This window comes from Prunus avium, chromosome 8 (assembly GCF_965620075.1).
Source record: "Prunus avium chromosome 8, drPruAviu1.hap1.1, whole genome shotgun sequence".
Classification (NCBI taxonomy): domain Eukaryota; kingdom Viridiplantae; phylum Streptophyta; class Magnoliopsida; order Rosales; family Rosaceae; genus Prunus; species Prunus avium.
In genome coordinates, this window is record NC_142291.1 from 2191832 (window position 1) to 2331085 (window position 139254).

The following is a 139254-nucleotide window of genomic DNA, read 5'->3' on the forward strand; positions in this document are numbered from 1 at the left end:
CTGCCCCCTTGGTTTTACATAACCCCACACATTTTCCTTCAGTTCTTTACAATGACATTATTATCCTTCACCTAATTTATTTCCAATTTTTTAAAATAGATTTCTTTTCACAATTAGAAAAATATAAAACAATTTCATTTAACATTTCGGTTCGATGATTGAGACGCATTTTTCTTTCTTTTCAACATTTTTTCCTGTTTTAAAAATGTGTGGCATTACAGTAATTATATCCAAGATTGAGGTCAGATACCTGATCCCAATTCTTATAAATGTAAGCCGCTGCTCACTGAGTGACGAAGAGCGAGCAACAGAGTGACGAAGAGCGAGCGCCTCCCTACACACTAGACACAACCCAAAAGAACAATCTCTCGAGACATGCAGGGCTCCCTCTTCCTTGACACCAAAACTCTTGCATGGCCTTCACGTGGCCACACCCAAACCTCCTCCCACCACCTCCACCGCCTCACTCCACCAAATCCCACCATCAAATTCCGACAACCACCGCCAATCTCCGCCGTCGCCACCTCCCCACCGCCACCTCTAACTAGACAAAAGACCCACTCTCTGCCCCCTGAAAAAGTCGAGATCTTCAAGTCGCTCGAGGGCTGGGCCTCCCAACACGTCCTCCCGTTTCTAAAGCCGGTGGACCAGTGTTGGCAGCCCAGCGCATTCCTGCCCGACCCAGCACTCCATAAAGGGGAGTTTCTGGATCGGGTTCAGGAACTCCGTGATCGGACCAATGGGCTTCCCGACGAGTACTTTGTGGTGCTTGTCGGGGACATGATCACTGAAGACGCATTGCCCACTTACCAGAGCATGATAAATGGGCTGGACGGAGTTAGGGACGAGACTGGAGCTAGCTCGAGTCCGTGGGCCCGATGGACTCGGGCCTGGACTGCTGAGGAGAATAGGCACGGGGATCTGCTCCGCACGTTTCTTTACTTGTCGGGTCGGGTGGATATGCTCATGATCGAGAAAACGGTACAGTATCTTATTGCAGCTGGCATGGTGAGTCCAATACATAAATATATTTTTTTTCCTAATTTCGAATTAATTAGCTGCATAAGCTGTTTTTTATTTGATTGGGAAAAAAAAAACCCATTTTTTTCCTTAAATAAAAAAGCACTTTTTGGATTAAAATAAGCGTTTTTGGCTTATTTCCCATATATTTGTTTTTCTTTTGGTTCTATTGTTTGATTTTAAATATTTTTCAATTATTTAAAATTAAAACATATGCACTTTTTGGTTTTTGGCTGTTAAATGAGCCAATTTCGTGTTTTTAGAAAAAATAATTTTTTTGTGTGGCATTATATTATAAAAATAACTACTTTTGGGTTTCTTTAAGAAAAGCACGTTTTGGCTTTTTAAAGAAATTGCTTTTTTTGCTTATAATTTACTGCAGGAGCCAGGGACAGAGAACAATCCTTACTTGGGGTTCGTGTACACGTCGTTCCAAGAGCGAGCCACGTTCATATCCCACGGCAACACGGCTCGGCTGGCTAAAGACGCCGGTGATCCAGTGCTCGCGCGCATATGCGGAACCATTGCATCCGACGAGAGGCGCCACGAGATGGCATACTCTAAGATTGTTGAAAAGCTCCTCGAAGTGGACCCCACTGGAGCAATGGTGGCGATTGCTGATATGATGAGGAAAAAAATCACGATGCCGGCGCACCTTATGTACGATGGGGAAGAACCCAAGCTATTCGAGCACTTCGCCGCAGTTGCTCAGCGGCTGGGCGTGTACACAGCTGATGATTACGCTGACATCTTGGAGTTTCTGATCGGACGGTGGAGGTTGGAGAAGTTGGAGGGATTGACGGCGGAGGGTGCGCGTGCACAGGAGTTCGTGTGCGGGTTAGCGCCGAGAATAAGGAGGCTTCAGGAGCGAGCGGATGAAAGAGCACGGAAGATGGGCCCGCATGCGGTCAAGTTTAGCTGGATCTTTAATAAAGAAGTCTTGCTGTAATTAAGTAATTAAGAAGTTAATTAGTAGCAATGGGAATGTAATTAGGAACTTAAATCAAGACTTATTTTTGGTATGTAATTAGAGTACTTAATCTAGACTATTTTGGTGCAGAAGAACTTTCCTCTTTTTTTTTTTTTTTTGGTAGTTGTAGATGTTTACGCACCAAAAAAGAACAAGAAAGTATGTGCATTACCTTTTTTAAAAGCCAAAAAAAACTCAAAGCATCGATTATAATCGGTTTAAATTTGTTTAAAACAAATAGTATAGCCTCCCAGCTATAATCGGTTTTTCTTAAAAAACTTTTTAAAAGAAACAGTATAGCCAGGCGGCGACACTCAGTTTTTTCTAATTTTTTTATATAAAATTAATAGTATAGATGCGCGTCTATACTCGGTATTTTCCAATTTTTTAAAAAGAAATCGTATAGCCGCCAGGCTATAATCGGGTTTTAATTTTTCTAAAAAGAAATAGTATAGCCGCGCCGCGATACGCGGTATTCCCTTTTTTAAACAAAATAGTATAGCCGGACGGCTATACGCGTTTTTTAATTTTTCAAAAAGAGATTGTACAGCCGCACGGCTATTCTTAGTTTATTTTAAATAAATAGTATAGCCGCGCGGCTATACAATTTCCTTTTGAAAGATAAAAAAAGGTATATAGCCGCGCGGCTATTATTAGTTTATTTTAAATAAATAGTATAGCCGCGCGGCTATACTCTGTTTTCAGTGTTGAGATTCATGACACCCAAACTTCTAAGTAGGTTAGCGTACGTAGTGGATATGTCCAATCACTTACTTCAAGGGGCATGTCTCAATTCTCAGACTCCTGGCCCAATTGATCTGGTGGAGTCAACCATTTTCATACGAGCATTTCTATAGTGGGGTACTTCCTCTCACGGCCGCCCCTTGGCCTTGGGAATTGCTCATCACCCTCTTCAAAATCCCCCTGCAATTCAAAGCAATAGTGTCCAACAGATGAACTCATAATGTGGCATTGCCTGGAAAGATGCTTATCCCAAAATCCAACATATGAGGGTATTGAATGATCTAAGAATAAAGCTCACATATGCATACACGTGACGTCCAGTCTTCTCATGCTCTCATGCCACAACCTGAAAAGCTACAGACAAAGGGTTTATGTTCAAGGTGTACTGCCCTGACATGTTGATGGAGATTTGATTTCTGCAAACGTATAAGCAAAATCAGAAAATGAAACAATAAAAAAAACTGACAATGGCATCATTATTCACCACTGACGCACACACACAAGGCAGAATACAAAAAGAAGATCAAATTCAGAAATGAAAGCTACCATGAGAATTCTCATGCTTCCACAGCTTTGAAGCAAATTTGAACACCTTTCCACAATCCTGGCATACATGCTGCTTCTGACCTCCAACATTAGCCAAAGCATCATCCTCATTGTGGAGTTCTTTCACATGCCTCCTCATGTTACCTTGGGAAACAAACCCACGATTACAGTTTTCAATCGGACACTTAAAGAGTTTCCCTTGGTGCTGAAGAAGATGACGATTTAAGTGGTCCTTTCTTCTGAAGCTGGAACAACAATCATCCACCGAACAAACGTATGGCCACTGTAAAGAATAAGGTAAATGAATTCAGGAACCAATAACCATAGTTTCAAAATACAAGTGAACAAGCATTCAATTCTAACTGAACAGTACGTGATTGAGGCTTGCTTGATGGAGCTTCCCAGGAGGTCTCCCACCTGGTACTAGTCCATTCAAGTCAAACCCTCACGCATTTTGGACTTCTTTGTGTGGGATCCAATGCTCCAAATTGTCCAACAGATACTTCTTTAAAATGTCGATTCCTGCAAAAGTTATAACTTCAATTGATGCAAATACTACAGAAACCTCATCCAAAAAGTAAAAATAAGCTAAAAGGAATTCACGAACGAATAACCAAATAATTTCAAAGTGCACATGATCAAGCATTCAAACCTCAAACTGAGCAGTACGTGATTGAGGCTTGCTTGATGGAGCTTCCCAGGAGGTCTCCCACCTGGTACTGGTCCATTCAAGTCAAACACTCACGCATTTTGGACTTCTTTGTGTGGGATCCAATGCTCCAAATTATCCAACAGATAGTTCTTTAAAATGTCGATTCCTGTAAAAGTTATAACTTCAATTGATGCAAATACTACAGAAACCTCATCCAAAAAGTAAAAAATAAGCTAAAAGGAATTCACGAACGAATAACCATATAATTTCAAAGTGCACATGATCAAGCATTCAAACCTCAAACTGAGCAGTACGTGATTGAGGTTCACTTGATGGAGCTTCACAGGAGCTCTCCCACCTGATACTGGTCCATTAAAGTCAGAAACCTGTCGCATTTTGGAGTTCTTTGTGTGGGATCCAATGCTTCACGATATCCAAAGGATAGTTGTTAAAATTGTTGAATCCTACAAAACAAAATTATCTTCAATTGATGCGAAAATTACAGGACCTTCACCTGAAAAGGAAAGTTATAGACACAATCAGCTGTAATGAAGCTATCAAACTAATCGGTAGCAATATCAAGCTATACAAGCTGCCGCTGGTTTCCTTAAGACAACTTCAGACACCAACACTATGGTATGGAATCATGTGAAGGTTATTAACAATTTAAAGTTAACAGCAAACAATACCTCAAGGGAATGGCTTTGCATGTGTTGCTTGAGATATGCAGGTTTCTTAAAAGTAGCACCACATTCTTGGCAAGTATTGGATTTTTCCCACTCTCCTTCCCCATCCCCATCACCCTCTTTGGCCATCACCCTCTTTGGCCTTTTCCATCTCTTCGTGTATCAAAAGTAACCAAATTATAAGTAAAAATTAACATAATCAATCTGAAGACAACCTGATCGGTGCATATTTACATATCATTTTGTACCCTTCTAGCTTATGATTTGGTTATGTTTTTGAGTTAAACTTGTGCTTTTAATCCTTTTTGTGTTTATCTTTCAGTTCATTGAGCTTTAGGTAATAATGAGGGCTTTGGATAGTAAATGATGCAATCCATGCATGTTAGGGCCTAATTTGGATGAATGGATGAAGAGCTTAAAGACAAACTCAATTTTGGCTACAGTCCCCTGCCAGCCCAGTTTCGTAGGTCATATTGCAAGCTTTGTTTCAGCAATCTACATAGCTCGGATGAGGCCACATTCTTCATGAAAGTTGTTCCAATGGGTGTGTAATATAACATATCCAAAATTCAGCCCCATTGGATAAATATGGAGTCTGTTACCTAGCAAACACAGAGCCATGCTCATGATGGATTTTATCAGCGCGCAAAATGAGTTAGCAATTTGTTTTGGCCTTAACTTCCTCCTCCGACCTTGGATTGGCCCAAATGATATATGGCTGGAAAGAAGACATTCTGAACTTCAAGTTTGAGTGCTTAAAGTCTTAATTTGCTTAAGGGAAGCCCAATTCGTAAGCCCTTGAAGTTGCTGGTCATGCTGACCTCAGGATGAGCTATTATTTCTGGTTGGAAGCTTGGTCATGGTGACATGAAGATGAGCTAGGGCTGCTGGTGGGATTCATTAGTGAAGTGCATCAACCATTTCAGATTTTATAAAACAAGTGTTGTATGCATTAGCCATACTTAATTCAGATTTTCAGCTTCCTTAGGCCTATATATAGTGAGGTTTCCCAAGCTTGTAAACACACCCCAAGGGGGGGAGCTCTCAAACACTTCTCTAGAGCTCCCTTCCCTTCTCTCCCTCAAATTCTCTTAGTTTTGCTTTCTAGTTCTCAATTCTAGCTTTCTTTAATGTTTTCTTAGTTGTAATTTATTTTTCTTGTAATGTACATTCTTTTCTTTAGTCTCAAGTTTGATTAGTTTCCAAAGTTTCAATTATGGTTTTTGTTCTTATTCATTATGCTTATAAGTTAATATGCTAGTTTGAATGATTGATCACCATTTAGGCTTGCATGTTAGCTATCTTGGTTTGAATTAAGAGTATACACCATGCTTTAATTCGAATTGAACTATGAATAGGAAGAGTATGTATGGACATTCGACAACAGGGATTAGATACATACTTGGTTGTTTAAAATGTTCTTCTATGCTTAATGGGTTCCTAATGCTTAATTTTAGGTTAGACAACAAATGATCAAATTAGGGAATTAGGAACACAAGGTTATGACCACACACCATGGCTTAATCATACATTAGCTAGAATCAATCCGTTAATCTAATTGAACTTGGGAACTTATCTGCTTGAGTTAGTTATTTTCTTTCTTCCTTGTTTTATTTATGTTCTTTGTTTTTGTTTCTATTTTGTGTAGGGAAACTAAATTGGATCATTCAATCACCAATCCCTGTGGAATCGACCTCGCACTTACATATGCTATACTACCAACGGTTCGTGCACTTGCGAGTATCACAAGTTGAGGATGCAGCTTAATCCATTTTGGTGGAGCTAAATCTACGCAACACAACCCAGCTTCAGATTTTGTTTAAAATACAAAAACCAAATGAACCCACAGCAGTAAATCCCTCAAATTCGAAAACCCAATTCATAAAAATTCATAGTTGGACCATAGAAAACCAAAATTAAAAAGAATGATTGAAACCTTGTGGTGAGTGAGGATGTGAGAAGCAATCAGGTTCTAATTTTATCTGAGTGAGGATGTGAGAACCCTAATTTTTTTTTAAAGAACCGTTACGAAAATAAAACGAACCGTTTGGCTGCAGCAAATAAAGACTTTAAAACTCAAGTTTTCTTTAAAGTCAGTCAGGAAAAAATAAAAAAATAAAAAAATAAAAAGAGCCGCCTAGGCCGATTTTTCGATTTTTTTTTTTTTTTTTTTTCGAACCTGCTCTCATGGGCTGCAGCAATGGCATTCCTCAGCTCTCACAGACCCCTCGACTCTCTAACCTTCTGTTTTACCGCCAGAGCTTTTCGCGCTTTCCCCAAGGCACTTACCATGTCGTTCCCAGTTCGTTCCAACCAGCAAAGCTTTTCACAAAGTTGTCACTTTTCGTGCTGCATCAGTCTCAGCCTCCGATGATGTCTTCACTTGGGACGATGTCGTTAGGATATACAAACCGGTTCAGATCTCAGGGGCTACTCGGAAAATATCAAAATCTGCAATCGCACTTTCCTTGGTTAAGTTGTACAATACATTTTCTCAGCTGCCAAACAGAAACAGACCAATTGTTCGTTTATCTCTCCACAGTCCACTCCACATTTTGTTGAAACTGCTTGCAGGAATCGCACTCTGAGTTCCTTCCCTTTGTAATTGAGGACCATTCACAAAGGGTAAGCTCAAATTCCGTGAATTCAAAGAAGTGTTTACTTTCCCACCAGAAAATTCAAACTCTAATGGCAGTTGCATTCATCGCTGAGCAGTGAGCACAGGACAAGAGCTGTGGGAGATGTAATCAAAAGCTTAGGGGAAGAACATATTCCAGGTATAAGGAATGAGCTACGGTTTGTTTCTGCGATTTGCTCCACCTTTTTTTAACCTTGGTCTAGGTGATTAAACAGTGAATTATAATCAATTTTTGATGCATCTCTAGCAAGTCATCTTGGCTATATTAATCTGTATGATGAATGGAAACTGGCCCATTGGATTAATTGGTACTATATATGTATCTAGCAGTGCCTGTACTGTACGTAGTTCGTTATTAGATCGACATGGAGGTTCTGTGAAAGGGCTTGATAATGAGGTTTTGGAGGTGACACTGTGTGCGCTGTAGTGTTGGCTAGAGAGGAATATATATAAGATTTTTTGTAGGGTTAGAAATTTCAGTGGTAGCATTGAGTCTGGTCGCTTTTTCAATGGTCACGTAGGAAGGAAGCCAGCTAACTCTTATTGTTGTTCATTTGATTTTGTTGCAACTTTTCATTTTTGTTTAACATTTTTTATGTGTGCTTCTTGTTGGAATAGGCTTATGGAGTGCACATGAATGGCTATGTTGAGAAGGATGGGAAGAAGTTTCTATGGATAGCGAAGAGAAGACAACAGAAACCCACTTATATTATATATATCTCCAGGGATTCTTGATCATCTAGTTGGTGGTGGACTGGTTTGTAATGGGCTTTCATCTCGCTTTAAGGCATTTTAGTTTCTATTCTATCAATATTTAGGCTGCTCAGTGGGAGCTTGCTTGAATAGTTTGCTTTTGGTATCTAGAGTAACTTCTATTACATGATATGTTCCTAAATTAGACGGCTCTGGTGCACTTTAATGTCAATGTAATTGGTGAAACTACTTGACCCAAGAACTGGCTGGATTTTATGGTTGTAATCTGAGGCAACTGGAAGAGCAAGGGGTCCTTCCTTGCCTGATATTTAGTGGTCAACTTTAAGCATAACAAATGCAATTGGCAGAGATGTTTTGTTTTGCTATGATTTAAAACTTCCTAAGCCTAAGAATCAAGGTATGATCCTTGGAGCTTAGCTTTTACCTATATTAGTTGTGAACTTTGTTGGAAAATGGCTCACATTTAGTATGCAAGTGAAGGAGTGAGCGACCGGTCGCAAGGTTTGGGCGACCGGTCGTTTTTACACAGATTCGAAGTCTGGAGCAAATGCATGGGGCGACCGGTCGCTAGTTCTTTGCGACCGGTCGCAGGAAACATGAGCGACCGGTCGCGTGCCATTTGCGACCGGTCGTAAAGAAGCAGAATCGAAACTGAAGCCTCAGTCCAAAAGCGACCGGTCGCCAGTTCCTGGCGACCGGTCGTCCCAGTTGTGCTGTGACGATTTCTTACGTGTTTTCAACTGTGTTTTCGGTGGCTATCGCTTTCCACAAGATTGCAGGTGTTTAATGGGTCACTTCTGAGATAAAAGAAGGTGGACTACCTGCTGTATAGTTGGGAGAGCACTCATTGCCAATTGGTTGTCTTGGTTTGGAGAATCCATTCTCCATTTTCTGGTTTTGTTGGAAGGTGGCTGAAGTGGGATTTGTTTACTTGCATGATCTGATCTTTAGTCTAAGTGGGAAACTAAAGGAAGGAACGTGGAAGACAAGATGGTGCCTTATCTTGTGTCCATTGGTTTGTGTAGGTAATGGAGATAAAGCAAGACATTATAAGATGAGAAAGCAAGTTGAAGTTAGGTGTGGTTAATCTCAAGGTGGTCAAGTAGCTGGGTGCTATTGTGTTCAAAAGAGGTTAACTCACCAAGGGAAAACGTGAGAGAGAGCAATCAGTTCAAGTTTAGAGCTGAGTTGGGGTCTTGAGAGTCTAGACACCAAGGAGGGAAACACCAAGGGTTGTGAGAGTGTTCACAAGTGCATCAAAGTGTTGAGCAAGAGGTGTGAGAGAAAAGAGAGCTTGGGGAGAGAATAGAGTTCTAAGGGGGTTTTTCTGTGTAAAACCAAAGTTGTAACTTATTCTTTCATGAAGTGAATTTCTCAAGGGGATCACCAAGAGGATGTAGGCAATTGCTGAACCTCTATAAATTCTTGTGTCACTTTATGCTTGGTTGTTGTCTCAAGAGTGTGTGTGTGATTCATCCATCATTGTGTGTGTCACAAAGTCCATCAACAACAAGATCATTAGGGGAGTGAGTGAAAGTGTTTGTCCATTTTTCACAACAAACTTTGCCTTCAGCTTCGTCATTTTTCACTTTTCATTTCATCCTAAACCATCTGCAATTTTCCCCTCATTGAACAGACGGAGAGGTGGAGAGCTTCAAGTTGATCCCTGTGACGCATGTTTCAAACATCATACGTTCAAGCCAAATTGCTCTCTTGTCATCATTGATTTCCTGAAACTACATTCTTCTGCCAATTTACAGGAAGGAGTCTTGAGCATATTAACGAACCTGATCCTTGTCCACCAAAACAGCCCGCACACCTTCGGCAAAATCATTCCATAAAGACGATCTTAGGGTGATGCAATATTCAATTTTCATCACACCAGTTAACTGGATGTGGACAAGTACAGAATGATTACAAATGTTATTTTCAGAACATGGGAGCTACTAGAAAACAAAACCTATCAAAAGGAATGCAACCACATGATGAAAGAAACGAAAAGGTAGAAACTCCAGACTCACTGTGGATAATTCATTGTTATTTTTCCCAAGTGCAGATGCAACTCTGGAGAAATACTTTTGTGTCAAGTAGAGTGCAAAGGGAGCACCCTTTCCAAGACCTTGAAGAGCTTCATTAGCCCACTCCACCACTGCAACACAACAATGAATCACCAATAACAACAAAACAAAAAGGCGAACCACAATAATTAACAGTAGTCTCCCTATAAATTGTGGCTTTAGCTTCCACTTCCACCACCAACAAACTTCGAGAATCAAGCAGAGTTGAATTAAAAAATACAAAGAAAAGTGAGGAGCAATGGAAGCTAGTAATAGCTCAAGCTGATATTAATCCCTCTTATACCAATGCGGTTCCAAATGGCAACACTCTTGGTCAGGTTGATGATATCTCTGATCCTTCCAATACAAATCATGTGGTTCCAAATCTTATTCCTTGTGGTTTACGATGTGTGAGAAAATGCATGTTGAGCCCAATATGCCTTTGCATATGCATGATTAAATGCAAGTTAACTCCTTCGGAAGTTGTGTATAATTGTACACAAAATTGTGCCAACTCCATTGCTATCACAAGGATTGTTGATCTACCTTTTTCTCTCTCTAGCTTTATCATGTTTGTTTTGAATTATATTTCAGTCATTGATATTCTTTGTATTTTGGTTGTATTTGCTTGATATTGTAGAGAAGCGCTATGTGAAAGGCATCGTGGATTCATGCTATGCGAGCCGCTCCAGGAATAATCATATTAATTAAGGGATTGCCAATTGTTGCCTAGCTAGCTGCATGCAGCATGAATGTCTTGCGCTTCGGAAAAATAAATGACAAATTATGCCTTGCATATGTAATAATTTTAATTTAAAATAATAATAAGATTGTTCCAATTTATATTGCTTTGTGGACCTTATTTCTTTCTTTGCAAATATATATGTATATCATGTCTTTGCAGATATATATGTAACTTCTTTCTAAACTACAATATGTCATGGCATTCCTATTTAACTCGCCAATATACCCAGCTATAGCTCAAGCTGATATTGATATCTATTTAGTGTTTTTTAGAATACTTGCAATAGCTCAAGCTGATATTGGTGACGTCCCTGATTTCTTCTATCACTTGCACATGTTCAACTGAAAAGAAAACAAGAGTACCATTGGGTTATTCTGGAGTTGATTTTCCCACTTCACTTTTGTCCACTTACACTCCATTTGTTGGAAATTGTATGTTCATACTCCTCTTTTGTCCACTTACACTCCCTTTTATGTTATAGTAAAAAATATTAAAAAAACGAAAGGGATTGTAAGCCAACAAAAGGGGACCTTTGCCAAGGCAAAAAATTTTAAAAACTGAGTAAAGCCACGCTGCTATACTATTTCTTTTTAAAAAAAACTGGAAAAATCCAAGTATAGCAGTGCGACTTTACTCGGCACTTCTTTTTTCTTTTTTTCTTTAATAAATAGTATAACCTGGCGGCTATACTTGGTTTTTTTTACTAATTTTTCAAAAAGAAATAGTATAGCCGAACAGCTATACTCGGTTTTTCATAATTTTTTTTAAAAAAGAAATAGTATAGCCGCGCGGCCATACTCGGTTTTTTCATAATTTTTAAAAAAGAAATAGTATAGCCGCGCTCTATACCCGGTTTTTTCCTTTTTTTAAGAAAAAGAAATCGTATAGCCGCACGGCTATACTCGGTTTTCTAATTTTTCAAAATAAATAGTATAGCCGAGCGGCTATACGCTTTACATCTGGGATCCTCTTTTTCTTTTATATTTTTTTTCCCGATTTTCATTTAGAGATTTTCTATTTAAACCCCGCACTTCTCTTTGTTCACCCCAATACTAAAATCATTAAGCTATAAGTTTTATTATTGTGTAAAAAGACAAAAAAGGTCATCCAACTTAATAATTAACCCTAGTACATCTATACACACACCCCACACACCCCACCACTCTTCATATTAATTAAGTTTTAGAAAAATATAAACTCCTCTACATCCTATTTAAATTGAATCATGACAGAGGTAAAGTATAAATTGGATCATATCAGGACAAACTCCTCTACTTGGAAAGAGGTAAAGTTGTTCTCTTTCTCTAGAAAGTATTAAATTTCGGGTTTGGGGTTCCATTTGTTTGTGTTTTTTTTTGCTGGGAACAAAGAAAATTGTGGGGTTTAAATAGAAAATCTCTTTTATTTCTTATTCTTTCAGTTTGGGGTGTATTTAAGGGTAGTTTGGGAAGATAGTGGGGTTTTCTTAGAAATTGTGAAATTTTAAATTAAAAGATGGGGTGAACTAAGAGAAGTGTGGGGTTTAAATAGAAAATCTCTTTCATTTATCGATAAGAGTAGTTTAGAGCATTATCCATTACTATTAGGCCATTACCCGAGTCTCTATTGTCCCCTTTTGATTTTTTACTTTTCTAGAGTTATTACCTATATAAAAAATTTAGTAATTTCACGTTTAATATTGTATTATACATGTACGTATCTATATTTCTATCTTATTAAGTGATGAGTTAGTCCTCATTCATGCGTGTGAAAGGGGACCCATACTATGTATCACTCATAGGAAATCCACAACATGAAAGTTAGTTGTAAATCATACCAACATCAGCCACTATTGGTCCATTCTTGAGATGTTATCTTAGCCTATATGTTATAATCCTTGAAAAGACCTTCCTTTTTATTCAAATATTCTTCCACTTGGTGTGCATGACAAGGAATTTCCCTGAAATCTTCCACAGCACATATTTTGACCAAGATAGATAAAGGCGCATATTTTGGCACAAACAAACATAACTCTCCTTTCATTTCAATTAAGAACATTACACAACGCATTAGACATATGCAGAGAATTTTATTGATCCATCTTATTAGAAAATAATTTATATATCACTTTTCAGTGATGAATCTTTATTAATTACATTAAATTAATCTTGACTTCGTTCCAATGTGCACACAAGACTATGATGAACCCTTGTGTGCAAGATGTTATTGGCCAATATCTGAACTCGTTGAAGGCTCATCTTTCGGTGCCACTACATTGGCAGCATGCAAACCTTTACCAACTCTCTCATTCTTCCTCACCACTTCGTCTATATGAACATCATCCTCAATTGTTAACACCACAGCTTTTGATCCATGGGGACCTTCTACTATGTCTTCCTTGACCTTTTTATGTTCATCGAAGTTAATGATCTCAGTTTCTGCTTGGACATCTGAGCTCTTTACTTTTCCATGCAAACCCTTGTGGCCAAATGTCTCATTCTTCCTTATCTCCTCGTCTACATGGACATCATCTTCAACTGATAGTACCACAGCTTGTGGTCCATAGGGACCTTCTACAATTTTCTCCTTGATCTTCCTGTGTTTGTCAATATGAATCATGTCGGTCTCTTGGATTGTCTTCTTCTTTCTTCTCTTAATGTAACAGAGTAGAGCAACTGCAAGGAATGCAAGGAAGAAAACTGAACCCAATGAGATGAACACAATGACTATGACGGTGGGATTATTGTCCGGGGATGGTGAGGGTGGCAGTGGCGGTGGTGTAGGGCGTACATGAGGTGGCGGCGGTGGACGGAATGGGTGGTGTGGTGGTGGTGGTGGGGTTGAGTGGCTTGGAGGCTTTGCAGCCGGGGGTGGTGGTGGTGGGGTTGAGTGACTTGGAGGCTTTGCCGCCGGGGCTGCTGGTGGTGGCGGGGTTGATTGGCTTGGAGCGGATGGAGGAGGTGGTGAGGGTGGAGGGAAATACGGGAAGTAGAACTTATTTGGATTGGCCGCCATTTTATAATATTGTGAAGTTTCGAATGTTTGAGATGAGAAATGAGAATTGGATTGTTGTGGAGAAAGCGGTGGATATGAATGGCTATTTGTATAGCAAAGCGTTTATGCCAAAGAGTTCATATGGAAAAAGTTTATAATATTTTGTGACTTGACTCTCATTCTAAGATTTGGGGAAGGGTTTGTTTGCATTGGAAAACACTTCTCAAAGTCCATTGGTTTCTTCTTTGACGATTATTCTAATTCCTTCAACAACATGAATGAGTTCGTATATATGTTTTATTGTGATAGGATATACAATAACAAGTGTTTTAAATTGAAACATTGCAACATTGCAACATGAAGGACAAATCTTGCCCCGGTGTACGGGTATTTTTTCAAATTTTCAACTTTGCTTGTACGTTTTTTCTCTTTCATTTGTGTTTCTTTATTCAAGTGTGATATTGAAAAAGAAGCATATGATTCGCCATGTTCAATCGCACTGACAAAGATTTCTAGCTGGCATTCCAAATATTTTCTTATATTCAATTTAATACTTGGGGCTTGTTTGGGAGTGATTCTAGAGATGCTAGAATCGCTTCTGGGGAGAACCACCTCCAATGTTCTTCTCCATAAAATCACTAAAAACTACTTCAAGTGATTATTTGGAGAAGTGATTCTCTATAGAAGTGCTTTTTGGCTTATCCAAAACAAGCCTTAGACTTGACTACTTTGTTTGGTTTACAAATTTAAATATTTATTTTCATTAAAGATGGAAGATGGGAAGAGAGAGACTAGAAGACCATTACCATACGCTAACATGACTGAATATCTATATGCGTCAATTCATATTTGACGTCTTACAATTTAGGCCATATTATTGTCGTGTGGGCATTTTCTTTGCTCAATTAATACTCTTATTCTTATATATGAAAGTTACTTTCTGACCAATCATGAGAGTCATGATGGCATGATTGCTACCTCTTAACTTTACAATTTTATTTTTCATTTATTTAATTGTACGTATTATGCTATAAGAAGGGGATAATCGAACCTAGAATCTTGTGGATAGGGATAATGCTCTTAACCACTTGAGCTATAAATCCCCTTAATATTCGTTTATTCAATCAGTATTGTATTCTTTTTTTCAAATATAGTACAGATATCACAGCTGCTGCTGGGCAGTTCAACTCAAGTTCCTTTCTTTCATCCAGAATAATGCACCACTTTCTGCCTATCCCCAGTAACCATAAAGAGAGTCAAAACATGCTCTACTATTTGACTATTCCGCATAATTATCAAGAGCGCAAAAAACCAAATAAAATGTTTAATAGGTCCCTTAATTGCTAAGCAGCATCATGTTGAAGTTCAGTTAAAAGTTCTAAGCATGCAGCATTCTTTCCCTTGGGGCTTGGGACAACTGCAAATACACTGCTGGCACAGCAACAACTTAAATGAAACAAGAAAGCTGATCTACCGAGCGAACGGCTAGCAGACCGATTTAGAAGTCTCTGCAACTTGCCTTAATCACCAAACGAGAATTGATTTTCGGCTGATGCATAGAAACATGTATTTCAATTTAAAGTAATGCTTTCACAAATGGACTGTATAAGAACTTGTTTTCATACAAATTACAACTTGTAATCCTAACTACACACTACACCTCGTGAACAATTATATTACAGCAAAGCAGCTTCATCTCAAGTTCCATTAAACTTGTACTCTGGTTCTTACACCAACTGCCAGTGGACAAACAATAGTACAACAAATGATAAATGTGTAGACGAATTTTCTGAACGGTCAAGTTCAGATTATGAAGCCAGGATATCTCTCATTCCTTCATGCATTTTCTGAAAAACAGGGTGAAACTAGAGGTACTCGTTGATGCAAGCAGCAATAAAGGAAGCATAATCGCAAAAACCCGTCATTGAAGGGAAATATCATTCCCGGGTAGCAGATATGACAAGAGAATTTCATTCCACATATCAGGTACACCAGGTAGGCACCAATGGCTACAATCAGGCACTGATGGATTATCGCTCCAAGTACCCACATGGCCATCACTTCGGAATGCTACCATAGGTGTAACATGCAGAACAGTTACAGGGACGGTCATTTTCCTCACAATCTTGATAATGATGTTTGAAATTGAGCTTTGGTCCCTTCCCTTAGAGCTTGACAAAGGATGTTGAGTCACTTTGCATGAATTATGGTTATGGCCACTGGTACATATAAGAATCACTAGCAGTCAAGTTTTGCATGAGTATGTTTGTATTCAGGAACAACGATAAAAATTAAACATATACCTCAATTTACAAGATTTAGCTTCCATAAAGCAGAAAATAGGACAAATTTATAGATAACAGGTTAGATTCAAATCAGCGAATAACAGTGTATTTACACGATTAACCATTGACTAGAGTAATTTGAGGCCATAAAGACTTGGAAGTTCTTGTTGATCCCAGACTAACCCAAAATAAATCAGAAGAACAAAATAATCCAAGCAACTATTTACTTGTCTACTTAGTCTTTCTAAGTTCCCTGAGGATTTTCAGAAAAACTGTAATTTTATGATATAGAACCCCATTAGAAAACAACTAAAGAAGAGCAACATGGACGGAGATGTTATAGTCAGAAGGCTAAATAAATAACAAAGAAACATGGAAGATAAAAAGCACATAAAGGTGTAGAATGCTCTAATGGGATCAAAAGCGCCCAAAAGAAAAAAAGAATATTCATGATAACATAAGTGTAAACCAACTACAAGTCAAATAAATTGCCAACAACAGTATAGTCGTTAGAACTAGATGCAATCAAAGTCCAGCAGCCTTAAGAAGCTAAAACCAGAAAGTTGGCAGCAAGTATCATAACTAACTTCATAACGCACCTCCAATGGGATGTCTCAAAACTCCTGAAAAATACACTTGTTCTGTTTGTATTGATCATTGTCTCGGCCCAAGATGCCCAAGTGTTTAAAGCTGTCTTGAAGGCAGTGGTGATTGGCATTCCAAGCTTCAGTGATTTACCCTCTTGAAAATAGCAGCCCCTGTCTGGAGAAATGTTAGACTTGCTTTGTTTGTTTTCTATATTTTATTTTTTGGTCTCTGTGTGTCTGTTGGAGTATTTTTGAAACAAAAGTGCTACAAGCACTCTCAAATGTATTTTGGGAATCTCTTCATAACAAAAGCTAAATCTGAACAAACTTATGGAAATCTGATTGAGACCCAATGGTATGTTGAAAAAACATAATCATTCATACAAAAAAAAATTAAAAATTGGAGGTGCATATAAACTAACAGAAAATAACAACAGAAGACTACCCAACTTGCAAGTTCATATGCATTTGCTCAGACAATCCCGAACACATGAGTAGGTGAAGGAGAGGGAGAGAGAGAGACCCGCCAACATAGCACTAAGAAGTTGAGTATGGAAAATAGCAAATAGGGTCTGAAGTACAATGTTTAAATAACCTTCATTTATGCATTTCTATCCAGCATTTATCTCCAAATACGTCTTTGAATTATAATTCAAAGCCCCACCCCTTAGCTGTTGAAATTTTTTAAATTTCTTTTTTGCCTTTACTTGTAAATGAAATTTACTAGCTCATTTACAAGTATCATACAAAGCATATATATCATCTACAATTTATACAAGAATCATAACAGCTACAGAATTTGCATCACCAACAAACTTCAACCAACACTTTGGCCGCATCAGTACTAAGGGAAATTCTACCTCTCCTGGCAAAGTTAACCTTCTTAAAGGGCGCTAACATGCAGAAGGCCTTCAAATCTTTTTATTAATAATAACTAACATCCACAGGCCTTAAAAAACATCCTCTCTTTTAGGAAACGATGAATATGTTGGACTCCACTGCATTAATCAACATCTATACCAAGAAACGTGGAGTATGAATGCTTGATGCACAAGCAGTTAACAGCGCAGATTCTCGGAACTGAATGTTGGAGGGGTGAGGGATTAAAGATGAATGTACCAAAAATATATAAACATGAAGCAACTTGGTCAACATCAGACAGCATTCTACAATAATACCTAAAGGTAGACTAAGTAAAAAACCCTCTCTCTTAGGTAAGATAAAAAGTTGAAATCCAGTACATGCATTACATTTTGTGCATTTATGAACATCTATACCAAGAAGCATGGAGCATGAAAGCATGATGCACAAGCAGTTAATGGTGAAGATTATGGAACCGAATGTAGGGGAATTTGAAGAGAAATGAATCACATAATTATAGAATCATAAACTAACTTTGTAAACTTTGTTAACATAGAAAAGCATCCTACAAAAATAACTGAAAAGTAGACTAAATATATACACCAAATACAGGATTTATGAAAGACAATGATCAGGAGACTAGGTAACTCACATTTCAAAAAGTTTACTTGGTGTCCACCAGTGCCCTGAATTGAAAATCAAAATATCAGAATCAATCCAGTCTTTGCTAATTTCATCCAATTTGTCAACTCTGAGCGTTGACTTAACCCTCTTTGGTGCTCGGTTTGGAGCTGAAGCCGGCTGCACTAGGAAAACTGACCGATAAAAGTCAATTCTGAGATCAAACGAACTAAACCGTACGGCTAAAAATCTAATCCGCTTAGTGATTTTATTCCCATTCACTTCATAAACACTCTTCTTATCCTCCACCCCTGTCATGAGTAAACATATCAAAGATTCCCACTGTGTTCTACCTAAAGAGTCACCAACAAAAACAATCCGTTTCCCACGAAGAGTTTCAAGAACTGCACGCACATCAAATCTAGGAATATCACAATTCTTTGGCTTCCACCTCCATTTAGCATAACCCTTATCTTTCCGCCCATTAGCCAAGCAATTAAATCCAATTTCTGCAAATGGGCATTGTGAGGCATTGTACAAAGGGTAACTTTCATCTGGAATCCATCTTCCTTCAAAAACATTACATTTTTCAACAGAAGTAGTGGAATTAGAAATTCCGTAGCTATGAACCACTGGGGGAACCCTGGGAAACAAATACAAAAATGCACATGACATGGCAACAACAAAAGACACCAATGAGCCAATTGCAACTAGTCCATTGAAAGTTTGAAAACCCCAGATTTTACCATGACCCCTCATGATCTCATTACCAAAATTCAAAACCCTTTTGTAGAAAATCCTGAATTGAACAAACAAGTCCAAATTAACGTTTCTCACTATCTCCATCATTTAGTAAAGAAACCCAGATGAAGAAGAATCCCAACTGAAATCATATATGAGACATAAAAGATTAGGCAACCCAGAAGAAACAAATTTATGTATTAATAAACCATCAATAAAGTATGAAAATTGAGGCAAGACTTGGAACTGCCTACTAACCAATACAAGATCAGCTACATCACAGACCAAGAACAAAAATTGCTAACTTGAAGAAGACCCATCAAGCAGAGAGCCCAAAACAGGCAAACAAGCAAAGTAAACAGCAAGCTTACAGATTCACCAACTGGGTTTTGCAAGAAAGCACTTGGTTGTGGCTTTGACTGGTTCTGCCAGAAGAGAAGAGAAGAGAAGAGAAGGTTGTTTGGTGGAGGAGCAAATGGGAAATAAAGGTGAAGGATGATGGCATTTTTGGTTAACTTAGAACCTGGTTCATGTTGGTCTGAGTGAACGTGACCTCTCAACTGAAATGTTCAAATGTGGAAGATTGTTCTGTTATTTGCAAAGCGACTCTTGTCGGTGGGTTCTTAAGCGAAAAACAATGCTCAGTTGGCTTGAACACGTGGGATAACTCCATTGGCTGCGCTGGGCCGGACTCGTGAGCGCTCTTGTCTTTTGGACTGTAGTTGATGGATACCTTGTCTTTGTTCCGTTTATTTTATTTACAAGCAAATGATAAATAATTTATTTTTAAAAAAATACTATTTCTTTCTAGCAACTGTGGATTTTAAGGTCCGTCGAATTTCTAATTTTACTATTTATTTGAGGTTGTTTCATTAATAAATAAATAAATTGAGTTCACAACCTACCCCATTAAATCATCTACGTATAAAAATAATAATTTTTTCCATTGAAAAACAACTGAATCATAGCATTGAACATAAATCTCAAATGACGAGGTTTTAAGTTCAAGTCCTTTATTCCTCATTGATAAAATAAAATAAAATAAAATGTCTGAAAACATGAAGAGAGAAACTAAAGAAAAGTATGGAATCTATTTATGAACTCTACGCATGCTAGACCTTTTTTCCAATCTGATTTTCACCCTTGGCTATTAAGCAATTTGTGTTCCAAGGCTCACTTTGCTCAGATTCCATGGAGAATTATGTTTATTTTCATTTGCTGGTATATTTGAAAATGGAGAAATGACTTTATTTTTAAAGATAATACTGACTTGCCTTTCAATCCCAAAGATTTTATCTTTACTGCTGCAAAGGATTGGTTTCAAGCCATTGCTGGTAATAATAGGGGAGCTAATAAGGTGCAAGTGTTGTTGGCTTGGGTTCCTCCTGAAATTGGTGTGATCAAGTTAAATGTCGATGGATCTCGCATGAACAGTACTGGTGCCATTGGTGCTGGAGGTGTCTTGAGGGATCATTTGGGTCAGTGGATTGGTGGATTTGCTGTCAACTCAGGCCAGGGAGAAGTTCTTGAAGCTGAGTTGTGGGGGCTATTTTTTGGGATGAACTTGGCTGTTGAGAAAAAAGTAGAGGATATTGTTATTGAGATGGATTCTGAGACTGCGGTGCTTCTTGTTCAGAGTAAGATTTTGAATGCTTGTCATCCTAATGCAGGGCTGATTAGTAGCTGTAAAAGACTTATGAACTTGTTTCGAAGGATCAAGCTTCAACATATCTATAGAGAGATGAATGATGTAGCTGACGGGTTGGCTACTTGGAGTCACAATTTGGATCTAGGCTGTTACTATCTTGAGGAGAGCCCTGCTTGGCTTGATTTTTTATTGCTTAATGATTCTTTGGGAACTGTTAAGTCCCGCCTGATTAGTTCTAGTTAGTTGCTGTGTTGGTGCTTGGGGTTTCCCCCCTTTTTCTTCATCAAAAAAAAAAAAAAAAGGGGGGATTTTTTTTTTTTTTTTTTTGGGGGTCAAAGACAAGTCAGGGAATTAACCCTCTTGTGATTCCTTTCTTTTTTTTGTTTTTGTTTTTGTTTTTCTAATTGTGTTCTAGTCACTATTATTTTGTTAAGCTCTCTTCCGAATTTCTAATCATAGTAGACTCAATATGCTCCCGTCTGGCCTCTAGTGACTCCCCACCTGATGTGGAATAAATCAAAGAACCATTTGTACAAAACCAGTCAACCCGTTTTCGTTGTTCCGAGAAGGAATGCAGGAAATCCTAACAACATAGGTAAGAAGTCCTAATTACGATAGATTTATCCAAAAATGAGTAAATACAACCTTGATTTAAAAAGGATACTAAAATCTATATATATTTAGCATCAGGTAATTTTTGCTTCCATTTTTTATTCAAGGTTGTATTTACTTTGCTTTTTGGATAGTCCTATTGTAATTAGTACTTCTTTCCTTTATTGTTAGAATTTCCTGAATTCATAAGTTCAAGAATAAGTTTATGTTCATAGTGATCACATAAATCTTCGACATAAACCCAACCCATGTAAAATTCCAGTGCAACGATGTCCGAAAAGACCTAGAGCTGCGGGGAGGGTTGGCACATAATATTTTTTTACAGCAAATTGGATGGAATGTGAGCAAAATTAACGGCAGGGGAAATTGGCTGAAAAAATAATTCAGATTCTTACTTTTCTAAAAAAAACAGGTTAGGGGCAAATTGAAAGTATGTTACAAGTTCAGGGGGCATTTCACTAGTTTAGTCACAAAAGCAAAAAGGAATGGAAGGACAAATGATGTAGAAATTAAGAAACAGTTTGCAAAAACAGAAGCAAAACTTCTGTAAATAGAAAAATAAATGGGGTGGAAATTAATTGTCTTCATTTTTAGGCAATCAATCACTTGTAAAAACTTAAACCATTTCAGTTCATGTCCTACCCCAGCCCACACCATTTGTAGCAGACCACCATTGAACTCTGAGATTGATAGGGTGGATGAGAACAAATTCATACCTGGCCAGACATTTTAGACCTTCGATTTCTCAAATAAGAAACAATTTCTCTAGATCCGAAAGATTCAACATAAAAATGGGCTGCCAAATTCACAATAATGAGCTTGGTTAAAGTAGAAGAGAAAAGGGAAGAAACAAAAAAAACGTTTGGAAGCTACTTGCTTAGAAGGTAGAGGCATCCCCGTTCCCCACAAGTATAATCTGAATTTGTAGTATGGTGCATGAGCATCCCACTCCAGCAGCAAATATCTTTAAAAGACCTCCATAAATAGAGAAAGATTCTGGACCTGAACTCAAAGGTAATATTCAAATATTAATTTGTGTTCAAGAGCCTCAATGTCAATAATACAATGCTGGGATTTCTTAAAAGTACCAACCTCAAGAATAATTTTCTTTCTGGATATAAAAAAGCGTTCAGAATAAAAAGCAACCTTTCTACAAACTACCAATCTTGCCTTACTTTGCAAGATCACATAGGGAAGTCCAGAGCAGAGTTGCAGAATACTGATGGGATAGTAATTCTGGTTTTACTTTGCAAATCTTGCTGAGAGAGAGGCCTCTGGATGTAGCATGCATACTAATAACAATATGACTTGGCCTCAACAGTCAATACCATAGGTACTTCTCTCACTCTTCTTCATCCAAGAAAGAATATGTTTCATCAACATAGCCCTCTTCTTTCATTATTGCTGTCAAATACTTTAAAGTTGCAATGATTTCACCAGCATTTGGATGAGACTTATCACCTGCAACAAACAAATTTGTTCTCTGTCCCACCACAATCCAACTACATCCGGGAACCTTTGTCACTCCTTTTTCTTTCATTGCTCTCCTCAAAGAGCTAGCCTCATTCCAGTTTCCTGAAGCAGCATGTATATTAGAAAGCAGGACATATGGTGAAGAATTTTGCGGTTCTAACTGAATTAGTTTCTCAGCCGCACGTTGTCCCCTTATGTCATCTCCATGTAATCTGCAAGCACCAAGTAATGTAGCCCAAATCATAGCATTTGGATCAAAACCTAGTCTGTCAATAAATTCCTCTGCTTCTTTAAGGAATCCCCATCGGCCTAGAAGATCAACCATGCAGGCAACATGATCAAACCTGGGTTGGATATTATACTCATTAACCATAGAATCATATATCTGATGGCCTTCAGTTACCTTCCCTGCATGACTACATGCAGTGAGAACACCGAGGAACGTGACATCATCAGGCAAAACATGAGATTGTCTCATCTCATCAAAGATCTTCAATGCATATTCTGCATAACCATTTTTAGCAAATCCAACTATCATCGAGTTCCAAGAAATGACACCATTTTTAGTACCCATTTCTTCAAAAACTTTCACAGAACTTCTCACATCTCCACATTTAGCATACATGTCTACGAGGGCACTACATGTTAACTCATCCAGATCAAAACCGGTATGAAAAATGAGGGAATGGATTTCTCTACCATTTTTCAAAGAAGACATGACAGAACATGCTCGAAGAACACTAGCAAATGTTGCTTGGTCAGGTAGGGCGTTATCACCACGCATTTCTTGATACAACTGTAGCGCTTCATCGCTACAATCATTTTGACTGAGTCCTGAAATCATAGCGGTCCATAATACTTTGCTTTTTGGCTTTGGGAACTCTGAGAAAAGAATGGTTGCATCTATTTTGCTTTGGGAGTTTATGTACATACCCAAGAGAGAGACACCCAAGAAGTCGCCATCATACAAAAGCCCTTTCTTTAGTACTATGCAGTGGATTTGCCTTCCCAGTGTTAACATTAGAGGTCCACTACATGCATCTAAAAGGCTTGAAAAAGTTATTTCAGTTGGGTTCAATCCTACTTCATGTATCTCACGAAACAAGTTCACTGCTTCTTCCAAGTTGATATGAGCAAACCCAGCAATTAGAGCATTCATGGAGACCACACTCCGGTGGGGCATATAATAGAGAGCTTTACGCGCATCCCCAATGACCCCACATTTGGAATACATGTCAATAAGGGAGCTCCCAGAATAAAGGCTTGTTTCCAGACCATTTTTAACTGAGAGACAATGGACTTGTTTTCCCATCTCCAGTACTTGAACATTTGCACAAGCACTTAGTATACTGGCCAAGGACACTTCATCGGGCACAATTCCATGTGAATTCATTCTTCGGAACATATTAAAAGCCTCATCCTCGTCTTCTTCCTGTACATACCCAACTATAATTGCATTCCAAGAAATATTGTCTCTATTTTTTATGAGCTCAAATTGTTTCCTTGCTTCCTTCAGAGACCCTGATTTAGCATACATATCAACCAATGCATTTCCCACATATAAATTTGATGCAAATTGGTTCTTGATGATATGTGAATGTAACTGGCAACCCATTTCTAGATATTCCAAGGAAGAACAGGCGCTAAGAATGCTAGTATAGGTAAATTCATCAGGGTGAAGACCACATTCCTTCATATTGGAAAACAAATCTATGACTTCACAGGCATGCCCATTCTGTGCATAACCCCCAAGCATCGTATTCCACAAGACAACATTTTTCTCTGATAGATAATCAAATGTTTTCTTTGCAGCACCAATTTTCTCACATTTGGCATACATATTGATTAATGAACTGCCAACATAAAAGTTAGAATCTAACCCTTGTTTTATTGCCATAGCATGAACTAGCAAGCCAGACTCTAGAGCAGCTAAACTAGCAATTGCGCTTAAAACACTTCCTAGTGTGGATCTTGACGGTTTTTCACCAGCTTTCCTCATTCTCAGGAAAAAGTTAACAGCTTCCTCCTCATAGCCTCTCTTGGCATGCCCAGAAATCATCACATTCCATGCTACAACATTTGGATTGGGCATCTGGGAAAACAATTCACATGCATCACCTAGTCTTCCTAGACCAACGCACGCATTTATGGCAGTCACAAATGCCACCTGGTCCAGAAAACCACCAACTCTCTGCATCCCCTTGAATACTTTAAGTGCCTCCTCAAGCAAACCAACTTGAATATACCCTGAAATCATTGCTGTCCAAGCAACCGTATCCAACTCCACCACTCCATCAAATATCCGTCGAGCATCACTTAAACAACTGCACTTGGCATACATATCAATAAGTGCACCTTCACAAAATGAACTCAACTCAAAGCCCATCTTAATAACACCACAATGAACTTGTCTACCATACTTAATATCCACCAATCTTGAACAAGCAGACAAAACCATCGCAAAAGTGAACTCATTTGGTAAAACCCTGCAATTCCACATGGAACCAAATGAGTTAATAACCTGTTCCAACAATCCCTTACTTGAATGCATTGACAAAATTGAGTTCCAAGCAAACACATCCTTGTTTTCAAGGCAGTTAAATGCCTTCTCGGCAAAGCCCACGTTACCACACTTGGCATAAAACCCAACAATGGCATTTCCTAGAAACCCTTTGGACCCAACTCCAAATTTCAAGCTCTGGGCATGGACAGTCTTGCAGGTTTTTGAAGCTTGAGCCAGCAGCCTTTCAGGCATTTCATCGAACACTTTGTGGGTTTTGATAATCTTGCACTGCTGTATACAGATTTGCAAGAGATGGGTGTAAAGGGGCCCAGGGGCTCCATCTGGGTAGATTGATTTGGATGGAATCGTTGAGAGGCTGTGCTTTTGGTGGAAGGAGTGCAGGGTTTTGGAGAGAGGTCTGAGGCGCATTGACTCATGACTAATTGGTGTCACTCAGTTATGAATAGACAGACACCACGGCAGAAGAGCCACTCCATGAGACCTGCAAATTGCTGATATCCTCTAGTGTCCCAGCCACTTCCAATCGATTTCAGAGAGAGAGAGAGAGAGAGAGAGAGAGAGCGGAAAGAGAGAGAGCTGGGTTTAAGTTTTGAGGGATTCAAGAGTGTTCGCGCCAGAGTTTAGTTAAGGGTCTGAAGACGCAGAACCCGGCCGGGTCTGGGCTCAGGCTCAGCTATCCGAGAGCCTGAGGCCCACTTAACATTTTATTTTTAATAATTTGTTATTTTATAAATTTTTTTCTTTTTATAATATCTATATATACAAAGCAAAAGGCAGAGAATAGTAAAACATTCAAAATACCAGAAAATGCCCTTGGTTAATGCAAACATTAAGAATTGAAAATTATTAATTAAATGAGGATAATATGATAAATTCACATTTTTTCATATTAAAAAAAATAAAATTAAAAAAAAAATCAAATGATGGATCTTATTTTTATGAAACACAACTGCCCATTATCTTTTTTAATTCTTAAAAAAAAAATTAAAAAGCCTATCGCAGGCGCAGAAGGATTTGCGGAGAGGCTAGTTAAAAGTAATATATAAAATCTTATTAAATAATTTTCTATTTATTACTTACAATTAGAAAGTAAAATTGTTCAAATCTTTATGATTATCTCAGAAAACAAAGGAAAAACAAATTGTTTGTTTAAATTTTATTGTGTTTCCGGGGCTTCTCCAATAAGGATTTTTGTTATGATGCCAAACGCATTGCGTTTAATATGTATATAAAATTAACCAAAAAAATATCATTTACATAATGAAGGTTCTGCAAAACAATCATCCCATATAATGGCAGCTGGTCTATTTAGTGTTGAAATACACCCTTTAACCCATGTTTTGCAGCCATTCTTTTTGCACCAACTCAAACTTCAATTGAAGGATCTTCATTCAGAAGGTAAACAGTTTCATTTCATATGATTCAAACACAAAAGTGAAACGATTATCAATTCAATGAATATCTTCCCATCTTATATTTATTGAAAACACCACCTATTGGTGAAATGTAAAGGCCAACAAGAAACAAAGAATGCAGAGAAGTTCTTCATTGTCCTCAAATTAAATGTCTCTTTTTGGCAAATGCCGTTGAAATATTCTTTTCTACACTTTTTTGCCAAAAACAAATCACCCTTCTTTATTGCCTTGCGGTAAAGAAATGATCTGCTCGAACTGCTAATAAAGAAATGATCTGCTCGAACTGCTAACTTCTGCCACTACATTGTACCAATTCCTGTAACCTGTTTAATCGTAAATGGAAGGAATCGTTGTGTTGGGCAATCTCCGGCCACGAATGAATGAACTGAACAGGTGCAATGCTCTTGATGGTTGAGCATATGGAACCATATGGGCAGCACCCCTTACTGTGGCAAAAGTCAATAGATCTCCATACTCTGTAGCCCAACCTCCCGCCTATTCATAAACATGTACAGATATTCATAAATAACAAAGCTAGGATACATTCAAGGGAGACAAACTTGAATAATAACAAAAGGATAGTATTGTTAAAAGAAGTAACCAAGCACCTGGCCTTTGTGAAACCAAACTCCATATGGGACTGTTATCTGGAACTTTAGATCATGTGCTAGTTCCCGGATAAGTGTTCGGGAACCCAATAATGGTACAACAGAATCTTGATCACCACTGCAATCGATTGATAAATCATATTATGGAGCAATACTAAATTTAGAGTAGGCTTTGTTGATCTTTTCTCCTGTACATATTAGCGGAATTAATTACCTGAAAACCCAAACTGGTATACGATTATGAACTATCCTTGTGAGCAAGGGAAGAATGTTGATGTTATCATCAGTATCACTGTAATTAAGAACACTGTAAGATGCAAGAATGAGAAAATCAGTTATACGATATATGTAAGTTGTAAAAGAAAAATTCACTAAATAGTCTGATTAAGAAAGATTGTATTTATCACTTACTGACTGCACATACTCCAACTATAAGGCAAGTTTGTACGATTTGCATGAAGGGCTTTCTGAACCTCAGGAAGGTTCAAATAAAAATATCTTTCAGAGGTCATACATACATCAACTCCGAGGCTTATCTTAGTAGCCTGCAGAAAATGGGAGTGAAGGAAAAACTCATTGCAACAATCAAATGACAAATTGCATGAAAGTGAAAGATGAAAAAGAAAAATAGAAACTAAATAGTAAAGAAACACAGAGGATACCATTTTCCGTAGTCTCAACTCTTGCTGCACTATAGACGGATAACAAACATCAAGGATCACGTCGTAATTGTTTATATACTCACCAACTATTTGATTTGCTTGAGATATTGCAGTGTTGCACTTAACGGTTACATTGTGAGGATTTTGAAATACATAATCATCAAAATCACATTCGTTCATGATAGTGAGGCCAATTTCATCAGAAATCATTCCATGAGACCAAAAGTATTCATACGTTGCCGGAATATCACGATCAAGTCTCAGCAGTGGATTGCCAATCTAGCCACATAATTTGAGTGTAATTGTGCAAACATCAGCAAAATAGACAAGTGACAACTTTACAGATAAACGAAAACAAAGAATTAAAAATGTGAGGTCTTCTTACAGCAACCCCTTTCAGATTGAACTTGAAACCAGTTGAATGTTCATTATGGTCCAATATAGCTATAGCCAATTGCGGTATGTAGTGCCCTGTACGTAGCGGTTACAGTTAGAAAGGGTTTGATATATTGTTTCACCAGGCAGAAAATGAATTAAACCAACATAGAATAAACCCATTTTCATTTGTTTTCAACATGGAAAGCAATGGTTCCCCATTTATGTAAAAGTTATAAGATAGTAAAGTTACTAAATTATCGAATCTCCCTTCATCTTGAAAATAAATTTTTGTTTCCATTTCTTACTTTTAACTGACTCAATAAATCTTTTATTTTATATTATATTTGAATGGATTATAAGAGCTGCATTTCCGAATACTTCAGCATAGAATTGACACTGATCAGACTTTGCAGACCTGCATAGCTTTCTCCGGTAAGAAACAACTCCCGAGATCTGAAAGCTGGAAACTTCTCATACCATTTCAACAAGAATGTGTGCATATCCCTTGCTGCAAAATCAAGAGAATGAGGTTGGCTCAAATCAAAGTGAAATTTTGTTTTTTTTTCCTTTTAAAGCCTGATTGCTAAGTTATAGCATACAAAAGAATAAGTACACACTAGAATCAGTGAAAAGAAAAGGAAGTACTCATAGCTATTCACTTTACCAGTGGACGCATCACCAGAATTATAATCCGAACTTGTATTCGAGTATGACCATCCTACTCCAGCAGGAGACTCAACAAAGAGGAGATTTGATGCTACAAATAAAAAGTGGGACATAATTTAGATAGGGTTCCAATAAGTATCTGAATGGTGAAACAGTGCATATTACATATTCCCAAAAGAAAGAAAACCGATGTGTCCATTAAATGTAACATTTGATATACCTCTATTCCATGACATTGAATTTCTTCGGAGGCCTCTACCATCACCTGTAGGATAAAATGGACCCAGCTCTGTAAAGGCACCTCCACCAATAGAGGAGCAGCCTGGACCTGAACGCAAAGTTAATCATCGAATGTTATAAACTATTCAGTGTTTATTCTTGATAAGGGCACGATAAAGTTTCATTCTTGATAAGGGCATGACAAAGTTTCGTTCTTGATAAGGGCATGATATGAATAACGAGCATGCTTTCAACAAGCATCAATTCAGAGTCGGTGCTATATCCAAAGCCACTGCTATTTTCTTTTGTTCTTTTTTGTTTTATAGTGGTAATGCTTTCTGACTGACTACCAAAAGTTACAACAAATGGAATTGACAGTTTAGAGATGCAAAGAATCCTAACAAAAATGCAGCACATGTGAACAAGAGACCAACTGAAGACAAGGATTGTTAAAAGCTATGATGCACAGCCTTTTTTTTTATATAATTTGAAGAATTCACTAGTAGAAACTACATGAAAATTATCTGTTATAGTGGTAAACTAAATACATCAATCAATTCCACAACTAAAATCACAACTTGCTCTCAAGAAAACCAGAAAAGGCTAAGAGTTCCCAAGTATCAAGCTATAAAATCAATTGAACAGGAACAACAGAGAATTCAAAACTAACCTCCATTGAGCCAAAGAGCGAGGGGCTTCTTGTCAGGCTCCTTGTCTGCTTCAACGAAGTAGTAAAACAAGCTTCTCCCAGCTTTCACATCCACATCAACATACCCAGCATACTGCTTGAACCCAACATTTGGCTGCCCAGGCAACCTCACCACCAGATCCTCAGCTGGGTATCCCTCCACCACACCAACCACCACCCACCACACACACCCTAACCCAATCAAAACCCCACTAAACCAACACCTACCCATTTCCTGAAATCCCAAAATCCCGCAGAAAAATCAACCGTTTTATCAATTCCTAGGCAATTCTCTCTCTTTCTCTCTCTCTCACTATATATAAATATTATAGGACACACACACACACACAGACAGAGCCTCACTCACTCAAAACAACATTTTTCCTTTTTAAAAGGAAAACACAGTTGACCCAAAAAGAAACAAAATGGTGAACATAAAGGTTATCTGTATATATCGTTTATCTTTTAAGAAACAAATTCTGTTACTGCAATAACACGTAAAATCTGGGCTGCTTTATCAGAAAGGATAAGGTATGTGTATAATTTATACAAATACCAGATCTGATTTTAGAGAAGTTTCTATAGATAACATTCAATGCAACCTCAAAATCAAATAGAAAAAAGAGAGAGAGACGTTAAGGAAGGTGCAGAGAAGGCAGAGGCGGGTGTTTTTACTGCTTTGCAGAAGTTGCAGGTCATGCCTTGAGAGAGACGTTGGGAAGTGGCATGGGCGGCATAGTAATAATCGCGAGAGTAATGGCAAAAGATCCACTTGGCATTTGCGAAACTTGATAAGATAATGAACTATGCACGCTCTACACTGTCAATAAAGTCAAACACTTTGTACTCGTTTGGTTACTTAATTATTTTTGCCTCAATTTTCAACAATTAAAAAATACTTTATATTTTGTTTTTTAGGTGAGGGAAACAAATATTTTCATCATAGTTTTTTGGATTTTAAAACTAGGATTGGTTCATATGAATAATCAATTTACTTGGATATAATATTCATAATATGTAAAAAAAATATATATTTATATGAGAAAAACTATCATGAATTTTAAATAATTCATTATATCTCCCACATATGAGATTCACCGTAAACACAAACATAAACAAATAAAACACTACCACATTCATGTTCGTAAAAAGGAGAGATGATAGTCATCTCTCCTCACAAGGATGGGAAGTGACTTACATGTTACTACCCATCTAGTTAAGGCTACCCACCCTTACGGCGGTTTTATTATAACCCAAAAAATACAATACTACCAAATTAGTTAGATGAGTTGTTGCCTCTAAAATTATTGTTTATAGTATTACATGGTATCACCAAATCCATTTTACATGCATTGCATTTAATTTTTTTAACAACTATATATTTATTGTCAAGATGGAATTACAAATGGTCACATCTAAGCATAAAATTACTAATATTTCTTAAAAAAAATATTTGTGACTAGTATTTCTACATAAACCTACCAAATTGCATTGAAAAAAAAAGCCACTTCATTTTTTTTTTATTCATTCAACAGTTGTCATCATAATCTTCTCGATCCTAATAAAAAATGGATGTTACTAGACCAAATGAGGAGAGGCTAGATAAACCTCATTTGTATGCTCTTACTAATCACTCGAGACAATAAAAATAAAACCAATAGCACTTGTCGTAGGACACTGACCAATCACTAAACACACAAAAAAGTTCATGCTTCGAGTCTCTTTTTGTTTCTGCAAGCATAGAAAGAAGACAACATGGCCGCCCTCTTTGGTCATAAGTTCTAACTGCTCGCTCTCTCTCTCTCTCTCTCTCTCTCTCTCTCTCTCTCTCTCACTTTAGTACTTTACAGCCCACAAGATTATCCTTTTTTATTAAAAACTTAAGAATAACATTTTATACAAGTGGAGAGATACTCGTGGGGTGGGGCTCAATTTTGAAAGAGCCAAGTTGGTCTTTATGAATTGTAAATTGATACTTTATTTGGATTTGAAAAGAAAAACCGAAACAAACAAAAAGAATCAAATTAATCATAATACTAACAATGCAGATAAAGTGAAATTTGACTGCTATCGTATTGTTTAGTAGCATTACATCATATCAAACATGTAGTTTTGTGCATGCATGTGAAAAAGTTCCCTAATTAGTGGAACTTATTAGGACCTTTTTCCTTCTTTTCGTTTTCAAAAATCATGTACAAAAGAGAATTGACCATAGAATCTAGAGTGTAAGATAGAATCTAGAGTGCTAGGTTGAATGCTCGTAATCACTTAAGATATAAGTTCATTATCTTCTTTCTATTTCTTTTCTTTGTCATGCTCACTACTTTGTTTTTTTTCATTAATCGCATGGAATTCTCACTTTTTTTTTTTTTTTAATTCTTCAAATTTCGAACTACATACTGTTCAAATTTTACATCAGAAAACCAAAATACCAGCCTCTGGGTTTATTGGCCAACAGAGAGAGAGAGAGAGAGAGAGAGAGAGGGAGTTGAAGCTAGTAAGAAACAGGGCAGCACCAAGTGCCTTTGCTACATTAGGGTTTGTAAGGGTCAAATAATTGAGATTCATAGTATGCCATGTCCACAGCAATGTTGAGTTGGTGTAGAGCAGTCAATTCATTATCAGACAACTGGGTCTCATTCAGGATTGGATTGTCTTCCTTTCTATTTCAAATACAACCAGTTGGCATAAAACTGGAACGCAGAACACATTGGATCTCACTAACAAAGAATTCAAATTAGAACATCTTTGACCACACGGGCGCGCTCACACACATCCAATGTGCCGTCACTTTCTTCTAACAAATCATGAAAACTTTAGAAAGTATGAGCCTAAGTAGGTAAAGAAAAATATCAAGGAACAATTTGTGGGATTGGTAGGGCACACAACAGTGAAGCATGAAAAAACACAAGATATCGCTCAACATGTTTCTTTTTCAACACCCTAATCCTCAATTCTCAAGACCCAAAAAAGCAATTTGGCCAAAAAAGGCCATTTCAAGATATAATAAAGGGGGATATTAACACTGTAGCACTCATATAGCTTCTTGCATTTCAAAATGAATATTTTTATATCTTTTGTGCAATCACAATATGGAGTGTAAAGAAGAGTGCCAACACCGGTACCGTAAATATGAATAAATTAAGATCACAAGCAATGAGACTTATACGTGATTCACAAGCAATGACAAACAAAATCCTCTACACAAGACAGCATAATAAGAAGATTACAATGAAGAAAATGTACTTTTTCCTTACATGCAAAGGTACTTTCTCTTCTCTCCCCTTGTTCTGAAAGAAAACCCCAAATGCACACGAAAGCACTCATGCTGTTTTATAAAAGAACATTTCCACAAGCATTCACACATTAAAAAAATCAACCCTAGTATTTTAACATAATGTAAAAACTAGGGCTATGAAACAAAAATAATAATAAAAATCCAAACCACCTTTAAAAGCTCGAAAAACTAGACTCGCTGAAAAACGCTTAGGCCCTAATATGCAACCAATATACAGAACCAAAATTTCTAGAGTTTACTTACAAATGTACTACAAATAAAGAGCTATGAATTTCTATAATTTACTTACAAATGTACTACAAATAAAGAGCTATGTCAAAAATGGACTGCAGAGAGAGTAGAAGAAGACCTCCAGAGACAAATTCTCAGGAACTGATTTAGCAAGCTATGCTTCATCAAGTCGTGCTCTATAGGTTCTTGAAAAAGCTTCAATGTCTTCCATACTTGGGGAGCCAGATCTGTGGTACATCCATGTGGTTTGAGCTCAAAAGGCATTCATATGACAGCTTACACAATTTGTGAAGAGAGACTTATTTAACAAACAGATATGATTTTTTCTACCAATAAGAAAACAGAGAAATAAACACAAATGAAGTAAAGTTAACAACAGACATTCAACCAATATTGGTTTTGCCACATCCACATTAGTTATTAGACGAGTGGTCTGCTTACTAGCTGCATGAAAAGCTTCCAAGTTTTATACAGTAGAACTAGCTCGTGTGCCGAAGAGAACAATAAGTTTCGGAAAAAAAAAAACTTAAATATTAAGAGTTGTAAAGATAGATTATTAAATTGGATCTTGGAAGTTGAACACTTATTGTCAAGTAAACCTGTTTTGATGTTGCCTTTTGGTAGTGCCTTTCAATTACTTAAACTTTTTGGGATTAGTGGTAACCTAACATAGTAACAGAGTCATATTGTCTAAAAAGTGGTTCAAGACTTAGTTCTGGAAACTTCTATTTTGCACGTGTAAGGTCCAGTTTGGTGAAGTGTTAAGTTAGCTGTTAAGTTGTGATTGACATGCATTGTTATCCCATCTCCTAATATATTAGGCTTTTTAGATCAATTGTCCTGCTCTTCAAATATGTGTACATGAAACATTTAGGCCAAAAGTTAACAATTTTCAAATAAACCCCCAAATAAGCTTTTTACCATTTGATACATTATAATGCATAAGATCCCAAATAATCCAATACAATCATCTAATTGCTATATGCTATTTTTGAACCACATGCAGAAACAATGTCACGTTTTGATCCACTTCTTCATCATATGCACTATCCAGCTATATTAAAAACAATTGGAAATCGATTCACATAAAAGATTGCTCACAAAGAGTTATTAGATAGAAAAGAGGACTAGGTTAGTGAAGGAAAAGGCAATCTGAAGACATCTTTGCAAACAAAACATAGAGATCTGTGTGCACAATGAAACACCATTTCCCTAAGAGCTCCAACCCATTAAACCTAATTTTGATAGAATCAGCATACATAAAGTTTCATGATACGCTCTTACACATGGCAAGCATAGAATCTGCATCACATGCTAATTTTATAAAATTGTAAATTAGCAGGTATCCAAAATTATTCGTCACATCTAATTTTGGGTTTAATGATTACCTATTCAAAAGCTTCTCAATGCACACTTGGATGGTGAAATTTGGCAACGTTTTAAACGCGTATATTTTCAGGTCACCATCAAAGGACAGAATAACTTCTTCAGCTATTTCTAATGCTTTGTTATCCCACCATACCCCAGCAAGAGAAATTCCACCTCCTCCACCTCCATCTCCAGCCTTTGAAATGAATCAAAAGATTGTTAGGATCAATCTCTAAGATTACCAAGTGGCGATAATAACTCATACACACTACTCACATAGAGTTCAACAGACTCTTCTTCGTAGTAATCATCACCCTCATCATTCATTGATGCCTCTGTATGATTAACAATTCACTCGAACATGAAACATTTCTGACCAAACTTTGCAGTAATAAAATAGGATAAGAAAATGAAAACCATTCTCATTACTCAGATGCTAGAACTACCCATTAAAGCATAATCAACAAGTTACCATTATACTTAACTAGCTTTTCTGGTATAAAACAATATAAGAAACTCAAAATATATGACAAAGATTTATAATGACATAAGAAACTTCATGGCAAAGAAATGTACAAATATTAAGAGTTGTAAAGATAGATTATTAAATTGGATCTGAGTTTCGCTTGCGGGCGTGAAGTGCAGGAAAATAGTTGCATGCTCCCAGTTGTGGAGCTTGAAAGAGAGTTGAACACAACACCCACATTCTTCCTTGATTGCACATGAAATCTAAGCATTTTACTAGTCCAAGCTAATCCTCCCTATCAAACATGGCCTAAATACATGAAGCATTTTACCAGTCCAAGCATGAAATTCAAAAATACATTTACTGCACAAATATGATAAACTTTCTTGCTATAAACTAGCTTTATGATAGTACTCTATTTATGGAGAACGCATGATACCTCGTTCACAATCAAACAAAATTCAAGCCTAATGTATGTACATAGCTCAGTGCCAAGAAATAAATAAAGAACTGAAATGCACAAGGTTAAATAATCTTACAGCTCCTCCTTTGTGAACCCACTCAGTTTAATTTGAATCAACTACAAGAACACTTTTGAATAAGATAGATATCTGAGCTGAGTATGCAAAAGTGATCATCTTCAGGTAGTAACCAAAATAAATTTTCAAACTAGAACTTTGGTAAGAAGACGCTCCTTTTTCTTTGAAAGTAGAAAACATGGAGGGAATTCATGAATCACCCTTCCTGACAAATTCATCAACATTCCCAATCCCCTTAATCAGAGAGTAATATGTGCTGTCATCAGGTTTGATCCCTCTGCTCACCATTTCTTTAAGGAGTACTTCAGCAAGATCACCTTCTTGGTTTTTGGATAGACCTTGTATAAGGGCATTGTAAGTTAGAAGGGTAGGATTGAAACCTATGCTCAACATCTCATCCCGAACTTTAAAGGCATCCTTCAAATCACCTCTTTTACTATAACCGCTAATTAGGGTATTGTAACTAATGTGATCAGGTTTAATCCCCCTTCTCTTCATCTCGTCCAGAAGTTGACGAGCTTCCTCAACTTTCCCCTGCCTGCAACGCCCTTGCATTAGGGTATTGTAAGTCACTTCATCCGGATGAACCTTCATCTTATCCAGCTCCCCCAAAAGTGCAAATGCACGCTCCATGTTACCATTAGCACAGTGGCCATCAATCAAGGCATTGAACATCACAAGATCCGGCAGAACACCCTTCGTCAATATCTTCTTAAACAAGTCATCTGCCTCCTTCATTCTTTTGTTTTTACCCAAAACATATATAAGTGATGTATAAGTTACCTTAGTAGGCTTTATCGATTTACTCAACATTTCATCAAGATGGCTAAAGGCTTTCTTTGCATTCCCACTTCTGCAATAGCCGTTAATTAGGATGTTATATGTAATTCCATTAGAAACCACCCCCTTCTCTTCCATTTCTTTAACCATCTCATAAGCTTCAACCATCCTACCTTCCATAAACAATGCATGAATCAACAAATTGTAAGTTGACACAGTCGGCCTTATGCCCTTCTTCACCATCTCATCTCTATAACTGAAAGCCTTGTCCAGATCACCTTTGTTGCAATAACCATCAATCAAGGTGTTGTAAGTCACAGCACTTGGAAGTACCCCAATTTCCAGCATTTTATTGAAAAGCCCCGCTGCTTCCTCAAGTCTTCTTTCCTTGCACATCCCGCTAATAAGTGAACCATAAGTGTAGGAATCTGGCTCAATGCCTTTACCTATCATAGCACTAAAGATCATTTGAGCCCTTCCAACTCTCCCTCTTGAACAAAACCCGTGAATTACCGTATTGTAAGTTACAACATTAGGCTTAATGCCCGAACTCTCCATAAACCCAACAAACTCCTTTGCCTTCTTCAGCTTCCCTTCTTTACACAACACATTAATCATTATGTTATACGTACAAACACTCGAATTTATCTTCAACCTAAACATCTCAGCATACAAAACCCACACCCTCTCCGTTTGGTTGAATTTCAAGAGCAAACTCAGCATGTCATTGCACGTCTCAGTCTTAGGCATAAAACCTTTATCTACCATCAAGTAGAAGCAGTCAACAGCCTCGTCGGCCTTCTTCATTTCACAACAAGTCCTTAGCAACAAATCAAAAATGATGCTGCTATTTACACTCAAACGCTCCCGTGAGAGCGCCAGTAGATTGAAAATCTCTCTGATTGTAGCAATGCCGCTACCAACGACTTGCTTCAAGAGTTCTAAAGCGGGTTTTGGGGAAGACTGGCGGGCGACAATGGCTATGGCGAGGCACCGGGTTTGGATATCCAGGCGGTGAAAGTCGACATTGGAGATGAATTCAAGGACAAGTTGTGGGCTTTTGTGGAGTTCAAAGAGGGCCTCGGAGATTAGAGAGGGGGAAAGGTTGGGCGAAAGGTGTTTGATGAAATGCCACTGAGAAGATTGGATGGTTTTGAGTAGAGAGTGGCGGGTTATTGGTTGAGGGTCTGTGGGGTTTTCTGGATGAGTGAGTGAAGAGAAAGGTGCGGAGGAGGGAGCGTGGTTTGTGAGGAAAATGGGTCTGAGCTTGGAGGGTTTTAGGGTCTGAGGGTTGAGGAGTTTGTGGGGTTTCATGGTTATGGTTGCCTAATTTGTGCAGAGCAGAGAGCAGACAGCACAGATACAGAGACAGAGAGAGCGTTTGAGATAAACTTGCCTGTTTGTTGGTACTGAGCTGCTAGATCAGATTCAATTCAAGCAACAACGACTCTCGCAATTCTCTCTTCTTCTCCTGCATCACCGTCGCTGGCACACCTCTTCCATTGTCACCATCTCCATCGCTGGCCAACTTGACACAGAGAGAGAGAGAGAGAGAGAGAGAGAGAGAGAGAGGAGAGGGGGATTTCGGCTGGGAGGAGTTGGGGTTTTTAGGGTTTAGGGTTTGAGAAAGGTACTGCCCCCTGGTTGTGGGATTTCCTGCCACAACGGCGGATCAAAATCGGAGAGAGGGGCATTGACGACGGCATTTTGTCTAGATACGAATCGTTTTGGGGTGACACATCGGGGTAGAAGGGTAAACAAGTACTAATTTGGAGTCTTGGTGATAAAAATGCGTCACCATTTGTGACCTCAACCCGCTTGCACTTTGTTTCAGATGATTAATTTGATGGAAGCAACTTACACGAAAATAATAACTTGTGTGTATAAATATAGAGTAACTTAACGGTGCTGAACAATCCATTAACCCTACTCCACGTTGTAATTTCATGATCCAAACAGTTCATTTTTTAAGTCGTCATTCAAGGATTATTCCTGCAAACTTTCAACCAAATCAAAAATCGTTTAGGCAGTTGATCATGACCGTGGACATTTTATTATTTTATCATCGCACATTGCAATTGCTCTGAAAGCTTACACTGACAGTTTTACACAATCCACAATCCCAAACGCAACACATTGCAATTGCTCTAAAATCTTAAACATAATGTGAAAACTAGGGCTATGAGACGAAATCAAAATATAAAATAAAAATAAAATCCAAACAACCGTTAAAAAAAAAGCTTGAAAAACTAGACTTGCTGAAAAACGCTTAAGCCCTAATATCCAACCAAGATACATAACAAAAAAGTTCTAGAATTTATTTACAAACGTGCTGCACATAAAGAGCTATGTCGAAAATAGACTGCAGACAGAAGATGGCAAGTTGAGAAAATGATCTGTACCCCTGCATTATTCTTATTTATCTACTGCACTATATCATAGCATTTCTTGAGCCAAAAATGATTTACAGAATGAATGATCAAATATCAGAATACAACCGAACTAAACGTAACGAATCAAAGGGTGTGTTCAATTGCCACTCCCGCTGCTTTTTGCTAAGTGGTCTCCCTTTTCCTGCTTTTTCTCTATTAATCCTTACGTCTGCTAAACCCCAAACGCAACACTTTGTTTCCACATCAAAAGAAACAAGCCTGAAAACACCATCATTTTCTGAAATTAAGCCTGTTTCAGCTGTCTCACTGAAATATTTCACATACATAGGTCGATCTTTGAACCGATCCAACTCATGTGGAACCCGAACTATCCTTTCAACACCTGGAGATGACACCTGAGAGTAAACTTATTTCTTTAGACCCACAAGGTAGAAAACACAAACAATTAGGGAGCACCAAATTTAGAAGTTTCAGCTTCACAGCTTTAGCCATGGTGGTAAAAACCTACCCAACAAGTTGGCATTATAAACTGAAGCAACTGACCACTGCCCTTATCTAAAGGTTTTATGCCTATCTACATTAAAAGGTTCAGACCCATCTTTGCCTTTCAGTTGCCCATAGTACGTACAGCAATGGGGCAGCTAGACTCATTTGCCCCCCACCCACCCCACTACCCTTCATATTTCATGGAGCATTAATAATCTATGACGGTATGTCTTCCCCATCACATAAAATAGAAAAAAGACGAACAATACAAAACAGAGAAAGGGTATTAGAAACTGAAGAGAGAGAGAGTAGAAGCAGACCTCCAGAGATAAATTCTCAGGAAGTGATTTAGCAAGCTCTGCTTCATCCAGTCGTGCTCTATAGGTTCTTGAAAAAGCTTCAATGTCTTCCATACTTGGGGAGCCAGATCTGTAGTACATCCAAGTGGTTTGAGCTCAAAAGGCATTCATATGACAGCTTACACAATTTGTGAGGAGAGACTTATTAACAGACAGATTTGATTTTTTCTACCAATAAGAAAACGTAAAAAGAAACACACATGAGAAAATTTAACAACAGCTGCATGAAAAGCTTCCACATTAGTTATTAGACTAGTGGTCCGATTACTAGATGCATGAAAAGCTCCCAAGTTTTATACGGTAGCACTACCTCTTGTGTACCCAGGAGAACAATAAGTTCAGAAAAAAAAAAACTTAATTATTAAGAGATGTCCAGATAGTGCCTTTCAATAATTTAAACTTTTTGGTAACCTAAACATATTAACAGAGTCATATTGTCTAAAAAGTGGTACAAGTCTTAGTTCTGGCGACTTCTATTTTGCACATGTAATTTCCAGTTTGGTGAAGTGTTAAGTGTGCTGTTAAGTTGTGATTGATATGCATTGTTATCCCATCTCCTAATAGCTTAGGCTTTTTAGATCAATTGCCCTGCTCTTCAAATATATGTACATGAAACATTTAGGCCAAAAGTTATCCATTTTCAAATAAACCCACAAATAAGCTGTTTACCATTTGATAAATTATAATGCATAAGATCCCCAATTATCCAAGTAATATCTTCAAATTGCTATATGTTATTTTTTGAACCACATGCAGAAACAAATGACACGTTTTGATCCACTTCTTGATCATATCCACCATCCAGATTGGAAATGGATTTGCATAAAAGACTGCTCACAAAGAGTTATTAGATAGAATAGAGGAAGAGGTTTGTGAAGGAAAAGGCAATCTGAAGACATCTTTGCAAACAAAACATAGAGATCTGTGTGCACAATGCAACACCATCTCCCTAAAAGCTCAAACCCATCAAACCTGTAATTTTGATAGAAACAGCATACATATAGTTTCATGATATGCTCTTACACATGGAAAGCACAGAATCTGCATCACATACTAATGTTATAAAATTGAAAATTAGCAAGCCTTCAAAAGTATTCGTCGCATTTAATTTTGGGTTTGATGATTACCTATTCGAAAGCTTCTCAATGCGCACTTGGATGGTGAAATTTGGCAACGTTTTAAATGCGTATATTTTCAGGTCACCATCAAAGGACAGAATAACTTCTTCAGCTATTTCTAATGCCTTGTTATCCCACCATACCCCAGCAAGAGAAATTCCACCTCCTCCGCCTCCATCTCCAGCCTTTGAAATGAAGCAAAAGATTGTTAGGATAAATCTCTAAGATTACCAAGCGGCGATAATAACTTATACACACTACTCACATAGAGTTCAGCGGACTCTTCTTCGTAGTAATCATCACCCTCATCATCCATTGATACCTCTGTGTGATTAAGAATTCACTCGAACATGAAACATTTCTGACCAAACTTTGCAGTAATAAAATAGGATACGAAAATGAAAACCTTTCTCACTACTCAGATGCTAGAACTACCCATTAAAGCATAATCAACAAGTCACCATTATACTAACTAGCTTTTCTGGTATAAAACAATATAAGAACTCGAAAAAATATGACAAAGATTTATAATGACATGAGAAACTTAATGGCAAAGACATGTACAAAGACAAATTCAAGAACCCAGAACATCCAAAGGAAAGTTCTAAACCACAGATATCTTATCAGAGAAAGAAAAGAAAAGGAAAAATAGGAAAATTTTCCATAAATACCATCTTCTTCGAAGTCATCCAAGATAACGTCGTCGTCGTCTTCGTCGTCCTCTGAAACTTCTTCGATAATGGTTGGTTTGATAAGTGGCTCAGGCTCTGAGTTTCGCTTGCGGGCGTGAAGTGCAGGGGACTTGTTTGGGATAAAGGGAAATGGGTAAGCCCAGAATTGGCAAGAGAGCTTAGGAGGAGGTGAGAGAGAAGCGCGCTGCAAGTGGGTTCTACTTCTCCTAGTGATGACTGGTGACAAAGAAATTGCAGAGGCTCTCAAATTCCATGCTGTGGTTAAGTCCATCTAGTTTTGTTTCTTCTCAGAATTTAATTGAATTTGCCTTCGACAACGAGAAAGCGAATACAAAGTTGAGGAATTGAGTGAGTGCGTTTGAGAAGCTGGACCGCTCGAGCTTCGGCAGCAGTGAAAATGCGTCCGATTGCCCCCAAAATAAAAACAAAACAAAAAATTCAAAAAAATGTATCAAGAAAAACTCTATTATCTATATGGAAAATGTTAGAGGCACCAATTATGGGCACTATCTTAGGCACCAACTCTTTAATAGGTGTGGAGCCCGTCACCACTCTTTTTAAATAGGATTAGATACTTTTTTGGTCACTGAATTTTATAAGAAATTTTAATTTGATCATTGATAAATAAATTTAGCCAAATTAATCATTGCATTATCAAAAGTTTACAATTTTCAGACTTGCAGTTAGTTTCCCTTAAGTTGTTGGGTTAAATACTTTTTTAAGGTTTCCCCAATGAGGTCTCTAAAAGGGACTCAGCAACCATGGGAGCCATATTTACAGAGCCCAATGCAAAAGATGCAACACCAATGGGATGCATTTGAGGCTCTAAATACTAGAGCCCACTTTAGTTAGCCCTGGATATAAAGACCCTACTAGAGCCTAAGAGCCCGAATAGGCCACAATTACTGTCAAAAGCTGGCCCAAAAGTCAACTTTATCATTACACTGTTTAACTTGTTTTCTTTAATATTATTATTATTTTAATACAAACCCGCAGCTAGTGCCATGCAAAATCATTTTTTTTACTTTTTTAAAAAGAAACTAAGGTCATATAGCCGTTGGTGATGCATAGTAAAAGCTGATTTTGAGCCCAACGACTCAATTTGATCAAATGATTGTTGTGAGATATAATATTATCATATGGAATATGGATAGATTTTCATAATGAATATGAACTAACTTTATCTACTGTCATAATCAGTGGCGGATCCACATAGGGGCAAGGGGGGTCAATTGACCCCCGCAAGCCCGGAATCCTCCATAGGAGCTGAAGAACTTGACCCCTGCAAATGCCCAAAATGTGTTTGATGAAATGCCCCAAAGAGAGGAGCAGCCATAGCCAGGAGCTGCGCAGCGCGCGCAAGGCCAGAACTTCTATTTTTTTTTGTTGTTCCTGACGTCAAAACGACGTCGTTCCACTTAAGTGGTTTTTTTTTTTTTTGGGTTTCTGTCGTCAAAACGACGTCGTTCCATTTAAGTGATTTTTTTTTTTTTAAACCTGGCCAAAACGACGTCATTTTGGCTCAGGTTTAACGAAAAAAAAATTTAAAAAACTTGCAGCAGCCCAGCAGATCGATAAAACAGATTGGGGAATGGGTTTTTCACTCATTCCTCTCATTCAAACCCTAAATCCCCAACCCCAACCCCTAATTCTACTCAACTTTCACTCAATCTGAAGGCCTCTCCACGTGAATCATCCTCCGGCGCCGGCGTTCCCCTCATCAAGTGGTGGCAGCAAACCCCAAATTCAATTAGCTTAGAAATTTGCTCTCAAAATTGAAAGTATGTTATCCTATTTCATAATCTTTTTATGCTTTGATAAGATTGATTAATATGTATATGTTGATTAGTTTGAATGAATTAGAGTTTTTAATTAATTATATGTTAGTTTGTATGATTTAATTAGTTTGTATGTTTTAATATGATGGATTTTATCCCTCAAATTGAAATTATGTTATCCTATTTTGTAATCTTTTATTATGCTTTAATTGATTAATAAAGATTATTGTACATTTTTGTTGTTGTTGATTGTATTTGTTAGAAGTTTTTGATTATTTTGGTTAGTTAGAAAAAATCTTGGCAATTTAGATTATTAATTAGTTTCTATATTTTTTGCATATAAAGTTATGGAACGATACTTTAAGAGAAAGTTCTCATCAACTACTTCTAGTTCAGATAATGTGGGTAGTTCGAACTCAAGAGATGTGGGTATTTCAAGAGATATGGGTAGTTCAAAAGAAAGTGAGTTGCAAGATCTTATGAATAATCTTCCTGCAGATCCTGGACTTCGACCTCAAATGTTAGATTATGATCCTAACATTCGAGACGAAGTTCGAAGAGCATATCTACAAAAGGGTCCTTGTCAACCTAAGAATCACATATTTCCACAAATTGATCTTTCAGGGTATGATCGACGTTTTAATGTCAAGTGGTTTGATGAGTTTGACTGTTGGAGTATAGTATAAGTAAAGATGCTGCATTTTGCTTTTATTGTTATCTCTTCAAATCCAATTTCAAAATTGGTCAAGGGTGTAGCGATGCCTTCACAGAGATGGGTTTCAGAAATTGGAAGAAGAAAGAAAGAATTAGGAATCATATTGGAGGTGTTGGAAGTGTTCATAATCAATCTAGACAATATTGTATAGATCTTATGAATCAGAAGCAACACATCCAAACAGTTTTGGGCAAGCAATCAGACCAAGCTCGTATTGATTATCGTATTTGCTTGACAGCTTCTCTTGATTGTGTGAGATTTTTGTTGAAGCAAGGTCTTCCTTTTCGTGGCCATGATGAGAGTGACACTTCAAACAACAGGGGGAATTATTTGGAGCTCTTACAATTTCTTGCTGATCATGATGAGAAAGTTAAGGCGGTTGTGTTAGAAAATGCTCCAGGGAATCTCAAGCTAATAGCTCCAACAATTCAAAAAGATTTGGTGAATGCTTGTGCCACTGAAACTATTAAGAAAATCATTAAGGATATGGATGGTGCCTTCTTTTCTTTATTGGTTGATGAATCGCGTGATGTGTCAATAAAAGAACAAATGGCAGTGGTGTTTCGTTATGTGGACAAAAGTGGGGATGTAATTGAAAGGTTTGTGGGCATTCAACATGTTAGCGACACTACATCAAACTCACTGAAGGAGGCTATTGACACATTATTTTCAAGAGAGGAATTGAGCATTTCTATGCTAAGAGGACAAGGATATGATGGAGCTAGTAATATGAAGGGTGAGTTCAATGGTCTTAAAACACAGATTTTGAGAGAAAATCCTTGTGCCTATTATATTCATTGTTTTGCACATCAACTTCAACTAGCTCTTGTGGCTGTGACAAAGGGAAATGCTGATATTGCCACTTTCTTCACATCTTGCAATAGCTTGGTTAATATTGTTGGAGCATCATGTAAGCGTCGTGACATGCTTAGAGATCAACTACAAGAGGATATTATGGAAGCTCTTGAAAAAGATACTCTTCCAACAGGGCGAGGCTTAAATCAAGAAACTTGTCTCAAGCGTCCCGGTGATACACGTTGGAACTCACATTATGGTACATTACTTAGTATCATTTCCATGTTCAAATCTGTGGTGAAAGTGCTTAAATTGATTATTGAGGATGGCTCCACTGATAATATAGGTGAAGCAAATAGGTCATTGAGAGATATACAATCTTTTGAGTTTGTATTTCACCTATTTTTCATGAGATCTATATTGGGAGTCACAAATGATTTGTCACAAGCATTACAAAGGAAAGACCAAGATATTGGGAATGCAATGGCTTTAGTCAAAGATTGCAAAGACCAACTACAACACATGAGAGAGAATGCATTTGAAGCCTTGCTTGATCAAGTATCTTCCTTCTGTGGCAAACATGATATTGAGGTTCCAAACATGGATGATGCATATGTAGCTCAATGGAGATCACATCGGAAAGCTCCTAGAATAACACATCTCCATCATTATCGTGTGGATATCTTTATTCAGATCATTGAGTGGCAACTTGCGGAACTAAATCATCGTTTCAGTGAGGTAAATACTGAGTTACTTCTTTGTTTGGCATGTTTGAGTCCGGATGATTCATTCAGAGCTTTTGATAAACAAAAGCTACTTCGTTTTGCTGAATTTTATCCTCAAGATTTTACTCCCCGAGACCTCTTGGCACTTGAAGATCAGCTTGGGATTTATATTCATCATATGCGTACAAGGAGTGATTTTTCTCAATTGAAAGGGATTGGTAGCCTTGCAAGAAAAATGGTGGAGAAAGGGTTGCATAAAACATTTAATTATGTTTATTTGCTTCTCACATTAGCCTTAACTTTACCGGTTGCAACAGCTTCTGTGGAGAGAGCATTTTCTGCTATGAATATTGTGAAAGGTCCACTTCGCAACCGAATGGGAGATCAATGGTTGAGTGATAGCTTACTTGTTTATATTGAGAAAGATGTGTTTATTTGTATTGATAATGACTCTATAATGCAACGTTTTCAGAATATGAAAACCCGTCGTGGACAATTGTAATGTGGTTTTTTCTATTAATTAAGAATTATAATATTATCGTTTTATTTTATTTTTTTGTTCTATTTTGTATAGAATTTTTTAACCTTTTAGACGTTGACCCCTGCAAACAAAATTCCTGGATCCGCCACTGGTCATAATGTTCCGAGTAAATGAGAAAGTGATGGAAGATCATAATGAATGAGAATCAAATTCATCTACCATCATAATTTTATGACAAAAGTAGATGAGAAAGTGATAGAAGGCTACTAAATAAATGTTGTTTTATTTTTTTAACTTTTGTCCAAATTTTGATTTTTTTTGGTAGAAATGTTCAAAAAAAACTAACATAATCATACATTAAAACTAAATAAGTTAACCCAAAACAAATAGCACATAAACAAAATTACTTCGTAAAAAATATAAAGACCCAAATATAGAGCCCCCCACCCCCAATTATGGGAAATATGCTTTTAGAGCCCAGAATATTTCATCCGAGCTCGAAATTGGTCTCTATCTACCATTTTTAGAGCCTCATTTTGGGACTATGATTAGGCTTGCCCTTAGTCACTGGGTTTTACATGAAATTTCAATTTGGCCACTAAATTGTTTTTAGCCAAAAGCCATGCAAATGCGAAACTTTTTTTAGAACTTTTTTTTTGGTCAAATCTATGTAGTTATGGATTAAAAATTTTGTGAATTTGAGAGTACTGGTTGGGATTATGATTTGAGCTTTTTTGAAAAGATAGATTCGCATTTTAGTGAAATTATTATCTATGAACATATTTTGTCAAGATATGATTCCTTTTTTTTTTTAACCTTAATTGATGCTACACCAATCATAAAGTTTTAGCCTACAAGCATCGTGTGCAAGAGCCTATTTGCATGGATTTTGGCACCAAAGAAAAATTCTCAATGATCAAATTGAAATTTCGTGTAAAAACTAGTGAAAAAATAGTATTTAACCCAAAAATTTAAAGGAAACTTAACATCAAGTCTATAATTTGTAAACTTTGGTTAATACAATGACCAATTTGGCTTCATTTTTTTTCAATCACCAAATTGAAATTTCATGTAAAACCAAGTGGCCAAAAAAGTATTTAACCCAATTAAAAAAAATTATGCATTTAATGCTATATTGTAATCCTAAATTATTAATGGGGACAAAATGGTCATAAAAATGTGCAATTAAGGTTGCCTTAGTTTCCCATGGGAAGGAAAAATGTAACACAATGGAGGTGGAGGGTTTCATTTTTTCCCCTATTTTCCCATGTGTCAAGCAACCATTTCCCATACCCCGAATTAGGGGTGCAAGGGAGTGCACGAAATTTGCTCTCCATCCCGAGACTCGTGTGTTCTCGAAGTGGGGAACAAACGCTTTGTGAAATTCCATGCATCTTTTAGCTCACGATCAACATAATACAAGTACATAAATATTCAATAATTATATATTGGAGAGAGAGAGAGAGAGAGAGAGAGAGAGAGAGAGAGAGAGAGAGAGAGAGAGAGAGAGAGAGAGAGAGAGAGAGAGAGGGCGAGAAATGTGGAATAAAGAGAAACTAAGAGCGCAACTTCATAAGATGTGCTAGGTTTCAAGATGTTGTTATTTCATGATACTTTCATTGTAAAGTATCAGTTGACACACTTTATGTGTTATTTATTTATGTTTACATACACAAATTTTCTTTCCCCTCAAAAAAGGTACGTCTTCACATGTAGCAGAAATAAGCTTGTTCCCATAGGCCTCTGTGCATTTGTTGGTGCAGTCAGGTTGAGAACACTCGATCACAATTTCAACACCCACCGCTGGGTCTGGTGCAACCATCAAGACCACCACAGCAATCACTAGAGCCAAGCATTTCAATCCTCCACCTTCCATTTTGAAAACCCAAATGCTTTTGATATGTGTTATGAGACAAATATGTGATTGTGAAGAATGTATTTATAAGAGAAAATTGTTTTAGTATTCCTCACCCTTTTTTTTTTCCTTCTCTTTTCCATATTTTCTCTCCTTTTCTTAATTTCCAAATCTCATTTAAACAAAAATCCCATAAGATTTTTTAACAGAAGGAATATAACTAAAACTGCTATTATTTGTCAAATGTAATAAATCTTATTGGATTAAAACTGCTATTATATAATTAAAACTGCTATTATGTAATAAATCCCATCAGATTTTTTTAACAAAAGGAATATAATTAAAACTGCTGTTATTCGTCAAATGTAATAAATCCCATAAGATTTTTTGTCAAAGGAATATAATTATAACTGCTATTTTTTAAAATTATGTTCCTTTTGTTAAAATTAAAAAAAAAAAATCTTATTGGATTTTTTGTTTAAATGAGATTTGGAGACTAAAAGAAAAGGAGAGAAAATAAGGAAAAGAGAAGGGAAAAAAAGATGAGGATTAAAACAATTTTCTCTTATAAATTCATGCTTTACAATCACCCCACATTCACATATTTGTCTCATAACACATATCAAAAGCATTTGGGAACATCTTGAAACTCTAGCGCATCTTATGAAGTCGCGTCGCTTACTTTCTATTTATTCCACCTCTCTCACCCTCTCTTGTTTCCACCTTGCCCTCTCTTTTTTCCTCCCTCTTGTTCTCATCTCTCTCTCTCTCTCTCTCTCTCTCTCTCTCTCTCTATTTGTGTCTCGCGCACTCTCTCTTCCTCCCTCTCTTTGTTCTAATCAATCTCCAACATTTTAATTCTTGAACATTTATGCACTTGTATTATGTTGGTCACGAGCCAAAGATGCATGGAATTTCACGGAACTGTTTTTCCCCCACCCCGAGAACATGTAAGTCTCGGGATGGAGAGCAAACCGAGTATAGCCGCGCAGCTATACCATTTGTTTTTTTAAACAATTGAAAAAAACCGTGTATAGCCGGGTTTTTTTTATAGAAAAAAAAAGGTATGGACGTGCGGCTATACTATTTCTTTGTTTAAACAAATTTTAAAAAAGGGAGTATAGCCGTGAGGCTACACTATTTCTTTCTCAAAACATTAGAATTTAGAACAAACCGGAGGGGCGTAGAAATAACTAGAACTGAATGCGGAAAGTATGGAAAAACATCTTGTAATGTAGTATAGCCGAGTATAGCCTCTCGGATATACTATTTCTTTTTAAAAAAACTTAAAAATAAAATGGAGTATAGCCGCCCGTGCAGCTATACAATCTGTTTTATTAAAAATTTAAAAAGGGGTATAGCCGCACGGCCATCCTATTTCCTTCTAAAAAATTGGAAAAAGCCTGTATAGCCGCACGGCTATACGATTTCCTTTTTAAAAAAAATTGGAAAAAGCCCGTATAGCCGCACGGCTATACTATTTCCTTTTTAAAAAAAATTGGAAAAAGCCAGTATAGCCGACGGCTATACTATTTCTTCCTAAAAGGTTAAAAACCAAGTGTGGCCGCGCGGCTATACAATTTCTTTAAAAAATTGAAAAAACCGCGTATAGCCGCTTGGCTATACCATTTCTTTTTTAAAAAAAATGGAAAAAACGAGTATAGCCGCACGGCTATACGATTTCTTTTACAGAAGTAAAAAACCAAGTATAGCCCTCTTGCTTTACTATCTCTTTTAAAAAAAAATTCAAAAAACCGAGTATTGCCCTGTTGCTGTACCATTTCTTTTAAAAAATTGGAAAAAAGCAAGTATCACCGCGTGGCTATACTATTTGTTAAAAAAAAAATTAAAAGGGAGTATAGCCGTACGACTATACTATTTCTTTTATAAAAAGAAAAAAAGAAAAAAAGCAAGTATAGCTGTGCACTCCCTTGCACCCCCTAATTCGAGGGTGTTTGGTTCATGAGAAATGGAGATTGGGAATGAGAAATCAAATGATTCTCATGTTTGGTAAGTCGACACATGGAAAATGGCTACCTAATCACATGAGAAAATAAGAAGGAAAATGAGACCCTCCACTCTCTTGGGTTTCATTCTCCCTTCCCATGAAAACTAAGGCAACATTAATTGCACATTTTTAGTGACCATTTTGTCTTCATTAACAATTTAGAATTACAATATAGCATTAAATTCATTTTTTACATATCGAGGTGTGGTTTGATATTTTCATGGTGTCATTTATTGTGTGGAAATTGAAACTAAGGACATGTTTACTAATTAAGAATCAGGATAAGCACGATTCGGAGTAACAAGGAATTGAAGTCATTTCAATTAAATTGTTTACTAACTATTAGAAATCGAAATGAAAACTAAAATTGAATCCCATTAAAACTGTTATGGTGAAGAATCAAAATTAAAACCAATCTATTTATTTTTCTTAATTTCTAAGATTTTTTTTCCTAAAGTGTGAGTATTGTATGGTTTTTTGATATTTTGTGTCCTATTTAAATAATAGTATTACATAGTTGTTTAAAAACAATAAGAAAAACGAAAAAAAAAAATGAAAAATGAAAAAAAATCATCCTCATCTTCTTCCCCAAACCCTAGAACCCACCTCCACCCTACCCTCTCATGAACACGCCACCCATCTCCGTCCCACCCTAGCATCGATCCCGCTTATCCCCTCTTCTTTCTCTCTCCCTCGGTCTCTCTTCCCTTTCTCTCTCTTTCCTCCTCTATCTCATCCCTTTCTCTCTTACCTTTTTAGTCACTGGGTTTTACACAAAATTTCAATTTAATAACTGAGAAAAAAAAGGGCCAATATCTATGCAAATGTTATGCTCTTGCACACGCTGCTCGTAGTCTAAAAATTTATATGGTTGTTGTAGCATCAATTAAAGCTAAAAAAAGGAATCATATCATGACAAAATATGTTCATATATAATAATTTCACAAAAATGAAAATCAATCTTTTCAAAAAAGCTCAAATCATAATCCCAACGAGTGTCGTACTCCCACATTCACAAAAATTTAAATCCATAACTATGTCAATACATAGATTTGACCCAAAAAAAAGTTCAACACAAAGTTTCGTATTTGCATGGCTTTTGGCTAAACTTTGTTTTAGTGGCCAATCTGAAATTTCATGTAAAATCCAGTGACTAAAAAGTTAATTAACCCAACAACTTGACGGAAACTAAATGCAAGTCTAAAAATTGTAAACTTTTGATAATACAGTGACCAATTTGGCTAAATTTGTTTCTCAGTAACCAAGTTGAAATTTCGTGTAAAACCTACCTAGTGACCAAAAATGTGTTAAACGTTTTGTTACCAATGACATATCGGGTCGTGTGTGGTTTGGTATTTTCATGATGTCATTTATTGTGTGGTTTGTAAGCGGAGTAACGAGGAATTGAAGTCATTTCAATTAAATTGTTTACTAACTGTCACGAATCGAAATGAAAAATAAAATCGATCCCATTAAAACTGTTATTGTGAAGAATCAAAATCAAAATCAATCAATTAATTGTTTACTAAATTACTCTTATCAATAAACAAAAATAGGGGAAAACATATAAAAGAAAAAGAGGATCCTAGTTTATAAAATGTAAAGGGTACAGATGCTTCGCTATACTATTTATTTATTTTTTATTTTAAAAAAGAGCTGAGGAATGCCGCACGGCTATACTATTTCTTTTAAAAAAACTGGAAAAAGCGAGTATAGCCGCACGACTATACTATTTCTTTTATAAAAAATTTAAAAACAGAGAATAGCGGCGATACTATTCCTTTTTAAAAAATTGGAAAAAACCGAGTATAGTAGTGCGGCTATAACATTTCTTTTTTTAAATTGACAAAACCATGTATAGCCCTTATACTATTTCTTTAAAAAAAATAGGGCAACAAACTAACAAGCTAAAAACACGACTAACGCGGACAAAAGCTGCACTAAAACTATTAGCCCACATCACCACAATTAATTGTCCTATTGGGATTGGTATTTTAGATGTCTTTGATTGTACCGTTGAAGTTTATCTAATGAAGTTTCTATTTGATCCAAAAAAAAATTATAAGAGAAAATTGTTTTAATCCTCACCTTTTTTTTTTCCTTCTCTTTTCCTTATTTTCTCTCCTTTTCTTAATCTCCAAATCTCATTTAAACAAAAATCCAAGAAGATTTTTGTAACAATAGGAATATAATTAAAAATAGCAGTTTTAATTATATTCCTTTGACAAAAAATCTTATGGGATTTATTACATTTGAAAAATAATAGCAGTTTTAAATATATTCTTTTTGTTAAAAAATCTGATGGGATTTATTACATAATAGCAGTTTTAATTATATAATAGCAGTTTTAATCCAATAAGATTTATTACATTTGACAAATAATAGCAGTTTTAGTTATATTCCTTCTGTTAAAAAATCTTATGGGATTTTTGTTTAAATGAGATTTGGAAATTAAGAAAAGGAGAGAAAATATGGAAAAGAGAAGGGAAAAAAAAAAAAGGGTGAGGAATACTAAAACAATTTTCTCTTATAAATACATTCTTCACAATCACATATTTGTCTCATAACACATATCAAAAGCATTTGGGTTTTCAAAATGGAAGGTGGAGGATTGAAATGCTTGGCTCTAGTGATTGCTGTGGTGGTCTTGATGGTTGCACCAGACCCAGCGGTGGGTGTTGAAATTGTGATCGAGTGTTCTCAACCTGACTGCACCAACAAATGCACAGAGGCCTATGGGAACAAGCTTATTTCTGCTACATGTGAAGACGTACCTTTTTTGAGGGGAAAGAAAATTTGTGTATGTAAACATAAATAAATAACACATAAAGTGTGTCAACTGATACTTTACAATGAAAGTATCATGAAATAACAACATCTTGAAACCCTAGCACATCTTATGAAGTTGCGCTCTTAGTTTCTCTTTATTCCACATTTCTCGCCCTCTCTCTCTCTCTCTCTCTCTCTCTCTCTCTCTCTCTCTCTCTCTCTCTCTCTCTCTCCAATATATAATTATTGAATATTTATGTACTTGTATTATGTTGATCGTGAGCTAAAGATGCATGGAATTTCACAAAGCGTTTGTTCCCCACTTCGAGAACACACGAGTCTCGGGATGGAGAGCAAACTTCGTGCACTCCCTTGCACCCCTAATTCGGGGGCGTTTGGTTCATGGGAAATGGAGTTTGGGAATGGGAATCAAATGATTCTCATGTTTGGTAAGTCCACACACGTAAAATGGTTACTTGACACATGGAAAAAATAAGGGGCAAAATGAAACCCTCCACCCTCTTGGGTTTCATTTTCCCTTCCCATGAGAAACTAAGGCATCCTTAATTGCACATTTTTAATGACCATTTTGTCTCCATTAACAATTTAGAATTACAATATAGGATTAAATTCTTTTTTTACCAGTGACATATCGGGTCGGGTGTGGTTTGATATTTTCATGGTGTCATTTATTGTGTGGAAATTGAAACTAAGGACATGTTTACTAATCAAGAATCGGGATAAGCATGATTTGGAGTAACAAGGAATTGAAGTTTTTTCAATTAAATTGTTTACTAATTCCTAACTAGGAATCGAAATGAAAACAAAAATTGATTCCCATTAAAACTGTTATGGTGAAGAATTGAAATTAAAACCAATCTATTAATTTTTCTTAATTTCTAAGATTTTTTTCCCCTAAGATTTGAGTATTGTATAGTTTTTTTATATTTTGTGCCTTATTTATGTGCTTACATGTATAAAGCCCTTAAAAATCAATTACACAACATTATAAAATAACATAAAATTGAAATAAAAGTGAATAGGGAAAGGGGCTTTAAACGTGCGGCATATTGTTTCAATTTGGGGAAAACTGAATTTGGGGTTATAGGTGGAAATCAATTCGCAGAATTGGTGATTTTTGGGGGTTTTCATAATATTCAAATAATCAATGCTTTCTCTGGCTTCGTCTTAGTTCACTGATGATTGGCATGATGCTGAGTAATGGAGGTTTAGCAGTTGACTTGGTGCTGTGTTTGTTATGTAATCTGCAACATTTTCGTAATGGTTTTGATGTATCTCTGAAACACATCAATCTCTATTTCTTTTTCGTAATGGTTTTGATGTGTCTCTACAACATTTTCGTAATACTATTTATAAACAAAAAAAAGCGGGGAAAACATAAAAGAGGATCCCAACATATAAATGTAAAGTGTATAGCCTCTCGGTTATACTATTTACTTATAAAAAAAAAGAGCTGAGTAACGCCACGCGGCTATACTATTTCTTTTCTTTTCTTTTTTTTTTAAAAAAGGGAAAAATCACGTCTAGCCGAGCGGCTATCCTAATTTTTTTTTAAACAATTGGAAAAAACCACGTATGGCCGCGCGGCTATACTATTTCATTTTAAAAATTGAAATAACCCAGTCTAGCCGGGCGGCTATACTATTTCTTTTCAAAAAACTAAAAAAGTCGCGTATAGTCGTGCGGCTATACTATTTCTTTTATAAAAAATAAAAAAAAGGGGAGTATAGCCGCTCTTTTAAAAAATTAAAAAAACGACGTATCGCTGTGCGGCTCTACTATTTTTAAAAAAAATTGGAAAAAGCGTTTATAGCCGCGCGGCTATACCATTTCTTTTTTAAAAAATTAAAAAAAGTGTATAGCCGCGCGGCTATACGAATTCTTTTTAAAAAAATTTAAAACCTAATATAGCCGCCCGGCGATACTATTTCTTTTATGAAATATAAAAGGGGTATAGCCGTTCGGCTACACTATTTCTGTTATAAAAAGTGAAAAAACCGAGTATATTCGCGCGGTGGTACTATTTCTTTTTAAAAAATATTTGAAAAAATCGAGTACCGCTCGGCTATACTATTTCTTTTGAAAAAAATTAAGAAAAGGGAACAAAATACACAAATTGAAGTTCTGTGTAACATCCCAAACTAGAAAGCCAATAGGAAAACAGAGTACAGTTACTAGCAGAGGGCCAAAACCAGCAATGATAAACATCACTTTAATCATGCTGCATTGCTCCAAGCCTTAATGTAATTAACCAGGGCAAGGAAACGTCAACTGCACCTGCAATCTGAAAAAAAGAACTAGCAAAGTGGAAACAAAAAACCTATTGCAATAGCAAAAATAAAATCCAAAACTACTGCAATCTAAAAAATTTCTGCTTTAATAAACGCTGCATATACAACACAGAATAATTTAAACTCACAGTGCTCCTCCATATAAAATAAGTAGAAACATTCGGCCAAAATGAATAAATAAAGAAGAAACAATTAAGTCACCCAGAAAATACAACAGCGCTGTTGAGCATACATGATATACCAAATCCAAACTTTATTAAACAGAAGTTTAGTACCTTAGTTCTTCCTACATACTAGGCTAGCTGCTAGTTCCTCCACCATGGGCTGGTTGATTTTGAGCATGCTGTGGTAGTCTAGGAACTGGTGTCGGCCACCATGGGAGCACAAATTGGTAGAAGTAACTATTGACATTAATATCACTCTCAAATGAAGCTACTTTGGACCACCTTCTTGTAATAATGTTGCACACCACGATTAAAACTTACTCCGGAAAATACAACTGAATCTCTCCATTCACCAGTCACAAAAGAGAAGATCTCCATGTGGAATTTGAATAATTTGACACAACTATCATATCCGTCATCATCTGAAACTGAAAAAAGATCAGGAAGGAGAATTCTGACAACCCTGCAGCTATAATCAGCATTGACCTGGACGCTATATCCTTTTCTGAGGTAGTCCTCATCGTCATCCTTGTAGTTATAATAGGGAACATCGCGGATCAGTCCCACGAGTACTTTCTGTTGGCATCGAGGAGGGGGAGGAAGAGCAACCCATTGAGTGGTGTATGGATTGCAGAGATGTAGTAATGGCGTTGATACCAGTGGCCTGCACAGCACAAAACTAAATCGTTATACGCCCCTACCACAACTGGCTCTTCTTTCAAACCATGGAACCTTATGATCTTTTTGAACTCCGGAGTTAGCAGCTTCCCGGAAGACGATATTCCGGGAAAGAGAATATCTATATAACTCTATGATGAAAGTGTAACAAACTCCATTAAATAGTTAAAACGGGTTGGATCAGAGTTTTATTGGCAGCAGAAAATAAAACAAAATCTTTTCAAAATGAAAATTTACATTACCTCAAGCTCGAGGTTACAAGTTTGTTGTAGAGTAAACTCACATTAGTTTACAAGAAAAAGAGATTCTGAAACCGCAAGTAATAGCATAAATACAAAACTAAGATGGAGATTGTTGTGATTGGCTCGCCATTTAACGTGAAGTGTTGGAAGCAAGAAAACAAGACTATAGTAGGGGTCCAGTTGGTCTCCGTGTTTTGGGTGACCAACAGCTTCTTATGGATTGTGCACGCAACATAAACCAAAGAAATCATGATATAATGGCATGCAGCCTCAATATCAAGTCAATTTTATCAAGCTACATAATTAGTGGATGAAATCAATTGACCTAAAGAGAAAATATGCATAATGTTGCTCTCTTTTTGGGAGGTCAACTTAGGAAAGGAGTATGGTATCTTCAGCAGTGAAAGAAGGCTAGGACCTTCGGTAATTGAATGACCTGCAGAAGATAAGAGGAAGAGGCAGTCATTAAGCTTCGGACACCGGTGTGGTGCTGGCCGAAGGCTCTCCGATGCTTAAGTCAGCTATTTGTGGTAACTTTGATAGAGTAATAGTAAAAGTGAGAAATTAGTTACCCCTTTCGTCTTGGGTACTGTTCCCTATTTATAGGGAGGTGAAAATGGGAGGCTTGTACAAAGTTCCGATGTGGGACTTTGTGCAAGCTGCTGTGGTGGTGACACTTGTCCTTGGAGGCTAGGCTCGGCAGTCGGGAGCTTCGGCAGGTGTTGGTCGCCTTGGAAGAGTGTCTTCCTTCGGCAGGGAAGAAGGCGTGTCTGCCTTGGTGCTAGTCGCTTTGGTGCTAGATATGCTCGGTTGATTATGGTGTAAACACATAAGATGATCTGGACTGGTCGAAGGAACTTTTCCAATCATCATGCAGGATTTTGATGAAAGCTAACTTTTTAATAGATTTAGAAAACCAACTTTTCAGTGAAAACTCAGGTTTTAGCCAAATGAAACAGTTGCCACCGATTCTATAGCACTTTCATTCTTCGTAAAAATACCAGCTAGTTGCTAGTTCCTCCACCATGGGCAAGACACGTAAATATTTAGGTGAGACATACAAGGACTTCACTATATAGAAGGTCCAAAATAACAAGCTAAGGCCATCTCCAGTCATAGGGCTAATGTAGTCCAGGGCTATAAATTTAGCCCTCCAAAATATTAATTTTTTAAAGAATAGTGTATGGCTAAATTTTTCCATCTCCAACCATGCATGACTATATTTTAGGGTCATTCATATTTTATTATTTTGAGGAAAACTATGGTACAACACTCATACATTCCACAATTATGTATTGTTTAATTTAGTTAAACTACAATTTAGATACATTATTTCATATATGACACGCATACGTTGATAACATTTAAAAAGGCTATTTAAAAAAAATACATTATCCTAACTGCCAGCTAACATCATCGATGACATCAGTTCGCCTTTAATATTGGTTGTTGGATATGCATTGAAACAAGATGCTTCGTGCTCTTGCGCACACTTGATAATTTCTCTTCTTGAAAAGCACATGCATGGGACCCATAAAAAAATTTGGCCTAGGCCAAAGTTGGGCTACAATTGGCCTGGTTGGAGGGCTAAAGGGCCAAATGTGGCCCTCCAAATTTGGCCAAAATTTTGCATTATTTTAGAGCTATATTTGGCCTATGGCCCATAGCTGGAGATGGCTTAAGGTCCCGTCGGGTCTAAATAAGGAAAAAAAACAGCGAGTAGCCTAAGAGCTCAGCAGTTAACCTCAGCCTTATCCAGAATTCAAATGTAAACCCCATAAATTGATTCCACTAACCAGATGATCATGGAAGTTATCTCGGTGATCACCAGATCTCCACATCCTTATGAAAGGATCTACCACCTGGAAGCAATCTTTTACTTACAGAATCTTATGTAAGATATAGATTACCAATAATGTTCCAAAAGTTATCATGACAACTAGATCATGTAAAATGAACATTTACATTACGCCAATCCCGGGGATGCAAGTTTGCTGTAGAGTAACCTCACATTAGTTTACAAGACACAGAGATTCTGAAACCACAACCTTAATAGTATCAGTACAAGGCAAGCACATTTACAAGTGATATAACAACACAATTTACAAGTAATATAGCAACAAAATTTACCAGGTTTAAAGAAGTAGGGTTGCCTTCATGTGCAAGAAAGGATCTACAAGGTAGCGGTTTCAAACATTTTTTGAGCTTACTAGAACTTTCCGCATGCTAGAGATTGGGTGGACTACCTCCGCACTTGAGGTGCATTGAGGCAAATGGTCTTTTGTCAAGGTGAAGGTTTCTTGAAGATTGTGAGGATGGTCTTCAAGAGTATTAAGAGAACCTAAAGGTGCAATTGTCATGTTTGGTTGATGGCTCGCCAATATGGAGATTTTTGTGATTGGCTCGCCATTTAGCATGAAGTGCTGGAAGCAAGAAAACAAGACTCTAGTAGGGGTCCGACCAGTCTCCATGTTTTGTGCATGTTTCAGAGCAGTAACAACCAAAGAAATCATGATATCATGGCATGCAGCCTCAAAAAGCATTGAAAGTACCAAGAATCTATGGCACCTTGATGGAAACATTTGTGTAAGACGTATTGGGGAATATGGGCACAAAATTTTACAAAAGAATCGATGAGCTAGCCTAACTGAGTTTTAAGCAGATACACTATTTGTTGATTTGTGTCTTCAGAATGGAAGTACGCAAGTATGAAAGAAGAAAACAAGTCATCACGAAGAGACAGATGCAGTAGTAAGTGCAGGTAGTGATGGAGTAATAATAGCATTATCCGTCCAATTCTTTTCACCCCAGTGCCGTAACATGTTCTTCCAGGAGCAGAATTCCTCAAAGCATGTCTTCAAACGATCGTCTTTTATCTTAATTTTCCAGTGGCCATCAGTGTAATTTGCTTTCTCGGCTTGCCTCCGATCCCACTCTAGGCCTGCCTTCTGCTCTGTCCGGAGCAAGCAGAAGTTTTGCAAGTTCTGGGGCATAGCATCATGCACTTTCCACCACCTTTTATGTGCAACGTCACTAGCAAACTCCTGCATAAAATCTACATTCCAGTTGCAGTCATAGTCACGGAAGCATAGCCATGGTTTATTGCCCAGATAATGGAGGACATAGAGGATTGGAGGGTCAGCTTCGAAGAGGCGAGTTTTCATCTGCTTTATCTCCGGCTCATCACCTTCCCAGAAATGTTTCAAGAAGTTCATATGTTTTGGGATCCTGTGCCACCACGTAAATATCTCATTCAGATACCCCTGATCCCCGCCGTTATAGGATACAATTTCATTGACATGATCCATGAGCAGCTGGAAAGTACAATTTGATGGTTCCACAACCATCACACCTGAGTTGAACAAACTAGCATTATTTCCTGTAGCAGATATTTCGGGCATCTGAAACAGGAAATCAATATTTCGAAGTATAAGCATGTCCGCGTCAATGAAAATGATCTTGTCATAATCCGTCAACTGCCAAAGACGGAATTTGCTGTAGTTCCATTCATTGTACGCTTCTGGTTCAGCTTTAGGGTTCCTGATTCTTTGGATTGTGTGGATCTTCCACCCAGCAGCCTCCAATCCCCCTCGATGATACTCGGTGATTGTTTCATCTACCAGTATGACAAGATCTCGTGTTGAACCAGCCATTCGGATGCTTTGAGCTGCAGCAATGGCTCCACAAACATATACATGGGCAGAGTGTAGGATTGTCGCATATGCTTCTCTGTGGGCTCTTTGGGAGTAAACATGTTCTGTATTATAAGGTGTAATGCAGTTCAAGCTCGGTAAAATTTGAACGTAGCCACGAATTATATTTGCTTACTTGTGGGATGCATTCAAAATGTGGAATTCATTCACAATGAACTCAATTCCACATTTTGAAAATTTCCAAAACACCGATGTTTGAAAAAATAAAAGCGAAAACAGAAAGAAAGATTAATGGAAAAGAGGTAGATCAGCAGCTTTCATTGCACAAAGCAAATGACTCAAAAGAAAGTTCAAATGTTGAAAAGAAATATTTAATAAACCAACACAAGATACTAGTTTGAATCTGACCTTTAGCCTTGAGAGGAACTGCAAGTTCACATGACCCTACAGGGAGCTGTAACTTATCTCTCAACATATTCGGGTTTGGTTCATAGAGCCATGTATTCCCTTCACGTCTAACAAGATCCTTGCACGTGAATAAATTTGGGATTGGGAAACAGTCAGTCACCAAAAGCACACGCACAGGATGATATCCTTTGGAAGAGGCAGCCAGCCTTGCTGCTTCAAGCTGCAAGTGCAACCGAGCCACATCTCTTGACCAGCCGCCTGACTTGTTGCAGGGAAGCTTGACAGCAACCAGATCAAGATGCGGTTTTCCAGGAATTTGAAGCTTTGGTAGAGAGGGACAAGCAGGGACTTCGGACTCTTGTTCTTCATCTATCCATTCAGGATACAGGGATTCCCATGTTATGTTATTTGCCGCATAGTTGAGGTTTAGAACAACATGTTCACAATCTGGCAAGAGCTCCTTCCAATGGTCAATCTCATTGTGGTTAAAGTTTAATAGCCCAATTCCCAGATTATCTTTTCTGTCAGTCAGGTTTTCAATAAAACCCGAAATTTCATTCCAGTTAATGTTTAAAGATGATACGTAACGTAGATCTGCAGCAGCACTCTTTTTCGTCCATATGTGTTGATAAGTTAGCCTGCAGGATATAAACTTGTGTTACAATTGTTGCCACGGGAAAGAGATCGAGAAAGAGCAAAGCAAAACAAAACAAAAGAACAATGCTCTTTTGCCTGTTGCTACTAAGATGACTTTTCCAGTCCAGACAAAGAGCAAAGAGAGTGCAGTGCACTGACAATATATTTTCCCAGGAGGAGAAATTGCCTCAACATCAGAAAAGAAATTAAAGGTTGAAGCAAGAAACTATCCAACAGTAACCTAATACCACGAATAAGAAGAGAAATCAAGGTGATCAGCTCATAGGACATACTGAGATACAGAAGTGGATAGATGATCTGTATTATAAACAGCTGAAGAGAGGAAGAGCGTCACAAAAGTCCCAAATACAAGAATGATCAGCACAAGCTTCAAGGTAGGCTTGCAATTTAAGATTCTATCTGTAGCATGTACGTGGAGAGCCTTTTCAATATCTTTAAGAACTTTATTTCTCTGGGACCTTCTTTTGTTAGAATCTTCACTGAAACAAAAAGGGATTCATAACAACATCAACACATGTCTGAATGGCAAGAGAAAGAAAGTACAAAGAGCAACAAAATGGAATGGGAAAAACTTATAAAGTAGTAAATAAGTGAATGCCATTGGAAACAATCTCAGAAAGACAAACAAATGTTCCGCAATCAACTCGGTCGTTGTAAATGCATTGCACATTGATATGTCTATGCGGAAACAGCACAAATTTGAAGTGTCCTAGATCCCATTAGGCAGATTACAAAGAAAAATTATAAATATCATTTGCAAACTAGTTTAGCACTATCCCAAGAATTCGATATTAAAATCTCATGCACCATGACCATCACACAGTAGCTAAATAAATTGAATGGCAGATCCTCTCCAAAATATTTCACACAGTGCAAATTGTAGTCTAATTATTGGCAAGACTCTTCACTTAATCAAAACACGTTCAAATTTTAAATACAAACTTTTCGAGACCCTCTATTCATCCATGTTCATGGACCCAATTTAATGCCAACGTAGTAAATTTTGCCACAATTTAAAAGGTCTAGTCTTGATCTGTATACATATACATATATATAATTTAGAAGGAACCCATCTAATCAAACTGGTAAATGAACACTTAAATTTTGAACCAACAGAAGCAGAGATGCATAGGAAGACTTTTCTTACATGCTTATTATTCTGATATCCAAGCAAAATGAAGTCAAATTACACTAAACCAGAAAGAAAAATAACAAAAACTAAAAATTTAAAGAGAGAGAAACTGACTTGGCTGAACCAGATAGGCGGTGTCTGGGTTCAACTGGACTTGGGGAGGGCCCTCTCATCTTTGCTCATTCGGTTTGAGGCATGTGGGCAGGCACCATCTGATTCTGATATCCTGAAATTTGATATAAATAAAGAAAAAATACTGTGAATTTGAAGATAGAAAAAGGAAAACAACACTTGCAGACAGCGCATTTGAGAAGATGAAGGCGGTTGGTCAATTCAAGAATGAGGCCTGCTTACCTTCTGGGTCTTATTCTGTCTTTTGGTTGTACCTTTCTGGGTCTTTATTCAGCTCCAGTCTAAGTTTTTACGCGAAGTTTTTTCTGCATGTTTGAACAGCTTTTACGCAATCATGATGAATGACAAAGAGTAGGCACAAATACAAAGCAAACCAGTTTTTTGCAGCAAAATTCAAAAAACAGAAGAAATTGTTCTTTTGATCTTTCACGCAGCCTCGCCATTCTTCTGTTTGACCAAAATGAAGGCTTTGTCATTGTCGTTGTTTCACCTGCCTTCAAGCATTTATAACAGTACTTTTGAAGCCACGTAAGTTGGGATGTTTTGTCACTATCAAAAAACTTTTTATTTTTCATAATCATGTTTTCTGTCACCATCTATTTTTAGTTTTACATTCCTTTGTTATTGGATAATGCTTCTCTCCTAATTTGATTTTTTTATCCCATAAATAAGGAGGAACCCCTCATTAAAACTGATATGCGACCCTTCTTTTGTATACCTAATTCTCAAAATAAAATAAAAAATATTATTCTTAAATGAATTCCTTTAATTTTTCTACCTCAGTCAAAATTTTAAGTCATTTGGTGACCCTTTCCAACTCCAACTCCAACAACCCCACTTCAACCAAAGTTGCCACTGACAACGAAATGAAAATACATTTACCAGTTCCAAAACAGTAAATTAGAATAATCTCATTGACCACAAATGACAATCATTAAAAGAAAAATGGCTTCTTAGATTTAAGTTCAAAACGATTAACTGTTATTAGGTTTAGTCCACGCGTTTTTGTTTTAGATGTACATCGTTTGACATTTATTACTTTTTTTTTTTGGTCGATTTTATCCTTTGAGGTAAATAAGAGAAACACATTGAAAGTCTAAATTTAATGCATTATTTCCTTCATAATATTTACCTAATATATTAATAAAATACAATTTAATCAATGAAAAGTAAAGACCCATATATTATACCAATCGATTAGATAAGCACCCACATGAAATTATGTACATGAAATACAGGTAAATAGTGTTATTATTAGCAATGAAAAAAACTTAGTGATACCAATAAGTTAAGAACATAAATTAGAAGACTACTTATAAGTCAGATACAAAAATAGACAAATAAAACTGTATGTTACCTATAAAAAGAAAAAAAAACACACACACACAATAAGATGAGCAAATATAAAATTCTTTATTTTATTGTATCTCCAAAATAATAAATTGTCCTAAAAGTATGGGATTTACAAACCTATGTATATCCCTATATTAAAATCATAATAAAATCTTGTAATTATTGTCCTATAAATTAATTTCTACACGATTTATACTTTAGTGGTATAACAAGAACAACTAGATAATTTTTAAAAAATAATAATAATATATCTACAATTTTTTTTGAGAAAGAGAATTCATTCATATAACCAAATACGTACAAAGAACGACATGATACAATGGCCTCGTTAAAACTTTCCTAGGACAACCTCATGGGACAAACTCCAGGGGAGGAAAGAGTACCACACATGTCATGGACTAACATGAGAGTCTGATTCAGGTCACTTTGGACCAATACAATAAAAGAACAAATCAAAAACGCAACTATAGACCAACACAGTAGACCCACATGAAAGGACCACAAAACATCCCAACTGTCAAAAGAAGTCTTCTATGAGCAAAATCATAGTCCTTTGACACCCACACACACTGCAAGGCATACCATAACAGAAACCAGGAGAGAACACGTAGGAGAAACACATAAACAAAAGGCAAAAGAACCATTAAGAAGCACTCTACTCCAACTCAGAATCGGACAAAGAAAACCTCCTATGCATAGTTCTTTGGTCGGCGCAGAGTGGGGAAGAGCATCACATCCCAACAACTATCACCAGCGTCGCTTCTGCTGCTGTCGACGCCATTGAAACAGAGATAAAACATCAGCCACCAGGTATCACAACTCTCTTGAGGAGGGACAAAATCCAACGTCACCACATAAACAACAATAAAAGGACCCCCAAGAAGCACTCCACTTTAACTCAAAACCAGGCAAATAAAACCTCCTATGACCAAGCATAGTTCTTTAGTCAGCGCAAAGTAGAGAAGAGCACCACATCCCAACAACTACCACCAACGTCGCTGCTTCTGCTGCCGTTGAAACATAGACAAAACATCAGCCACTATGTATCACAACTCTCTTGAGGAGAGACACAATCCAGTGTCACTACTGTCACCGCCGTTGAGACAAAAACAACACCAACCACCTAGAACACTGCAAAAACAATCAAACAAAACAAACAGACAAATAGATCTAGATTATTGGGGGAGGGGAAATGGAGGAGAAGAGGGGATAAGAGGAAGGGAAAAGATTGGAGAAAAATATGGGGAGATGAGGAGAGGAAGGGGAAGATGGGCGGAGGGGAGGAGGGGCAGTGGCCACCTCCCCCCTTAGCTTCCTTGCGGTTGGTTGCTGGCAAGGAGAAACGGGGCTAGAGTGCGGCTAGGGTTTTTTTTTTTTTTTTTTCCTTAGACAAATGTTGTTCACACAAAAAAAGAATGTAATCCTTTTATGTGCAAAAGTCAAAGGACTTGTATCAATAACAACAAATGCGAAGATTAAACCCAACTTATGTTCTAAATTTTGGACTTATCCCAAATTTTCTATAATATATATATATATATATATATTCCTTCATCAATAATTTTTCTATGCTGAACAAAATGTACAATAAGTATGCAATTTAGAGAATTAATATATAAAAAAAGGACACATCAATTTGTGGTTCAGTCGCATCACTAGGCAATGAGGACTTCCTCCTTTTTTTTTTTCTCGTTACTAGAGTTAGTTGATAAAAATAATAGCTGGTTAAAGTGGGGTTTTCAAAGGAATTAAAGAAAAACAGAGGTGATAATGGTGTGATAGACACTTAGCACTCAATTATAGTTAATAACAAACAGTGGTTATCACTTTAACCTCACTATTTTCACTCATTTATGTTAATAAGCTTTATTTGGTGTAGGGTTTATGTTAATTAATGACATCTTAACCAAAACCAAACAACCTTGATTTAAAAAAATTAAAAACCAAACCAAACCACCAAGCATTGTCTGTTTATTTGACCACGAAAAAAAAAACATCACTGTCAAGCAGTGGGGTTGTATTAGTTTATTCTTTTACTTGCGCAGCGTAGTTGGTGGTAGATGATTGTGGTCAAGAAAGTTAAGAAATGTGCTTACTTTTCTATGATTTGAAGAATAATAATGGCAAACTTTTCTATCGTCCACAACTCCCTTCAAACAGAGAAATTTTTGGTAGGTTGGACACTCGTTATATGGAGAAATTCTCAGATTAAAGTTTGGAGCGGCCAAAAAATATATTTGTGAACAAAACCCAAAAAGAATCTATAAATTACTTAAAGAATATCATATTATAGATTAATTCATCAGTTACCACTACATAATTTCACAAGTTAAATCGCCTATTTCCTAGTCCACCAGATCAAGACAACGGCAGTGCATAAATTCCTGTAAATTTAGCAGACCATGACAATGGTTGGCAAAACTGGTATCGAAATCCCGGAACAGTAATAAGAACTGGAAAAAAGAAACCAAATCAATCTGGAAATTTAGAACAAGACACTAGCCAACATAAGAAAGGCCAAGGCCACTTTAAAGATGACTAGAAATTACAATATCACTTCATACAGCCTCAAAAAGCATTGAAAGTGCACAAATCTAGCCCACCTTGATGGGGAAATGGGTATAAGATGTATTACGGAAAAATGAGTATAAAATGTATTACTAGGAAGTTGTTGAGCTAGATACTAAGTGAAGTTTAAGGAGATACACTTTTCTTTCTCACATTTGTAGGCATGAACTATGTGTTGACTTGTGTCCTCGGAATGCAGTATGCAAGTAAAAGAAGAAAACAAGTCACGAAGAAGATACCGATGAGGTAGTAAGCGCAGGAGGTGATGGAGTAACAGTAGCATTATCTGTCCAATTCTTTTCACCCCAGTGCCATAACATGCTCTCCCAGAAGCAGAAATCCTCAAAGCATGTCTTCAATCGCTTGTCTTTTATCTTAATTTTCCAGTGACCATCAGTGTAATTTGCTTTCTCAGCTTGCCTCCGATCCCATTCTAGTGCTGCCTTCTGCTTGGACCGAAGCAAACAGAACTTTTGCAAGTTCTCTGGCATAGCATCATGCACTTTCCACCACCTTTTATGTGCAACATCACTGGCAAACTCTTGCAAAAAGTCCACATTCCAATTGCAGTCATAATCACGGAAGCAAAGCCATGGTTTATTACCCAGGTAATGGAGGACATAGAGGATTGGAGGGTCAGCTTTGAAGAGGCGAGTTTTCATCTGCTTTATCTCTGGTTCATCACCTTCCCAGAAATGTTTCAAGAAGTTCATATGCTTTGGGATCCTGTGCCACCATGTAAATATCTCATTGAGATATCCCTGATCCCCGCCGTTGTAAGATACAATTTCATTGACATGATCCATGAGAAGCTGGAATGTACAATTTGATGGTTCCACAACCATCACACCCGAGTTGAACAGAGTAGCATTATTTCCTGTAGCTGATATTTCTGGCATCTCAAACAGGAAGTCAATATTCCTAAGAATAAGCATGTCAGCATCAATGAAAATGATCTTGTCGTAATCAGTCAACTGCCAAAGGCGGAATTTGCTGTAGTTCCATTCATTGTATGCTTCTGGTTCAGCTTTAGGGTTCCTGATTCTTTCAATTGGGTGGATCTTCCACCCAGCAGCTGCCAATCCTCCTCGATGATACTCACTGATTGTTTCATCAACAAGTATGACAAGATCTCGTGTTGAACCAGCCATACGGATGCTCTGTGCTGCAGCAATGGCTCCACACACATATACATGGGCAGAGTGTAGGATTGTTGCATATGCTTCTCGGTGGGCTCCTTCCGAGAAAAAATGTTCTGCGTGCAAGTATTTAGGTCATCACTTATCAAGTATGCTGCAATTATTACATCAGTAAAATTTCCAAAATAACTATGACTTATATTTGCTTTCTTGCAGGATGCAATCAAAGGCATTGGACCTACCACATATGAATTACTTAATGGAGTCTGCATTTGAAAAATATAAGGACCTACACCAATTTCTTCACCAACTGATGTTCAGGACGGTCAGGTAGTCAACTTTAATATTTATCATTGAAGTAGCACATCTCCTTACCACATGACAGACACGATGCATCTCAACTCAATTTTATTACATTCTTATGTCTAGGACTTTCAGTTGTGTGACAATTGTGAACTTCAGGAATCACTGGGGGATGCTGATCGCATTGACGGCATAGTGAGCCAACACACTCATCAGCATTGAAGGACATCAGGCATTTGCATCGCACAAATGAAATGCCATATATTTCACATTTACCATTGTTGTGAGCATGCATGGACACCTGGATGGACTACTTGACCAAAAAAGAAAAAGTTTAACTAACCTCAAAAACACCTAATCTTGATGTATCTACCTATGTCTGGAACCACATTAATACATACTATGTTCCAATTCAAATTCATTCACAAATAGACTACCCCGTTTCAAACAAAAGTTTCAAAATTATTAAATCCATTTAATATGCGGACCACTACAGTTAGAACTCGTCCTTTTTTCATTGCGCAATCTTGTCCCCTTGGTGCGGGTCAATACATACACATCAAAATAAACTCCACATAAACAACTCGAAGTTTTTCGCAACAAGTTCCAATTAAATTCCACAGTGGTCCGCTATTCCAAACATACAAAAATGTAGAATTCATTTATAAATGAACTCAGTTCCACATTTCAAAGGACTCCAAAACACTGATTTTCAAAAAATTAATAGAAAAAAACAGAAAGAAAAAGTAATGGAAGAAAGTTAGATCAGCACTTCAATTCACAAAAACGACTTATAACATAATTCAAATTTAGAAAGAAAACAAAAAGAGTAAATAAATAGCACTACTAGACGCTAGTTTAAATCTGACCTTTAGCCTTGAGAGGAACTGCAAGTTCACATGACCCTACAGGGAGCTGTAGCTTATCTCTCAACGTATTCAAGTTTGATTCATAAAGCCATGCATTCCCTTCACGTCTAACAAGCTCCTTGCAAGTGAATAAATTTGGGATTGGGAAACAGTCAGTCACCAAAAGCACACGCACAGGGTGATATCCTTTGGATGAGGCAGCAAGCCTTGCTACTTCAAGTTGCAAGTGAAACCGAGCCACATCTCTTGACCAGCTGCCTGACTTGTTGCAGGGAAGCTTGACAGCGACCAGATCAAGCCGTGGTTTTCCAGGAATTTGAAGTTTTGGTAGAGAGGGACAAGTAGGAACTTCAAACTCTTCTACTTCATCTATCCATTCAGGGTACAAGGATTCCCATGTTATGTTGTTTGACACATTGTTCAGGTGTAGAACAACATGCTCGCAATCTGGAAAGAGCTCCTTCCAATGATCAACCTCATTGTGATTAAAGTTTAATAGGCCAATTCCCTGATAGTCCTTTTTGTCAGTCAGTGTTTCAAGAACATCAGAAATTTCATGCCAGCTAATGTCTAAAGATGATACGTAACGTAAATCTGCGGCAACACTCTTTTTTCTTGATCTGTCTTGAGAAGTTAGCCTGCTGGCAATAAACTATTGTTACAAAATATTTCCAAGGGAAAGAGAGCAAAGCCAAAAAAATATTTATAAACAAATTTTAAAAAAAACAATTTCATTTTGACTGCTAACTAAAAAGATGGATTTTCCAATTCCTGACAACATATTTTCCCAGGTGGGGAAAACATATATTATTGAAAATCTCAACAATGAAGTCTTTTGATTGAAGCAAGAAGTAACAAAGAATAAACTGATGCCATGAAATAATAAGTGAAAGCAAGGTGATCAGCTAATAGGACATACCGAGATACGGAACTGGATTGATGATCAGTACTATAAACAGCAGGAGAGACGAAGAGTGTCACAAAAGTCCCCAATATAATAACGACCAACACAAGTTTCAAGGTGGGCTTGCAGTTTAAGTTTCTATCTTGGGCAGGAACATGGAGGACCTTTTCTATATCTTTAAGAACTTTATTTCTCTGGGGCCTTCTTTTGTTAGAGTCTTCACTGAAACAAAAATGGATTCACTACAACATAAGCACATGTCTGCATGGCAAGTGAAACAAAGTGCAAAGAACAACAAATGGAATGGAAAAAACTAGATAGAGCACTAAATAAGTGATTGGAAACAAGTTCCACTCAAAAGACAAGCAACTGCCCTGCAATCGACTCCATCATCGGAAATGCATTGCACATTGAAATGTGGAAACAGCACATATATGAATGTTCTACATACCACTCAGCACATTACAAATAAAAGCGCTCAGATCATTTGCAAAATTTACATTAGCAAGAGCCCAAGAATCTGATATCAAAATGAACCATGACCATTGACCCTGTACAAGCCGCACAATTTGAAAATGTTGCTCAAGATTTTGTAAATTGTGGCCAAATTATTAGCATGACACCTCACTTAACCAAGACAAGTTCAAATTCAGAATAAAACCTCTTTCAACTCCTGCTATTCATCCATATTCATGAATCATGACCCAAATTAAGTGCGAACAAAAAAATTCCCCCCAATTTAAAAAGCCTTGATCTGTATGCGTATACATATATAATGAAGAAGGAAACCAACCCATCTAGTGAAATTGGTAAATGAACAAAAAATGAGTACTAAAATCATGAACCAACAGAAGCAGAGATGCATTGGAATTAAACCGCGTAGGTTAAGACTGTTTATGAATGGGGCATTTCTTACATGCCTTTTTTTTTTTGGTCCTAATTGTGGTACTAAAAATCAAACGCTCAAATTAAAATGAAGTCAAATTACACTAAAAAAAGTGAGAAAAAACAGAGAGAGAGAGAGACTGACTTAGCTGAAGAAGATAGGCGGTGTCTGGGCTCAATGGGACTTGGGGAAGGCCCTCTCATCTTTGCTGGTTCAGTTGAAGCATGAGGGAGGCACCATCTGAGTCTGATATGCTGATTTTACAAAAACAATGGAAGCAGAAGATGGTCAAACAGAAAACTTAAAAAATTGGAAAGAGACAAATTCCAGAAAATGATTCCAACCGAATCTGTGATCTGTGATCTGTGATGAAGAAGGTCAGAGGAAGCGAGGTTTTGGGTTTGAAGAGTTTGAGTGAGAGAGAGAGAGGCGGTTAATTTTCATGCTCTGGGTCTTTTTCAGCGAGACTGGTCAATGTACGAAAATCTCAAGTCATTGACTTTTGTTTTAAACAAATTTTACCTTTAATTTGCCCCAAATAGGCAAAATGAGCCATATTTCTTCATTTATTTGGGTCAAATATAAGTTTTTTCATCTATGGTAAGTCTTTTACTCTCTTTTTTTTTATTATATATATATATATATTGTTATAAAACTAGAGAATATGTAGGGAGAAATAAGAGGAAGAAAGAGACAGTATAATTTGCTCAAATCAACTTGTCTTTCATTCATATTTGGTGCCACTATTTATAGGAGCAGAGATACCTGAATCACCTACCACCCATAATTGATAGGTTACAAATACATTGGTTGGTAGAGTACAAATACATTGGTTGGTAGAGTACAAATACATTGGTAGGTTACATGTATATAATGATGGATATTATTGTGGGCATCCATAACCTATAAACCCATAACGTATGGATTTATAACACTCCCCCTTGGATGTCCACCAGACAATGATATCATGTTGGACGTGCTAAATGTTGCCTCATTAAAAACCTTGTCAGGAAAAACCACATGGGATAAAAACCTGATCGAAGGAAAAAAGAGTACATTGCACATACATCCAATGTAGTAAAACTGAGGAGTTTCCGCGATTGATTTCTCCCCCTGATCTTCAACAATCTGATTGCTTGTAAAGTCGTCGCATTCCTATACCATATACCAACTTCAGAAATATAGACTTCGGAAGAGCTTTGGTGAAGAGGTCTGCCAGGTTATCTTGGGAGCGAATTTGTTTGACTTCAATCTCTTGATTCTTCTGAAGCTCATGTGGGTAGAAGAACTTTGGTGGTATATGTTTGGTTCTGTCACCCTTGATAAACCCTTCTTTAATTTGAGCTATACAAGCAGCATTGTCTTCATACATGATTGTCGGGGCTTTTGTTGTTGAAGAAAGATCACATGTTTTCCAAATATGATGAACTAGGGATCTTAACCAAACACATTCTCTACTGGCCTCATGGAGCGCAAGAATTTCTGCATGATTAGAAGAGGTAGCAACCAAAGTTTGTTTTGTAGATCGCCATGAGATTGCTGTATTTCCACAAGTAAACACATAACCAGTTTGGGAGCGACCCTTATGTGGATCGGAGAGATACCCAGAATCCGCGTATCTAACAAGATTTGAACCGTTGGAAGGTTCGTACGAATAAAACAAGCCCATATCAGTTGTTCCACGAAGGTAGCGCAAGATATGCTTTATACCATTCCAGTGTCTACGTGTTGGAGCCGAGCTATACCTGGCTAATAAATTTACTGAGAATGCAATATCTGGCCTAGTACATTGGGCTAAATATAATAAAGCACCTATTGCACTAAGATATGGAACTTCTGGACCAAGTATCATTTCATCATCCTCTTTAGGACGGAATGGATCTTTATTTGTGTATAATGAACGAACTACCATTGGAGTACTCAACGGGTGGGCATTATCCATATAAAATCGCTTCAAGATTTTTTCAGTGTAAGCTGATTGATGGACAAGAATACCATTGGGATGATGCTCGATCTGCAAGCCCAGACAATATTTAGTTTTTCCAAGGTCTTTCATCTCAAATTCACCCTTTAAATATTCAGCAGTTTTAATGATCTCTTGAGGAGTTCCAATTAAGTTCATGTCATCAACATACACTGCTACGATTGCAAATCCAGAATTTGATTTCTTTATAAAAACACAAGGGCATATGGGATCATTAATGTAGCCTTCCTTGATCAAATATTCACTAAGACGGTTATACCACATTCGTCCGGATTGTTTCAACCCATATAGAGAACGTCTCAACTTAATGGAATACATGTTCCGTGATTTAGTGTTTGATTCTGCCAACTTGAGTCCTTCTGGGACTTTCATATAAATATTAGCATCTAACTCCCCATACAAGTATGCAGTAACAACGTCCATAAGACGCATGTCAAGTTTTTCTGAAACTGCAAGACTTATTAAATAACGGAACGTAATTGCATCCATAACAGGAGAATATGTTTCTTCATAATCAATCCCAGGCCTTTGAGAGAAACCTTGCGCAACGAGTCGTGCCTTATACCTTGCAATCTCATTTTTCTCATTACGCTTTCTTGTGAACACCCATTTATATCCCACGGGTTTTACACCTTGTGGTGTTTGAACCACAGGTCCAAATACACCACGTTTTTCCAAGGAATTTAACTCAACTTGGATTGCGTCTTTCCACTTTGGCCAATCAGGCCTTCCTTTACATTCATCAACAGATCGTGGTTCAATATCTTCATAACCTTTTATAATCTCAGCAGCTACTGCGAAAGAGAAACTATCATCGATAACCATTTCACTACGGTCCCATAATTCATCATTGCATGCGAAATTTACAGAAATTTCTGTATTAGGTATCTTTTCCTCTTCAATGGCTTGTGTCTTTTCAATGACACTTTCATTCTCCGGATGAATTGTAGATTCATGGTGAATCTCTTTTCCAATAATATCTTCATTAGCGTTTCCATTGGGATTGGGATATACTTTCGATTTTCGCTTTCTAGGAGTTGAGTCCTTGGAACCAATGGGTCTACCTCGCTTCAGGCGTGCAGTAGATGATTCATTTGCTGCAACATTGGTTAATCCGATTGGGATATCAATCCTTGCTGGTGTGTTTGCTGCAGGTATATGTGATTTTGTCACTTTTCCTGTATCAGTGAATGCATCTGGCATTTGATTAGCAATTTGCTGAAGGTGGACAATTTTTCGTACTTCATTTTCACTTTGAGTTGTACGAGGGTCAAGATGAGACATAATGGATATGTTCCAACCCAATTCTCGCCGTTCTTCAGGAACGGTCTTTTCTCCCCCTAACGGCGGGAAGAATGTCTCATCATAGTGACAGTCCGCAAAACGTGCTGTAAAAGTATCTCCTGTCATAGGTTCGAGATAACGAATGATAGTTGGTGAATCAAAACCAATGTAAATTCCCAATCGACGTTGAGGACCCATTTTAGTGCGTTGTGGGGGTGTCATTGGCACATAAACTGCACAACCAAATACCCTTTAATGTGATATATTAGGTTGTCTCCCAAAGGCAAGTTGTAAAGGGGAGAATTGGTGGTGGGTAACGGGCCTCAAGCGGACTAAGGATGCTCCATGTAAAATTGCATGTCCCCAAGCAGAAATTGGCAACTTTGTCTTCAATAGCAAAGTGCGAGCAATAAGCTGGAGACGCTTAATAAAAGCTTCAGCTAATCCATTTTGAGTATGGACATGGGGAACTGGGTGCTCAACATCAATCCCAAGTGACATGCAATAGGCATCAAAAGTTTGGGAGGTAAACTCACCAGCGTTATCAAGTCGAATTGACTTTATTGGATAATCAGGGAATTGTGCTCGTAATTTAATTATCTGAGCAAGGAGCCTAGAAAAAGCAACATTACGAGTTGACAATAGGCAAACGTGTGACCATCTTGTAGATGCATCGATTAAAACCATAAAATAACGAAATGGTCCACAAGATGGGTGAATTGGCCCACAAATATCCCCTTGAATTCTCTGTAAGAAAGATGGGCATTCAAAGTCAAGTTTTGACGGAGAAGGTCTAATGATCAATTTCCCTTGAGAGCAAGCTTTGCAAGACTGGTCAATGGACAAAGTACTATGGTAAGGCTTTAAAGGATGTCCATTTGAATTTGAAATAATCCTACGCATCATTGTGGATCCAGGATGCCCAAGGCGATCATGCCAAAGCATGAAGGTCGTTGGGTCAATGAAATTCTGATTCATGATAGCATGGACTTCAACTGCTTTGATGGTTGTATAATACAACCCAGAAGAGAAAGCAGGAAGTGTTTCCAATATACGCCTCTGGCTGTTGATATTGGTGGTAATGCAAAGATACTCCACATTATTATCATTTCTAGTTTCAATATGGTACCCGTTCATTCGAATGTCTTTAAAGCTGAGTAAATTTCTTTTCGATCTCAAAGAGTACAAAGCATTATCAATGGAGAATTGAGTCCCATTGGGTAACAAAAATTGAGCTCTTCCAGAGCCGTCAATTAGGTTTGCAGAATCTAGTATGGTAGTTACCTTTGCTTTTGATAAATGTAAATTGTGAAAATATTTTTTATCTCGAAGAATTGTGTGCGTAGTTGCACTATCCGCAAGACAAATATCTTCGTCAATTCTCCCAAGACAAGGGGATCCATGATTGGTTTCCATGCCAAGAGCTTTCGTGCTGATAACGTGTTATATAACTAGAGAATATGTAGGGAGAAATAAGAGGAAGAAAGAGACAGTATAATTTGCTCAAATCAACTTGTCTTTCATTCATATTTGGTGCCACTATTTATAGGAGCAGAGATACCTGAATCACCTACCACCCATAATTGATAGGTTACAAATACATTGGTTGGTAGAGTACAAATACATTGGTAGGTTACATGTATATAATGATGGATATTATTGTGGGCATCCATAACCTATAAACCCATAACGTATGGATTTATAACATATATATATATAACTTTTGTTTTTTTTGAGAAATTAATGGGTCTTACTTGGATAATTCATCGCCCTTTTTCACACACTTATGCTTATAACTTAATTTATTTTTTTAGAGTTAATTATAGTTTAGTACGCTACCTTCTTTATTTCTTTATGTTAGTCCCTACAGTCTTTTAAATTTGTTACAATGTGGTTCCGCCGTTAAGGATTCTATCAAATCTCTCCGCTAGTTGCCTATGTGGCACTATGAGTCCCACATTTTTTACTTTTTTTTAATTTTAAATTGATTTAAATGTTTTTTTTGGGAAAATTTTGCATTAAAAAAAATCCTCAAATTCTTCTTCCCTCTTCCCCCTGCGATTTTCTTCTCCCACCCCCAAAAGAACCCAGAACCTTAGCTCACCAACCACTCTGCTCTCTACCCCTATCGTTATCTCTACTCGCCAAACCCAGAACCCCAACTCGCTCACCCCCAAAAGAACCCAAAACCCCAGCTCACCGAACCCCAGCCTGACGGTATTTATGTAACATCCCGCATCGACCAATGGAGAGGGGGTGATGTGCCTTATATGTACATGCCCGCCTCCATCTAGCACGAGGCCTTTTGGGAGCTCATTAGCTTTGGATTCATGAGAACTTCAAAGTTAAGCAAGTTGGGGCTAGGCTAGAACAATCCCATGATAGGTGACCCACTGAGAAGTTGCTCGTGAGTTCCCAGAAACAAAACCGTGAAGGCAGAGAGGGGGGGCCCAAAGTGGACAATATCGTGCTACGGCGGAGCATGGCAATCATCTTGCAATAAAAATCCTCAAATTTGGAAGGTCAATATGCAACTGCTTGTCACAATATTGCAAATAGAACTAATTTTCAACCAGATTTAAGGGGGGAAGAAATCGGGGCTGGGGTTCTGGATTCGTGGGGGCTGTGGTTGCAGGCTGGGGTGGAGAGTGGTTGTGGGATGGGTTTGGGGGTTGGAGCTTGTAGGTGGTGGTAATGGGGGAATGGGGGGAAGAAGAAAATATAGGACCCATAGTGCCATGTAGGTAACTAATAAAGAGATTTGACAGAAACCTAACGATAGAACCACATTGTAACAAATTTAAAAGACCGGGGTATGTTATTGTAAAAAGACCGGGGTATGTTATTAATAAGGCATGGACTAACATGTCTTAAGGGTGTAACTACAAGATACTAAACTATAATTAACCTTTTAAAAAAAACTGTTTTTATAGGAGAGTAAATAGGGATAAAATGATTGGTCAAAAAAGTTGAGTAATGTGCTAAAAGAATTTTAAAGTACAACGGACAAGAATAATAATGTAATAATGGCACGTCCCCAACTTTGTTTTTTTAATCATCTACACTCTTCTTCAAGGAACACAATTTTTTTTAGAATGTTTGGAAAATTTTGCGTCTTAATTAATTTCATATGAACTCCTAAATTTGGCACCAAAAAAATAATTTTTAATGCTTTAGTGAAACTTCTTTGCGAGAAGATAATTTTGTTAACTTTATTAATTGGTTTTTCTATTGGTATGATATATCCCTATAGAAAAAAGCAAGACTGATTCATGTTGAATCCTAATATATATCATTATAACATATGTAAATTACTATTTACTCTCTAAGGTCTCATTTCGGAGTGATTCACCAATAATCATTTCTCCATATAATCACTTTAAGTGATTTTATGGAGAATCGCATGAGATGTACTTCTCCCCAGAATCGCTTAAAATCACGTACCCTCCATTTGGATGAGGGAAAATAACTCGAAAATTAGCTAAAAGTAGGGAATTTGATAGGAGAAATTGACAATTCCATTGTTTGGCAACTTAAGCGTGGAATTTATTAAATGACACGTGGAAAAAATCGTGAAAATTGGGGCATCAAATTCTTGACTTTAATTTCCACCAAAATAGGCGTCATCTCACAATTTCCATAGTGTCATTTACAAAATTTAACATACATAAATCCAAATATTGAAATCTTCAATTGCCAGAAATTATGGAAATCTAAATTCCGTCATTTTATAATTCTATGTAATTTTCAATTCCTTTATCCAAACAGAGGGTTAAAGTGATTACATGGAGAAGCACGTGTGAGATGTTTCTCTCTATAAGTGATTCTGGCCCTCCCAAACTCCCAAACGAAAGCTTAACACCATTTTCCTCCCCATTGAAAGCTAAATAATTCACTCAAAAATCAATGAAAAAGACCAAATCTAAAACTTTCCTTGATTAAAAAAAAAAACCAAATTCAAAACTTATGATTCCAAATCTCTAGAAAAGAAAATATCAAATTAGAAGTCATAGTCATGCACAAAAAGTAACTAACTATAAGAGGAAACTATAAGAGCATCTCCAACAATAGTTACTCTTCAAATTGAAGTTTGTTGACTTAAATGCCAATTTGAAAAGCTTTGTTTCCTACTTTAATAATTTATGCCCCAACAGACTCTTCAATTCAATTAATGCAATATTATAGAAAAGAATGTAAATATGAAAACATGTGAAAAATGTCTATGTATTTATTGTTTGAAAAGAAAAAAAATGCATGTTTTTAACATTTTCAAGGTATGTTTTAATTTTTGAAAATTAAATTAAATTAAATATTTTGAAGAGCCAAGGTCAACTTACCAGTGATAAAGAGAGAGAAAGATGTTGCAATTTTGATGATTGAGTTTGACAAGGCTGTTGGAGAGGGTTTTGATGATGTGACTCACCTATTTTAGCATTCCAAAATTGTTGAAGAGGGGGTTGGAGATGCTCTAAGAAGACTATTATCTTTTGTCTTCACAAGCAATTATATTTTTTTTAAAGTAGAGATTTTCTTCTTTGTACTAACAATGAGAAAAAGAATGGGTAAAAAAAAAAACAATACCTAACGAGGGGTAAAAAGGGCAACTAGAAGAGTGAAGTCAGCTTTAAACTTTCTCAGCATTAAAACAAGCAATTTGTATACTATTTTATTGCCTTAGGAGAAGCTTTGCCCACCTAAGCAAAAAACCTTCCTTGTAAAGGGGATGGTGTTTTGCTATCCATGCCAATAACACAATGACACGTGAAAAAGTTATCCTACGTGTCATTACGTCATTGACCGGAGTAGCAAAAAATGATATCCCCATTGCATGAGTACAGAGTTCCTCTTTTCTTTTCTTTTTTTAAAGTTTGGGCTGGGCTAACATATGCAGCTATTTTTATTTGGAAAAATTTGGGCTGGGCAGTAGCCCACCCTGCCCTTGGCATTGAACCGCCAAGAACATACCGTTGAGAGACCAAACTGCGGCGACGACACCAAACGGTGTGTTTTCGGAGACCACTTCCCAATTCAACCTCCTCGTCTTCTTAGATCTGCATCTTTCTCATCTCTAGCACACAATTTGACACACCGTTTAAGAAATCATTATCATCAGCACCGGCATAGACGTCAGATCTTAGCCGTAGATCTGAAAATGGTGCTGGTCTCAGCCGTACGGGATTACATAAGCCGGATGTTGCAGGACATCTCCGGCATGAAGGTTCTCATCCTTGATTCCCACACGGTAACAACGCTTTCAACTACCAATCATTGAAACAAACGCAAAACACAAATGAAATGTTTATGAATTTCTTAAGCATGGAAATCAATGAAAATGGCATATTTTAATTCAGTAAATAATGGGTTGTTCTGTTAATTGAATGGGGTGTAGGTTAGTATAGTGAGTGTGGCGTATTCGCAATCCGAGCTTCTTCAGAAAGAAGTGTTTTTGGTGGAATTGGTTGACTCCATTTCCAAGTCCAGAGAATCCATGTCTCATCTCAAAGCCGTTTACTTCCTTGCACCCACTTCAGAGAATATCCAGTATTTGCGCCGGCACTTGGTTGCTCCTAGGTTTGGAGAGTATCACCTGTGTAAGTTTTGCTTTCTGCATGTTATTTTGGTTATGGAGTGAGTTTGGAAGATACCTAGATGAGTTGACTATTATTTGGAGCTCATTTCTCATGCTATACTGGAATTTACAGTTTTCTCCAACATATTGAAGGATACCCAGATTCATATTTTAGCTGATTCAGATGAGCACGAAGTTGTGCAGCAACTTCAGGTAATTCATCATTCACTAAAATGCTTCCTCTCTCATTCTCTCGGATTATCTGATAATTTCTGTATGTAGTAATGTCAATTGCTAACTGAATTGAGAGTTCGAATTTTATTTTGGATAACTGAAATTTGAGAATACTATAATAAATAGTAAGCTAGTAACAGGAAAATAGGGACAAGGTAAATTTTGTGTCAGCTTATAATATCAAGAGGGTGCCAGGTTTTCTTTTACTCACTTTTGTAAGGAACTTGATACAAAATGTATTGTTTTTGGTTCAAATATAGTCGCTCTGTCCTTTGACGGTTGGAATTGGTTTCATTTTGCCATTAAATCCTTGTTCTGATACATTCTTTTAAAGAAATAATAATAATACATCCTTGTTCTAATGCATGATTAGACAGATCCAGTTTGCAGTAAAGTTTTCCTTGACGAAAAAATAAATATCGTGCAACATAGTGGTTATGTCACTCTAATAATAAGAATAACAATGTACAATAACAATAGTATAGTTGTCATGACACCTCATATGTTGGTTTAGTTTCTTACTCTTCATATTAGATTCAATTATTGTCTTGGTCTTGCAGGAGTTCTACGCAGACTTTGTTGCCAGCGATCCTTACCATTTCACTTTGAATATGCCATCAAATCACATTTATATGCTCCCAGCAGTTGTTGATCATTCAAATTTGCAGCGCTTCTCTGATCGAGTTGTTGATGGAATTGCAGCTGTCTTTTTGGCATTAAAACGAAGACCTGTTATTCGTTATCAAAGAACATCTGATATTGCGAAAAGGATTGCACAGGAAACAGCAGTAAGTACAGTCGTATATTCCAAATAGTTTTGCATTTTGGGAGGGGGGGGGCACTTTATACTACTGTTTTGAATGTGAACTTTGTAAGTCTCCCCTGCCCCTTGTCTCCCCACTTTTTCTATGGACACAACTTTTTATGTATGTATACTGTTCATATAATAGCCTGCAGATTCTAGCCATGAAAGTTTGCACGAACTGATATTGTATTTTGGGCATGTAACAGAAGCTGATGTACCAGCAGGAAAGTGGACTTTTTGATTTCAGACGAACAGAAATTTCTCCATTGTTGCTGGTAATTGATAGGAGGGATGATCCTGTAACCCCATTGCTGAATCAGTGGACCTATCAGGTAATTGTGGTTGCAGCTGACATTTTCCAACATATGTGAAAAATGCCTCATGTTGATATACGTCTTTGAAATTACAACGGGATAAAATCACTAGAAATATAAATACAGCTCATTGATTACAATATTACAGGCAATGGTTCACGAATTGATTGGTATTCAAGACAACAAAGTGGACTTAAGAACCATTGGCAAATTTCCAAAGGATCAACAGGTTGAGTTGTAATTTTCCCCCCAATAATGCACTTGTTTCTGTTTATAATTTTCATTGCTAAATAATTGCAGTTGTGGTATTGATGTTCATAGGAGGTTGTGCTGTCATCAGAACAAGATGGTTTTTTCAAAAAGAACATGTACGAGAACTTTGGTGATATTGGGATGAACATCAAGCAGTTGGTTGATGAATTTCAGCAAATTTCGAAGAGTAACCAGAACATTCAGACGATAGGTTTGTAGAATGCAAACATGAAAAGTTTAGATTCATAACTTCTTGTGGTTACTAACTTTTGGCACTTGGAACAATGGTTAACTATGGTAATTAAACATTTACATTCTTTATTGTTGCAGAGGACATGGCCAAATTTGTTGACAATTACCCTGAGTACAGAAAGATGCATGGAAATGTTTCAAAGCATGTGGCACTGGTTACAGAAATGAGCAAACTAGTTGAAGAGAGAAAACTTATGTTAGTTTCACAGACAGAACAGGAGTTGGCTTGCAATGGTGGGCAGGTGGCAGCTTTTGAGGTACTGAAAAACAACATATTTCTATAAATAAATAAAAGTAAATTGAAATTGAAACCACTTCTCCTATATTCTCTCTGCCCTCCTTGTCCCTCTTCAAGTGCACAACTACTTTTTTCTCTTGTTTCTACTTATCCTAACTACCTAAGAGGGAAATTATTCTTTTCTAATTTTACTGTTTAATATCATCTTTAAAATGCGAGTTGTGTCCCTTCTTTTTTTTTCTTATCGCACGGGTCTAGTCATATAAGGAGCAAAGAACATCTTTGTAATTTTTTGTCCATTTATTACTATCTGCTAATTGGGGATGATCAACACTGGGTTGGGGTCAGGGTAAATGTTTAAACAAGGTTGATATTATATTTTAACTTTGTTTTCTCTCCATTTAGAGCATTTTTAAATTGAGGGGGCCTGCTGAGATCATAACCATATGATGATGATTGGATAGTTTGAAACTACAATGGAAAAATGGCCTCTCTTTTTATCTTTTTTTTCCATGGCAACTTGTTAGCCTTGTGTCATGATTGAATGGCCACACAGGTTCTCTTGAAATGAAAATGGACTAGTTCCTTGTCCAAAAGGGGTGGAGGTCCTGGAAATCATTATACAATTATCTTTAAGCCAGGTGGCTGAATTAGTGCTATGAAGTTGATACAAAACCTACCATGAGTGTGTCTGTGTTGGTTTGCCTTATTTGCTATTCTTGTGACAAGTTATTATTAGGATTTGGAATCCAGATTTTAGTTTGTACTTTATACTTTTTTTGGTTATTGACTTTGAGATAGCAACGGAGTTTAATCTTCATGGAAACATGAAAAGTTGGAAACAATCATCTCCTTCTCCTATGTACTTTGCAGGCGGTGACAAATCTATTAAACAATGAAAGTGTATCTGATATTGATCGCCTACGACTTGTCATGTTGTATGCTTTGCGCTATGAGAAGGAAAGCCCTGTGCAACTGATGCAATTATTTAACAAACTGTCTTCTAAGTCTGCCAAGTACAAGCCTGGGGTAATGTAACCAGGACTGCAATCCTAGTTTGATTCTGTTTCTTTTTTTCTCTTCATTTATGTTTAAGTGGCAATTTTCCATCCCTAAAGCTTGTCTTTCTTCATAAGCCACCTTCATTCAGAGAATTAATGATGGCAACTTGTATTTTATTCTATGTGTAGTTCGTTTCTGCTCATCCAATTTTCTTGGAGATTGACCTTTCTTTGGGAGGGTAAATCAATGCAGAAATCATGCCAAAATCTGCTGTGTACCTTTCTTTCAGCTACTAGAGTAATTCACAGGTTTAATAAATTGGGTATTATGGCATTGCAGCTTGTCCAGTTTCTCTTGAAGCAAGCGGGTGTGGATAAGCGAACTGGGGATCTTTATGGAAATCGAGATTTCTTAAATATTGCACGTAACATGGCTCGGGGGTTGAAGGTTTGCTTGCGAAAGTTATATTTTATGCTTTCTAGTATAGAGTGTGCTTTACAAGCTTATAGATAACTTTTTTTTACTAATGCTGTAGGGGGTTGAGAATGTGTACACACAACACCAGCCTCTTCTCTTCCAAACTATGGAAAGCATCACCAAGGGACGACTGAGAGATGTGGACTACCCATTTGTTGGAAACCACTTTCAGCAGGGCAGGTTGGTTTTTGAATATATTATATTTTCTTTTTTCTTTTAAAAAAAAAAAAGTAATTTCCCTCGGAAGTCACTAACTTATAATTTAGCTGCAATTTGGGGATTGTTGTGTTGTTTCATTCTAAGCAAGTAGTGTCACCAAAAGTATTGACACGCAACTGATGCCGAAGCCAAGTTCAAAATTATAATAAATGAGGGTCTTTCTAGTTTCTTAGGCCATCCCCAATGTGGGCTCTAAGGTCATCCCCAATTTGTTGGGGCTCTAAAAGAGGTGGTAGAGCCTCATTTAGAGTTCCGATGGAATCTTTGGGGCTCTAAAGGCATCTCTCCCACAATGAGAGGCTCTATATTCGGGGCTCTATATTAGGGGTTTGATATATTTTTTTTATGATGTAATTTAATTTAGGTGCTTTTGTTGTTGTTTTGTTCACTTGTTTATGTTTTTTTTTTGGTGAACATTTCAACCCAAAAAAATAAAAATTGGATAAGATTTGAAAACATGGTTAAAAAAAATAAACCTAGCCGTTTAGAACTTGAGGTTGTAGCCTAAGTCAACTTTACAAAAAAATAAAAATAAAAACAATGAGACAAGCTTATTGCAATTGGCCAAATGATTAAAAAAAAATAGAAAAACTGGTCAGCAACCATCTTTTTTGTGCGAGTAGGCATGCGGAAGTTGCAAGGGGCGTCATCAACAAAGCAAGTGGGCTGGCAGCTTTTCCTCCATGCTGGTCCCACTGGGTTTCAAGGGCTTCAATCATGTCCATACATTTAAGTTCAGCTCCAGTAAGGCTCAAGGATTTAGGGCCTCAAAATTGGACCACTGGGGATGTTTTTTTTGCATGAGGTTGCATTTATAGGAGCCCAAAGGTGGTGCAGCACCCTTTAGAGCCCCCATTGGGGATGGCCTAAAGGGGGCTGCACCACCTTTGGGCTCCAATAAATAGAAACCCATGCAAAAAAACCATCCCCAGTGGTCCAATTTTAAGGCCTTATATGCTTGAGCACCACTGGTGCTGAACCCAAATGTACCTGGTTGAAGCCCGTAAAACCCAGTGGGACCCGCATGGAGGAAAAGCTGCCAGCCCACGTGCCTTGTTGGTGATGCCCCTTGCGACTTCCGCATCCCTACTCGCCCAAAAATGATGGTTGCTGACCAGTTTTTCTTTTTGTTTTTAATCATTTGGCCGATTGCAACAAGCTCTCAAGGATTGTCTTTTTGTTTTTGTAAAGTTGACTTGGGCTACAAAGCTAGTTCTAAACAGCAATTTTTTTTTTTTTAAAACCATGTTTTCAAATTTTGTCCCTTTTTTTTTTTGGGTTGAAATGTTCACACAAAAAAAACTAACATAAATAAGGTAATAAAAAACAAAAATAACATCTATATCAATTCAGAGCCATGTACCAATGACCCTATGAAATGGGATACTTTGTAAGCTTAAAAAAAGAAAGAGTTTTAGTGACACAAAATGTTGTCATTTGCTGCTGTTGTCATTCATTTGATCAGAAATATGATGAGAATGTCAAACTTTTAGCCCTTGTTTAAACTCTTTAGGATGTAGATGGGCTCAATTGATGCAACCTCACATGTCCCGAATTTTAAGTAGTATAGAGAGGAGTTTACTACTTTAAGAAATTCATGTCTTCAAGAGTCTAACCGCAAGGAACATTGAAATGAAGCTCCTGCACTTTGACACTACCTGGAGCCCATTTCTTCTGTGCTGTTCTATACAAGCCGAGTGCTTATTGACATCAATATTTAGGTTACTAATCAGGATGCTGATAAATCAGTGCTTTGTGGAAAAGTTAGGAGATCATTGAGAAGGCCATGCTACCTCAACCTGTAGGCAGGCTGGCTGTCTAGTGGACTTAATCACTGTGGTTTTCATGATTGCTTCTATTCATAATTTTCATTCTTGCTGGTTTCTCTAGATATATCAGATGACTCAGATGTAAGCCCCTGACTGTGACTAATTACTAATTATGAGCTGCTCAGTCATCATTTTGCCTTTCCTGTCAAGTTGCTCGACCTTGATTCTACTATCTGCCCACCCCACTTCATTTTGTCTGGTTTACATCCTTATGGACTCAGACTAGCAATCTATGATATTTATAATAACCTTTATATCATCTTGTTAAAGTTAAATTTGATAGTGTGAGGATAGAAAAGTTAATAATTTGGATAATGTTCTGAATGACACATGCTATCTCTAAGCAGGCCTCAAGAAGTTGTGATTTTCATTGTTGGAGGAACAACATACGAGGAGTCGCGCTCTGTAGCTTTACAAAATTCTATGAATACTGGAATTCGTTTTATACTTGGTGGTTCTGCGATTCTCAATTCTAAGAGGTATGCTTCAGGTCATCATTGTATTTTTGCGGAAATATTTGCATCATAAGTGCAAAAGAAGTTTACGTTACTGTGCTAGCTAGACTTACTGCTTTGACATCTAACACTGGCTTTGAATGGTCCGACTTGATACCACTTCTTTCTTGTGTTGGATGCAAGTTTGAGAGTTTTGGGCATGATTACTTTGGCCTCTGTAAATCTTAACTTGTCTTGGGGTTCTTTTGGGTTGCATTACTAATTCCATATAGGTACAATTCATCTAGCATATTAGTTCCTAGAAAGTTTTGAGAACATGATAATTAAGCATCCACTTGCCGGATCAGTCTTGGACAATGGGAGGTTGTGCTTGGTAGACAGTTGCTTAAGAGATTTTGGTATGAGTATTTATGCATCGACTGTTGGATGTTTTTAATTATATGTTGTAATTGTGTGAGGCTATTCTAGTGAATTACTGTAGCTTATTGAAATTGTCTAATATGAGATGCTCCGCTCCAATTATTGTTTGCCTGGGAAAAACAGGTTCTTGAAAGATTTGGAAGAAGCTCAGAGAGTAGCTCGGACTAGCAACGCCGTCTGAATTCTGGGTTCTTGTATACGGGTGTTTGTGGATGTATACGGGTGTTTAGATATGGTCACCAGCTATAATATAAAAAATTGCCACACATGCTTGAGGGTTCATCAGAATCGCCCTCTGTTCCTGTAGAACACATGGCCCTTTCGTTACCATTTTGTGGGAGTAAGAACCGAAGGGGATTTGTATCCCATAAATTTGGAGGGTAAGATCTAACAGCAGTTTCCCTCCCTACTATAAGAAGCATAGAAAAGAATGAGATCTCACATCTTTGCACCAATTTTTTCGCTAACCGAGCCGGATACCCTAGGGCTTAATTAACATGTACTTTCTTGCCTTGTTCAGAAGAAGCTTGTCATACGTGAAATCTCCCTATTCTTTCTATTTGAATATACATATTACTGTATCAATGTAGTTTGTACTTAAGATATTGTGAGAATTCAACAAAGTATAGATTTACAGTGTCGGCTTCTTGTTGCAAATTCAGGTCGTGGTAAGTGTTAAGTTTTGATCAAGTCGTGCTGATATTACCATGCAAACTATCCCTCCCAATATTATAAAATCCATGCATAATTATTTTAAGGGACAGCATTTGAAAGAATTAAAAGGTAAAAGTTAAAATTTACGGTGCAAAGGGTAACCTGGCCAGAAGTCTGACATGAAGCCAAACTGAGTCATAAACCAGATCGTTTTGCACTTTTTTATTTACAATATTTGTTTTATTAGGCTACAAAGTTCATAACGGAAATGAGAAAGACAAAGTCAGCTAAACCAACTTTAATATATATATATATAAATAATTTTTTTCCTTTTCGATTTCATTTTTTGTATCTTATATTGACAAGGAAGTTGTTATTGAAAATTGCATCAATAAAATATATTTTAAAGTGACAATAACAGTTTCAAAGGTGATTCTTTTTTTCTTTTTTTTTGGGAGAAATGTTTCAAAGTTGATTTAAAAACACATAATATTATAAATTTTTTAGATGTGTTGTGTTTTTATTTTTGAAGCTTCTATTCACAATTTAGATATCTTGTGTTCGTTGTTATCATAATGAATTTTTTTATGAAACACGTTGATAAACGGAATTGTTATTTGGATCCTTTTTTGTTTATATTTTGACATGCGAATGCTAAAGAACGGCAATGGGTACCCATTAGGCCCAGTAGGTACCAATTGCCCCTCACTTCCAAGAAACTAGAGAGAGTATGCGAATAATCAATATTTAGAGTTTACATATCTCTTGAATTCTAAAGAGAAATGCTAATGCATATGTCTGATTTTCGGACGCATTAGATCAGAATTAGGGATTTCATTATAAAAACTTTTGGAATGAAAATTTATTTCAACATTGATCATAAATTCGTAAATCTCAAATTTTTTTTAGAAAGCTTTTAAAACTTATATATTTTAAAATCCATTCGTCAATCATTCAAACTTTTGAATATACCCAAAAATTTGAAAGGTCAAAATGAGCTTAAAATTGAAAGGTCACAATATATTTTAACATGAAATTGGTCATTGTGAATAGCTCAAACTTGAAACTCTAATATATTTCGGAAAATTTCAAAGTACATTTTAATTTCAATTCAAATATTTCCATAATTTTGTTGGAACTGTGCTAAATTTGGAAATTTTTGGACTGACCAAATCGTAAAATGAAAAGTATTAAGCCGCTGATGTGATGTGAACTTTATATACACCAAAATACATCAACAACCGAGCCAAGCACAACTCGTCTTTTATGGCTTAAGTCTAGGCAGGAAGGCAGGTAGCCTTTGCCCTGCTGCCTGCACATCAATCTTAAACCCTATGACGCCACAAATCCAAGTTTAGTTTCCTACATGATCACTGACAGAGATGTGTGGCTAAATTTTGCAATGGTGGGTAGCTGACAAACTGTATGGGCCAAAAAAAGAGCAGCAAGAACCTGGCAACCTGTCCATCTTCTTAAACCCTACAGTCTGTCTATATATATATATATATAAATATCGTACGTTAATGGTTTGGTTTGGTGCCTTCAAAATGTGGAATGATTAAGCAGAGCAGCCTAGGAGCCCTAGCTAGGAGGAGAATTAGGGGAGACTTGTCTGAAAATAACCAACAACAAGACTTAAATAAAAAGTGTGTTAGATCCTACTTAACTCATCTGCCTCCACCACCACCACCACCCCTACAAATGGAAAAACATCATTGCATGCACCACGTGGAATTGATTGGTTTGCTTCTCTTCTTCTCTTTCCAAAATTTTAATTAAAAAATATATGGTGCAGTAATTTATAATTACAGCTGCTGAGGAGATCTAAGAGGCCTTGAATGAATTAATTGGGACGGCTTGATTAGACTCATACATCAAAGTTTGCCTTTGGGGAACGTTTCTGAGTTGATAGTAAACTTGCAGATGCGGGCTCTGTTCAGATCACGATTATTGATTCTCTCTCTCTCTCTCTCTCTCTCTCCCTGTCTCTCTGTGAGCTCTTGGATTCTCTGGCTCAGTTAATTGCAGTGGTACTACAAGAACCAATCCATCCAACAGAATCCCAACAGTGGTCATTATCAAGTTGGTCACATCTTAATTTTACTGACTAAATTTAGTAAACTTGTATTTTTTGCATGTATATTTACTTTGAAAAATTAAGTTCGAGTTTACTTTGACTAGAATTTTTCTTTAGGTTACATGAAATGAAAGAGAAGATGACAAGGTTTGAATTTGATTAGGAAGGCAAGATATAGACTACCCAATAAATTTAAATCTAAAAGCTTAAGCTTTGGTTGGAAAAGATAAAAGAAGGTAGCCCTTGATAGCGTAGGAGGGGGGCCGGGGCCGGGGGGGGGGGGGGGGGGGGGCCTATGCGCACTGAAGTTTACATAATTCCAAAATTTATCATAACATGATACTAGAAGTGCGTTTTTTAGTATAAGTAATAGTCTAAACTACAGGAGACAGAGAGAGACATTTCATATACACAACCAAGATGTCATGGAATTCGAACATGAGATCTTTTGTCTGCAAATCAAGGTCCTTTTTTATTGGGCTAGACCTTGTTAGCAAAATGATACTAGAAGTGTTAAAATATCAAAAGAAAAAGATAAAAAGTCCCCCTAGGCCTCAAAGTAGGTTCCATCGCACAAATCTTATTAGGAGAAGAGATGGGCTCCACCAACCCGAGTAAGACCCAAGCCAAAATAAGACCGAGCTCCTGCTCAAGGGCTGTGATGTCAGCGCTGATGCAAACTTGGGCGCACGAAATTAAAGTTTTTTTTACTGTTGGAGCGTGATATACAAGCGGGAACCGCGAACATAAAGGGTAAAAAAATTTGAATTTTTTATGCTAATGCCAGACTAGCATCAGCGCCTACTTTCCTCCAACGGTTAGAAACCAAGCGGTGCTACATGGGGTATCCAATTAATTTTTTCCGTTGCCATCCAATGGCATAAAAATTGAAAAAAAAATTGGAAAAAAAAAAAAACCAAAAGATTCTTTTTTTTTTCCTCTATAAATACCTACAAAATATTATTCACTTTCCACACCAAATATTCATACAAATTCTTCTCCTATCTTTGTGTAAATTCTTCACTTTCCACACCAAATTTTCTATTACTTTAAATTTCATTTGTGTAAAAATACAAATGGCCTCTTCCATCGAAGCTGGAGGCTCATGGAAAACCATGGAAGATGTTTTGTTATGTGAGTGTTGGATTCAACTTGGTCATTGCCTGATCACAGGCAATGAGATGAAGTTCTCTCCTATGGGGAGGAAAATTCATGAAGAATTTTGTGAAAGATCGGGTTCGCCTCGTATGGAAATGGCCTTAACTAGTAGGTGGAAAATTTTGAATAAAGAGTTAGGGAAATGGAGAGATGCATTTACAAAAATGACGAAAATTTTGGCAACGAGGTAAATTTTTGGTAAATTGTCGTTTTATTAAATTTAATGTCATATTTTTTTATATTTTCTTGCATTTCCAATTTTTTTTTAATTATAGATTATTCAAGCACAAATGTGGTTCGGTGCCATTGACCAAGGCAAAAAATCTTTCAACAATCACTAATGTTGAGAGGTTGTGAAGAATTGTCTGAGATTCAAAATTATTCCCACAAGTCCGAGCGTTGTGTTAAATAAGACACTGCTCCACGATTCACTGACATCAGATTTGCAATTGGACGATCGATCAAGACTCACCAATCCAAAGGGAGCCAAGGCCTATTGGGAGAAAGGCGACAAAGGCAAAGAGAATGAGCACTTCGAACAATGAATGTGCAAATTTTTTAGAGCAAATTGCTATTAAAAGCGCACTAAGAATTAAGAGAGACATGAAAAGAGATGAGGCTAACAAGGCAAGAGATAACGCATTTGCAAGAGAAATGGAGTAAACACACAAACAAAACATGGACAAGAAAGATCGGGAAACCATGGCTATGGATATGAGCCATATGTCCCATGAAACAAATGCATTTTGGAAGCAAAAATGAAGGCATGTTATGAGAAGAAGGATTTTCCGTGACGATAGACCTAGCAACACGGATTGGTTAAATGACAAAAACCATTAGGTTGTATTGATAGAAGTGCCCTTTCTTAATTAGTTGTATTGATTGTCTTTTATTGAAAAAAGAAAGCATTCAATAATATAGTCATTTATTTAATACATTACATACATAAAAAAAAATCATAATTGAAAACAAACCACAAACAAAATAAAGCATAATTCAAATCAAAGCATTAAACTTGACTTCACAGACCATGATTGTCTCTCAGTGCCCATAAGTGCTCAATCAAGTCAAATTGACGTCTTTCGTGAACATAAGAAGATTGCATTTTCGTATAATGATCAATAGTTCGTGCTCCAGGGGTTGTCCATTTCCTCTCATGGATCGTTCATAAATTCTTGTCAATGTTGTGTTCGTGGGATTGGGTTCGAACATCTCTAGTTCATCATAATCATATTCATCCTCTACAATCATGTTATGGAGGATGATGCACGTCATCATAATGCTCCGAAGCACCTCTTCATCAAACATACGAGCAGCCCCCCTAATGATTTTCCCATCGAGCTTGGAGGATACTAAAACACATTTTCACATCTTTCCTATAACCCTCTTGATAGGCATCGAAGTATTTTTCCTTCTCCGATTGGGGATGCGGAATTGTTTTGATGAATGTTATCCACCTTGGGTAAATTTCGTCTGCTAGGTAGTAACCACCCGAGTAGAAGGTATTGTTGATTTGATATGTGATCTAAATGGAATGTCCTCTCAACACATCTTTGACCACCGAGGATTGATCAAGCACGTTAAGGTCATTTTGAAATCCTGCAACTCCGAAAAAGGAATGCCAAATCCTGGTATCGAATGATGCAAAGGCCTACAGAATGATACTTTTTTGGCCCTTCCTATTCCTATAATATCCTTGCCATGCAGTTGGGCAATTCTTCCACTACTAGTGCATGTAGTTAATGCTTCCAATCATGCATGGGAAATCTCTTTTCTCGGCTTTTTGTAGAAGCCTTTGGAGGTAAAGCGTAGGTTTGCGAAGGTAATCCCTCATGTAGATAGTTTCGATTGAATCACATAATTTGACCAAGCACTCTAGGATAGTGAATTTCTCCATCCTAGCAATCTCATCCACTTGGTCTACAGATGCGCCATATGCAAGCAATAGTAAAAAAGCTGTAAGTTTTTGCCCCAGAAGAAGACCCAAAACCCCAAGAGCATCGTACTTTTGAACGAATTATGCGTCGTAATTGCAAACATCATGCATGATTTTATTGAACAAATGGAGCTACATTCTATATTGCCCTAAAAAATCAACACTAGAGTACAACGAATTTGGGATAAATTAATCTTCCAAGAGATTCTTACCCCGAGGGTGCCTATGTCTATCCACATTTGGGCCATGGTCGGGTTGTGAACCACGGTGGTGTTAGCTTGATTGATTGAGCATACCCACCGCTAAAACAACTTGATCTTCTTCTGCTTCCCACTCCCTTTCTTCTCTAGCACGTTTGCGCTTTCTTTCTTCATTTTCTCGCTCGGCCCTCTCCAACAATCTCCTCATGTAAGACATTGAAAGTAGAATGTGGTTTGTAAAATCTGAAAAATGAAAGGATAGAGGATATAGATGATTGGTGTGAGTTGAAGGTGTGGTTTTGTAATAGAATTTAGAATATAGAGATGACACGTGGTGTAATAGTAGCAACCGAAAATCTTATTTGAAATCTGATATGTGAATAGTAACAGCCTTTGCTTCCCCTTACCTTTTTCCATAGCAACTAGGGTGAAAATGCTCTTATAAATGCCAATTTATCAGACTCCAAATTCTTTTGAAGAGAGAAAAAAAAAAAGGAAAAATAATGTTGTCAATAGTTGGAAAGGTCCTTCGACAAAAAAAAAGAACATAGAAAGAAAATGCTAACATCAGCAAAGAAGACTATAGAATGCCTACACTTAAAACAAAACACAATAATCCAAAAAACTTATAGAAGTAGGGTACGATTTATTTAAGTCCAATCGTAGATCCATGGAAGTAGGGTACGATTTATTAATATTTTGTGTCATAGTTAAGAAAAATAATTTCGAATATTGTCACGTCCAATACAAACTTATAGAAGTCAGTCTTATCAGACCAGATAAAATGAGAGCTTTTAAACTTTCACCAAACCCTTTTGACATTTGATATCATCTTCTGGATCCTCATTAATTGAGTTACTGTCTATGAATGTTGTTTTCAAGGTTAATAACTTGTATAATATGGACAACCATTTCAACACATTATGAAGCAAAAGATTATACTAATTGCAAGCAAAAGATTATACTAAGTTCATTTTTTTTTTCATTAAAAATCTTAAATATGACTAAAGTTTTTTTTTTTATTCCTTACCAAAAAATAAAAAAAAGGTATCGAACACAGCACAAGTCAAGAAGGCTCCTGATTGCACGATTGTGACTTTTGGAGATGATAAGTTTGGTCTTATAATTTTCTCTTCTCCTGCGAGGAAAATATTTAAGAGCATTTAGTTTTACATTTGGGGTCCTAAGTTTTATTCTCCTTCTTTAAATTCGCTTGTATAAAAACAATAAAAATAATAATTTTTTTAATAAGCATTGTTAAAAAGAAAATACTTGGTTACTTCCATTTTTATTTATCCGTTAATCACAATTTGACACGAGTGTGAAAAAAGTAATTTAATTGTTTGGGTCTCATCAAGGCTTTTCTTTATTATTTACTGTCATTTTCTCCCTCTTATACCTAGTGATTCTTCTGGATAAGCATCGAAGCAGAAGCTACTTGTTAGATTTATTTCTTATTTTTCCAGGTCTTTTTCTCTGTCTGACTTAGACTTGGATCCCAAGTCTCTCTCTCTCTCTCTCTCTCTCTCTCTCTTCCCTTTTGTCACAAGAGACAAATGCCATTGGATCAGACACCTTTTACACTTGTCCAAATGTCTAGGGAAATGTCCCAATTGGAACAATATAAAACAACCATTTTTGAAATAGTGGATCTCTGTATTTTTCATTGGAAAAAGCAAAATTATAAATAAATAAAAGCCAAGGCCAAACCAAAATGCTGGCATGCGCTTTCCATTAATTCCTTCTGCTTCAAAACAGTCTCAAGACTTGATGAGCAAGTTAATTTCAGTCAGCAACTGAGGCCCTCATGAGCAGAATACTAGTAAAAAAAAACCAATACAAAAATGTCTGGGTCTGAGACACCTAGGAAATAGCTCTGGAAACATAGAAAACTTTGAGGTCTGCCCCAACAAAATTGACCTGAAATTAAAGAAAATTGAGAAGGGATCAAAATTAAAGGAAAATTAAAAATGGTGTCCAAGATCCAAGATCACAACATTGATCTGTACTCTTCTCTGCAGCTTCAAAATGGCATGCCCAATTAGTACTAATTTTGCTGGGATCAATGAGTAGTTGTAAATTGGGGTTCACTCTTATGATCCATAATTCCCATTTCCATATTGATTGAGACTTTCTTGCAGTCTTTGGAGAGCCACTTGGATTGCATGTACTTGGATTTTCTCCAAGGAGGAACACGGAGGCCATTCTCCTTGAGAGATTGTTTTGCAGCTGGGCAAAGCAGAGATATAATTTTGTCAAGCTTTTCTTCTGTCCCAACAAAGATGGTGGGTAGAGTGTCTTTGAGCTGCTCGTAGTTTTGTGTAGGTCTTGCCAGTTCAAATTGAGACCTGAAATCCAAGTCCACTATAATCCTTGTCACTTTGACATTGTTCTTGTCCTTCATCATTACATCGACATATTCATAATCACCTGTAATTTGACAAACTTAAACAAAAAAAATTAACCCATCAAAACCAGAAATGGGTTTTTAAGAACACATGAAATTTTCAGACATAGAGGGAGAGAGAGACAGAGAGACAGAGTACCTTCAGAGAGCCTAAAAGAAGAAACCCATGAAGTTTTGCAAAGGGAGGCTTCATAACCATCCTTTTTTAGTTTCATCACAACCCATTTGTTTTTCAGATTGTTGGGTTCCATCAAAGTCTCAGTGTCCCTCAAATACATCAACACTTTCTCAAGAATCTCAATCTCACAATCTGTTGCCCTCCATATTATCTCCTTTAAAAAATAAAATAAAAAACCAGCATAAAATTAATTACCAAAAAAATAAAAAGAAGGAGAAATGTACAATATACAGGAGTAAAAGGAAGCTTTAGAAAAACAGAAGAGACCTGTAAAGTGAGATATTTGGATTGATGAGGAGGAGAGAGAGGCTGTGAAGATGATAATGAGTTGGGTGGTGGAGCTGATGAGTCCAATTCATGGTAATCTCTCACCATTTGCATAAGTTCTTCTTCTGTTAAGCTGCCCATGATTTTCCTCTGTAAAATTTAATCTTGGCTTCCTTGTAGGCTAAGGAGGAGAGTTGTATTTATGAGCAAGTTTCAGAATTATGAGGTAACTTCATTTTTGTTTCCTTCGCCTTGTTTGGTATTGCCTAGGAGCTTGACTTTTAGCCATTGACATAGTGTTGTCATCAAGAAAAGGAATGAAAAAAAAAAAACAATAAAAAAAGGGGAAAAGCAAAGAAAAGTAGTGCCATTGTAATCATTAGTACTGCACTGCATATCCATATCCTAAACTGTCACAGTAATGAAGTTATGGATATTGGATAAAGGACAAGGGCATTAATGTCATAGCATGTACCATGTCTTCCTAGTCAAGTTTAGTTGAATATTTTTTAAATTATAATTTGATTTGTTAATGTTTCAATGTGGTTGAAATTACATTTTGGACATATTAGTTGGCAGATTTTTGTCCTAATTCATCAAGGAAGTAAAATTAATCTGAAGGTAAATTTAGTGAAATAAAAGTTAAGGACTGGAATTTGAACTTCTAGTTTAGGATTGTTTTTTTAGGAAGTACTTCTGTTTATAAACGCTTCTAGCAAAAACGTTTTTATCATAAACATGTGCTTTTTGAAAAAGCAATAGAGAGTGCTTCCTGAAAAAGCACAACGCTTCTAAACTTTTTTATCATACGCTGTCAGAAGTACTTTTGATTCTCAAAAAGCACTTTTAGTCCATCTAGAAGCACTCTCAAATGGGTTGGTGATTTAAACTTTTTCTTTTCCCTATTGAAAATTGCATATTGACTTACAGAAGGATAACATTCCATGAGTAACGGATTGTATATAATCATTTTTTTTATAATTATTTTTTAGGGTTGTGTGTATAATCCGTGTTTAAGTATTAAATTGTGATTATGACTTCAGCTTTTATTTAATAAATAAAATATTATCATATAATTGGGCTTGAGACAAAGTTATACATAATAAGTCGTGTAACAATTTTATTTAAAAAAAATTAAGGAAAAAAGAAAACAATCATTACAATTTTTTCCTATGTAAAGCAGCTGGTAAAAGTCTTTAAGTTATATGGACATCTAGCCATTTTGTTTTTTTGTTTTCTCCTCCTGACTATGCTATGACTGTGATTCAAGATGATAAGGTTGGCATTTCTTAGTCATTGCGTTTTTCTTTATAATTAATTATGGCACAGGCAATATTTTTATCAATTAGTCTTTTATTTAGTAATATTTATAATTCTCTTGGTCTGAAAGTCCAGTAATATTTTTGATTTAGTAAAACTGATGCTATCTCTTTGAGCTTCTTCCAAGTCCTTCAAGAACCTGTGTTTCCCAACCAAACAATAATTGGAGCAAAACATCTTAAGTAGTACGTTATCACATTTTTCTTGAAGTAGTTTTTATATCAACCCAATATTTGTCTTACATCGCAATCGGGTCATAAATTATGTAAATTATAGCGTAGTGTAAGTATTGATGCGTTGTTACGTAAGCTATTTGAGAATAGAAATATTATAACTAAAAAAGGATATGGGGCGGATCAACTACCAAATTATCAGCACTCTCCTCTAAACTACCAATATATAAATGAACTAATTCAAATAATTAACCCATAAAACGATTCAACAAAATACCTGAGCATGCATAAGAATTTCCGAAATTACAAAAAATTCAATTTCTGAAATTGCCCAAAATCATACAACCACAAACTAAAAAAGAAGAACAGAATAAACACGTATCGACTAGAAACCTCAAGTCACAATATAGAGGAAAGGCAACACCTATCGATTAGAAACATCGAAGTATATGACCTTCAATTTCATGGATTTGTGTCAATATTTAGGTAAATTTGAGGTTTATGGTTTGTTTTTCAGAAGCAACACCTATCAACGTCATTTTAGACATTTTTTTCTTCTTTCAAAAAGAGATAAATTCCACAACCCGCGTCAATGCAATAGCACGGCGGCGATATAGCTTACACGACGCTATTTGACACTTCTGCGAAGATAGTCCGCTATGTCTGAAAAAGAATTCTGAGCTCGCGACAAATCTGCTATTTAAAACACTCTTACCCAGCATTTTAATGCTCTTTTATTTCCAGTTTCATACTTATTTGAAATTACAATGAACAACACAATACTTTCTTTTGTTAATACAATTGATAGTTTAAACAACTTTAAATTAATCTAATTTATGAAAATGGGGACTCAAACTAAGATGCAAGAAGGCGGACTTACTGGCCTAACTCATACCTGCGATTGACACAATAATTTAAACACATCTTCTATACAAGCTTTCAACTTTGTTCTATACAGAAATAGCATATACCTGAAAACAAAGAAAAAAACTTTTTATTTTCAACATTATCTTAGGGAGCTCATTTTTCTCCCAATTTAGCACGAGTTTCAGAATAATTGTTTGTATAAGACTAGCAAAGATGATACAGAGGAATGCGTTACACAACAAAATACAGATTGGTGAAAAAATTAGTGGTACGGTTTGATACGCAACATCTCCAGATGGCCTGATGAAGTTGAATGGAAGTTTTCCTAATGCCCAGCAGAATCTTCTTAAGACTTCATGAGAATCTATAAAATGATTTCCCACAAATGAAGAATGAGATATTAAGGCAGCCGGATGCAGCTTTCACACAGTGAAAAACTTGGACGTATCAAACACTAACAAGTTACAACAGTTCAGGATTGAGATCTCTCCCGCATTTTGGCTCTGGCAAAAAATACTCCAGCCACAAGACCTACCAAATTGCAAATTTTCATGGTTAATGCTACAAAACTCTACTGCTTTTGCAAAGTTATAAAGTAGTACATCACATTCTGAAGCCAGTCAAGTTGAGAGAACTTACCAAAGAAAATGCTAGCGGAGTTCTCTAAACTGGTTTCCAAGTTTTATTACATAACTGGCCATTCCTAGTGTATATTTTCCAGCTTTGGGAAGTGTCAGGCTACATCAACCACAGCTGTAAGATATCAAGCTGGCCAGATTATGCTATGTAACAAAAGAAATCAAGCAGGCGTCATTACCATCCAGAAGGTTGGTAACCTCAAAAGTGGTCTGCCATTTTAATTCAACCTTCATTAGATTCAATAGGATAAAAGAAAACAAAAATTTATAAGAAAAACAAATGTAAAAACTTTTGTTCTTCCTGTTTTTCTGTTGACAAGTAGACATCCCACATGGTAATTCTAGACCTCAGTCATAGCTAAATGGGCTTGCATACACATTATTAGCTAGTCATTGCAGTTTCCGGCAGAAAACAATAACAAAATAAAACCAACGATGACAAAACAAACTTTGGAGTACTTCATGCATATTTTTAAATTACAATACCATATGTTAGAGACAGGGCCGGCCCTTGATCAGGGCAACTAGGGCCATCACCCGGGGCCCACAATTGATTGGGGCACACAAAAAATTATTAGTCCATATATATATATATATATATGCATATGAAAAAAATAAAATAAAAAGTAAAAGTAAAAGTGCATATGTGATATTAGTTGAGAGTTTTACTTGGTATTATAGAACAATAATAAAAAAGAAGGATGCCAACGGATCTAGAAGAAAAAGAAGTCAACATCCTAATTGTTTTCCCAAGAAGCAAAACCTCTCCGTCTGCAGCTTTGCCTTGAAATCGATTTATAATTCTAATTTTCTCTGAAACTAAGTGTGGAAGGAACAAAGCCATACTTTGAGTTGAAAGCTGATTATTCTCTCTGAAATTGGGATATGTTTCTAAATGTAATGGTTGCTTATTGGATATTACTAACTATATCTGTGACTGTGGTATCTGCTGAAAGAAGTTTTGCTAAATCAAAATTATTAAAATCTTATTTGGGGACCACCATGGCTCAAGATAGACTAAATGGATTAGCTATATTATGCATTGAAAGAGATATGTTGGAAAACATTAAATATGATAATATAATTGATGATTTTGCTTCTAAAACTACAACAAGAAGACATTTGAAATGATCTTTTTGTGATTAGAATTTCATTGCTATTTTTATTTTGTAGGTGCATATGAAGGTGAAGCATAGGGACATGCAAGTTAATTTGTTGTTGATTGTAATGTTTTCAATCGGGTACTCTTTTTCCTTCATTTGAGGTTTTGCTCCCATTGGGTTTTCCTCAAACAATGTTTTAATGAGGCCCAAAGTGTTCTATATTATCGGTTGTAAACTCTTATAATTTTAATAAAATTTATTATTTGATTAAAAAAAAATGTAATTATATTTATTTATTTGTTTATAAAGGGCACATTCTTAAACTTTGGCCTTGTGTAACATCCCACATCAACCAACAAAGAGGGGGTGATGTGCCTTATACGTATATGCTCGCCTCCATCTAGCACGAGGCCTTTTAGGAGCTCACTGGCTTCGGAGTCATGGGAACTTCAAAGTTAAGCGAATTGGGGTTAGAGCAATCTCAGGATGGGTGACCCACTAGGAAGTTGCTCGTGAATTCCCAGAAACAAAACCGTGAGGGCTGAGAGGGGGGCCCAAAGCAAACAATATCGTGCTACGGCGGAGCGATCCGGGACGTGACAATTTGGTATGAGAGCCACTCTGCCATGTGGTGCGAGTGTGCCGATGAGGACGTCGGGCCCCTAAGGGGGGTGGATTGTAACATCCCACATCGACCAACGGAGAGGGGGTGATGTGCCTTACATGTACATGCTCACCTCCATCTAGCACGAGGCCTTTTGGGAGCTCATTAGCTTCGGAGTCATGGTCACTCCGAAGTTAAGCGAGTTGGGGCTAGAGCAATCCGAGGATGGGTGACCCACTGGGAAGTTGCTCGTGAGTTCCCCGAAACAAAACCGTGAGGGCAGAGAGGACAGCCCAAAGTGGACAATATCGTGCTACGGCAGAGCGATTCGGGACGTGACACCCTGGGCCTTAAATCATCCAAGGCTGGCCTTAGTTAGAGACGGTGTCCATCTAAAATATTTTAGGAAGGGAACAAGCAGGAAAGGAAGAATACAGAATAGTTGGAACCTAATCGAACGACATTGTAAAGTGGTAGTTGCAAGCTTTCTGTTTACACCTATCATATAGATTCTAATTCAATCTTCAATATGACAAATTCTAAAGAAGATGTGTGTGTGTGTGTGTGTGTCTATGCAAGTTATTCCTTTTTCACTAGCTGATTTGCACTTTCCTTTGTATTGTAGGAGTTTCCATACTTCTTGTTAAGAAATTGATACGATCCAAGATGTTAGGGATTGATTTGATTATGCAATCCCTTGACTTCAGCAATAGAATTACAAGACTGTAGGAATAAGTATCTGATTTGATTTGTATATATATTTACCTTTCTTGTACACCTAAATGATAGGATCACATCTGTATAAATTGCAATATCACACTAATGAAAACTTATTCTACCAAAGCAGAGCTTGAAAACCCTAGCTCTTTGCTTTCGCCATTGATCCTCGCCTTTACTACTGCGAGTGTTTCTTTCCTTTTTCTTCATCTTGTTTCGTTATTCCTACACCATGGGTAACGATCAAGACTCTTCCAAGGATGAAAGCAAGCAAGATAACTCCATTCCTTACTTCATTCATCATTCAGATCACCCTTCATCATTTATACCACCCTCGGATGGTCATCATTAGCAAACCTCTCAATGGAGACAACTATGCGACCTGGTGTCGCTCAATGGAGATCTCTCTAAGTGCAAAGAACAAATTAGGTTTTGTCGACGGCACCGTTGAAACCCCTTCAGCGAAGAACAACCCTAATGTATTCTCTCTTTGGCGGCGGTGCAACGACATGATCCTATCATGGATCCTCAATTCTCTTACTTCAGATATTGTCGACAACGTCATCTATTCCACTACAACGTATGAGATCTGGCAGGATCTCAAAGAGCGTTTCTCTCATGGCAATGCGCCAAGAATTTTCCAGCTCCAGCGTGAGATTTCCTCTCTCACCCAAGGCCAGATGTCTGTCGCCAACTATTATACAAAAATAAAGACTCTATGGGATGAACTTGCTTCCTATAGTGACTTACCAGCATGCTCATATGGTTCTATGAAGAAACATAGCTAACAGGAGGAGAGAAATGCACTTATGCAATTCCTCATGGGACTCAATGAGTCCTTTAATGCAGTGCGAGGACAAATTCTGCTCATGCAACCGTTACCGTCCGTTCGCAAGGCATATTCTTTGATTTCTCAAGAAGAGAAGCAACGAGAATTGGGAACGTCTCATGCATCTACTGAACCTGCTGCCGTGGCGGTTCATCACAAACCACAGTCATCCAACCAGGGACGCAAACCGCTTCATTGCTCTTACTGCAACTTTGATCACCACACTAGAGACACCTGCTGGAAGTTGAACGGCTACCCTCCGGGACATCATTTGCACAAGTCCAATAAGTCTGGTGGTGGACGTAATAAGTGCAACGACGGCTCCTCGTTAGCACATCATGTCAATGCGCATCCTTTTGTCCCAGAGATCCAAACTGCCATGCCCAACCTTTCAGAAAGCCAATGTCGGCAAGTTTACACCATGTTGAATGAACAACAAACTCCTTAAGCCAATGCGGCAGGTTCATCATCAAGTTTGTTAAAAACCTCCTTGCCTTTTGAGTCGGTGGATAATTGACAGTGGGGCTACCGATCATATCACCTCATCCCCATCTTCTCTTACCAGCACCACAGCTTGTTCTTCCATGCCACTTGTGTTACTTCCTAGTGGTGAAAAGGCACCTATATCATCTACTGGGAGTGTTTTTTTGACCTTTCATATTTCTTTGAGAGATGTTTCATTTGTACCATATTTTAAAGTGAATTTATTATCTGTAAGCAGGATTACAAAGGAATTACAGTGCTCTATAATTTGTTTCCCTTCTTGATGTATTTTACAGGACTTGGCTACAAAGACGACGATTGGGCTGGGTAAGCAACATGGAGGCCTCTATTACCTTGTGGCGTTGACTTTTGCAAACTCATCTTTGTTCCCTAGCCCAACCTGCAACCTTGTAACCAACTCCACTGATTTATGGCACCAGCGACTCAGCCACCTTTCTCCATCTCGTTTACAATTCATGTCAAAAAATTTGTTAGATTTCCCTTTTCATTTGAATAAAGATTGTGATGTTTGCCCTTTAGCCAAACAAACTCGAAAGCCATTTGGAATCAGTTCAATCAAAACAACAAAACCTTTCTCTCTCATACATTGCGACATTTGGGGGCCACACAAAATAGCTTCACTTTCATGTGCTCGTTATTTTTTAACAGTGGTGGATGATTATAGTCGTTTTACATGGCTTTTCCTTATGAATCATAAAAGTGAAACACAAAACCTCCTCAAGTCTTTTTTCACTTTCGTGCAAACACAATTCCATACACAAGTACAATAAATTCGTGTTGATAATAGGGGAGAGTTTTTTTCCATGCATGAATTTTTTAGGGACAATGGGATCATTTACCAACACTCTTGCGTTTACACACCACAACAAAATGGTGTTGTGGAACGTAAACATCGTCACATACTTGAGGTTGCTGAGCCTTACGCTTCTAAGCTCATCTCCCACTTCATTTTTGGGGAGAATGTGTGCAAACAGACACCTATTTGATTAATAGGCTTCCCACTCCCATCATTTCCCACAAAACACCATATGAGCTAATGTATGCCAAACCTCCATCTTATACACATCTCAAGGTTTTTCGTTGCCTTGCATATGCCACATCCATCCACCCTTCATAACAATTTGATCTTAGAGCCACCAAAACAGTTTTTCTTGGTTACCCCATTGGACAAAAAGCTTACAAACTCTACAATCTCTCCACCCATAAAATTTTCACAAGCTGAGATGTTGTTTTCCATGAGAACATTTTTCCTTTTCAAAATACATCTTCACCTCCACTAGATAACCCCTCTGCATCTGTCCTTCCCATTGTCCTTGCTGACCTTTCTCCAGTACAAGTCAACCCAATAGACACAACCCAAACACAGGAAGCCCAAGATGTGACCAGCCCACTTACAATACCTAATTCATCCACATCTGATGGTGATTCTCTCTCCATCTCCCACGAATCTCCTCATTTGCCTGTACCCATCCCCTCTGCCATACCACAATCTCCTCAACCAACCACCATTCATCATTTACGCCAATCTCAACGCCACAAGACACCTTCTGTTTTACTGAAAGACTTTGTTTGCAACCAGGTGTTGTTGCCTACCCATGCTCAATCTGTCACATCCCGGGATCGGCTCTGCCGTAGCACGATATTGTCCGCTTTGGGCCCCCTTCTCTACCCTCACGGTTTTGTTTCTAGGAGCTCACGAGCAACTTCCCAGTGGGTCACCCATCCTGGGATTGCTCTAGCCCCCAACTCGCTTAACTTCGGAGTTCCCATGACTCCGAAGCCAGTGAGCTCCCAAAAGGCATCGTGCTAGATGGATGCGGGCATGTACATATAAGGCACATCAACCCCCTCTCCGTTGGTCGATGTGGGATCTTACAATCCACTCCCCTTAAGGGCCCGACATCCTCGTCGGCACACTCGGACCACACGGTAGAGTGGCTCTGATACCAAATTGTCACATCCCGGGATCGGCTTCGCCGTAGCACGATATTGTCCGCTTTGGGCCCCCTCTCTCTGCCCTTACAGTTTTGTTTATGGGAGCTCACGAGCAACTTCCCAGTGGGTCACCCATCCTAGGATTGCTCCAGCCCCCAACTAGCTTAACTTTGGAGTTCCCATGACTCCGAAGCTAGTGAGCTCCCAAAAGGCATCGTGCTAGATGGATGCGGGCATGTACATATAAGGCACATCAACCCCCTCTTCGTTGGTCGATGTGGGATCTTACACAATCGTCCTCGTCGTTGCCCGGTCACACCAAAGGTACTCGATATCCCCTTTGTAATTTCCTGTCTTACCATAAATATTCACCTTCACGCCTTTCATTTATTGCTAACATCAGCAAGGATGTCGAGCCTTCTTCCTTTATGGAAGCGTCTACTAATCCTTTATGGCAGGATGCAATGCAATCGAAATTACAGGCATTGGAATCCAACAAAACTTGGACTCTCACTTCACTTCCTCCTGGCAAAACACCCATTGGTTGCAAATGGGTTTATAAGATCAAGCGTCACTCTAATGGCTCTATTGAGCGTTACTCTAATGGCTCTATTGAGCGTTACTCTAATGGCTCTATTGAGCGTTATAAGGCACGCCTTGTGGCCAAGGGATACACTCAGACCAAGGGTATTGATTACCATGACACTTTCTCCCCCACTACCAAGATGATCATTGTCCGTTGCCTTCTTGCCCTTGCAGCAACTCAAAATTGGTCCCTTCACCAGCTTGATGTCCATAATGCCTTTCTTCATGGTGACTTCCATGAAGAAATTTATATGACACCACCTCCTGGTCTTCAACGACAAGGGGAGAACATGGTATGTTGCCTCAACAAGTCGTTGTATGGTTTGAAACAGGCATCTTGACAATGGTTTGCAAAATTCTCAGAAGCTATCCAGGCTGCAAGTTATGTCCAATCTAGAGCCGACTATTCCCTCTTCACTTGTAAATGAGGGAAGTCATTTACCGCTCTCTTAATATACGTTGATGATATATTGATAACAGGAAATGATGTGGCTACTATTAATTGTCTCAAGCAATTCCTTAATACTCATTTCAAGATTAAAGACCTTGGAGATCTTAAATTTTTCTTGGGTATTGAAGTTTCCCATTCTAAGAAGGGTATATGCATCTCACAGAGGAAATACACCTTGGACATTCTTAAGGATGGTGGTGTTTTAGGAGCACGGCCAATCTCTTTTCCCATGGAACAAAACACCAAGCTCACCTTTGACACAGAAGAAATACTCAAGGACCCATCTAAATACAGAAGATTAATGGGTCGTTTGATCTACCTTACAATTACAAGGCCAGATATCATGTATGCAGTGCATGTTCTTAGCAGGTTCATGCATGAACCTCACAAACCCCATTTAGATGCTGCTATTCGAATCTTGAGGTATCTAAAAAACGCACCAGGCCAGGGACTCTTTTTTTCATCTCAAAACGACTTGGAGTTGAGAGCTTATTGTGGCTAAGATTGGGTGGGTTGTCCAACAACTCGAAGGTCTACTACTGGATACTGTGTTTTTCTAGGAAATTCCTTAATTTCTTGGAGAACAAAGAGACAAAAGATCGTCTCTCTTTCTTCTGCAGAGGCTAAATATAGAGCCATGACAGGTGCTTTCTATGAAATTTCTTGGTTGAGATATTTTTTACAGGATTTACAAATTTTGCATCCAGGACCAGCCATCTTGCATTGTGATAACCAGGCAGTATTACATATTGTTGCTAATCCTGTTTTTCATGAAAAAACAAGGCATATTGAAATTGACTGTCACTTCATCCAAGATAAAATTTTGGACGGTTCAATCTTTACGAAGTATGTGGCTTCATCACAAGAAGTAGCAGATGTATTCACAAAGCCATTGGGGAAAGATGCCTTTTCAGCCATGTTGCGCAAGTTGGAAGTTCTTGACATTCACTCTCCAACTTGAGGGAGAGTGTTAATAAATTGATACGATCCAAGATGTTAGGGATTGATTTGATTATGCAATCCCTTGACTTCAGCAATAGAATTACAAGACTGTAGGAATAAATATCTGATTTGATTTGTATATATATATTTACCTTTCTTGTACACCTAAATGATAGGATAACATCTGTATAAATTGCAATATCACACTAATGAAAACTTATTCTACCAAAACTATTCTTTCGTTCATATCCTACCTTATTTTACATATATATCTCCAAAAACATCCAAAGTTTTAACTACATTGACCAAAATGACCTTAGATAGGAGAAGTGCTTTGATAACCCTCCCCCACATTAAATTATGAACTATGGCTAAACTCATAACTTGCAAGCATATAATTTAGACTCCAACCATCCATCTTTATTGTTAATAAAAAATATTAATTACATCAATATAACACAGTAGACTGTGTGGTGGTAGATGTGGCATATATTAGACAACCACTAGACCTTAAGAACTTCGCTTGAGATCCTAAGTTCTATTCTCCTCTTTCAAATTCGCTTGTATAGAAACAATAAAAATAATAACTTTTTTTTATTAAGCATTGTTAAAACGAAAATACTTGGTTACTTCCGTTTTCATTTATCCATTAATCACAATTTGACACAAGTGAAAAAAAAAAAAATTTAATTGTTTGGGTCTCATCAAGGCTTTTCTTTATTATTTACTATCATTTTCTCCATGCATTATGTTGTTATACTTAGTGATTCTTCTGGATAAGCACACGGAAGCATAAGCTTGGTAGATTTATTTCTTATTTTTGCAACTCTCTCTCTCTCTCTCTCTCTCTCTCTCCTTTTGTCACAAGAGAGAAATGCCATTGGATTAGACCGAAAATTCTACCATGCGCAAGTCTAGGGAAATGCCGCAATTGGAACAATATAAAACAACCATTTTTACACTTTTACACTTGTCCACATGTCTAGGGAAAAATCAATATGGATCAGACACCTTTTTCACTTGTCCACATGTCTAGGGAAATGCCGCAATTTTTTTTTGGTGAAATAAGGGAAACCCCCAGAAATGCCGCAATTGGAACAATATAAAACAACCATTTTTTCAATAGTGGATCTCTGTATTTTTCATTGGAAAAAGCAAAATTATAAATTAAAACAAGGCCAAACCAAAATGTTGGCATGCGTTTCTCCATTAGTTCCTTCTGCTTCAGAACAGTCTCAAGACTTGATGAGCAAGTTAATTTCAGTCAGCAACTGAGGCCCTCATGAGCAGAATACTAGTAAAAAAAAACCAATACAAAAATGTCTGGCTCTGAGACACCTAGGAAATAGCTCTGGAAACATAGAAAACTTTGAGGTCTGCCCCAACAAAATTGACCTGAAATTAAAGAAAATTGAGAGGGGATCAAAATTCAAGGAAAATTAAAAATGGTGTCCAAGATCACAACATTGATCTGTACTCTTCTCTGCAGCTTCAAAATGGCATGCCCAATTAGTACTAATTTTGCTGGGATCAATGAGTAGTTGTAAATTGGGTTTCACTCGTAATTCCCATTTCCATATTGATTGAGACTTTCTTGCAAACTTTGGAGAGCCACTTGGATAGCATGTACTTGGCTTTTCTCCAAGGAGGAACACGGAGGCCATTCTCCTTGAAAGATTGTTTTGCAGCTGGGCAAATGTTCGGTTCATTTTTACACATGATTTTTCATGTTATTCACCCACTATTTTGAGTTAGTTCTTGACATTTTATAGCTTTTTACTTCCTTTTTGTGTTTTCTTAGATTTTGCCTTGGTTGGGATGAAAATGAGCTAAAAGTGCATTATTAGTTATAAATTCTGTTTTTGTTCATTTTCGTAGGTCAACTTCTTGGCCTGGGATCAACATGCTCTGGTGCTCGGATGAGGTCATGATCTTCATGAGACTTGTTCCAATGGATGTTAACTACAACATATCCAAATTTGAGCTCCATTGGACAAGTATTGCCTATCCAACCAATCCATCATGTTACCACAGTTCTGGAAATCCGGATTTGGCCAGCTTTTACCTCCCTTGTGTCATCTTAACTTCTGGTGGGGTCAGCATAGTGATAGGCGTAAAATCCATTGGATGCGTTGGTGCAAGTTGGGTCTCCCAAAGAGCGAGGGTGGGTTGGGTTTTAGGAGTCTCTATGCGTTCAACCTTGCTATGCTTGCTAAGCAGGGGTGGCGCCTCCTTCATAACCCTGATTCTCTGATCTGCAAGCTTTTGAAGGCTAGGTATTTTCCCCACTCTTCTCTCCTGGATGCGGTCCCGGGTTCCAAACCATCATTTGTTTGGAGTAGCATTCTCTCTGCTATGAAGGTTATTACCCGTGGTTCTCGGTGGCGTGTGGGTAATGGGTCCGATATTAAGGTTTGGGGGGACCGTTGGCTCCCTAGGCCAACCAGCTTTGAGGTGGTTACTCCTCCTGTTGTGGGGCTTGAAGAGCTAAAAGTCAGCAGCCTCATTTGTGGGGCGAGCCAACCCCAGTGGAATATGCCACTTCTTACATCCCTGTTCCTGCCATTGGATGTGGATGAGATTCTCACGGTGCCTTTAAGCCTCCGGTCTCCCCCAGACTGCCTCTTTTGGCATTTTGACCGTAAAGGAAAATTTTCTGTTAAGAGTGCGTACCGTGTGGCTCTTACTTTGTCGACTGACCCCGACCCACCTTCTTCCTCGGTTTCGGGCATGGCTCAATTGTGGAAGTGGGTTTGGAATGCAAAGCTCCCTGAAAAGATTAAATTATGTACCTGGCGTGGTATCCATGATATCCTTCCTACGTGTTGTGCTCTTGCTAAGCGGCGGGTCTCTTTACCGCATCTGGGGTGCTGCGTTTGTGGAACTGCGGAGGAGTCAACTTTGCATATCCTCCGGAATTGCCCGTTTGCTCAGGCGGTCTGGCGTTTGCTCCCGGGTCTTCTCTCCTCTGATGGGCACGCTGACTTACCCTTACCAGATTGGCTTTTCATCTCTTGGCGTGAGTTGACGTCCGATGCTCGTGCTTTGTCCATGGTTGTGATGTGGGCCTTGTGGTCTAACCGGAATGATGTTACATGGCGTAGCACGCAGCGACAGCCGCATGATCTCGTTCAGTTTGTGCTCCTATATATGGAGGAGTTCCGGTGTGCTAATGACCAACCTACGGGTAGTCATGCCTCTCTGGGTGCAAGTTGCTGGAGCTGCCCTCCTTCAGGCACGATCAAAATCAACTTCGACGGGTCCTTCCACATTGGGTCGACTGGGGGGGGTGTTGGGATTGTCATTAGGGATGAAAATGGGAGATTTCTGGCAGCCCTTGCGAAGCGTGTGCTATTTGCTAGTTCTGCGGAACATGTTGAGTGCCTGGCGGCTCTTGAGGCTGTTCGGTTTTGGTGGAAGATGGGGGGGCAGACGGTCAGGTTTGAGGGTGACTCGCTCAATACTATCCAGGATGTTCTCTCTTCCGTGGTAAACTTGTCCCCCTTGGGGCAGCTTATCGAAGATATTCAATCTAGCTTGCGGGATCACCGGAGGGATTGCTTTAGTTTTGTTCGCCGTGAGGCCAATGGTGTAGCTCATTGTTTAGCTAAATTTGCTGTTAACTGTTCGCACCCATGTGAATGGGTCGAGGTGCCCCCTGATTTTATTCAGGACGCCCTTGATGTCGATAGTTGTACTCGAGGTCAGGCTTTTCGCCCCCCTCGTCCTTCTGCTTTGTTTTTATGAGTATTCTTTCCTCGTACGCGAGGCTCTTCAAAAAAAAAAAAAAAAAAACTTCTTGTTACCATAACTCTTGGTAACAAGGAATTACATTTGTAAAATAGATATTTTCTGAGCTTTTGGCATCTTTGTGAAGTCAAAGCTCCATCATGGCAAGGGGACAATGGGCTAAGGCTTTATCAAAGGTGGTAGTTTTATATTAAAAGGTAAAAGCTGGAAAGGAGGAGAGAGGGAGGAGAAGTCAAAATTGCAATCTGATATTGGGAGCCTTTTGATCGTGGGAAATCAGGCTATTCCACATTCTACACAACTTGAGAGCAGCTTTTGGGGAGCTAAGAGCAAGGAAGGAGAAGGAGGTGCAGCCAAGGAAGAAAGGAGAAGACTTCCACCATTGAAGACTTCAAGCTTTCATCATTTCCAAATCTGTAAACTCCTTCTAGTTATATTTCGAGTTTGTATTTGGAATAAGTATGAGCAACTAAACTCCATAGCTAGGGCTTAGGTTGAAGCCCTAAACATGATTACCTTATTGTTTTGATGCTTGAGTGTATGAATTTCTAGATGTTGTTGATGAACCCCATTCACTAATTGAATTTTATGATATGTGTTTGCTTCCTTTGCTTAATCACCTTAGGTTGTATGCATGTAGCTAAAGTTGAGAAGTTGTGTAAGATAACCAAGAACACAATTTCTAATTAGCAACAAATGATTGAACTTGTTTAAGTGAGCATCATGTGAATTGGTTTCTTGACAACAATTGATGAATTCCAATTCACCAAATTAATCTATCCTTGATGTGTGTTTTCCTTGATTGATTACCTTTGAAAGCATGCTTCTTGAGGTTGTTGGGATTATGTGTATCTTCATGTTTTCCTAAGCAATAGATGGATGGAGTAAGAACCATCCATGTGAATTGGTTTCTTGAATACCTAATGTAAACACCATGCTATTAGGGTTCTTGTGATGTTCATATTCTCTTTGAACTTAATGGGTTTTCCTTGCAATCGAATCGAAGTACGAACCATACCTAGGTTCGGTTATGAGGAGGGCACAAGTATTGTAGCACGAACCATGCACTTTACGTATATTAGAGAGAATCAATGCGTCTTGAGCCACGACCCATGGTCTTGATTGCGAACATCTTCATCAATACATTTAGAGTTCATCACTTGAGTATCCATGAACATGGGTAGAATTGTTTAGGGTGGATTCCGAAACCCTAGTGTTTGTTACATTTTAATTTCACATTTTGATAATTCATCTCTGCCATTCACATTTAAATTCAAAGTCCATTTACTTTCATGCAATAGAAATAGGTCACTTGAACCAAATCAAAAAACCCCCCCAATGTGTGTGTGAGTTGCGTGTTTGACACGTTTTGTATCTTTGTCACTGAATTTTGTTTGTTTCCGTAATTGTTTTGGACTTTTGGTCGCGTTGTGTTCTTGCATTTTCTGTGCTGATTCCAACCGTATAAAGAACGTGAATTTTGGATAAACGGTTGGAAAGTTATAGGTCAAAAACTGGACAGAGGTCGAAACTGAAAAACAGAGAAACGAATCTGTCCAAATGGTGATAAACGGGTGATAGAAAGTGCTGTTTGTGTTTTTCTTTGTTTTCTTGTGTTGTTTCATTTCTTTTATCTTCCTTACTTCTTTTTTAGTTTCCAATTTGTATTGTGTTTGTGTGTTGTGTAAAATTAGTGTTCTTTATGTACTCAAATTAGAACTTATAGGAAACCGACAAGTTCTTCGTGGGATCGACCCCGTACTTACATAATCTATACTTCATTAGATTCGTGCACTTGCAGGTATTTTTAATTGGTTGTTTGCACATTAATTTGTGTCCTTTTAGGAATGCAACAGCAAAGCAGAGATATAATTTTGTCAAGCTTTTCTTCTGTCCCAACAAAGATGGTGGGCAGAGTGTCATTGAGCTGCTTGTAGTTTTGTGTAGGTCTTGCCAGTTCAAATTGAGACCTGAAATCCATGTCCACTATAAGCCTTGTCACTTTGACACTGTCCGTCATCATTACATCAACATATTCATAATAACCTGTAATTTGACAAACTTAAACAAAACAAAGAAAATTAACCCATCAAAACCAGAAATGGGTTTTTAAGAACAAATGAAATTTTCAGAGATCGAGGGAGAGAGAGAGACAGAGTACTTTCAAAGAGCCTAAAAGAAGAAACCCATGAAGTTTTGCAAAGGCAGGCCTCATAACCATCCTTTTTTAGTTTCATCACAACCCATTTGTTGGGTTCCATCTGTTGGCGAGTCCTTACTTAATTAGGATTTTGGTTCCTTATTATGTTAGGATTTTGGTTACTTACCCATTTATCTAGTCCTGTTATAATTGAGATTTATTTCCTATTTTATTTAGAGTTAACATATCTTTGTACTTGTATAAATACCTCCATATTGGAGAAGAATAATAATATGAGCGTATCTTAGCATAACTGAATATTTGCCCTACTTTATTTGACATGGTATAAGAGCCTAGGTTTTCTTGTGACCTGTGTTTGCGTTCTCCTTACAATTTAAGTGCTCTCCTCCCCTCCTCTTTAAGGGGGGGAGGGAGGGGGAGTGAAAACGATATGTTTATTGACGTATCCCCATTAGCTTGACATATTCCCATGAAGATGTTGCTTATTTCTTGACTCCGACGACCTCTTCTCTTCAGGGGGAGAGGAGATGTGAAGAGAAGTTGTCTGTGTGAATTAGCTAAAGTTGATATGGAAGAACTATTGTTGTTGCTGTTGTCATTGCCGTTATCTCTATTACTGTCGTTGATGTTACCGTTGCCGCTATTGTTGCCGTTGATGTTGCCATTGTTATGTCCATTGTCGATGATGTCCTATGGTCATTGCCGATGATGTTACTGTGTTTTGATCTGTCTCTACCCTAATCCTAGACACTACCTATTTCTGTTGCACTATACATCTAGCTTATCATCCTAGTCTGCCGCCGCCGCCGTCTACCTTGCTATTGTCAAGGCTGCTCATCTATGCCGCTGCAATTTAACCACCTATCTGCCATGGCTAATTCTGCTGCATCTCAGTGTTAGTCAGTGCATGTTTCTCAAGTACCATTGATCATATGGCTCCATCGACCCCTTCTCTTCAAGGGTAGAGGGGGAGTGAGGAGAAGTTGTCTCTGCTGTTGCTGGTGTCAATGCCTTGTATTGTTGTTGATGATGCCTGTTATGTCTCTGCCTTGTTGCTCTTATTGGTGCCAGTATTGTTGCTCCTGCCTGTTATGGTGCTAGTATTGTTGCTCATGCCTTTGTTGGTGTGTTTCTGCTGTGGTCATGCCCGTTGACCTTGCCTTTGCTATTGACTTTCTTTGCCTTGCCTTACCCTATTTGTTAGGGTTTGGCTTTGCCTTGCCATGCATTGCCTTACCCTATTTTTAGGGTAAGGCTTTACCTTTGTCATGTCTTACCCTATTTTTAGGGTTTTGTTGCCCTGTCTGGGCTTTCTTTGCCATGCCTTGCCCCCTTGTCTTTGCTTGGCCTTTATTTGCCTTACCTTGCCTTACCCTATTTTTAGGGTTTGGTTGCCTTTGCTTTTGCCGTGTTCACAGAGTTTCTGTGTTCTGCTATCTGCCTTATCTTCTGCCATGCTCACAGGGCTTCTGTGTTTTGCCTTATCTGCTACCGTGCTCACAGGGTTTGTGTGTTCTGCTATGTGCCCTATTGTTTAGGGTTTGCTCTTGTGTTTCCGCTGCGAACTTTGCTTTAGTTTGTCACTTGTTTCACTCGTGGTTGACAAAAAGACATTCTCTACAATTGGTGCTTCTCAAGTATGGTGTTCTATGACTCACTTGTCAAGTTGGGCATGCGAAATATCTTTGCCCAACTTGAGGGGGAGTGTTGGCGAGTCCTTACTTAATTAGGATTTTGGTTCCTTATTATGTTAGGATTTTGGTTACTTACCCATTTATCTAGTCCTGTTATAATTGAGATTTATTTCCTATTTTATTTAGGGTTAACATATCTTTGTACTTGTATAAATACCTCCATATTGGAGAAGAATAATAATATGAGCGTATCTTAGCATAACTGAATAGTTGCCCTACTTTGTTTGACACCATCAAAGTCTCAGTGTCCCTCAAATACATCAACACTTTCTGAAGAATCTCAATCTCACAATCTGTTGCCCTCCATATTATCTCCTTTCAAAAATAAAATAAAAAAACCAGCATAAAATTAATTACCCAAAAAAAGAAGGAGAAATGTGCATATATAGGAGTAAAAGGAAGCTTTAGAAAAACAGAAGAGACCTGTAAAGTGAGATATTTGGATTGATGAGGAGGAGAGAGGGGCAGTGAAGATGATAATGAGTTGGGTGGTGGTGGAGCTGATGAGTCCAATTCATAGAAATCTCTCACCATTTGCATAAGTTCTTCTTCTGTTAAGCCGCCCATGATTTTCCTCTGTAAAATTTAATCTTGGCTTCCTTGTAGGCTAAGGAGAATAGTTGTTTTTACGAGCAAGTTTCAGAATTATGAGGTAACTTCATTTTTGTTTCCTTTGCCTTGTTTGGTATTGCCTAGGAGCTTGACTTTTAGCCATTGACATAGTGTTGTCATCAAGAAAGTTATCACATTTTTCTTGAATTAGTTTTTATGTGAACCCAATGTTTGTTTTACATTACAAATTGCATCGCAATTATGTAAGTTATAACGTAAGCATTGATGCGTTGTTGCATAAGCTATTTGGGAATAGAAATATTATAACTCAAAAAGATAAGACATAAATAATTAACTGATAAACAGATTCAACTAAATACCTGAGCATACATAAGAATTTCCGAAATTACAAAATATTCAATTTCCGAAATTGCCCAAAATCATACAACCGCAAACTAAAAAAATGGAAAAAAGAAGAGAATAAACACGTATCAACTAGAGACCTCAAGTCACAATATAGAGGAAAGGCAACACCTATCGATTAGAAACATCGAAGTATGTATGACCTTCAATTTCATGGATTTGTGTCAATTTTTAGGTAAATTTGAAGTTTATGGTTTGTTTCCTTGAGAAGCAACACCTATAGCGATGACGATATAGCTTACACGACACTATTTGACACTTCCGTGAATATAATCTGCTATGTCGGACAAAAATTTCCACGACGCTAAGAAGCTCGCGACAAATCTGCTATTTAAAACACTCTTACCCAGCATTTTAATGCTCTTTTATTTCCAATTTCATACTTATTTGAAATTACAACGAACTACACAACACTTTCTTTTGTTAATACAATTGATAGTTTAAACAACTTTAAATTAATCTAATTTACGAAAATAGGGACTCAAACTAAGATGCAAGAAGGCGGACTTACTAGCCTAACTCATACCTGCAAATGACACAATACTTTGAACACATCTTCTATACAAGCTTTCAACTTTGTTCTATACAGAAATAGCATATACCTGAAAACAAAGAAAAAACTTCTTTTTTTTTCAACATTATCTTAGGGAGCTCATTTTTCTCCCAATTTAGCACCAGTTTCAGAATAATTGTTTGTATAAGACTAGCAAAGATGATACAGAGGAATGCGTTACACAACAAAATACAGATTGGTGAAAAAATTAGTGGTACGGTTTGGTACACAACATCTCTAGATGGCCTGATGAAGTTGAATGGAAGTTTTCCTAATGCCCAGCAGAATCTTCTTAAGACTTCATGAGAATCTATAAAATGATTTCCCACAAATGAAGAATGAGATATTAAGGCAGCCGGATGCAGCTTTCACACAGTGAGAAACTTGGACGTATCAAATACTAACAAGTTACAACAGTTCAGGATTGAGATCTCTCCCGCATTTTGGCTCTGGCGAAAAATACTCCAGCCACAAGACCTACCAAATTGCAATTTTTCATGGTTAATGCTACAAAACTCTACCGCTTTTGCAAAGTTATAAAGTAGTACATCACATTCTGAAGCCAGTCTAGTTGAGAGAACTTACCAAAGAAAATGCTAGCGGAGTTCTCTAAACTGGTCGGGACTTTGAAAAGTAGGATACCGGCAACAGATAGAGGGATCTTATTCAGCGACCCCACAAGGCTGCAGACATTGAGCAGTCATTAGAGATGTCTAACACCTCCTTATTTGAAATAAGCATAGCAATTTAATCATATGCTAAACCGACATTATAACACAAAACTAACACAATACAATTTTCACATACAAATATAAATATGGGGTTGTTTTAAATTGGTTTCCAAGTTTTATTACATAACTGGCCATTCCTAGTGTATATTTTCCAGCTTTGGGAAGTGTCAGGCTACATCAACCACAACTGTAAGATATCAAGCTGGCCAGATTATGCTATGTAACAAAAGAAATCAAAGCTGATGATCCATTCAGCCTGGAAAAAGGGATTTTAAACTTATTGCACCAGGCTTCAAAAGTTTCATTAAAAAAAAAATTCACTTATAAATTTGAAAGCTAAGAATAACGTAACAAGGGTTTAAGTTCAGTAATCAAAGTCTCATTTAAACCAGGTGGGAACCCTACAAATATCATACTATGCATCAGCTACATTCAGCTTACCTGTATGTGGTGGCACCCGTTTGATGAAGAAACCACATAGACGTGAAGCTGATTGCAAGACCTAAAAATCCACTTAGCGTCATTACCATCCAGAAGGTTGGTAACCTCAAAAGTGGACTGCCATTTTAATTCAACCTTCATTAGATTCAATAGGATAAAAGAAAACAAAAATTTATAAGAAAAACAAATGTAAAAACTTTTGTTCTTCCTGTTTTTCTGTTGACAAGTAGACATCCCACATGGTAATTCTAGACCTCAGTCATAGCGAAATGGGCTTGCATACGCATTATTAGCTAGTCATTGCAGTTTCAGGCAGAAAACAATAACAAAATAAAACCAACGATGACAAAACAAACTTTGGAGTACTTCATGCATATTTTTAAATTACTATACCATATGTTAGAGACAGTGTAGTCCATCTGAAATATTTCACACTTAGATAAATATTTCAGGAGGGGAACAGGCAGGAAAGGAAGAATACAGAATAGTAGGAACCTAATCGAACGACATCGTAAAGTGGTAGTTGCAAGCTTTCTGTCCACACCTATCATATAGATTCTAATTCAATCTTCAATATGACAAATTCTAAAGAAGATGTGTGTGTGTGTGTGTGTGTGTGTGTGTGTGTGTGTGTGTGTGTGTGTGTGTGTCTATGCAAGTTATTCCTCTTTCACTAGCTGATTTGCACTTTCCTTTGTATTGTAGGAGTTTCCATACTTCTATATATCTCCAAAAACATCCAAAGTTTTAACTACATTGACCATAAGGAGTTTTAACTACATTGACCAAAATGACCTTAGATAGGAGAAGGGCTTTGATAACCCTCCCACACATTAAATTATGAACTATGGCTAAACTCATAACTCGCAAGCATATAATTTAGACTACAACCATCCATCTTTATTGTTAATAAAAAAAAATTAATTACATCAATATAACACAGTAGACTGCGTGGCGGTAGATGTGGCATATATTAGACAACCACTAGACCTTAAGAACTTTAGTTGCTAGGGATTAGGCCAACGACATACATCAAGCTAACACCCTCCCTCACATGTAGCCGCATCCTGCATGGGGAGAGGCAACAGCATGCAGAAAGAGAGGTAGAGAGAAACATATACGTGTAGCCCTACCCCACACCTTGCAAAGCAACAAAGAAGTGGGGAAATAATATCAAAGCAGAACAACAGAATACTCACGTTGTAAAGAGATAATCAACCTCCCTGAAAACAAAAATAAGCACAATCCCCAAAGGCAGAGAAAGAGTGTTATTTAGCAAGACCATTGAAAACTCATTCAGCTTTCCAGATTTTGTGACAAGCTTTGCTGTATCCATGACCCTACGTAGAGTCAGCTGCCAAAACATTAAAAAAAAATAAAAAAAAAAGCTACATTCAACAATTAAACAATACAAAACAAGTTAGAAGAAAGTCAGTACACAGACCAATAAATTACAAGAAAGCACTCAAAATTTTAGAAACAAGAACAATGTTCAATTCTGACATCTTGTTGATTTTGCACTATAAAAGTAATAATCTTGTCAACTCAATATTAGAAGGGTACAGGACCTCTGATATGCAGGAAGGAAACTGAATAGATTTAGATGGTGTTGGATCAAATCAGAATGCCGGTAAAAGGATATTGTTATTCCACATGAGAAACATGATTTTTATTGCCTATAATTAGTTTTGGCATGCCTCTAATAATTAGTAATGGCCACTATTAACACTCAAAGACTTCAATTTTTCATAAATATGAAAAGAATTCTCATCAAGGTAGATCTAAAAACAAATTATCACGTAGCTTCCTAATTCATATTCTTATTGCTAACAACTTCTTCTGAGGGGAGAGATATCAAGAACCACATAACAGATAAAGGAATCTGTAATGTGGTAGTTATGTAATATACTTTATATGAAGTTCTGTCATGAAACAATAAACTAAAATAAAATTTTGCCATATATACAAGCTTATATGCAAAAGGGGGAAAATTAAAGACTAATGTGATTCTAAAGTGTACATAACAGATTGAAACTTCATGTTATTTACTCACAGAATATGATGCAGTCAAGAAACAGTTAATGATTTGCCATGCATAGCCGACGGCATGGAAAGATAAATCAGTCACGCCTCCAGAAATTGCTGAAATTATCTGCACAGGTTAGATTTAAAACCATGTCAAACCATATAATTATCATATGAGAACTCATTAATATATTCTTATGATACCCAAAAACATCTTCAATTAAATTCATATTGAGATGCAGCGCCTGCTGGCATGAATAGCATTAGGTTGCCATCAACGAAAATATTGCTACGAATAATGAACATGCATGCATACATGTACGCAAGTGTACCCACACAGCATCTGCTTACCCCGCAGGACATCAACCCCCCACAATTAGAGAACTATGATAAAGCATCAAACATAGAAGTGTTGCCGGCAGACTCCTGGAAGTTAATATTTTCATCTATTCAACAAAGCTTTTGAACTAGTTGATTTGGCTTGATGCTATCATCAAAACCAGAATTTAAACAATTAACTACACCCCACACATGCAGTCTGATTTGGTCTTCAATTCATATATTCATCGCCAAGCTCCAAACCAAAGAAAAAGAAAAAGAAATTTATAAACATATGATTAAAAAAAATTAATTTTGAAAAAATGGTATTTTTTTAAAGAAAAAAAAAATGTATTTATATACTCACACATCATGGTATTCTTGACATCAATATGATGAATTAAGATGTGAATCAAACTTTCAAAAAGGAAAAATTCTGAGACAAATAAAATAGAAAATAGAAAATAGAAAGGCAAGGCAAGACTAGAGAAGAACACTCAGTAAAGCATCAAGCCAGCAATTGCAAGATGAAAACTTAAGTTAATTTTGTTATTTTAAATCCCAATTGAAACATTTATCAACATCTGAATCTCAATTCACATTCTGACTTATCAAACATACCATTAGAAACAGAGCAGCCCATACTCTGTTGTCATGGTGCTTTTGGAATAGATACATTTCACCAATTGCAGTTATCACATTGGTAACATTCTTTAGGACCGTGACCATTGCTACATTGATGTACTTTAAGCTGCAAACATGAAATTAAGTAAAAATAAATAAAAGTAAGAGATAAATACTGTGCAGAAAGAGAAATTTACACCTGCAAGAGCCACAAACCCAGGAATACTTTCATGATCGGTATTTTTCTTATCCAGATCATACAAGATTTAATGCAACAAGAATGAGAGTATAAATATGGCGTGACAAATGTAGACCTGCTACATGCAAAAGAAAAGAACGTGGGTCAACATCTCATATTAGGCTAATGTCATTGCATGGACAATAAGATACACCAATGCTGAACGCTCACATCAGCAAATCTGAGGTGCTTTTGATACATACTCAACGGTACGTAATACGCATTACATGTATTTCAAGAATTTTAATATTTTTCAAAACACTAGTGAGGTATCATGCATGTTTTTGGCAGTGGCCAGGAAGTATTGTATCAGAAGACTAGGTCAAGTGTTGCTTATAAAGGATCAAGACGAAATTTGCATATCAACAAGATGGACGCTGGCATTAAATGTAATATTTGATATTAACTCTCATAGTCCAACAAATTAAAGACTACCCCACTCCATTAAGCACCAAGATGAACTTAAATAGGAAAAACTCTATCTACTTCATACCTAAACATGCTTGTAATGAGCATCCCAACGAATATAACATTCACAGGCAACCAGACCTTAACCAATCTCCATGTTAGCGGCTCGGTTGATATTATGCCCAGAAAACTCAACACAGAAACGATTATAACCGAGACTAGGTTCTGCATCCATACAAGTACCATGAGATAGTTAGATCTTGACAAGTATTCTGAAATTGTTTGATTAAATAGAATTGAGTAAAAAAAAACCCCTTTTGATGTCATCTGGAGGAAAACATATACAAACTCTACTTGAAATAAACAAAATCAATAATGTAATTACCTGGTACAGCATCAGAGAAATTCCAGCATCAAAGTTGTAGCTCGAAAGCACGAATTTGTTAACTAATATCATGCTGCAGGACGATATGCAATATGCAAGACCAGCCAACAAGGCCTGATTCTGTGATTTAACCACCTTATTACCTCGTGTTGCTTTATCTCCATCTTTTAACAATTTTCCGCCTTCCAAGTCAGTTTCATTCTTTTCAAACTGATTCATTGGAAATAAAAACCTATATGAAAATTTAACAAGATAATTACAACTCTTTTCTACACTCGTTAGATAAGAGACAAGGAGGAGTAGAGACAGACACGCAAACACAGACATACAGATAGGCTGAGAGAACTCATTCTGAAACATAGAGAACATATGGACTGGTTCCAAACAGATTTTACAGGTCACATAAGAGTGAAAAGTATCTTGCAGGTAAAATAAAAGTGAAAAGAAGCAAAGAGCTAAAAAAAGGACAAAGCCACAAAGAGAATTATGTCTTCTGTATATTCAACCAACAAGAAAGGTAACTATCACTAACACTTGAGTAATTAGCATAGTCAAGTGCTTGCAACTAATTTATTACTCGGAGAATTGGAAAAAGGACAAGAAAACTTATAATTCCAAGCCAACAGTCAAATACAAACAAAACGGTAAATATACATCCACAACAATGGAATTACACTTATACAAATAGCAGAATATGTTCTCAATATCAATACTGATTTTCTACACGACATATTGAGTCAAAAACTGATAGAAGAATCAACCTTCCAACGCTCTAATCTGAGGAAGTATAGCATGGAAGGCCTTCCATGTATTGGATGGTTATGTAGAGACTTCCCATACATGAGAAGTCTGCCCTTACTTTCAAAGTTTCTTTAATGAAAAGGGTTTGACTTTGGCAAGAAATCTTATACTTCTTCTTTTATAAAATTCCAACTGGAAAACAGTCCGTATCCATTTGGCTGCTTTAATGGCTCCAATGTTCTCCAAATCAAATGGTAATGCATCAAGTGTCTCTGAAATAATAGTGAGAATATTACAGCTTTCAGAAACCAAAGGTAAGTGGGCAGATTTTATACAAGAGTCTTTGATCTTTTTCACTGTTTTTGGCCACTGAAGACTTAATGGGGCTGTGAGCATTTGCTATTCTGTTTGCTCTTCCTGGGTATACATGCGAGTAATCATTACTCAAAACTACGCAGCTTAAATTCATGTAATATGCCAAAAGATGGCTGAAATATGTAGCAAAAATCCACATAGCAAGATGATGTATGAATATAACATGAAGCATTACAACCAACACTAATTGCAAATATATCACAAATACGAATGAGAAAGAAATGATTTTAAGGAGCATGTGACACCACCACACATAAGCAAACCTGCTTACTGCTTGTCTTCTCTTCTCTTTACTTTCCAATCCACAACTACTACTTGTCTTCTAACTTGTTTGTGGAATCAATCTAAAAACCTTGCCAACATAAATGATGAATCAACTTCATCGGCATATTGGTGGAAATATCGGATGCACAGATGGAAAGTTCCCAAATTTGTATAAATTTCAACTGAACTTCACCGAAATTGAACATGAAGAAGAGCTAAGAAATCCCTAAACCCAAAAATCCAAACTAAATTAGAGTTGTAAATTCCTAATTAAGCCAACTCCAACGCTCAATTTAACCAAATTAAGCAAACAATCTACCGACCCAATAGCACTACCAAACCAAAAGATTCAAACTTGACAGAGCATTCAGTACTGAGTATAAAAGAAAAAAGACGGCAGAGCTCAATCACCTCTTTCACTTTGTTCAGGCCTGCCTTTCTACAGCCAGTTAGAAGAGGCCGTGAAGGATCTCTCTACCCAACTACCATTCAACCCAGCAAGAGCTTCTGCTTCTCCTTCTCCTTCCGCTTACCCAGAAACCTTTGACTCTGGAGAAGCTTGGCTCTTTTTGTAAGCTTCCCTCCTTTCTCTATGTTCTAAGTCCAACGAGAAGCTCCTCTCTCTCTCGATCTGTCAGTTGCAGATGGAGTGCCAAATAGAGGGAAGGTGGTCCAACCCGAGGCGTCAATGCTGACATGAAAATGAAGCCTGGACAAAGAAAGAAAGTCAATTTTGACTCCAACATATTGAAGCGTCTTCTTTTCCATTATTTCGATTTATTTTTCTTTTTTGAGAAAAAAAAAAAAAAAAGTGTGTGTGTGTGTGTGTGTGTGTGTGATGGTTTGGATTTAATTAATTCTAAATGACAATGTAGGTGTAATGTCTGCTGGTATGCTTCGCTGTTTTCAGTGGCTGCATCAGAGATTTTTATTCTTTTTGCCTCATCAGTTTTGTATTCTGTTTGAATTATTACAAATAGGGTGGGTATGCCATAATTTGGATTAGTTTCAATCAATTATTTTTAGGGAGATTCACTATTATACCCAATATAGGAGCTCAAATTATAAAAATACCCTATATGAAATGGACTTTATAAACACACCCAAAGCTCATTTACAACATAACAAAAATGTTTTTAACTCCTTTTAAATTACAAAATTGTCATTGATTTCTTAAAACAAACCCAACCCCAAAACATATAAAAAAGCCCAAAACACTCAATAGGGCATCAAAGTAATTTAATAATCAAAATTAAATTCAATAGGGCCAATTGTCATTTTTTGGGTGTTTCTTGGGTTTGTTTATAGAAATTAAATGGTGTAGGGTTTATTTATAGTTTTAGTGCTAAAAATGGGTATTTGACTAAATATCTCTTATTTTTAAGCACTAAGCATCGGTTGGTTTGAACTAAAACTAGCGGATAAATCAAACCGAACTAAACTATTATGAATTGGTTCGTTCGAACTAAAATTAGCGGATAAATCAAACCGAACTAAACCATTATTGGACGGTATAGTTTGAGCTTTATTTTTAAACGTTTCTTTTAGTAATTTAACTTAGTTATACAAAGTCATGTAATTTTTCTTGTTGATTTATTTTTTAGAACTGGAATTTTGCATATTCTTCAAATCTAAGATTGAATGTGTAATCAGACCAAAAAACAAGATTGAATGTGTAATGGTAGAAGGAAGTTATGGGTGTGTGGAGGAAATATGTGACTTATCTTTACCTAAAAGCTTTCAGAAAAAAGCTGGAATGTGTTGGTAAAGATCCACTCATCATAGTGGCATTTGATTGGCCATTTTTGGCAGCCCTCAACTAAAATAGTAGATTCTTTATGTTCTTTTTTTTTGGTCGAAAAGATTCTTTATGTTCGGCAGTGAGCAAAGTCCATTTTATACCAAATAGTGGATCTCCAAATCAAAAGTTTGAGATTGAAAAGAACAACTGAGCTGAGCAAGCAATGTCCATTTTAATAATAGTGGATGAGCAACTACCTTAGTTCCATTTTTGAATAGAAACTAGAAGAGTATGGGCTGTCTATGAACTGTTCCTTTACGTTTTATTTTGATCTGGTCTGGTGTGCGTGTCCCCGTGATTTCTTTCCGTTTTATTTGATATGATTTAGTTTGTGTGTCCTCATGGTTTCTGCTTGTAACTGTACTCTTTTCCGTAATAAAAAAAAGAAAAAAAAACTAGAAGAGTCTTTTTTTTTTTTTTGATAGGAGAAACTAGAAGAGTTGGGTGATGGGTTTTGTTGTGTGTCCCATAATATTTGTATCCACATTGTATGTCGTTTATACAAGAATTCTATAGTGAGGGCCTTACACATGGTCCTTAGGTGAGACCCCATCTTTTAACCGTTGAATCAAATTGGTTAGTCTGATCCAACAGTTAAGAGATATGACATCACATAAGGGCCTAAGGCCCTCACTATAGAATCACTCGTGGTTTATACATGTAGTGTCAATATTGTCTCTTTAAACTATAAAAAGTACTCTAGACATTTCATGTGCATTTTGACATAGTGTCAATAGCGTATGTTTAAAAACCACATTTCATGTGCATTAAATGCTAGTTTTGCTTATGAAATAGTGATGGTGCTCATATTGTCCTGCTGTTACTGCTTGATCCTGTTATACATATACAAAAGTATAGTGCGATTTGATGACATCCCTATACATTTGGGAGATTAGGTAGCATAAGTTTTTAGTACAATATTTGTTCAAAACCTTAGAGCATCTGGAGAGATACAAATTTGGGAGCTAAAGCCCAATTTACATCTCCATTTGCGTCTCAGGTGGAATAAATATATGTAAATGATCTTTTGCTCCATTGTGAGGCTCTAAAATTGGGTTGTTAAAACTGGTTTTTTTTAAGCAACGAGTTTGTAGCTCAAAGTGGTTATGAGCATTTAATATGTTAAACCCTACAACAGCTTGAACCCCAGCTAACAAGTTACAAAGCTAAAACCTGAAATTAATTGATCATTATAAACGCAAAGAGCCAAATGATCTCTCAATCATTGATTTCCTTTATATAAGCTGATTGCCTGGTTGTAATGAAATTCATAATGTCTGTTGCATTGCCATGCATTACAACTCTCCCATCTTCCATATAGACAGCACCATCTGCATACTCAAGTTCCTCGAGACGATGGGTGACCCATAATGCAGTAACTTCTCTAGAACTATCCACAGAATTCCTAACTGCTCTGATCACCCCAATCTGGTCATAAAAGCCAAAACTTAGTAATAGTAAAATACGATGGAACAAAGAGATATCAATTACTCTTTTCCAGAAAATGGTGATCCTGTGAAGAAACTATCTCAGAAAGATTATTGTATGGAACTCAAAATAAGATCACTGGTTAAGTAAATCAATTATAAGGTAATCAAAGCCATATAAAGGTGCCCAACTGACTCTACAAGCAGTAGCATACTGTCCAATTATGACCTTAAGCACCATCAGAAAGAATTCCCTAAATCAAGACCAGATTACAGTAAGATAACTATGTCCCATCATCTGACTTTGAGGTGGTTGCGTGTAAACTATATGCTTATGAATTCAAACTTTAATTTCGTTGGTCCATGTGGATGGAAGGATTTAAAATCTGAGAGCTTTAGAAATATGATTTTATTGTGTTGATAAACTCCACATGTAAATTTGATTATTTAAGGATAGAAGGGATTTGAAATGCTCAAAAGAATGTAAAAGATCAATAGTTTTAAAGTTCAAAATTTTCATTTTAAATCCTCTTTCCAAATGGGAAACGTTCTCTTGCCAGACTGTGATAATGACCATTTATCAGGTTGGTTTTTTTCCAAAATACCGATTCACAGGTCAACATAAACATTTGTCTTGCAATGTACGTCTGGGAAGAGAATATTACTCCTATCCAAATGACCCTTAGTTCTTTAGACCAGCAAAATGCAAGAATATGCTGTGAAGGGGAAAATCATGAGTGCTTTTATAAAGTTTTGGATACAAATTGTCTTTTCCTCTTAATGCAGTTCAGCTTGTTGCAATTGTGTCCCATCAGACAACATTATAAATAAGCAGCCTTGCTGTTTCATGTCAATCATTATTTTAAAAAAAAACTACCTGATCATTTTCATCCAAAAATGTTGTAAGCTCATCCAACAACAGAACTTTACATGCTTCAGCTAAAGCACCAGCAATGGCAACTCTTTGCTTCTGGCCACCACTGAGAGTCTGAACTGACCTCTAATGCAACAAAAAGTAAACATATGAAATTTTGCTAAAATGTTTGGTGGGTGTTCTAGTGATATTTTAACCATTTTGTTTCTACATTACCTGCATGTAGTTCAACAAGCTGACGGCATCCAAAGCTTTTGATACTCTAGATTTGACTACATCAGGGGTTAGGTTGAACTTACCAAGGCCAAATGCCACATCTGCTTCTACTGTAGGCATCACTACCTGCACATGAAAAGATTCTGGCATTATACATTCACATTGACACAAGTGGTTCCTTGATGAACTAAGTGAGACAAACATGAAAACTTGTCCTAGCATTCAACTTCACCTTAATCATTTGAGGTTTGCAATTTTTATGTCAGTATCCCAAATTCACTAGAAATAGAACTCTCGCAGGCCAATCCTCTTTTTAATAGGACTATTGATGCTTAATGTGATGGATCAAAGTAAATCTCCTCTAAACCTTGATAACCTAAGACCACACCCAACAGTCTTGAAACCTACTTGGAGAAATAATAATTGGATGATCAACTGCAAACCATCTTTGTTGGGATTAAATGCATAATACAAATATTTGATTATAGGGGATGTTTACAGAAATACAGTAAATGCATCCATCAATTTCCTATAGGTAAATCTTTCATATCCAACACTACAATGATTGTTCATTCTGCAGTTATCACAAAATCAAACTTTTACATTGCTTCTATCCTTGAAGCACCCCACAACTCGAGAACATATTTTTTTAATGATAAGCTAGTAAGTTGAAGGTAAATGTTAAATGATAGAAATCATAAATCATCATAACAAACCTGATGGTCGGGATTTTGAAAAACAAAACTCCTAGGCCTCTTCACATGCACAGTTCCATCTGTTGGATTCAACAGACCAGCCAAAATCTGCAAATTTCAGAACAATGTAGAGAAAATATACTATTATCTTTTTAATAGGGTACAGCATTAAAAGAACCAACCAACAAAACCATGAAAAACAACATCAAACCAAATACCCAAAAATACCACACAACTAAAATCCTTCAAGCATGAAAGGTATGTTGTGGATTTTTACATACCTTCAAGAGGGTAGATTTCCCGCATCCATTGGGTCCAAGAAGCATCCAAAACTGCCCCGAAGGAATGTGAAGAGAGCAATCTTTAAGAATGGGTATGGTTTTACCTTGCCTCGTCCCAACCGAGAAGCTGAGGTTGCGACCTTCGATGGCAATGTTCTCGGTAAAATTGGTCCTGAATAGACAGAGTGAGACATATGCATAAGAGAAACGCAACCAAACAGAACTAACTTCAACAAGAAAACAGGTATAGGAAAGAAGAGCATAAAAGTGTTTGAAAACATGCCCAGCTGAAAAGATATTGGGTTGTGTGAACCTGACGCGAGGACTGGAATACAGAGGAGAGACAAAAGGCTTAGAGGGATGGATGAGATTTGAGGGATTCATCATGTTATGGATTTAGGAGGTTGGAAAAGTTGCCGGCTTCTTATTTTTCCCCTCCTACAAGCTGCATAACCAAGTAAGTAGACTAAGGGTGAAGAAAAGTATCTTGCAGTTACAATAAAAATTGAAATGTAGAAAAGAGTTCAAAGAAAAAATAGGACAAAACCAGCAAGAGAATTACGTGTCTGTATCGAAAACAAAAGGTAGCTAGCTGGGTAAATTTTATACAAGAGTATCTTTCACAGTTGGCCAATGACTAGTAAGCTACTGGGGGTATCAGCATTTGCTACACTGTTTGCTCTTCGTCGGTATATATCCATGAAAGTAATAACTACTCAAAACTACGCAGCAAAAAATCATATCATATGTAGAGCCCAAACCATATAGCTAGATGATGTATGAAAATTCAATTCAAAATAAAATATGGTAACATGAAGCATTACTCACATGTTTTGAATCTTCTGACATTTGCAAAACAATCGCCATAAAATTGATGCTTACCAAACTCTCGGGTCAAATAGATGTTGAGATGGGTAAGTAGTTCCTGAGAAGAAGTAATTTTCGATGAGATAATGATTAACAAAGCTCGGAAAATCAAAACAGACGAAACCCATTTGCCGAACCCAAAAAAAAAAAACCGAATAATAGTGAAGAAATCTTGTGTAAATAATATTAGAAACCCAAACCAAACCTGAATGCTTTCTTCGTTGATGCTCTGCCGTCTGCAGGAGGGAAATTAAACTGAAAGAACAGTTAAGAAAATGAAGTAGGAGATAATGGGAGCGCTTGAAAGTTGAAACTAAACCGACTGGTTTTTTATTTTTTATTTAGTAAAGCTACGATGTGGGATGGTTTTAGCGTCTGTGGGGGATCTTGAATCCGAAGGACAGAATTCATTGAAGCAATGGGTTAGATGTCGTTTTCAATGGGTTGGATTGATTTATGGTAGGTGTGTGTTTCATCCTACGGATACAAACGGTTTGTTGTTTGAGAGTGCTGCATAGTTTGCCGCTATGAGCAAACTTCTTTTTTCCTTGTTTTTTTCCTTTCAATTTCCTGAATTATAATTTTTTGTTAGTTTACAATAATACCCATATGAACCTTGAATGTGAAATTCATATTAGTGGTTGATTTTTTTGTTTGAGGGGTTTTGTTGTCCAATTTTCTTTGGCAAAGTATGTCATTCCAACTGTTTTTGGCTTGGCTTTATGAGCCTGTTTGGAGATCGAGATTGAATTGGATTATGAAGTAGGATTGAATTGCATTCGATTAGAAGGATCCAGATCCTCTGCTCTGATTTTCTCTGCCATGATCTGCTTTACTTTTATTCTCCACACGCCACCTCATTAAAATTTAATCTAAGGGACTTAAAAGTTGACACATCATTCTTGAAGCAAAAAATTACTCCTAAAGAAAAACAATACCCTAACCCAACTAACATCAAACTTAACATCGTCACCCTTTCTTTTTCTTTTTCTTTTCTAGATTCTTATTAGCACATCTTCTTCCTGCCTTTGCCCCCAAAATCTTATCCCTACCAAGCTTTCGTTTCTCCAAAAATTCTATAATCACAATCCCTTCTCTCTCCTCTATCAAAATAAAAAAATATATATATATAAATATATCTTTCAGTAGCCATTGATTTGAGAAAATAACCATAACTCAACAGTCAATAGACCTTACAAAACAATCCCAATATCCAGGTCTTGAAACGTAATTCCTCTTTTATCCAAGAAAACGGCGAAGGAATTTTTTTTCTTCAACCACCCTCATCACATCAAAGGATATGGGGAAATAAGTTTGCTTTTTGTTCTTTTGATAGATGGGAACATGACCAATGGGATTTCCATGGATATCTATGTAAGATCCCATCTTGCCACGCCTTTAAGCAAAACGAAGAAGAATAAAGAAAACGAGGACTTCTACACACAGAAAGAAAAGAAAAGAAAAAAATCAATTTTACATAACATAGTTGAGAGATTTTTTCTTTATGGATCCACCTTGTTGATATAGGTCATTCCATTGGAGGAGCTCCTTCATATTTGCCGACTCTGAGGACACACTTGAGCATGCCTGGTGGCATTGAGTTCAATATTAACAATATTAAACAACCAAAGCTCCACCACTAAACAAACGCTGCAACAACCAGAATGGATTGTGATTATAAACAGGAAGAAATCGTGTGACGGGAAGAAGCAAGAAAAAAGAAGAAGAAAGGGATAGGACGTTAAGTTTGATTAGTTGGGTTAGGATATTGTTTTTCTTTTTTAATTAGAAGTAAATTGGGTTTTTGCTTAAAGAATGATGTGTCAACTTTAAGTCCCTTAGATTAAATTTTAATGAGGTGGCGTGTGGAGAGCAAAAGTAAAGCAGATCATGGCAGAGAAAATCAAAGCAGAGGATCCGGATCCCGATTAGAATGGATAAATCTAATGATTGTTGCATAATCATTATTCACCCTAAAAATATAAGAAAATTTTGTTCACTTAAAGGGACTTGAACCTTGACCCTCAAAGGAGGAAGCCTCAATTACAAACCTCTACACCAACCTTGTTTTTGTAATTATTATTATTTACACAATATTTATATTAACCATCAAAGGTGTTTTTTTTTTTGGTTTTTGTTTACAATTCATTTCAACATCGATTCGCGCATGATTTGTGCCAAATCCATCATACTATAGAGTTATACATAAACTGCAATCAACTACTACTCGAAAACAATACAATGTAGATATCAATAAAGTAAAACGAAATCAAAAACTTCAATCATTTACAACTATAAGAAAAACACAACAAAAAACAGAAACTGCAAAAAAAAAAAAAAAAAAAAAAAAAACATAACATTTCTATTTCGTTTGGGTTTTATGCTTTTCAACAAAAATGCATGGGGTTCAAACTCACTCAATCACACTATATGTCAGTTACACACTAGAAACTGCATTGCAAGTCATATCTTGTGATACACACTGCACTGCACAAACTATAAATTGCAACTTTCACATAGACACTAAACAATCATCTAACATACACACAACATTGTCGTTTAAAAAAATAAATTGACAATGACTATAAAAGTAGTGACTAACAAATGCACACCAAGTCCACATAAAAAAATGCACACAAAGCCATAAACTTATTATAATATTTGCACAAAATAATAAATAAAAAAAGGTTTAGAGAGTGATTAATATTTCTGTATAACAAATTAATAACTTTTGTCGATCAACAAAATACACATGTATTGGAGAGAGAAAACCAATGAGAGTGGTGACAGAATCGTCAAAGGACAAGAAGGAACTTAATGAGCTCGGCACAACGACATGAATATTTAGCACGACGACGAGCCAATTATGGTGTTGAAGAAGTCCAACACCTTAACATAGTGTCATTCAATGAAGGCAGTAGCAATCAAGTTCCAAATACAATGCGTTTAAGTCATATAAGGCAACTAGCCCGTTCGAATAGGATACAATTGCCCATGGTGGAGTTAGACAAAGTTTCAATAACAATGGTAATCTCTCAATTCAACCTCATTCAATTTTGAAAAGACAAAAATAATACCTTAACTATATGGAGGTTCATTTCTTCCCCATTCCTTCATATAAAAGATATAGGAGAGCAAGCATTCCAGTCTTTTAATTCAGAGAATTATGCTCATCACCCTAGCAATCAAGTTCGAAGTACAATGTGCTTAAGTCATATAAGGCAACTAGCTCATTCAAACATGACACATTTGCCTTATGGTGGAGTTAGACAAATTTGCAATAACAATGGTAAATCCTCTAAATATTTAGCAAGTTTAATATTATTCAATCACAAATTACGGGGTTGTTTGATAACCATTTCATTTTTATTAGATTCATCTGTGGCAGTATGATGTGAAAAGCGCTTTTTTACATGGTGATTTATGTGAAGAAGTATATATGAGTATACCCCCTGGTAATAGTGTTACTGGACGAACATACATTGTGTGCAAATTAAAAAAAGGCCTTATATGGATTGAAGCAGTCTCCTAGAGTATGGTTTGGGAGGTTTCGACAGGCCATAAAGAAATATGACTATGTGCAGATCATACTTTATTTCTCAAGCGACAAAATGGCATAGTTGCCGCACTCATTATATATGTAGATGATATGATTGTGACATGAGATGATGTTGAGGAGATAGAGAAGCTGAAGACTTATTTAGTTTCTGAGTTCAATATGAAGGATCGTGGAGTATTAAAATATTTTTTGGGCATAAAAGTTACTCGTTCAAAGCAAAGTAGATTTCTATCCCAAAGCAAATATATTTTGGATTTATTGAAGGAAACTGGTATTGTAGAATTATTGATACGCCCATAGAGTAGAATTATTGTATGGAGGAACTCCTAGATCAGGTACCAACTAATAAGGAGAGATATCAGAGGTTAGTTGGTAGATTGATTTATTTGTCACACATTAGACCGGATATTGCATATGCAATAAGTGTTGAGAGTCAGATTATGCATAATCCAAGTAAAGTCCATACGAATGCAATGATGAGAATTTTGCGTTATTTGAAATATGCTCATGGGAAAGGTCTTATGTTTTTTTTAGGCATAGACACTTTGAGATTGCAGGATATATAGACTCTGATTGGGGTGGCAAAGGTTTCAATCGAAGATCCACTTTTGGGTATTTTACCTTTGTAGGAGGAAATCTGGTTACATGGTGTAGTAAAAAATAGAAAGTGGTTGCTAAAGGGACTATGCAACTTTATTGTGATAATCAGTCAACCATTAAAATTGCAGAGAATCCGGTACAACATGATAGTACCAAGCATGTGGAGATCGATCGTAATTTTGTGTATGAAAAATTGGAAGATAATATTATACAGATTCCATATGTGAAGATTACAAAGCTGGCAAATATTCTAACAAAAGTCGTATCTAGTCAAGCATTCCATGATTCACTTGTCAAGTTGGGCATTAGAGATGTATATGCACCACATTGGGGCAACAGTGTTGACATAAATCATGTAATTATTTTTATAGAAAATTTGGCATAAGTCCAATTATGAGGAGAGACTTCGGGTGCAATCAATGCAGAAATTGTTGTTGATCCAAGTCTTTTGACTTTTGCGCCACATAAGATTACATGCCTATTTCAATTTATTTCAATTTACTTTTATTTTTATTTTTATTTTTTATTCCAGTTATGCACCTAAAACATAAATAAGGTAAATTATGAATTCCTAAAACTGGTAAGTTATTGATTTGTAGGATATTAATTATCATATTTGATTTAAATTTAATTGCAAATCTATTTATTGAATTCTGAAATTTTCCCAAGGTATACCGACATCAAAATTTGTAATAAGAGTTCATAAAAACTTCATACCTTAACAATAGGTAAGGTACCTATGCATACACCTCGTATGCAGTATGTAGGTAATTAAACCCATAAATTACCTTTGGTCCAGGTAATTAAATCCATAAATTACCTCTAGTTTAGGTAGTTATACCCTCTAGCCCAGCTAATTGAACTCATATAATATCTTGGTATGTATAAAAATATGAACCTCCAAAAAAAACTGCTTAAGAAAACTTAAGAAAAAAACACTTACTTGTAAGGCAGGTACATATATACTTGCATGTATGTCAAGGAAAAAAAAAATCAAAAATCAAAAATTGGAATTCAATTTTAAGGAAATAATGCATTAAATTTAGATTTTCAATGTGTTTTCCTTATTTACCTTAAAGAGTAAAATCGACACAACAAAAAAGTAATAAATGTCAAAGGATCTACATCTAAAACCAAAAACATGAGGACTAGACCCAATGACAGCTAATCGTTTTGGACCTAGATATAAGAATCCCTTATTTTTAATTATGATTTATAATTCCATATAATTATAGGATTCCGTATTAGATGGGATTGTAGTTACTTTCCTATTTGTTGTGTACTTGTACATATATAATTTCTCTCATAGCAAGAAGAATAAATCACTATGAATTATTCTACCCTAATATTTTAAATCTTTTTGAATTGGTGGGGATGTGCCAGGGGAGTTCCAATGAGGAGACCTGAAGTCCTAAACCCTCAGAAAGTCCAGAACTGACGTGGAAGCCTGGATTGAGATATTGCCACGTCCACTTGCTTGCGTGGAAATTAAGTTTCCTTTCTTGATTCAACGTTATCCATCTCGAAACAACAGGCAAATAGCTTACGCACGAAACGACAATCCAGAAAGCCGTTTGATCGCTAAAGTAGGATCACCTGGACCCGCATCATTCAGAGGTAATGCTGTTACAACAATAGGTCACCGCCTTGTGAATTTTACGTTTATTTCTTTTTTAATATTAAATGAAAAAATAAAAAAACTAATGCTACGATAGTCTCCCCCAACCGCCGAAGGAAAAGGAAAAACATCTTCTTTTTCGAACGAATTATAATTTGTTTCTTTCGACTTTCTCGGAAATTAATCACTCTCAAATTTCCCGGGAAAATCCCGTGCTCAGGTTCGTACCCTAAGACCTCATTTCAATTGTCTTTGCTTAAATCTTTTCTTCTTTTCCTTTTTGTTTTCAAGAATTGGTTCTATTTCTGGCCCATATTCAATTCTTTCGCATAGGTTAATCATCTCCTCTGTGATTGATGTTTTAGGGTTCTTCTTTTGATTTTTAGTGAAGAATGTGCCATTTATTCTTATTGATTGCTGTTGTTTGTAATTCTGCTTCTGGAAGTCAGGTTCTGGTGGAACTAAGTTGTTTGGGTTTGGCTTACAAAGAAAAAGTGATTTTCATTGTTTTACTTGGATGTTTAGCTTTATATTCAATGATTGGTTAGTAGAATGTGTTAATGCTTCATGCTTAATTGTGATAGTGATGATGAGTATATGGATCACTGTGTTTTGTATTGATTAGATGTATGTTATAGGTCTGTTAAGTGTATTAATTGTAGAAACTGTGACTTCTATAGTGCTGATAAGGTGCAAGGTGTTTCATTTAAGCTCCAAAATTTTTGGTCCAAGCCTTGACAAAAACTAGGAGTGGGCATGGAGTTGGGCGAACCTGACTAACCTGAATCCAACCCACATTTTGGGCAAATCTAGTAGGGATAATTGATAAGTTGAGCGAATAAATTTATAATTTTCTTAACCCAAACAAAAAGTTGGCAAACATGTTAGCTGGGTTTGCACGGTGCTTGTAAGGAAGAGATATCATGATGTCAGACATTTATGTCGAAAAGAAGCATTTTCAGCTTTGATAATGCACTATATTGGAGGTAGTTTATGTATTACATCATGAGTTAAAAGGATAGCTATTCATTATTATAAAGATTTTCTTCCTATTAAATGCTGTTGTTTTAATTTTCACATTAATTAAAAGTTTCCTTTTCTCATTGGAGATTTTGTTTTATTTATCCGGGCTTCTTCTTTTATGTCCTTACAGCAAACATTCGCATATGGCTTAGATGGTATGCTTGTACTGCAGAATATCTTCAAGGAGCTGTTTAACAGGCAAGAGGGTGGCTGGCTTTTCTCTATTGTGACACCATAAATTTTTTCCAGGAGCAGTTTTCTTAAAGAGAGGAGAAGAGGACCCCTGAAGGGAAGGGCTGATGAATTCATCTTGGACTAAATAGATCACTTAAGTGGTGTGAAAGCTCAAATAAAGTCTAACAAAAAAAAATTGATAAAGCACGTTTGGTTCACTGACTCTTCAAAGTTAACTTCACCATATAGTCCAAGACCCGGATTCAATGGGATGGAGGGGCATTTTATGCTCTTCCTTTTTCTTTTTATCCATGGTCGAGGCCTCCAGCAGATTAGGAGAAATGTGGTCACTTAACCTTGGTGCGGAATCAGCAGCAGCCTTCAGCTGGCCAATCCTCAGTGCTAGCATATTCGTATTTGTTGCTCTTCTTCTCTCCATGTACCTTATCTTCGAGCATTTAGCTGCTTATAATCAGCCAGAGGTTTAATCTTGTTCCTCTTGTTATTTGTCAAAGAAAAAAAAGAGTTTCTTTTTGCACTTTTTTTTGGTGATACCCTAATTATATATCTGCTCTCCTGTGAAATTTTGTTTTGCTTCTATCTAAAGATAACTTTGATTCATCTTTTGTGGTGACATCTTTTTTCTTCTCCTTTTATCTATTTTCAGGAGCAGAAGTTTCTGATTGGTCTCATTCTAATGGTTCCTGTTTATGCACTGGAATCGGTACGACATACTACATTCTGTGATCACTTTCTTCAGTTGTATGCTAGTTTTACTTATAACTCTATATGAGTTATAACTATTTATATTGTGATGGATCACACTTTCTTTTAAATATATTGAGTAAAGCTTAGAAACACATGAGTATATATAAATGCAGTTCAAGGGCTGTTTTAAATGAAGGCGTTTTACTACTTTACCCTTCTCAATTAGTTAGAGAATAGTTACAAATTTAGTATGAAACAGACTAAGAGGAAAAATCAGATTGGGACATGATGCTCATCCCAAAAACATGCTATTTACATAGTTATTAGTATTTGATATGGAGCTCAAATGAATGTGCATTCCTCTGGAACGCTTGTGTAGTAGATTTATTATTGGCCGGGTTCTATTTGGAAGGCTACAATTCCAAATGGGAGTATACGAAGAGGTCATGTTTTCTTGTGCAGATAAAACAAATTGTAGCATGCCAGATATTTTGATAAGTATATGGATTCAATTGCAATATATTAGTTCGATATTAACAACTTGTCGAAATGACAGATGGAGAATTTGGATGTATTTAATTTCTTTTGCTAGATTAGGTTATTACCCATTTTATAGATAAGTGAGTTTAATTTCTAATTCTTGTTAAATCCGGAGATAATTTGGCAAAGTTTCTCAAAGGAAGGAACTAAACTTTTACTGCAAATCCTAGAGTTATGACAGTTATAAGATTGGGCCCTTTGTCTACAGTTCTTTAAGAATTTCAGTTCTTGAAATCTGTTCTTATTGTGGAAACTATATGACAAAAGTAAGATTTCTGCATACAGTTGATCCTTTTATTTTTCTTAGTATCTGACTGCTTTTATTCTATCAAGTATCCAGTTCATACTGCTTCCCTTTTCATTAGTACTTACCATTTGATGGATTAGTAATATATTGCGCGTGATAACACTTTTGGCTGTAGTTTTTGTCGCTGTTGGACTCAAATGCTGCCTTCAACTGCGAAGCAATTCGGGACTGCTATGAAGCTTTTGCATTATATTGTTTCGAGCGATACCTGATAGCCTGCTTAGGTATGTAACTGAAATGTGAATGTTGAATCCTCTGTGATTATGAAGTACTTACTACCACACACAGTGGTTTGAATCAGTATTCTTTTTTTTCCTAAAAGTACTGTTCTTGTGTGCGCAGTCTGTGCATTCATGCAAACTTATATATTGATAAGTAATATTCCAATGGATGAGTAGTTAACCAGGTTTGTTGAACAATTTTAATAACATAAAGCCTGAAAAAAATCCTTTTTGTGGACAAATATTTTTCTATGTTAAGGTGGTGAGAAGAGGACAATTGAGTTTATGGAGAGTCAGAGCGTACTTGATTCCAGTACACCTCTTTTGAAAGATGCTTACGCTTATGGAGTTGTAGAGCATCCCTTCCCACTAAATTGCCTCATAGGTGACTGGCCTCTTGGTCCCACATTCTACCATGCTGTGAAAGTGGGCATCGTTCAGTATGTATGTACTCATTTCCTGCTGAAACTTTATTTCAATCGTTCTATTTCCTTCAAAGTTTTCAGCCTTATTTGGTCTTCTCTGACACATTATTTTCCAGATGATACTGAAATTGATCTGCGCTTTGCTCGCAATGATTCTTGAGACTTTTGGTGTTTATGGAGAAGGGAAATTTGACTGGAGATATGGGTAATATATTTTCTTTTGTATCATTTAGGTCTTAAAGCTAACCTTTACAAGTAGATAAATCTTTATGCCTGCTTAGATGACAGGTTGAGTATGTCTTATGTATTGATGCTTTATCCACACACGCACAGACACTTACACATACTGACACTTTCTTGCGCACAGAAGTTTTTGTGCGTGCTTAGGATGACTTGTTGGCAGCTCTGATTTTATTACATTTTGCTTTTAATGATGGACTTGTTTCTTTTGTATTTCTCATATATATATATTGTTCTGACTTAGTTTTGCTTGCTTGCAGCTATCCTTACTTGGCAGTTGTTCTTAATTTTAGTCAGACGTGGGCCCTATATTGCCTTGTGCAGTTTTACTCTGTTATTAAAGACAAATTACAACCCATTAAACCATTAGCGAAGTTTCTGACTTTCAAGTCAATTGTGTTCTTGACATGGTGGCAAGGTATCGCTGTTGCGTTTCTTTTCTCTATGGGTGCCTTCAAAGGGTCTTTGGCTCAAGAGCTGAAAACTCGCATACAAGACTATATCATATGCATAGAGGTGAGTAATTTAACTAACCATCTACATGTACTGTTAAATTGTGTTGTGTTTGATGTTGTAGGGCATGAAGGCCTGATATATCTTTAACAATTTGACATGCAAACATAAGTGAATTGAAATTGAAAGCGTCAAATTAGTTTCGAAAGGAAGTAGATAAATTAATTAGTTGGACCAATGTTTTGGATGATCAGAAGAATCCCAGGATCTCATTGGAGATCAAGTTTATCCCTTAGGTGGGTAGTTCTAAGTTATTGCACTATAAAGTAGACTCTACTTGAATTGTAATCATACCATGTTCCTTTAAGGAAAACAATGGAAGAACCTCCTTTTTGTTACTGTCAGAGTAAAATCCTGAAGTTCTTAAAAGAAATAGAAAAACCAAAGGTTATCTTTCATAACAAGATGTTAAGAGGCTCTTGTATAGAACCCGAAAACCCTAACTAAATTAAATTCTATCTTTCAAAATAATCAGCAGTCCAAAATAACTGAGTAAGAACATGGAAAAAGCATTTAATTAAAATATTCAGCTACAGTACTATGAACAATTACTAGAGCTGTGTGTGAAGAATGACCGGAAAATTGTGTACGCTTTTCTAATAAAAGTTTTAAATTCTGGTTCACCATTATTTTATGAGAATTTTGAGTCAAGTATTAAACAATTTTTTTCGAAGTGGAAATAAAATGACTTTGGTGACTTAAGCATACCAAGCTTATTCCAGTTGTGGCCAAAGTTTAGCTTGAAATCTAACGAATCTTGGTGTTCAAGGTTGTTTTGTTTTGAAGGATGCATAAACGAGAATCAAGTGTAAAACACTTCTCAGTCTGTGTAGCCTTTTGCAAATATTTGGAAACGGCATTTTCAGATGATTACTGTAGAATTTGAATTTGAATTTGAATTTGAATATATCTAGAAATTGATTCTCTGTTCGTGATAATGATTTGTATATTTAGTATCATTAGTAAGTCAATAGGAAAATTCAGTGATTAGTTTTATGTTAGAGGTTGTTACCATTGTATTTATGCTTATTTTCTTAATTCAACGTTTGTTATATTTATTTGTCTTATCAGCATTGCTTTTGTTTTTAGGTTTTTCAATATTATATCTTATTTTTTGTTAGGTTATTTCATCAAAGGTGTGGGTCAATCATAAAATATGAACAATAAAAGTACAATCTCATTTACGTTAATCTTAAAGTTGGAGAATTAGAGTTATCCATTGTTAGTAATAAAAAACATAAGTATTTAGATACTTGAGAAATTGAATAAATTACTATGGTTATGTTTCCAAAAAATATTCAACAATTACTCCGATTTTATGTGTATAATAGTTTATGATACATGAGTCAAGTATTCTGAATAGGTTCTATGTGTACCTGTTTGTTGTAAGTTCTGGTTGATGTTAAGTCCGTAGAAGCTTTTCCAAATATGATCCTGAAGTTCAAAGGGTTGTGATTTCAAACTTGTCAAACAGATGGGTGTGGCTGCTGTGGTTCACCTTTATGTCTTTCCAGCAGTACCTTACAAACGAGGAGAAAGATGTGTGCGTAATGTTGCTGTGATGACTGACTATGCATCATTGGGAGCACCTCCTGATCCAGAGGAGGTACGTGATTGTGAAAGAACAACCAGAGTGCATCTGGCACGGCATGATGAGAGAGAAAAGCGCTTGAATTTCCCCCAAAGTGTTCGTGATGTGATTTTTGGAAGCGGTGAAATTGTGAGAAGTTAACCCTAATAAGTTATTCCTTCACTTTTTCATTTAAAACTCTTTTCTGGACTTCATCGTCACTTTTATGTTCTCATTTGTTGTTTCAGATTGTTGATGACATGAAGTATACAGTTTCCCATGTGGTAGAACCAGTCGAGAGAGGATTTGCGAAGATAAATAAAACCTTGCATCAGATATCTGAGAATGTGAAACGGCACGAGGAGCAGAGGAAGAGCATAAAGGATGATAGTTATGTTATCCCCTTGAATTCATGGAATAGAGAATTTTCTGAAGTTCGTGACAATCTTGTTGAAGGGAGTATCAGTGACAGTGGTTTGTCTAGTGGGAGGAGACAGCAGTCCCAGTCTAAAGCTTCAACATCTCGGACTAGAGCATGGAGATGATGTTAACAAAAGTATATGTAAGACCATCACCGGAGCAACTTGTAAATGGTGTCGTGAGTTCAACGTGATTTTAGAAGACGTTGATATACATCAGCTGGCCAGAAGAGCTGGTGGTTTATGGAGCTAACTCGTCAACAAAAACAAATATTCATGAATTTTGGCATCGAGAAGGAATCTTCTTGATCAAGAAAGGATTGTTTTTTATGTGCACAGTACAGAATGGCGGAGCAATGGACAGAGCTAATACTACTTTGTCTATGTGAACGCTAGGCCACATAACGATTTGAGTACAAGCAATGGAAATAAAATTTAATTTTGGCAGAAGCTATTCTAGTACAGGATGTGTTATGATAGCCTGTTTCATCGCTCTCTTGATACATGCTGTCTTCAGAAAACTACATTTGATTAGGCCAGACTCACTACCTTCTATATTGTAAATTTAGTAGAAAGGGATCTTTGTGCTCATTATAATTTGGTTACCAAATTGCATTGTGTTTAT

At 36.9% G+C, this 139254-nt stretch overlaps 16 protein-coding genes, 1 long non-coding RNA gene, 1 other non-coding gene and 1 pseudogene across 29 annotated transcripts in view; 5 read left to right on the top strand and 14 right to left on the bottom strand.

The window, feature by feature from the left end:
- The first annotated feature begins 279 nt into the window (after positions 1-279).
- FTM1 (Plant stearoyl-acyl-carrier-protein desaturase family protein) lies at positions 280-2085 on the top strand. Its single transcript, XM_021977962.2, has 2 exons — positions 280-1008; positions 1403-2085. Exons 1-2 carry the CDS (start codon positions 376-378, stop codon positions 1967-1969), a joined length of 1200 nt encoding a protein of 399 aa, XP_021833654.1. The 5' UTR covers positions 280-375; the 3' UTR covers positions 1970-2085.
- Positions 2086-3049: 964 nt separating this feature from the next.
- On the bottom strand, positions 3050-4747 carry LOC110747758 (transcription factor IIIA-like; annotated as a pseudogene). The gene is made up of 4 exons (XR_015826251.1): positions 4594-4747; positions 4230-4361; positions 3281-3563; positions 3050-3150 (listed from the first exon to the last, which is right to left on the bottom strand). The product of XR_015826251.1 is annotated as a transcription factor IIIA-like (transcript).
- A 7962-nt stretch (positions 4748-12709) lies between these two features.
- Positions 12710-13877, bottom strand: LOC110773434 (uncharacterized). The gene has a single exon (XM_021977958.2). The coding sequence runs from the start codon at positions 13764-13766 to the stop codon at positions 12975-12977; it is 792 nt and encodes a 263-aa protein (XP_021833650.1). The 5' UTR covers positions 13767-13877; the 3' UTR covers positions 12710-12974.
- A 1435-nt stretch (positions 13878-15312) lies between these two features.
- Positions 15313-19442, bottom strand: TBL7 (TRICHOME BIREFRINGENCE-LIKE 7). Of its 2 annotated transcripts, none has more exons than XM_088246152.1 (4): positions 19212-19442; positions 18131-18982; positions 16630-16788; positions 15313-15964 (listed from the first exon to the last, which is right to left on the bottom strand). In XM_088246152.1, the coding sequence occupies exons 2-4, from the start codon at positions 18946-18948 to the stop codon at positions 15667-15669; spliced, it is 1275 nt and encodes a 424-aa protein (XP_088102278.1). In that variant the 5' UTR covers positions 18949-18982; positions 19212-19442; the 3' UTR covers positions 15313-15666. The 2 variants fall into 2 exon arrangements, with proteins under 2 accessions (XP_088102278.1, XP_088102277.1); XM_088246151.1 differs by having other exon boundaries at positions 19099-19442.
- A 2399-nt stretch (positions 19443-21841) lies between these two features.
- On the bottom strand, positions 21842-25739 carry LOC110773427 (Pentatricopeptide repeat (PPR) superfamily protein). The gene is made up of 2 exons (XM_021977949.2): positions 22193-25739; positions 21842-22102 (listed from the first exon to the last, which is right to left on the bottom strand). The coding sequence occupies exon 1, from the start codon at positions 25503-25505 to the stop codon at positions 22443-22445; it is 3063 nt and encodes a 1020-aa protein (XP_021833641.2). The 5' UTR covers positions 25506-25739; the 3' UTR covers positions 21842-22102; positions 22193-22442.
- An 879-nt stretch (positions 25740-26618) lies between these two features.
- On the bottom strand, positions 26619-30519 carry LOC110773428 (serine carboxypeptidase-like 42). Of its 2 annotated transcripts, none has more exons than XM_021977951.2 (10): positions 29716-30519; positions 29047-29154; positions 28825-28917; positions 28576-28668; positions 28168-28253; positions 27783-28061; positions 27532-27665; positions 27335-27412; positions 27121-27238; positions 26619-27007 (listed from the first exon to the last, which is right to left on the bottom strand). In XM_021977951.2, the coding sequence occupies exons 1-10, from the start codon at positions 29963-29965 to the stop codon at positions 26840-26842; spliced, it is 1407 nt and encodes a 468-aa protein (XP_021833643.1). In that variant the 5' UTR covers positions 29966-30519; the 3' UTR covers positions 26619-26839. The 2 variants fall into 2 exon arrangements, with proteins under 2 accessions (XP_021833643.1, XP_021833642.1); XM_021977950.2 differs by having other exon boundaries at positions 27335-27427; positions 29716-30518.
- A 352-nt stretch (positions 30520-30871) lies between these two features.
- Positions 30872-30980, top strand: LOC148291116 (U6atac minor spliceosomal RNA). Its single transcript, XR_015827270.1, has one exon. It is a non-coding gene; the product is annotated as a U6atac minor spliceosomal RNA (small nuclear RNA).
- Positions 30981-33159: 2179 nt separating this feature from the next.
- Positions 33160-38273, bottom strand: LOC110773425 (Pentatricopeptide repeat (PPR) superfamily protein). Of its 3 annotated transcripts, XM_021977945.2 has the most exons (4): positions 35636-38273; positions 34907-34965; positions 34651-34826; positions 33160-33489 (listed from the first exon to the last, which is right to left on the bottom strand). In XM_021977945.2, the coding sequence occupies exon 1, from the start codon at positions 37727-37729 to the stop codon at positions 35825-35827; it is 1905 nt and encodes a 634-aa protein (XP_021833637.1). In that variant the 5' UTR covers positions 37730-38273; the 3' UTR covers positions 33160-33489; positions 34651-34826; positions 34907-34965; positions 35636-35824. The 3 variants fall into 3 exon arrangements, with proteins under 3 accessions (XP_021833637.1, XP_088101667.1, XP_088101668.1); XM_088245541.1 differs by having other exon boundaries at positions 34907-38273; XM_088245542.1 differs by having other exon boundaries at positions 33160-33537; positions 34907-38273.
- Positions 38274-38798: 525 nt separating this feature from the next.
- Positions 38799-41903, bottom strand: LOC110773426 (uncharacterized). The gene is made up of 5 exons (XM_021977947.2): positions 41443-41903; positions 41037-41095; positions 40781-40956; positions 39615-39723; positions 38799-39203 (listed from the first exon to the last, which is right to left on the bottom strand). The coding sequence occupies exons 1-5, from the start codon at positions 41732-41734 to the stop codon at positions 38895-38897; spliced, it is 945 nt and encodes a 314-aa protein (XP_021833639.1). The 5' UTR covers positions 41735-41903; the 3' UTR covers positions 38799-38894.
- Positions 41904-43588: 1685 nt separating this feature from the next.
- LOC110746591 (uncharacterized) lies at positions 43589-45978 on the top strand. The gene is made up of 2 exons (XM_088244926.1): positions 43589-43670; positions 44108-45978. Exons 1-2 carry the CDS (start codon positions 43589-43591, stop codon positions 45976-45978), a joined length of 1953 nt encoding a protein of 650 aa, XP_088101052.1.
- Positions 45979-58494: 12516 nt separating this feature from the next.
- LOC110773414 (putative UDP-glucuronate:xylan alpha-glucuronosyltransferase 3) lies at positions 58495-62409 on the bottom strand. Its single transcript, XM_088246236.1, has 5 exons — positions 62190-62409; positions 61950-62061; positions 60976-61182; positions 60047-60684; positions 58495-59742 (listed from the first exon to the last, which is right to left on the bottom strand). Exons 2-5 carry the CDS (start codon positions 62006-62008, stop codon positions 58715-58717), a joined length of 1932 nt encoding a protein of 643 aa, XP_088102362.1. The 5' UTR covers positions 62009-62061; positions 62190-62409; the 3' UTR covers positions 58495-58714.
- A 3419-nt stretch (positions 62410-65828) lies between these two features.
- Positions 65829-70470, bottom strand: PGSIP2 (plant glycogenin-like starch initiation protein 2). Of its 2 annotated transcripts, XM_021977952.2 has the most exons (5): positions 70334-70470; positions 70134-70243; positions 69119-69325; positions 68200-68840; positions 65829-67143 (listed from the first exon to the last, which is right to left on the bottom strand). In XM_021977952.2, exons 2-5 carry the CDS (start codon positions 70190-70192, stop codon positions 66113-66115), a joined length of 1938 nt encoding a protein of 645 aa, XP_021833644.1. In that variant the 5' UTR covers positions 70193-70243; positions 70334-70470; the 3' UTR covers positions 65829-66112. The 2 variants fall into 2 exon arrangements, with proteins under 2 accessions (XP_021833644.1, XP_088102194.1); XM_088246068.1 differs by having other exon boundaries at positions 68200-68837; positions 70134-70447.
- Positions 70471-78159: 7689 nt separating this feature from the next.
- VPS45 (vacuolar protein sorting 45) lies at positions 78160-85957 on the top strand. The gene is made up of 13 exons (XM_088246015.1): positions 78160-78499; positions 78647-78848; positions 78960-79039; positions 79621-79848; positions 80072-80197; positions 80328-80408; positions 80501-80642; positions 80762-80940; positions 81795-81950; positions 82263-82370; positions 82459-82580; positions 84796-84927; positions 85447-85957. Exons 1-13 carry the CDS (start codon positions 78410-78412, stop codon positions 85502-85504), a joined length of 1704 nt encoding a protein of 567 aa, XP_088102141.1. The 5' UTR covers positions 78160-78409; the 3' UTR covers positions 85505-85957.
- Positions 85958-93056: 7099 nt separating this feature from the next.
- LOC110773435 (transmembrane protein, putative (DUF506)) lies at positions 93057-94463 on the bottom strand. 2 transcript variants are annotated; one of them, XM_021977959.2, is made up of 3 exons: positions 94201-94463; positions 93895-94087; positions 93057-93778 (listed from the first exon to the last, which is right to left on the bottom strand). In XM_021977959.2, exons 1-3 carry the CDS (start codon positions 94339-94341, stop codon positions 93411-93413), a joined length of 702 nt encoding a protein of 233 aa, XP_021833651.2. In that variant the 5' UTR covers positions 94342-94463; the 3' UTR covers positions 93057-93410. The 2 variants fall into 2 exon arrangements, with proteins under 2 accessions (XP_021833651.2, XP_088102322.1); XM_088246196.1 differs by having other exon boundaries at positions 93057-93793.
- A 2276-nt stretch (positions 94464-96739) lies between these two features.
- LOC110761745 (uncharacterized) lies at positions 96740-97233 on the bottom strand. The gene is made up of 2 exons (XR_002527427.2): positions 97200-97233; positions 96740-97091 (listed from the first exon to the last, which is right to left on the bottom strand). It is a non-coding gene; the product is annotated as an uncharacterized LOC110761745 (long non-coding RNA).
- Positions 97234-106340: 9107 nt separating this feature from the next.
- Positions 106341-113154, bottom strand: LOC148291117 (uncharacterized). The gene is made up of 5 exons (XM_088246171.1): positions 112897-113154; positions 112693-112788; positions 110780-110879; positions 110470-110679; positions 106341-106556 (listed from the first exon to the last, which is right to left on the bottom strand). The coding sequence occupies exons 1-5, from the start codon at positions 113038-113040 to the stop codon at positions 106399-106401; spliced, it is 708 nt and encodes a 235-aa protein (XP_088102297.1). The 5' UTR covers positions 113041-113154; the 3' UTR covers positions 106341-106398.
- An 835-nt stretch (positions 113155-113989) lies between these two features.
- On the bottom strand, positions 113990-121274 carry GONST1 (golgi nucleotide sugar transporter 1). 4 transcript variants are annotated; one of them, XM_088245972.1, is made up of 10 exons: positions 120963-121274; positions 119933-120184; positions 119172-119403; positions 118872-119011; positions 118138-118267; positions 117227-117325; positions 116373-116527; positions 115174-115290; positions 114587-114684; positions 113990-114478 (listed from the first exon to the last, which is right to left on the bottom strand). In XM_088245972.1, the coding sequence occupies exons 3-10, from the start codon at positions 119388-119390 to the stop codon at positions 114420-114422; spliced, it is 1017 nt and encodes a 338-aa protein (XP_088102098.1). In that variant the 5' UTR covers positions 119391-119403; positions 119933-120184; positions 120963-121274; the 3' UTR covers positions 113990-114419. The 4 variants fall into 4 exon arrangements, with proteins under 4 accessions (XP_088102098.1, XP_088102096.1, XP_088102095.1 ...); XM_088245970.1 differs by lacking the exon at positions 119933-120184 and adding an exon at positions 120559-120777; XM_088245969.1 differs by lacking the exon at positions 119933-120184 and adding an exon at positions 120551-120777.
- A 2129-nt stretch (positions 121275-123403) lies between these two features.
- ABCI10 (ABC transporter family protein) lies at positions 123404-127053 on the bottom strand (the record flags this gene model as incomplete). The annotated part of the gene is made up of 7 exons (XM_088245360.1): positions 123404-123780; positions 124657-124779; positions 124870-124995; positions 125586-125672; positions 125846-126017; positions 126728-126770; positions 126918-127053. Coding segments are annotated over 7 exons (897 nt in total), but the record flags the coding sequence as incomplete, so codon positions are not given.
- Positions 127054-132549: 5496 nt separating this feature from the next.
- LOC110761748 (organic solute transporter ostalpha protein (DUF300)) overlaps positions 132550-139254 on the top strand; it is a 6870-nt gene continuing 165 nt past the window's right edge. Inside the window, exons 1-9 of one of the 2 annotated variants that reach the window (XM_021964301.2) lie at positions 132550-132709; positions 133643-134168; positions 134354-134410; positions 135357-135465; positions 135722-135906; positions 136004-136092; positions 136388-136643; positions 138115-138360; positions 138459-139254. The exon at positions 138459-139254 is cut by the window's right edge and continues 165 nt beyond it. In XM_021964301.2, the coding sequence (XP_021819993.1) occupies positions 133953-134168; positions 134354-134410; positions 135357-135465; positions 135722-135906; positions 136004-136092; positions 136388-136643; positions 138115-138360; positions 138459-138755 (1455 nt within the window). In that variant the 5' untranslated portion in view covers positions 132550-132709; positions 133643-133952 and the 3' untranslated portion in view covers positions 138756-139254. The remainder of the gene's footprint in view (positions 132710-133642; positions 134169-134353; positions 134411-135356; positions 135466-135721; positions 135907-136003; positions 136093-136387; positions 136644-138114; positions 138361-138458) is intronic. The other variant, XM_021964302.2, reaches the window with a different exon arrangement.

Bases quoted from the DNA above. Each gene is read 5' to 3' on its own strand.
- FTM1 (XM_021977962.2), top strand. From the start codon at position 376: ATGCAGGGCTCCCTCTTCCTTGACACCAAAACTCTTGCATGGCCTTCA. The intron at 1,009-1,402 runs GTGAGTCCAATA...AATTTACTGCAG, and splicing joins ATCTTATTGCAGCTGGCATG to GAGCCAGGGACAGAGAACAA.
- LOC110773434 (XM_021977958.2), bottom strand. From the start codon at position 13,766: ATGGCGGCCAATCCAAATAAGTTCTACTTCCCGTATTTCCCTCCACCC.
- TBL7 (XM_088246152.1), bottom strand. From the start codon at position 18,948: ATGATGGAGATAGTGAGAAACGTTAATTTGGACTTGTTTGTTCAATTC. The intron at 16,789-18,130 runs GTGAGTTACCTA...TTCTCCAGACAG, and splicing joins CCAAGTAAACTTTTTGAAAT to GGGCTGCTATTTTCAAGAGG. The intron at 15,965-16,629 runs GTGCGTTATGAA...TATATGTACCAG, and splicing joins TTTGAGACATCCCATTGGAG to TGGCCATAACCATAATTCAT.
- LOC110773427 (XM_021977949.2), bottom strand. From the start codon at position 25,505: ATGCGCCTCAGACCTCTCTCCAAAACCCTGCACTCCTTCCACCAAAAG.
- LOC110773428 (XM_021977950.2), bottom strand. From the start codon at position 29,965: ATGGGTAGGTGTTGGTTTAGTGGGGTTTTGATTGGGTTAGGGTGTGTG. The intron at 28,062-28,167 runs GTAAGAAGACCT...TTATGTGGCTAG, and splicing joins TCAATCTGAAAGGGGTTGCT to ATTGGCAATCCACTGCTGAG. The intron at 27,008-27,120 runs GTGCTTGGTTAC...GTTTATGAATAG, and splicing joins TTTGGTTTCACAAAGGCCAG to GCGGGAGGTTGGGCTACAGA.
- LOC110773425 (XM_021977945.2), bottom strand. From the start codon at position 37,729: ATGAAACCCCACAAACTCCTCAACCCTCAGACCCTAAAACCCTCCAAG.
- LOC110773426 (XM_021977947.2), bottom strand. From the start codon at position 41,734: ATGGACTTAACCACAGCATGGAATTTGAGAGCCTCTGCAATTTCTTTG. The intron at 41,096-41,442 runs GTATTTATGGAA...TTAATCACACAG, and splicing joins GGATGACTTCGAAGAAGATG to AGGTATCAATGGATGATGAG. The intron at 39,204-39,614 runs GTCTGCTTCTAC...GTTTACTCTCAG, and splicing joins CTGAGAATTTATCTCTGGAG to GTGTCATCTCCAGGTGTTGA.
- LOC110746591 (XM_088244926.1), top strand. From the start codon at position 43,589: ATGGAACGATACTTTAAGAGAAAGTTCTCATCAACTACTTCTAGTTCA. The intron at 43,671-44,107 runs GTATTTCAAGAG...AATATTGTATAG, and splicing joins TTCGAACTCAAGAGATGTGG to ATCTTATGAATCAGAAGCAA.
- LOC110773414 (XM_088246236.1), bottom strand. From the start codon at position 62,008: ATGAGAGGGCCCTCCCCAAGTCCAGTTGAACCCAGACACCGCCTATCT. The intron at 60,685-60,975 runs GTATGTCCTATG...TATATCCTGCAG, and splicing joins CTATCCACTTCTGTATCTCA to GCTAACTTATCAACACATAT. The intron at 59,743-60,046 runs GTCAGATTCAAA...CTTATAATACAG, and splicing joins AGTTCCTCTCAAGGCTAAAG to AACATGTTTACTCCCAAAGA.
- PGSIP2 (XM_021977952.2), bottom strand. From the start codon at position 70,192: ATGAGAGGGCCTTCCCCAAGTCCCATTGAGCCCAGACACCGCCTATCT. The intron at 69,326-70,133 runs GTCAGTCTCTCT...TTTTTGTTTCAG, and splicing joins CGCCTATCTTCTTCAGCTAA to TGAAGACTCTAACAAAAGAA. The intron at 67,144-68,199 runs GTCAGATTTAAA...ACTTGCACGCAG, and splicing joins AGTTCCTCTCAAGGCTAAAG to AACATTTTTTCTCGGAAGGA.
- VPS45 (XM_088246015.1), top strand. From the start codon at position 78,410: ATGGTGCTGGTCTCAGCCGTACGGGATTACATAAGCCGGATGTTGCAG. The intron at 79,040-79,620 runs GTAATTCATCAT...TTGGTCTTGCAG, and splicing joins AAGTTGTGCAGCAACTTCAG to GAGTTCTACGCAGACTTTGT. The intron at 80,941-81,794 runs GTACTGAAAAAC...TGTACTTTGCAG, and splicing joins GGCAGGTGGCAGCTTTTGAG to GCGGTGACAAATCTATTAAA.
- LOC110773435 (XM_088246196.1), bottom strand. From the start codon at position 94,341: ATGGGCAGCTTAACAGAAGAAGAACTTATGCAAATGGTGAGAGATTAC. The intron at 94,088-94,200 runs GTCTCTTCTGTT...TATTTTTTAAAG, and splicing joins CCAAATATCTCACTTTACAG to GAGATAATATGGAGGGCAAC. The intron at 93,794-93,894 runs GTACTCTGTCTC...TTTTTGTTTAAG, and splicing joins TTCTTTTAGGCTCTCTGAAG to TTTGTCAAATTACAGGTGAT.
- LOC148291117 (XM_088246171.1), bottom strand. From the start codon at position 113,040: ATGGGCGGCTTAACAGAAGAAGAACTTATGCAAATGGTGAGAGATTTC. The intron at 112,789-112,896 runs GTCTCTTCTGTT...TATTTTTGAAAG, and splicing joins CCAAATATCTCACTTTACAG to GAGATAATATGGAGGGCAAC. The intron at 110,880-112,692 runs GTAGGGCAACTA...ACTCGCCAACAG, and splicing joins CTTTGATGGTGTCAAACAAA to ATGGAACCCAACAAATGGGT.
- GONST1 (XM_088245972.1), bottom strand. From the start codon at position 119,390: ATGAATCAGTTTGAAAAGAATGAAACTGACTTGGAAGGCGGAAAATTG. The intron at 117,326-118,137 runs GTATGTTTGATA...TAACCTGTGCAG, and splicing joins GGGCTGCTCTGTTTCTAATG to ATAATTTCAGCAATTTCTGG. The intron at 115,291-116,372 runs GTGAGTATTCTG...TTAAAATGGCAG, and splicing joins GTTGATTATCTCTTTACAAC to TCCACTTTTGAGGTTACCAA.